Below are 138,047 nucleotides of genomic sequence, written 5' to 3' on the forward strand. Positions count from 1 at the left end.
TTATGAAAAGAAAGTGGCAAATATCACCCAGCCTGACTGGTTTGAACATAATAAACCTATCTTTGGATTTCAGAGGAGCCCAGTGGGTGCTTCAGCCCAGCAGAGATGCTGTGGGATGACCTCAAGAGAGACTTTCACACTAGACAGCCTAAAAATATAGCTGAGCTCAATTTAAACTGTGAGGAAGATCGGATGGTTTGAGGTTTTTGCTGCCAAATAAGGGTTTTGACCAGTTATTAACTCCCAAGGATTCACACTCTGTCTCCATGTTTAGTGTAAAGTCAACACGAAATGTTTATTGTGGGGATAATTGCACAAGCGCATTCTGTTTCGTTTGCATTTGTGACTGTGATGGAGATTGGGTTGCATTTTGATCGCAAACAAACTTCTGAAAACAAGCACTGGGTTTGAGAGGGATTGGAAAAATTAATTTGTCATCACTGGTTGCTTTTGTATATTCGTGCAGGAATGTATGTCTGCTGGGTGCATCTATGTCATATCCGATATATAATTTGAATAACAACACTACCAGAAGTCTTTCTGTGCTCCTCTCAAGTGGCCACTTCGTTAGCATGAGCCCTCTCATCCCTCCCTCCCTCACTCCATATTTATGGACCTTTTAATCATGGTAGGAAAAAAGAAGAGTTCACCCCCACTCTTCTCGCCCTCCTCCTCCTCCAAGTTGCATATCTGTTTGTGCCCGGGCCAGCAGTGTCACACAGAGGCCTCTGTTCTCTCGCTGTCTGTAGTCGCGTCTATAATGAGTTGTACTCAGGACGAGGCATTCCGCTATTTGGCCTTTTCTCTGGGGGCCAAGAGCGAGCGAGAGACATGAATAAGAGGAGGAAGAAAAGATGGCATGGTAGATGGCACCAGTCTGTCACTATAGCAGCAGGAGCACTTAAGTACCATGCAAACTTTTGTGTCTGTGAACTTTAATAAAAGGTTTAAGATGCCGAGTACGCACACACACACACACACACACACCGCTCATACAAATACCAGTAATTACCTAACATACACATTTTGACATCAGCCTACATCTCACTGTAATGTCAACTGTCCATCAAACAATCACTTAACTGTGTTTTAGCAGTTTTCATTTTCAATTTTACAATAATTAATGAGCTGCTGTATTGCAGAAAATGGCCGTTAACGGGGTCAACGTTTACGCACATTAACGCATGAGGCGGGTTTCCATGGCGACTGACCGGAAAAAAGTGACGCATGTTTTACGTGACTCTGGATTGTTAAAATAAAAAAAGTCTAAAAAATAAATAAAAAAGAGGCACACATGTATGCACACATTCTGCTTTTTACCGCTATACAAGACTATAGACGGTATACAAGACTATATTGATCATTTGATTATGGTCTGCAATATGTCATCTTTTTTATGCTCTTATTAAAGGGTCAGTTTCAACCATTTTTTCTCTACTTGGTCAAATGAGTAAAGAATAAATTTAAAATCCTTATGTAGCTTCTGTGTTTGTTTAATTCTAATTCTGGTATCAACTTTTTTGTCAATTGTATTTATTTCTAATCCCAACATCCTCTGTTGTGCGAATGAGACGTGTATCTCAGATCCACGACCGTCTGATGATCAAGTTGACACGCATTGATGATCTCCGGAAATTAGTGAAAGAACTGTTTAATCACCCTTTAAATGATAGAAAGGAACTAAAATAAAGGGACAGATATAAAAAAAAAAAAAAGTAGGGCTGAAAGATTTTATACAGATATATAATTAAGTTAATTTGACTGAAATTGCAATTGTGATATGTGAGGGAATGGTCATTTTTAACATAATTATTCTCATTTTCATTTGAACATCATCTTAAATATGATTACTGTGTGATATTTGTGCAGATCTGTGACAAACAAATATGTTTCTGTCAGTCTGCCGCATATGATGCGCATAGATCAGGATACTATTAAATCTAAAATGGTCATTTCGCCTCCTCCAATTTGAAAATTGCAGCAGGCCATATTGCGATTTTGATAAAACTTTGATTCATAGTTACCTTATGATTATTAATGTTAACATTTTGCGTGGAGATGTTTTTGAGACTTTTGAGACTCTTTTCACATACGATTTTTTAAAAACTCTTTGTGGATTAGTTTCACTACATGGTGCTCACTCGCAATATATGGTTTTGCAAATACTCAGTATATCGTGATAACGCATCGTGGTGTCTCTGGCTGATTCCCACCCGTAGCATGATTCATAGATTGCTCTTTGATCCTTGTTTACGTTCACATGGGCAAAAAGAATCCGTCTTGATTACCTCATTCAGAACCAGACGTAATTTATGATGAGGTGCTAATTGCGTGTTATGGTCACATTCCTGTTTACATGTTACAAAGCTGCGTTTGATTATGAGTCACGTCTACATTGTGTTCACTGCTGTGGGAGAACATTATAATGCATTCAAGATGGCTTTCGTACATTCATGTCGAGCTTTTTGGTGTTTAATTCTGTTGTCGAACATTGTCTCTCTGTGATGTCTTTAAAGGAGACATATTATGCGAAATCAACTTTTTAATAATTTAAATCCTTATATTTAGGACTCTGGAGGCCCTATCAGTCGGCAAAGTGTCTTTATCTGTCTTCCGCGCTCACTGGGACGTCACAATGCGCTAAATTCCTGGAATCGTTGTCTCGCGGAGCTCCGCTTTGTCTGTAAAACACGCGAGAGTGCTGGCGAGAGCAACGGTATCCGGAAACCGGAAGTCTGCAAAAAGTTCTATTCTTGGCTCCACAGTGCAGCACAGAGTTCTACACAAACTCCCAGGCTCAGAGGATTCATCTGTCCAGAGGATACATGTTATATATGACAGCAATGTGCCTGCTCGAGCCTGCAAATGATTAAAAAAAAGAAATAAAAAAAATTGCAAAATAATTTCCTGTCCTTTAAGTTTCATTTTTACATTTTTTAAGGTGGACCGAAAGAGATACTACTAAACCGAGTGTTCTGAACAGGGCTGTTTTGGCAGGGTGATTGAACTGCTGTGATGCTTCATCCTTATGGTATTTTGACCAAAGCATGTCACAGACATGTTCATTAGGACACCAGGGAACTAGTTAAACTTGGAGAAATAGGGTACAATATGTCCCCTTTAAGTCAGTATTCATTGGTATTCTGTTACTGGGGTAGAGGTTTTGATCTGCTCTTTTTGAGGAAAAGAATGAGTCATCTTTTAGTTGTTATTAGGGAGCAGTTGTCGATTCTCTTTGCCCCCTTTCTTCAGGGCGATTAGATAAGATGGATAGATAGATACCAGGCGATTGGACAGCACTATCAAGACATTGTGATGGAGTGGGCGATTAGCCAGCATGATTTGTCAGAGTGGAAACCAATAATATATCTGCTGATTAATCTGTTATGTAACGCTCTTCCTGCAATGTTCAATGATCAAGGTCGAGAAAGCTGTTTTGGTTTAGAAATACAAGTGGAGCAAGTAGTAAACATTTTTGAATACTTAAGGATTTTCTTTCTTGTCTCAAGTGTGACGTGATTAATGTGTTGATCCAGCGCCCACTGCGAATTTAATGAGTGTGTGTTTTTTTAAGCCGTCTATCAAGCTCACAAGAGCTTGAAAACAGTGCTGTGACTGTCACTTGTACAACATCGCGTTCTCCAGAAGGGGTCAGTGTTGATACAGGTTTTAAACTCCTGTTTGGCTCCATCTGAGTTGCTCAGGACTCATGTTGTGTAAATGTGTGTGCACAGTCATCTAATGACTCTATATGATCTATATCTAGTGTGGAAACGAATCAGTTAGTCAGACAGCAGGGACATTATCCAGCATAAATTTATTGATTAATCAATAATTGAAGCAATTTGTCACCACTGTATGACATTGCCTGGATATTAAAGAATTATCTGACATGCGTAGACTAAACAATAAGAAAAATAAATTATCTGAAGCTCAATTAACATTCAAAACAATCACAGCCCTGTGTACCAGTCGGGAATCACTTTAATTCAGCTTAAGAAAAGACAGAGAAAGAAAAGAGTGCTCCCTCTAGGTCTAAACAATTTAGGTAAAATATAATTTCATTTGCAATTTAACTTTTCAAGTCAATTTTTACTGTTACAGATTTAAAACAAGATGGAGCATTGCTGCATGAGATAACATTAAAATATTAACTGCTATACTCAAATAGAAGGACGAGGAACTAAAAGTGTTTCTAACATTTATAGATTGAATTTCTTTTTTTTAATATGCATGCAGTGTAGAGCAATCAAAATTGGAACAATTAAACTGCAGCCGTCCGAGTTTCGCTGATTACGTTGTTACAAATTGCGATCTCAGGCAGCGGTAGCTTTTCATTTTGCCTCATCCTCCACTCCATAATCCATATTGACGTGTTTTCTCACTTCAAGACGAGCCAGTTTTGCCCAGATATTCAATCATAAATGCATTTATGGCGTCTTATCGCAAGCCATCTGTCCTGCTATTTTCCGAAGAAGTCTAATCCCGATGACTTCCTCTGAGCCGTGTTTGCATCTATATTAGAGGCTGTATTTCAGCCACAATAGCCAGCGTATTGCACTTTATGTGTGAAATCCATCCACGCAGAGAACAGAGAATGTGTTCGGAATCAATACGTCTCTCTCTCTTTGTGTTTTTGTTTGCTCGTAAAGTGGAATTAGTTCAATTTTCCCCTCAGCTGGATACATCTCTAGAGTTGGAAAAAAAAAAAGTGTTTCACAGCTTTACAGGTTCAGTGATTTATTTCTTTTTGGAGTCATTTTCATTCACAGCAATACACTGTACGTGCTATTCTCGGAGGACCTCTGGCGTTGCTGTTTGAGTTACGGGTGTTCGTCGCCTTTTAGTTTGAGTACCTGTGCGTGTTAATGCTGTGCTAATGTGCGTAAATAAGTGTTTGTGAGTACAACTGAAACAACATTGAGCATGTGTTGAAGCAAAACTATAAAAAATGTTTTCCCTGAGCATAAAATCTACCCAGAGAATTCAGCCTTTTTAATTCTCACCCTTCACCTCTGTTCTTCTACGACGTAAGGGCCAGGTCACACTTTACTTTGTACTGCATTTCCGCATGTACTGTACTAATATACCTGCAGTTTCGTTCGTACTTTAAAGGGCTGTTTCACCCATTTTTTTTCCCACTTGGTCAAATGAAGAACTATTTAGGGGGGAAATAAGGCACAGTGCCTACAAAATACACCCTGCTGGCGCGTCTGGGTCAGACAGCGAGTGTTGTAACCAGTGATAACGTTACGGTCAGACAGCGAGTGTTGTAACCAGTGATAGCATCTACGGATCACGCCGCAAAATGTTCAAAATCACTTGTTCCTGGTCCCATTGTTGACATGATTTCCTGAAAATTTCATCCAAATCCGTCCGCGACGTTTCGAGTTATGTTGCGAACTAACGGACAAACAAACAAACTCCGGCGATAACATAACCTTCGTGGCGGAGGTACGCTCATAATGATGCTGCTGTGTTTGTTTACTTTGCCCAAAGTTAACCAGATTTTTTTCATATGTAATTTTCCATGAAGAAAGTGACTTTGACGTTGACTTTATGTCAATTTTATTCAATTTTCAATCCTAACTTTCTCTGTTGTTGTGGGAATGATACATGTATCTCAGATCCACTGTCTGATGATCATTTATATTTGGTAATTAGTAAAAAAAATGTTTTTGGGTGAAGTGGCCCTTTAATAGAGGGTTTTATTTCATTCTAGCATTCCACGCATACATACTCTATCTCAGATTCCATTTCAGAGTTGACCTTTCTTGTATGTCCTTGTATTCTTTGAGCACCGAGTTGTCCGTGTGTGGATACCAGCGGACTTACTCATATAACTTCAAGCTGATTTCCATGGTTACTGTCTTCTTCATTATCTCTTTTGACTAAAACAAGAGCACGCCACCCAACTGGACTGGACAGCGTTGTGCTGCAGGATGTACCGTCCGTGCTGACTCAAACACGAGGTGTACGCTCGGTCAACCACGTTGGGTTCAGCAGATTCACAACATTTACGTCAGGGATGCGAAAAGTATGTCCCGGCCCTAAGCTGATTGGCAGATACGAACACTGTGAGAAGTGTATGACTCAACGATAGATAGACTCAAAGACTCAAACTGCCAGAATCAGGTCCAGCAAGAGTGAATGGAGGTTATTTAAAAAAAGACTTAAAGGTCATCAATATCTGCTGTCATCATGGTCGCAGTTACAGCATGTCCAGAAAAAGGTAAATCATTACAATGGCATTTTATTTGGAGTGTAGTCTTTAGAAGTTGCCCATAAGAAAAAAATATACTTTTTCCCTAAATCACCTTTATTTAAAATGTTATCATGTATTACTTTCTTTTTTGCTCTCATGTATACCTGGTACCTGGTTTCTGTAACAGGTAATACACTTACTTTTTCCATGCATGTCTTTTTTTTGGTGATGTAGGTACACTCTTAGAAATAAAAGTGCTGAGTAGAACCATATAAGGTTCTTCGGCTTGTCCTCATAGGAGAACCCTGTGTTACCCAAGAACCCTTTTAAAACCCTTTATTCAGGAAAGGGGTTTTAAAGGGTTCTCTGGATCAAATGGTTCTTACTGGAACCATTAGTGTTACCAAGAATGCTTGAAAAACTCTTTTCAGAAGCAAATGCTTACAGGTAGAACTTCAACCCTTGTAGAAGGACCCTTATTTCTAAGAGTTTAGTTCATTTTTACATCTCCAGGTTTCTCTCTCTGGTTTCTTAAAGCAGTCAGCAGGCATTTTCTTTCAATTTTCCAGTGCTGAGTTCTGGGTATTTCGCTCCTTCATTTGGAACAATATAATATGTCTATGTATAGATAGCCTGCAGACATCATATTTCTCCCACCTTGAGTCTGTTCTCAGCACACTTAATGGCCTGTGCTAAACACTGCAGTCAACTAAATGTGTTCATCATGATAGCGCTATATTCAAGCAGCCATTGTTGTTGTCTGCATCAGCCTGCAAAAAAAAACCCAACCTTTTTCCTCTCTGCACTCCTGACTTATTATTTCAGAGTGCTGACTGACTGGAAAGTGGGCACTTAAATACCTAGTGGAAACGTCCGGGTCGTACTGCTGAGTATGTAAAGTAAACTTGCAAAGTACCATCACCTCTATTAAGTCCCATTAAAGTGTTCACGTAGAAAGTGAACTCAAGTAGAAATACACCAAAAAGGTACTGAGGCATCATGTTTAAAGAAGGCGTTGAAGTATAAATTCATGTTTAATGCAGGTGAAATAATTTAAGAAAACATTTGGCCGCTGTAGTTAGTGGTGCATGTTATTTGAACTGTTATAAATTGTGCATTTGTTTTGGTAGTATTTTCATTTTAATATAGCAACAGGATGGGTTTGAAGAAACAGGGTGAGTGACCTTTGGCAAAACAAAATAGAGGACAAGGGCATGGAGGATTGATTTTTACCTTTACATAGAATACTTTTTTAATTCATCTGTTGAATGTTTGTTTTGAGGCACTGTAAGAAAAATATCGACATCTGCATCTGCTGACGATAGTTACTGTATATGAATAGCCAACAGGCATTCTTCAGTTTGTTTCTCCTTCGGGAAAGAATAATGACCTTATGGTACTCTGAATTGATCATGATTCAAAAATGTCACAATTCGGCAATAGTCTGTCACTTGCGTAATATATGGCTTGTTGCCAGCGTTTTTAACATCACTCTGGGAATCAATAAATATTCACCTTTTGGGTGTATAGCGTTAACTGCTGATATTCACAATGAAGCACTGACTTACCTTTTTATTTTTTCCTTGACCTTTTATTGGCCCATTCATTGCTCACTGGTGGTTTTGTCGTCGGAGCAATGGGAGGCCGTCAGCAGCAGCGCGCGAACTCCGCATGACCCCGATTCTCCGGGTCTGCTTGTCCATAGCCTCCCAAAGCGTCTAACAAGAAGCCATTGTGGGTAACTATTCCCTGCACAGGGACAACAAATCAAATCTATTTTTTTTTAATTGAAAAAGTTTGTGTGGCCTCACACACACACACACACACATGCCTTCTTTTTATACTGTAACTTTTTAAACCTGAAGAAATGATGTGTATGTAGCTCTTTCGCGAGTAAGAAAATACTGCGCATTAATCGTGTGTTTCATAAATCCAGCAGTAGCATCGCAAAACCCCCGCGGTGTGAAACCTTTACCACTCCCCCATGCTACCTGACACAGGGTTGCGGCTCACGCTGGAGTGATGTATACTTACTAATGTTCCTCACAAATACTCTCTCTGGAACAATAAGAACAGTCAACCCCATGTTAGAGATTTACAGACGTGTACACACACACACACACACACTGCCGCATTCTTTCGCTGGGAGTTTATTGGCTGAGGTAATGACGAACTCTCCACACAGTGTGTATATTGTTATGGTCCCCGCTGCTCTCAGTAGCAACAAGTGGTATCACAATGAACAACTACGCAGTCACACTGGGGGAGGAGATGGGATGTAGAGGAAGAGTATCAGGGGCCAGGTGAGGAAGACTCTGATTAAGTACAATTATTACATGAATTCATTTAACTTGGGACCATGGGAGGTGTTGCTTTCTATTGAGGCATTTTCTTTGGTGAATTCATGGTGCTGATTACTTCCTATCCAAAAGTCACTTGTCAGTGTCAGTTCTTCCTTTGTCTTGCATTTTTTCCTCTACTGTTGACGCACCTGCATGGCTGTGTTATCTCTTACCTCATATTAGAGAAAGCACTCGTAAAGCACAATCCTTCACTAAGGCTGCTCATCGTCCCATACATTTGAAGGCGATGCATAGTCGGAACACTACTAATCTTCTTCCTTAAAGGCGCCATATGTAAGAATGTGGCCAAAAACGGTTACTACACTCAAATTCAAAATAACAAGGTTCTTTTAGGTTTCGTTTTTTCTCCGACCATTGTAGCTCAGACGGAACTGGCAACCCGTGGTTGCTCGTCAGCTGAGACTCTACTAACTGCAATGATTGGTAGACGGTGGTAGGTGGCGCCACATGCCAAAACATGATTTGCGGTCTGCAAAAGTGTCTCCATGACATATTAGGAGGATTTTACGGCCAGTTGCTTTAGATTTATGACATAATGCACCTTTTAAGTTTTTGAGTTATTCTGCCCACAAACAGACTGTCAAACAGCGAAATGTGGCCAAAAATATAACCTCCTCGACCCAACGTAATCATGAAATTACAATATTCGAGGTGCATAACAGAGTGCGCCTCATTGACACACTGGTGCTTTGGGGATCATTGCCTACAACGAAGTGTCCAGAGACATTCTGACCACAGTATGACCCCTCTGGCTCTTGAGCCATGCCACTCCATAATAAGTTTTTACCGTACTGTTTTGAAAGTGTTTTAGAGTGTTTCAGCCACATTTCATGGACTCCATGTGTGATGGCACTGGCCTAATCTGACACCATAGTGATTCTGAAGACGAGAGAGACTGTAAACCAATGTAAGGGACATGAACAGACGTCAGGCGTAATCTTTTGGGCGCCATTTGAAATGCTACACACATTTCATCACAATTTCTCCTTAATTAATTAATTAATTAAATACTTCATTCATTCATTATTTAATTAATAAAACTATATTCCCACATGTTGGATGACAACAAGTAGTATTTTGGAGTAAAGCCATGAATGCAACAAACACATGACTGGCTTCTTTATGCTGAAACTTCAGTGATAGGTTTAAAAAAAAAAATTAAAAAAATGAACAATGCTACTTTCATGACAGTATAACACATGTGGTACTGATATGGAAGTGATTCTCAACAGTATCTGGATTTAATCAGAATACTTTTTTAAAAAAATAATCCCTTTGTTGCAGGAACAGTCACATATCATGATTTAAATTCCAGTGTGTAAAACAGCTGACTTTGCTTAACCCCAGAGGGCAGACATCCCTGCAATTGTGTTGGTGCCTTAGTGTGTCCTTAGCTGTGGACTATAGTCCATCTGGTTGACCCTCTGAGCCCTCTGTCATTCAGAGCACACATTGTGATTGGCTCTTTGTCACTCTTAACCATCCCATTTACATCTGTTTCTGATAGGCTGTCACTCCCTCCCATGCCTTCCCTGCCTTGGGAGGCAAATTAAAGTGGTTAAGTTGGAAAACCCGGATTGAGATTGAGGCTGTGGATGGAACCAGGGATCTCTGTGTGGTATCACAGTAAAGTAAAGACATCAAATGAAGTCAGACTTGTTTACTGCACCGGGTGCTGTCTTATCTGTGCGTCTGTAGGAGAATACGTTTGACTGTGGGCTGAAAACATCCTGTTATCTGATCTTGGCTAAATGACTCCATTCCACTGGATCTCTTTATCAGTACATGTTTTCTATGCAGCCTTCAAAGTTTTCTCCTGTTGTTCTCAACTACATAGCACTCTCTCTCTGACTATCTGTCTGTCTGTTACACACATTCTCACAGAGTTAAAGGAGGTGAGGGTAGTAGCCTTTGGATGTAAATACCTGTGCTATAATAGACTCATTTACTGCTTTGTGAAACTAGAGGAACCGTCTTTGTGACTGTCTATAAAATTCCCTTAGTGCACTCTGGCACTGGGAACAGAACAGCTTTCCTGTCATTCAGGATACACGCTCACAGTGTATTCCGGACATCATGCCTCTGGGATCTCGCTGTGGGAAACTTTGAGGGGGGAGTGTTCAAAAGGTGGAGCAAAAGTCTGAGCTTGGAGAACAGCACACAAGTATTGAACAGAAGTGGATGCCTAATCTTCTCTCTCCTCCCAATGGGAAATGTTTGCAAAGTGGAGCGGATTTGAACCCCGACAGAATCTATTTGGAGTTTAACTTTAGTAGATGTGAGTGTCTGTCAGAGGATTCTTAAGTGAAGCTTGTGATAAACGTCGAGTTGCACTCCATGAGAAGTCTGCCGGAGCTTTATCTGCACTGATACCGGACTCAACGGGACTTGTTGTCAGTGCTGCTGGAATATCTTTTGCTGTTGTTGGCGGCCTTCAGAGTGGGAACCGCAGCACCATGGCTGGGGTCAGTAGGAAGGGGTCCGGGAGACCCTCGTATTACTACAGATTCCTGGGCAAGTCTCGACTGCAGCGTCAGCGAAGTCGGTCCCGCAGCCGCACCAGGCCACCTGCCAACAGGGGTAATAAATACTTCCACTACTAAGACTTTTAACTCCACCAGACACATGTGCAATGCAGTATTAGTGTCCATACAATATGCTGTAAACTCACAGAGATCCAGACAGAGAAGATCTTCTCAGGAAGATGTTCAGAACATCACAGTATCTCATTTGTTTTATGTTGTAGCTCAATATACAGTAAATGTCATTTTAAATCTAATGATATTGCAATTACAGCATTTTTGCCCAGGGCTGGGCAGGTTGAACATATTCTGACATCATGTGTCAACGTACTTTGTTTGCACACAGACTCGCTACTAAATGTTATGCCTCAAATTTGTGAATTGTTTCTCCGTTGAAGAAGCTATTGTTGTTTTCTGTCCATTATCCATATTATATGATTATTTGATCTTAAACTAAAACGACACATTTTACAACGAGGAAGGGTGTAAACTTTCTGACACTTTCTGACCAAATTGTTAGTGTAACTGTAGCTCTAACAATCATTTTGACTGTGCCTGTGTTTCTGATTAGCAAGCTCATATTTGTGGTTGTGTTGTTTTTTTTGTTTTTTTTAAAGGATTAAATTGCACATGTAGGCAGCATTTAATGCGAACCGGCAGTTTCCCTTGTGTTTCAGTTCAGAGGAGAACTACTTTTATAGGCTCGTTATGTTTAAATGCCAAGGCAACACTCTACTGTTGCTGATATTTTCACTCATGCGTACGTCAATGAAAACTGTGTCTCTGACATGACACGTCGGTGTCACTATTCACACTGTGACGCTGCTCTGAAGTCACGCCACTGACCCTTGACATCTCACAGCTCACTCTCAATCTGCTGTGTTTCACCCTACGAATGTTTTTTTTCTTATTTATTTATTCGTAGTAACTTGGAAATGCTTTAAAACTCTGCTCGTTTTTTTTCTGAGTTGCATAACTACTTCTTTTCCCCTATAGTCCATGTCCTCCAGCAGCGTGTTTCTTGTAGCCAGCTGCTGTACTGGCAGCTGGAGGCGGTGTTTGAACTGCAAGGTTACAGTGATAAGTCTGCCCCAAAGGCTTTGCTCAAGTTATTTGAATTCAGAGAAAATAAGAAGATCTGAAAACTTTAGCATATTGATTTTTCTCTCTAAAATGTGCTGTTTAAATCACCATACAAAATACAATACAGAAGTAAATGTCCATTGCGTATCTCCATGCTGCCGTCTTTGCAGCGCATATGATGCAAACCTTCGATAAACACATTGTTTTAGGCGTACAAATCTTGGTCCCACTTGGGCTCAGAAACTGAAGTAACTTGATTCGATTTGATAAATGTAGATAGAAAGAGAGGCAAAGTCAGTGTGTTGTTGCTTGGTTTCACTTGTATGGCTTCACTTTGCTTCTCCAGTTAATGAAAGAGAAGCTTTGAAGTATCATTCAGTTCTCAAAAGACTACACACTCACTCACTCACACACACACAAACACACACACACGAGCGCACGCACGGACACGCACGGACACGCAGTTGAGCCTTTGTACAAAGACATGCACGCCATCACACTCTGCCTTGATCTTTGTGGGTAAATGCAAGCTCCCCTCACCAAGAGAGGAAAAAAAGAAAAAAACTACTGCACAGTGATGCCGAGGCTGGATAAACACAGACAACATCCAGCAACTCTCAAGAGCAACACACACACACTACGTTTACCTGATATTAAAAAACAACAACAGATATGTATTCGTCCGACTAGAACTGGACTTTTAAAATGCAGTCAATGATGTTAGTCTGTCTGAAATTGCGCTAAATGTGAGATGAAAACACCCAGGTAATACCAGGAAATACACTACCGGTCAAAAGTTTCGGATCACTTAGAAACGTCCTTATTTCTGAAGGAAAAGCACTTTTTTTTCAATGAATATAACATTAAATGAATCAGAAATACACTCTATGCATTGTTAATGTGGTAAACGACTATTCTAGCTGCAAACGTCTGTTTTTTAATGGAATATGTACATAGGTGTATAGAGGCCCATTTCCAGTGTTCGAATGGTACATTGTGTTTGCTAATCGTGTAAGAAGGCTATTGGATGATTAGAAAACCCTTGTGCAATTATGTTAGCACCGCTGAAAACAGTTTTGCTGGTTCTTTGACGAAAGCAAAGATTATTATTTTGACTAAATATCATTATTTCTTATCTTGTCAATGTCTTGACTATATTTTCCATTCATTTTGCAATACTTTTGATGAATTAAAGTGTGACTTTTAATGGAAAACAAAAATTGTATAGGTGACCCCAAACTTTTGACCGGTAGTGTACAGTACTCTAATAGAAGAAGCCAGGAACCCAGAAGAATGACAGCAGCAACAGAAACTAATTTTTTGGGGGGATATTTTTAAAGGAATGGGTGGTTGGGAGACTTGGTAAGAACTACCTGCATACTAAACTATAAACCAGCTACTACTAACAAGCTGAAAGGGGGTGTTTTGCCTCCTAATAGAGTGGAGGCGAACACATATCATTCAATATATCGACTCCCACACTTGTGCTTGTATAGCGGGACACCATCAGTAGTCGATGGCTGCAACTGTAGCTTGACTTAACTCTGCGTGGAAACATACCGAGTAAATAAACCGGTAACCATGTGTTCGTGTTTATCACTGCTGTCTTCACATCAGAATGTGCATACATTGACAGATGTCGTCAAATAGTTGTCAAATGCCTCGAGAGGAATTATTATAACTGAATAAATAGGCAACACTTGAATGACTAAAGCTGCATTGAGCAGCATTCTTCTTATTATTCTTTTTCACACAAGTGTTTCTGCTGCTTTCAAAGGGGAGATCTGTTAATTTGATTGTTGGTCCAAGTTGTGCAAATCATACATATATTGAGATTAAAGACGTTCGTTTGAAGCACTTGAAGTTCCCATGACACATGAAAACAGAACAGCGACTGTTTACGTGCACACAGGAAACCTGGTTATGGGGAAAGAAATCAGATTACACGTGAAGTAAGTCAAACACATTCACATGCGCCGGAGCAGCCTGCCACTAATTCTGTAATTCTGAGTTGGACTAAATCATTAGTATTTTTTTCCATTTACAAATAGCAGAAAGTGCTACCTGCCAAGACTTAAACAACAAAACGACTATGTTCACTGTATCAAAGAACCCCCACAATTTGATTTGAACACCAAACTATTATAAGGTTCCCGTTTGCCCAGCATTTCATTGAAGTTCTGTGGGTTTTAATTAATCCTAAAAGACACATATACAGACTAACAGACCGCGTTGATAACATACAGTCCTCCTCTGTGGATAATAATTATCACCTGGCTGTGCAGTTCGCCCTCAGCGCTATAGATCTTTATACCGCAGCACGTGTCAGTTCACTTTATTGGTTTTGTGGCCCATAACTTAACTTGTGTTATTTCCCCTTCCCTGTTTTCACCAGCCTTGTTCTTTCCAGAAGTGAGCAGCTTTTTTTTTTTTTAGTGTAGAAGATAAAACGATAAACTCAACTAAACAGGCAAATGAATGAATCGTGGATCATTTAGGAGACACAGGAAATCTGTCAGACCAAAAATATAATTAAAGGGCCACTTCACTCAAAAAATATATATATATTTTTTTTACTTATTTTGATAGATAAATGTGTTATTCCCACAACAACAGAGGAAGGGGATTGAAAAATAGATAAAAGTGACGAAAAGTTGACGTCAAAGTGAATGCCTTCAAAGAAAATTTAAAAAAATAAAGTTTTATGAGTAAACAAAGTTTAAATTGAATCCAACTCTGTAATAGAATGTGAATTGAAAGGCCCTTTAAACATGCAGTAACATGTAATAATTGCAAAAAGACTTTGTCTAGGGATCCTTTATTCTGTTAGCGTTTTTCATTTCTTGTTAAATGACAGTGATGAAATCAGATTGTTGCAGGAAGTTAGCCACTCAATTTAGATTTTTCAGCTTTTTCACGGGACTTGACTAAAAAAAAATCTCTACAATTGTATTTCTAACAGTTTCAATCCATATTTCTCATTTGTTGAATTTAGCTTTGTTTGGACAGAAAGAAACTCTGTTAATAAAGCTGTTGCTTTAGGATAAATGGATATTTTGTTCACCCCCGCAGCCGTGAACAGATCCTCGAGTTTATCTAGAGGAAGTTACTGTAACCCCTCTTGACGTATAAACTGTCACTGGGACAGATCAGGTGGGAGTTGCATGAGCTCATGTTATTGTTTTCTCAGCACGTGTTTCTATGTGTCATTATCAGTGGGTGGAAAATCTTATATCAGCACGGCTGCTGCCGTTTCCTCTCATTTTGTCGGAGTTGGGGATATTTACAAAAAAGCACTGCTTATACCTCCAAGAGGAACAGAGAAAAAGAGGGAAAGTGGTGTTACTCTTTGTCCTTTGAGTGAATTTAAGACGTGCTTTTCCAGGATCAACCGGCCTCTCTGCTTTTTTTTAATTTGCACTGTGCCTTTGAACAACACACACGCTTAACTTGTAAAACATGTTGGTTTTTTCCATGGAAAAGTAAATGTACAGTCATAAACCTTTTAGGTGGAAAAACCGAGGATGATTTTAGCAAAGTAAGGTTTCATTTATTGCCTCAGGTTGGGCAGAATATTGGGCTGGGTTAAGCTCTCATAACTGTTGCCATCATACCTTTTGCATGATACCAGAGTCTTCGTGCAAAAGCCTCTTTTTCTCTCCTGAAGGTATTTCTCTCCACTTCACTCATGTTTGTCTCCACTTCTTTCCATCAATCTTAATTTATTATTTTCACTTGCAAGATGATTTAATATAGATATCTCGGTTTCTTAACCTGCGCTTGAACGTTGTTTTCACTCTCCTCGCCCTTTTTGTTTTTGCAGTTGTGTATATATAAGGAACAGTGAGACATTTGGGGAAGTATTCTTTTTAAATATCTTAATGAACTGAATATGAAATCTGTATCGTTTGACCGCTTTTGTTGCATGTGTCATTTGAGCCAGATGAGCATTTTTCCCTTTATTTTGTGTGTATGCAAATTTAAGTGTCTTGTCATGACATAAACTGCTCCATCATAACACCTTATATTAAAATAAATGTCGGCGGATGCTCATATTTAAAGGTTCCATATTATGCAAATAAATCCTTATATTTGGGAATCTGGAGGTCCTATCAGTCGGCAAAGTGTGAAAAAAGATGACTCACTCGTGTTTTTGTGGTCCTCCTCAGTTTAAGTTCAGGAGATAAAACATGCGATGTTGACTTCCGCGCTCACTGAGACGTTGCAATACGCTTATTTCCTGGAATTGTTGTCTCGCTGGACTCGAGGGCAACGGTATCCGAAAACCGGAAGTCCGCAAAAAGTTCTGTTCTTAGTTCCGCAGTGCAGCACAGAGTTCTACACAAACTTCCAGCCTCAGAGGATGTATCTGTCCAGTGGATACATGTTATATATGATGGAAATTTGCCTGCTAGAGCCTGAAAATGATAACTTTTCCTAATGCTAACTGCTTTTAGCTCACAGTAGCCTCTGTGGCTGATGTAATTTCCTGTCCCTTAAGTTTCGTTTTACTTTTTTTAAGGTGGACCTAAAGAGATACTACAGGGCTGGTTTTGCAGAGTGATTGAACGCTATGGTGCTTCATCCTTATGGTATTGTGACCAAAGCATGTCACATACACGTTCATTAGGACACCAGGGAACTAGTTTAACTTGGAGAAATAGGGTATACTATGTCCACTTGAAGTAAATCAAGTCTTTGTTTGGCTCATTATTGTATACATTCTCTCAAAGCGCGTCATGGGTATACATCAACTATGGTTACAGTCTTTTATAACAAGGAAGTACTCAAACAAATAATCTGTAGGAAAAGGAAGGAAAAACCGGAAGAAACTTTTAGAGAGGAAGCTCATTGGTGATTGGAACTAGAGTGAAACAGTCACAGAAAAAAAATTGTCACAAAAGTTCAACTGTAGGATTGTGGTTGGCCCAATTTAGATATATAAAAAAAAAATAATATTTAAATCAGAGCTAGGCCAAATTGAAGTAATTGCATAAAAAAAGTAAATGTCCTGCCTTTAAATACATTTCACACTGAGAAACCTATTCTACTCCAGTTAGTGACCACACACAATAAAGCAGGCAATAAGAAGCAAAGTAACAACAGCGGGAAACCATTATCTATAACATTTATAGTCGCTGCAAGCAGCTTGTAAGAAGGTGTTTGAACATATCGATAACAACTCACTTACACATTACCACTAACAGATATTACACGGAATCATATTCTCAATGGGTCATTACCAAGAAACACTCGTGTTCCATGTTACTGTGTCATGCGAAGTGTTTTTTTTTCCCCCCAGGATGTTAACGATGTAGTCAGATATTAAGCTTGGTGGGTGTGTGTGTGTTGTCTTTGTGTGCGTGTGTATGTGGGGACTGATGAGAAGTGAAGACTGATGGGAAGTGAGGGCTGAATTATAGGAAACATGGGCTGAAGCACACAGACAAACATAATGACTCAGGTTCTGATGATGAAGTCACATTTATACTTCAACACAGAATCTGTGTTTCTGATTTATGTATGAAAGTGTAACTTAACTTTGAATATAAATAGAATGGAGGATGGAAAGAGATTTAGAGCTAAGTGGTGTCAAGTTTGGCACGTATCATCATCGCCAATTAAATTTTCTCTACTTACTGTTTTCTCAAGATCAGATTTGCCCTTTGATCTGTTTTAGTGAAACAAGAACTTGACACCGTAATCTACCGTTTTGATCATTTACACTAAACCTTGAGCATTTTGAAACTTAATTTTCATTACAGTTAGGCCTGCATATCTATAAAGCAGGTTGCGTCTGTGTGTCTGTCTGTCTGTGACAGGCATATCTTGCTGACCGCTAGTCAGATCGACCTAAGGTTTTGGATATGGGTTGAGCATGGCCCGATGGTGTGCATCCTTGATTTTAATTTTTTTTAGTGTTTTTGCTGATTTATCACGCTGCACTTCCGCTGATTTATCACGCTACACCAGGCAGGCAGCAACTCATCAGCAGCAGCTGCGCTGTCTGTCGTGGTGTTGTACTGAAACGACAAAGTCCGTGTCCATCCACCAATACGCAAGCACATATTTCGAAAAACAAACACAAAACACAGTTCGAAAAAACATGCAATTGAATATATGTGTGAATGATAGTGGTGGTCGGAGGGGCCGTTTGGCGCACATTGGCAGCCATGCTTCCGTCAGTCTGCTCCAGAGCAGCTGTGGCTACACGTAGCTTACCACCACCAGTGAGAATGTGTTAATTAATAATGGCCGATTTGTAAAGCGCTTTGAGTATCTAGAAAAGCGCTCTAGAAAATTGTAATGAATAATAATATTTATTTAGCATTAGCATGCTATTTTGCGACTCCCTTGCCGAACCTGTTTTCAGAAGTAAGCTAGCGAGGCTACGATTAGCATTAGCGTACTGCTAACATAATACAAACACTGTGAAACCTCATTGTGACACAACAGCTAGCTATGCTAATGCTAATTCATCCATCCATCCATCATCTACCGATTTATCCCTCATGAGAGGGTCGCGTGGGGTGCCGTGCCAATCTCAGCTGACATAGGGGAATACATACTTCCTACGGGCACTGCAATAGCATACAATAAAACGGGAAAGAACAAGCGTGATGTAGTATCTCCCCGTTTTAGGATGAAATAAAGTATGATCACTTTGCCTTTGAGCTCATGTAGCGGAAGGCATAAACATGAGAAAGAGACCAGAGACAATGAAGCCTCCAGAACCCGACAAGTCATCACAGTGTTGAACCCAAGATTATTTTCTGATCTTTTAGTTTTATTTCTTGTCTACCCTGCTTTTCCCTCAGTCAGGTGATTCTTAAAGAAGTCCAATAACAGGGGAACAGGTGCAGGCTAATGCAGCTTAATCCATGGATATCCACTCAGATTACTTGCCAGAGTGAGGGAGCAGTTTTTGGGAAATAGCTGTACAACTGCAGGAGCTCAGTCAGCACCACAGTTCAATTTAAATTTAAATGCAGCCTGCCAATCTACATCCAACAAATAACATCTTAGAAGCATTGCTATATTCATGTGCACTAAAGGATTTAGTATTAAAACTGATTTTAAGACACAATTTAAGATAGATCCCCACCATGTCCCAGTTACTATAATTAAAAATCAATGTGCACTGCTTAATCCTGGCCATTTGAGCGAGTCTCTCCTGTGTTTGACGCAAGTAATTCAACTATTTGTTGTCATCATATCTGTGACTGCAAGTGGACGTTATTGCAGTAAGCGAGATCGCCGTCGGCATCGCAGGAATGTTGTAGCTGTGTCGCCCTCTGCACAAACACAAACTTCCTCCTTGTGCACCCCGCTCCTCTTCCTCTTCCACCTCTCCTCAGCCTTCCTTTAAATACGCTGCAGACAAAAACAGGCATGTGCCAAACGAAACACGAAGCACACACGCACTCTGCAATTCGGGAAATGGCTGAATTTAGAGAAAAAAACAAAAAACAAAAAAAGCTTCATGCTACATTCTCGCTGCTATGTTTTTTTTGTTTGTTTTTTTAAACGCATATCGCATCTGGTACAGATTTGACTACCGTTCACCCTTCACTGCTATTTTGGAACACCTAAAATAGAGAAGTTTGGAAACTCTGCTGGTTCTCTTTTAGGTTGGAAACTCTGGGGCGCAGAGACCTTTTAAAATAACGATGCAGTTGCCCACATTCAAATTCTGGTTGGTTCTATTAGTCAGGATTTGAAAAAAAAAAAACACTCCAAAGACTTACTTTCAGTTCCCGCTTATTGTCTAATAAAAGAAAGCTCTGTCCTTGTTAATGCTAATCATTAGTCTCTAAGTCAGCAAATAACTGTAGAGCAGGAACATGTGAAGCAGATAACGACTGATACAAAGCTTGTTTCCGTTTAAAACAGACATGCATTAGTGTGGGTGTAGCCTCAGTCAGGCAGCTGTAGGATGCAGTTCCTATGTCTGTAAGTCAGGTCGACTCCATATTCCACTTCATAGCATTAGAATATGGAATATTCCAACCCTGAATTTCTAGCAATTACGATGTCTGCCTCATTTAATTCATTTAAACTTTAATTTAAACTTTGCAGCTAAAGCTAAAGTGCATACTCGACACAATGCTGATGAAACTCATAAACCTCCGCACGACTCTCACGGGCTTTTCAGTATAGTGGTGTTTGGATCTCGTATCCCCAGGCAACACAGGAAGTTTTGTTTTAAACGTTTTAGATATTATTTCAAGACAGGTTCGAGTATGAAAACAGAAAGAGGCAACCACGAAACATTTTGAAAATGAATTTTACTGCTCAAAAAACCTCAGTAGTGACAGAATAAATGCTTCTTGCACCCCCCTGTCGCTGTGCTGCTGCTGTATACACAAACACTCCCTCAGTCGATTTGATAAAGAGCCCATTTTCATATGAAGGACCCAGAATACAAGTAATGTTATGTTGTTTCTGGTCACATGGATGAAGTTGGGTTTGAGGTTAAGTTAGGTCAAAGTTTTATTCTGTTCTTATCCTATGATTTTGGATATGACTGGACCGATACGGATGCTGAGTATCACATTGGCTCATCCCCAACTCTACTTTCAGGCCCTGACACTGAATAATTTCAGGCTGCTGTGAATGTATTTTTGTTTCATTAACCCTAAATCTATTCGGGGTTTCTAAAAGTTAAGTGGCTATTGACTGTGTCTGCAGCAGAGGTTGCCGTAAGGATGAAACAATTCTCTTTTACTCCCAGCGTGTGTGTGTGTGTGTGTGTGTGTCGAGTCGAGTTGCTGCGAGGAGACAAAGCAGCACCTCTTTATCACCCCATCATCTCTGCACTCAGTAAATACTGCATCGCAGGGTCAAAAGTCCAGCGCTGTCCTCACGGTTTAGTGTTAACACATTACAGTCTTTGTGTACACAGACAGGGAAACACTCACCATCTCTTTCACACACTAACACATGTGTTCACTCGACCATAAAGCTTGACAGTTCAAACCTGTGCTTGTAATAGTATACGCCTGGCTGGGCCTCCACTGTTCCCTCCATTACATGGATCATTGTTCAGCTAGGAGTCTGATATATCACTAATGAGAGAGACTGTGCTGTGTAAAAAAAAGTTAAAAATATATATATATCCATTGGCCGATTGCACTTTGAGTGACATTAATTCATACTTGATATTCCATAGATTGACAAAACATTATTGCAGTACCATTGCGGATTTTGGACCAGTTCTAGTTCTTGATGCATTTCTGAAGGAGGGAGGTACACTCTTAAAAGTGCTAAGTAGAACCATATTCAGCTTGTCCTCATAGGAAGGTTCTACCTGGAGTCAAAAAGGGTTTTGGAGGGTTCCACCAAGAACCCTTGAAAAACCTTTAAAATCCTTTATTCAGGAAAGGCGTTTTAAAGGGTTCTCTGGATCAAAATGGTTCTTACTGGAACCATTAGTTTTACCAAGAACCCTTGAAAAACCCTTTCAGCGGGGAAGGGTTTTTCAGAAGCAAATGGTTCCAGGTAGAACCTCAGCCCTTGTAGAAGGACCCTTTTGGAACCCTTATTTCTAAGAGCGTAGAGAGGTGGCCTGGTCCAAAGAGGATCGTCCTCCAGGTAGAGGGAGCACAGGAAGCACAGCCTGTGATTTTGCTGTACATTTAACCAGCCCACATGAGAGTGTAATGTGTGCGTGCGTGTGTGAATTTCCTTCTGATTTCCTCCCTCGTCATAACACAAGAACTCGACACTCTCTCAGAGGCCACTTTACAGCCCTGAGGGCACAGACTTCTTGAAATACAGACACGTGCTGCTCGTGATAACAGGATCCACCGCTCATGGTCTGTTTATGAGCTCAGTGAAGCACCGTTTGGGATTATGTTTCTTCCCCTGTTCAAATACACACTTTAAAGCAACGATAAGCAATATTTTCAGATTATTAACCCTCGTATGACCATCAAGATAACCAGGCTGCCTGGATTTATATTGATTTTATGGCTGTAGTATTGTCAAACAAGATATAACTTTCGATAAACTGGCAGTTATTCAACCTTTTAGGAATTACAGTACTGAGAAGATGATGTCACAAACGTGTGACATGGTTCCAGGTGGAACCTTTTATAAAAGGTTCTCTTAGGTAAGCCTTGGTGTTATCAAGAACCCTCTTCAAACCCCTTATTCAGGAAAGGGGTTCCATAGGGTTTTTCTGGATCAAAATGGTTCTTACTGGAACCACCGGTGTTACCAAGAACCCTTGCAAAACAAATGGTTCCAGGTAGAACTTCAGCCCTTGTAGAAGAACACTTTTGGAACCCTTATTTCTAAGAGTTTGGACAGTTCGCCAGTCCATAGTTTCTGAATTGTCTAGATATCACAAATGGTCTAGGAGTTACTGTAATGAGATGTTAAACAGAAGGGTTAATGGCTCAAGTGACTATGAGATTAATCCTCTGATGTGTTGTCACTCTCATGGAGTTTGCAGTCTGTCTCACTTCATAGTTTGGTTAACCCATGATAGACAACTGTTGTAAGTAAAGAGCAGTTAATACCAAAACAAGGAGGAACTTGGAGTTACTTTTATCTGATTGCCAGAACTGTCAAAAATGATCAACTTCCCCACAACTACTGCATATGCATGTAATAAACAATGATGATTTTTTAGATAAAAGATTGTAATGCAGTATATCTGGGGTTTTTTTTGTCTACAGCTCATTTGCGAGATCCTCAAATAGCCATTAAAAGTCATGGCTGTCTACTTATCTCGACAGCAGAACAATAAATTCAAGTTCTTTTTTTTTTACAGTCGAAACTAAAAATTTAAGGCCAACACACACAACCTGTCCTCACAGACAGTTTGTCAAACATGTGTGTACCTGTTGAAATTAGCTAACGTTCGAAGAATGCTGCAGTCTGTGAGCAGCTTTCACTGGATTAGAACATCAGCCGCAACACATATGGGATTGTGCGTGTAGTAGATGACGCACGTTTTTTTTGGTGGCTCATGGGTAAAAAGGCAGAAATGAACCATTCTTATGCAACGCTATTAGTCGTTATTGTAAAGCCAGCGGTAAAGAGTGTAGATGGTGAATGTTCGCCGTCATTTGTGGGCACGTAAAAATAACTCACGATGACAACTTGCTCTTAACAACAGTTGTGAATTATCTCTATCATCACGGAGCCTCTTTGCATAGTCAGCTCCTTAAGTGATAATGAATCATAAAGCACACAACTCCAGGCAAGGTAACTAATTGTGTTTCGAAAGTCAACCGTTGTTATTGTTATTGCTGTAATTATATCTCCACTTTGGCATGACCACACCAAAAATGATTAGTTATGCAAATCAACGATCCTGTTCCCCTCCCCTCGATGATAAACTAGATGCTATCAGTCTGTTTTATAACAGTTTGTGTGACACATTACCACCTGCCCACCAAGCACACTGTGTTGTTTATCCGCTCGCCTCCTGCACGAATGAGTGATACAACCACAAATGAATCTTGTTTATCTTTGCCATAATGGCAAACTAACAAAATGTTAGAGGATCATTTGGACATTAGTTGGAGAAGCTGTGAACCTTTGATTCCTTTCTTACCCACCCTTGCCAACAGCTGGAATACTGTAAGCTGGAATATCCTGTAATGGTCTAAGGAGACGCCTTGGTCAGAAAACACTAAGCAAATATGCACTCTGACCTATATTATTGGATGGATGGATGGATGGCTAGAACAACATATGCCATAGAAACTACGTCATGTTGCTTTACACATTTGAATCAACAAGATGCAGTGTTAATAATTATTTATTATTACATGTGCAGTTAAGGCAGGCACTGCTTCCACTTATCTTATACCAACTTATAATGTCCTTATAGTGGCAGATTCTGTCGTTAAATGTTAACAGGCACACACAATTCAACCGGTGTTGGCCAGAATAGAACACATCCTATGTTGGTGCGTGCACAACATGCAAATAACTCTTTGGCCCCGTCCCATTTCTCCCCCTTAAAATTTTCACTTGGTTTGGAGTGCCCTCAACCGCAAATGCCCCTCGTTGAGGGAAGTGGCCTCCCTATGGAATTGGGACACCACTATATGCAAATTAGTGTCGTGAACGTATCGAACGTGGTAACCTACGTCACATGTTGACAATTCTACCAGTGGATCGTGCTACTATTTTCCTTCACTCTGCAGATGTGGCCGCCATCTTCGCTGAATTTGCAAAGCATCATGGGTAATTTCATCTTCCACTTCGTTTTAAGTCCGCATCAAAGCTCACTACATTTTGAGCGTCGATTATAAGGGCAAAATCGCACTCCCCCTTGCTCCCCCTCCTACACGTGAACGTGCAAAATTTAGGGTTAGGGGAGGTATTGGGACGGGGCCTTTTAGTCTACAATATAGTCCCTCATAGGCCTCCAGGGCTTTCACTGGCACTTGGCGTCAGCAACCAAGTGTGAGGAGGACAGAATCAAGAAGGATTGCTCTGTTTGTGGGTAGAGACGTGTTGCTGGATGAGTAAGGTTTAACGTGTGAGGACAAAATGAGGAAAGAGATAATAACAGAGGAGAATTCCATTTCATATGATGCAGGAGATGAAGACGCAGTGTGTGTAATACAGTGTTTACTCTGATGGAGGTTACTAAGTAAACTATTGTTATTATGAGTGCACACCGAGGGGAAAAGTTAAATTGATAATGAATGAAAAAGGCTGCAGGGTTACAGGGAACTTGTTGCAATATATATTAACAGCTGTGAGACAGACCCATCTAAATGAGAAGTGTTAACAATCTCAGACCAGCCAACACATGTAGTACAAAACGGCTCTTTGATGCTCTTCTTGAGGAGTCGGTTCAGAATTTGTGCTTTAATTTAAGTTTTATTGACTGCCAGTGCCAGATGCACTTGTTATAGCATGGGGAAGTTTGTGTTTCCAATGAGTCGGTGGAGTCGACTTGCACGCAGATGGTGAAAACGTGTGATAGCACGCACTTGCAGTTTCACTCAACAATTAGTTCACAGCTACTTGTGTAACTAAGTGTGTGAGTGTTTGTGTGTGAGAGCATCGCTGTGTGCGCTGTGTTGCAGCCAGCTGTGTTCGAGTGGGAAGATTTCCGTTAAGAAAATGAAGCGAACTGCTGGGTCAAATCCATTGTTAGTTAGCAGGAATAATTTGTGAGAAGAGGCAGACATTTATCATGGTCACGTAAAATCTCGTCGGCACGGTTTTCACCGAGAGCCGATTTAAAAGGACTAAAATGTGCATGCTGTCACGGCAGCAGATATCTGGGTGTTTGCAAGGAAATAGCAAACAAAAGTCACTTTAGATTGTTGGGCCTAATGTGTGCTTTTTAATTTAATACTATTATTATTGGCATACCACGACAGCAGACAATACAGAGCACTCTCTCCACAACATTATGACTGGTCAGAATAGCAGCCGCAATGGATGTCTCACATCACTGTGCTGCAGAATGGAGATAGACGATCATTTGTCTCCTCTGCCATCTATTATTACCCGACTTGTGCAATAATATTTGTACCTTATCCTCTAGGTTTGCTTGCACTACTGTTTAGACCAGTATTATGCTGGCTCAAATGCTGGTTATGCCTTTATTTACAGATTGCACTGCCTTTTATGTCTTTATTTACTGTCTATTTTGTGTGCTGCTGGCCAACTGAATTTCCCTACGGGGTATTAATAAAGTACGTCTTATCTTATTTTAGATTGGGATTTTCATTTGCCAACTTCTCAGCTTCCCCACAGCACAGTTGCGATCGCTAGTATTTATAAATGTCCAGTATCCAGACCTGTCAAGACTGGAGACACACGCAGAGCAACACTGTTTTATTATGTCCAGACAAACACCGGACGGATGATCTCATCCACTGTTATGTGTAATAGAGCCTGTTACGTTGGGAGGCGTTGCATACCCGAGTGATTGAATGTCGACAGTCCCCCGTAAAATAAAATGGAACGCTCATAATACGTGACATACTATTACTATTACAGAGTTGTGGGACTGTTTGTGAATAGGATTTGTTTCATAATGCAGTTTCATCCTGATTAAAGTCACACACCGCAACATGCACTAATTTCATTAGTTTCCAACTTTGCAGGCGGTTGCGGAGCTCATTTAAACGAACAAACGTGACCTCAGAGATGCAGTGACGTGGTGTGTTTAACAAAATCAGGTCGAGCTAGTCTCTCTTTTTTTAACTCTTACCCATGGTTTAGTGAAACTTGGTAGACTCGGCTTTCATCGTTGGGCTAGGATGTTGTGTTGTATTTTTCAGAAAAAAATGGACCTACCTTGTGTCTGTACCTAATATCTGATGAGAGTCTGATTATTTTATAATGCTTTATACCTCATTTATAATTCATATACATTTTTCTTGTGGGGCAGCTGTGTGGTAAAGTGGGTGTCTTCTAATGGGAAGAGGAGGCAGGGCTTACATCCCTGCCTCCTCGAGTCTACTGGCAGTGTGTTACAGTGCAACCCCAAATGTTTTTGATTGCACTCCTGGTGCTGGTCCCAGACCTGAATAAATGGAGATGGTTGCATCAGGAAGGGTGAACAAATAGTGTGGATAGAACCAATGCGCTGTGACGACTCCTGATTGGGAGCAGTATATATGTTTTTTGACGTGTGCATATATCATTATGAAAAAACATTCTCTTTGTCTGTTAATCAACTGTTACATCAATGTTTCTTAAAGGGGACATATTATGCAAAATCATCTTTATATTTGGGACCCTGGAGGTCCTATCAGTCAGCATCTTATCAGATGACTCACTCATGTTTTTGTGATCCTCCTCAGTCTAAATACAGGAGATGAAACACGCAATGTTGACTTCCACGCTCATTGGGACATTACAAGACGCTAAATTCCTGGAATTGTCTCGCGGGGCTCCACTTTGTCCGTAAAAGACGCGAGAGTACTGGCGAGGGCAACCGTATCTGAGAACCGGAAGTCCGCGAGAAGTTATATTCTTGGCTCCACAGTGCAGCACAGAGTTCTACACAAACTTCCAGCCTCAGAGGATTTACCTGTCCAGTGGATACATGTTATATATGATGGCAATGTGCCTGCTAGTGCCTGCAAATTATCACTTTTCCAAATGCTAACTGCTGTTAGCTCCCAGTAGCCTCTGTGGCTGATGTAATTTCCTGTTCCTTAAGTTTCGTTTTACTTTAGAGATACTACTAAACAGAACGTTCTGAACAGGGCTGTTTTGGCAGGGTGATTGAACTGCTGTGATGCTTCATCCTTATGGTATTTTGACCAAAGCATGTCACAGAAATGTTCATTAGGACACCAGGGAACTAGTTTAAGTTGGAGAAATATGGTATAATATGAGTCCTTCAAACAAAACTTATAATGCGGGGTTATATTAGTTCACCGACTCATGAACTGCTCTGTGGCTACACGCTTAGCAGTCAGCAGTGATGGCCATCTGAAATCTGTGGGGACTTGCTCATGTTCAACAACCCTCACATTCCTCCCCAACATGTCCAGATTTGCAGCTTCCACACCGAGTCCTCGACTGCTTTTTGCTCCTCGACATCTGCTGCTGCAAACGTGCACAAACACAAACACACCAGATAGAAAAGATAACGTTCAGATCGAGTCTGGTAAACAGGAGGAGGATGAGAAAACGAGGAACTCGAAGCAACATCCTCTTACATAGTTAAAGGGCAAATTTGTGGAGGAATCAATAATACGACTCAGTCCCTTGAGAACTGCTTAAAAGGAATTGAATCAGATATCAATGCATACATTTTCAGTCTTATGAAATATGTACCTTACACTGCAGTATGAAACTTTGAACTACCTAAACTGAGGTTTGGAATTACTGTGTAAGAAATAAGTGTTCAAAAACGTGTTTGGGTGTAAAGGTCTGAAACGGTATACCATCTGTGTAGCTCAGTCTGAGGTTGTCTCGGTTCTCTTGTGTGTTTCTTCCGATTAAATTGGGGCAGAGAGAGATCAAGGATACAGGAAGAGGAATTTTAAATTTGGTCACAAAGGATATGCAGCTCTCTGCTGCCAAACTATTTCACCAGTTCAAGAAATAGCGGCTTCTCAGAACCGAGTTTGTTTTCCTCTTCTCCTTTTCACCAGCATCTGATCTTAACAACTAATCTTAGTATCTGAAACCAGCTAATCGCCTTGTTCTTTTGTAAAATACACCGGCCCAACTTAATGACTGTTTTTGTGTGGATTAAAAACAAGATTAAAGTTGTTAATGAATACGCCTCAATGTTACTTAAAGCTCGCCCTCTTTTCTTATCGTAACACTGAGGTTATCGACTCCTGGTTTCACTCTCGCAGGAAACGGACAGAAAATAAAGCTGTATCGATGCCCACTAATTCACCGACTAATTCTAACGATTGTATTTCCCAACATATAGGCCGACGTGTTAAACATTGAACAGTTTATTTCCTGCAATGCAAAGAACATTATCCCTTATGTCGTGGTCTCTCTCTGTTTGCAGAGTCTCCTCCGGAGAGGACGGGGCGCCGACGCAGCATGCCCGGCAGCTCGTCAGACAAGGCTGCACCCGCTATGGAGGCGACGTCCACTGCTGCGACACCTTTCAGAGTCACCATGAGTACTGTAAGTGTGTTTTTTTTTTTTTTACGAGCCATTTATGCCTTTTGTATTTGTTATACTCTGTACTAATCAGTTTGCCCGAAGACAACAGTGTGGGCCTAGGGAATTACATTTTTTATTACATCCTATGTGGGCCATACTAAGTTATTGAATACATACATCACAGTGAGCTCTCTGATGCAATGGTTTCGACCTGCTTCTCTGAAGTGTGGCGGTGATAATCTTCATCACTAGCAGTTCAAAGTTGCGTGTTAGCCTGTCTGTGACCATCCTGTCGTCGCAGACGGGATTTGGATTGCACGCTTCTAAGTTTGAGGTATTGAGATAATTAAAAAACTATGGACTGGCGATCTGTCCATATAGTGTGACCCCACCTTTCGCCCTATGTCAACGTGTCCGAGATATCTTTCACTTTTGATATCTGACAGTTATTCAACCGTTTAGGAGTTACAGTAATGAGAAACTGATGTCGCAAACGTGTGGCCTCTTAGAAATAAAAGTGCTAAGTAGAACCATATAAGGTTCTTCTGCTTGTCCTCATAGGAGAACCCTTTTTGGCTCTGGGTAGAAAGTTTTTATAAAGGTTTCACCTGGAACCCTTTGGGAGGGGTCCACCAAGAACCCTTTTAAAACCTTTTATTCGGGATAGGGGTTTTAAAGGGTCCTCTGCATCAAAATGATTGTTACTGGAACCATTAGTTCTTCGGGAAAGGGTTTTTCAGAAGCAAATGGTTCCAGGTATAGTGCCTCAGCCCTTGTAGAAGGACCCTTTTGGAACCCTTATTTCTAAGAGTGTAATAACAAGTTTATGGGCGCTATCAAAGCTCTATTTCTCTGCTTTCTGGTATCCATCAGTCTGTCTTCTAATGCTTTATCCTCCACATGAGGGTCGTGGTGGGTGCTGTGCCAATCTCAGCTGGCTAAAGGCAGGGTAAACACTGGTCAGATCGCCAGTCCATAGTTTTTTCGAATTTTCGACATATCCCAAACAGTCTAGGAGTTGTGGTAATGAGAAGTATTCATGCCAAATCACCTCTCCTCTCCTCTGCTTTGGTAGTTCCACACATGGTTTGCAAAGACAGTAACTCCTTCCTCCTATAAAACACTCACCCATGCCTTAGGGGGCTGCTCGTACCGGATAAATGTTTACAGAAGTCTGGTCTGGCACCCAGATGGACCCGTGCCAGTATGAAACTCATTTACTTCAAATATTGGAATGGGGCCCTTTGATGTTTGATATTCGCACGTCACACGTCTACACATCCCAGGCTGAGCAATCAGCTTACCATTCCCCCTCTGACTTTTTTTTTTTTTTTACATCCTCTGTGATTTTTCATCGAATTTCACACTGAATAACATTCACATGCTTCATGCACACTTCCACTCCTGTCACTTACTCATCCTCTCTCTCTCTCTCTCTCTCTCGCTCAGTGGTTTTAATTCTTTCTGCCATGTTTAATTCAACAGATAAACAGACAGTTAATGAAGCAAAAAAAAACAAAGGGAAAAACTGCCATGAGTCATCAATTTAAATCTAATTAGCAATTAGGCGTGCATATTTCCATAAATAAATAATGAGCGGGGAGATGACAACCCGCAGGTGAACTGTAAACAGCCGACTTTAGGCCAGCTGGGCCACAAGCACTTAGCACTCAGTCACTCATATACCATCCTCTTCTGCCCTCGTAACTGTTAAGCAAATACATTACAAGGCCAAGATAATGGTTAGTTTCCCTAAAACCTTGAGATTTTGCTCCTATTTTGTCCTGTTTTCAATTCTTCTCGTCAGTGAAGTCACTGCACTTTTCTTTTTTCTTTTTTTTTATATGTCGGCGACCTTGAGTGTCTTGAAAGGCGCCTTAAATATAATGCATTATTATTATTATTATTATTATTATTATGTCCATGAATGAATGAGTCGATGCAGAGATGTAATAAGAAAAGGAGAATGGAGTGCTTGTAGGAGATAGGAAGGGGTCAGATGGAAGGGTTAAATATTGATTAAGTGTCTCTTAAGCAGCTCCTTGTATTCTTCAGGACAGAGAGAGAAGAAGAAGAAGAGGACAACTGCAGCCCCCGTCTCAATCACATGACCACTTAATTTACTCGTCTGGGCTTATTGCTAAGCAGCAGTGACTGGTGTCTTCATTTACAAAAAAAGAAAGGCTCCCTCAGCTTTTGTCCTGCACATTTCCTCATGCTGCCTCCCTCTGGCCTGTGATGGTATCACCGCAAACTAAATTGACCAACTTGGAGAGCAAATGAAGTTTGGATGGAATTATCTGCTCAGGTAGATAATGGTAGATAACAATAAGAACAGCGTGAACAAATACAAATAAAATATGTAAATAAATGGAGAGAGGAATAGAATACAGGCCTGCACTGTTAAAACAAACTTGTGCTTAGGAATGAAAGTTTACCTACTGCCAAAAGAAAAACACTCAACTCACAAATGTACTCTTCCAATTACTTAAAGAAGCAGTTTAGATATTTTAGTTAAATTAAAAACAACTGCTATCTTAAGTCAAGTTTATGTTGTTTTAAGTAGCTTTATACTTTGACGTTTTCCTTATCAGTCATATTACTCAACATGAATGAGATAAATCTTACTTGTTAGCACAGCATGATAATGATATATATATATATATATAATATTGCATCATGATGTCACACATATACTTAATAATACTATTTGTGATGCAAAATCCTTTATTTTTAATGACATAAATAATAGTGTGGACAACTGTAATTAAAATTCGTACCAGGAGCTGTTTCGGCCACTGCCATTCGTCGCTCGGCCCCTAACAATTATATATGTAATTGAATGTTGTGTATGTTACATTTAATAATGGGATAATTATGACCAAATGTCTTATTATTACTGTTATAAAAACATTGCGAGCAAACGTATATCATATTCTATCACCTCGCTGGCAGCTGTGCCTCAGCTACACACTGTGTTTAAAAGACGGTGAGGTCGTGGGCCATGTTTTCATGATAACATGACATTAAGTGCGGGGGCCGCATGTAATCGATTGGGGTGCTGCATGTGGCCCCCAGGCTGCCAGTTTGAAACCCCTGCTTTAATAGCTCTTGGGGTGAGGGTGCCATCTTCTCTGATGGGACACTTTATCTTTCATTTTTTTTAATCTCCAATGCATAACTGGTCATTTTAACTTTTGAACACTTAACTATTAGCGTTCAATTTTCAAACCTTGTCATGATAAGTGGTGTTCAGAAATGAGAAATGATTTCAGATTGCTTAAAGCGGGTATCTTATTTAAAAAAAAAAAAAAAAAAAAAAAAAAAGTATGATGAAGCCAGGCAATCGTATTCTCCTCCTTCATCTCTCACATTTAGCAGTGACAAACCAGCCCTCACTTTTCTCCCCGCAGTGAAAAGAGTTGTCATGACATCTAAAGTGCTCCTCCTAGGCCTTGAGCTAAATCTGTCAAAATGGTTTTCTCTCATGTACTTTGCACACTGCGTCTGCACACACACACACAAACACACCTATGAGTGCACCCTTTGGTGCTACTCAAAAACAATTCTGCACCAGCAGGCATGGACAAAAAAAAAAAAAAAAAAAAAAAACTCTCTCTAAAGCCTATTCTTCAACAACTGGTTAAAAAATAGATGATTGCATACATTAAATACAAGAGTCGCTCTTCTGTAGTCTCTCTTTTAGGTACTTAAATCAAGAGCTGTATCAAACCATATCTTAATCTGACAGGTTTGTGTTTTCCTTGCTGCACAACAGCTTCATGGATTGATTCTCAATCATGACTCGGGTCTTTATCCAATCTCTCCATGTCTCTCTCCTCCCTAACCCCCCTCTCCTCTCAGATAATAGCAGGGGGTCTAATTGGACAGGTATGTGATGTCTCTTGTTTTCATCAGGTTGTGCTCGAGGAGGACAAGAGAGGTTGATGGTGGAAGCGGGGAACACCCTGCTGATTGTCCAGGCACACAGATTCTATCTGCACCCATTAAGGAAGACTGGAACTGCAAAGCCAAGGGAATAGAATTAAGCTGTTGCAAGCATTTGCTTTAATTTCAAGAGGGGAGGGGGGGGGGCAAGACATCTAAAAAAGCACAGCGATAAAATTGAGCTGTCCGCTTAGTGCTGATTTAATGGGCTTGGACAGGCTAAGATTACAATCAGGTATCTAAGGCCATTATACAGCGCGTACACACACATACACACACACACACAGCATGTGGTAACACTGTAAACAGGGTAATATTTCCCCTCAGAGTCATTACGACAAGCCAGAAGTGAACCGTCGGTGACAACCAGGTTTTTCCTCCTCCTCAAGAAGATGCCTGTTGAATCAGATTATTCCGTCTCCTCCTTCCTTTAATTAGCTGTCAAGCCGTAAGACGTGTGGAATAATTAATGAGCTTATTCATATTCACAATAACACGGGACACTGTACATGTCCCGTCCCCTGTCAGGTTGGCTGTAATAGCCTTGTCGGACGGCACCGTGTACGATTATCAATATCGGTCTGATGTGGGTCAAAATGACTGTGTTGGATATCGGAAAAAAAAAATGATTGAGTTTCCAAAAATCCTTAATATGTATGTATGTGGTTATTGTTATCTATAAAAATCGGTATTGGAAAAAAGTTGCATCAGGCAAAATGAAATGTACATTGTAGCAAAATCTAAAACACTGTTTATGTCCTAGTTTCTTCATATCTAATTATTGTATGCATATTTACTATTAGTGCTATTTAACCAAGCTTCACTGGAAGTCTGACTCCCATACAATAATGTGATGAAAAATGTGTCTTTAGGTGTCAACTTTGATTGTATATAGCAAAATCACCATGTTGCTTTAAGGCAGTGGTCTTAAGCTTGCGGCCTGGGCCCTCCAATGCGGCCCTCCAATCGATTTCATGTGGCCCTTAGTAAAGTATTCCAAGTTATGAGTTTTTATTTCATTTTACATCATAAATTCATTTATTGTGTATTAAATATTGTTGCAACACCTTTATTTTGAAATTCTCCTATCCAATCCAACTTTATTTGTAAAGCACTTTAAAACGACCACAATGGACCAAAGTGCTGTATGGAATAATAGATAAAAGACACACGAGACAATAAAATACACAATGAAAAAAGGAATCAAAATGACATAGTGTTATACAGTTATTATACTGAACAGTTTCTTTTTCCCAGAAAAGTTGGGAAACTGACCAGACCGGGGTCATTTGAGTTTTCGACCCCTGATTTAACATGCAGAAAGATGGAGAATGCAGAGAGGTCCATCTTTGCCAGAACGTCAGCCTTCACTGCAACTGTTGCTGACGAGAACGGTTCAGGATTTAAACCACTGGGGAGGGAACATGCTTCATTCCACCTGGGATGGTATTATTTTCAGTCCTAGTTTGATTTTCTCTGTGCACCTGGTGCTATGGTCTGCTGATCCTTGATCCGCTGACATCCTTGTCGCTCGTTTGCTGCAGTTTTTTTTTTCTCCTGCATTTCATTGTGCTTGTACTTTCTCCATCAGCACACATCTATCGCCACACTCTGCTCCACTTTTTTCACACAGGTGCTCACTGTAATTTATTCAATGTTTCTGACTGATCTCATGTCCACTTCTATTCTCAGATTTCCATATCTGCCTCCCTCCATTTTTTTTTATCAGTCATGATGTAGGAATAGGTGATCAAGGCACATTAAAAGTTAACGTTTTGTGCCATGCTCACCGTGAGTCATACCTCCCGTGGAGTTTAATGTGCTGTTAATATAGGCATCAGTCATAATGACTGACTTTAAGTGGGGGAATTGGCTGTTCATATGCGCTGACCTTCACTCTGCCGGAAAGAGCTTTGACAGGCACACGGAATATTTAAAGATTGCTGTTCACATGCACAGGTAGGCTGCACAATACATACAAAATAATCACAAGAATTCAGGCTTCTGTACCTTTTCTGTCTTCTCTCTCTCTCTCTTTTCCCATTCCACTCTTTAAAGTCCATCCATCAGGGGAAGGAGAGGGAAAGAAAAAAAAAAAACAACACAGAATGAGCAGCCAGTAATCAGTCCACCTCGCCTACAGGGACACATTTCTGTGAACAGGAAAAAAAAAAGAGAAGCATTTTAATTTGTTAGCTGTGAATATGCCAACAACAGCAGGCACACGGATTCTCCAGGGGCAAAAGGGAAGAGGCAAGGAATTACCATGAATTTGAAGGGGATTTGTGAGTGATGAAATCAGGAAATGAGAAAAGGTGTGTGTGTGTGGAGTACATGCAATTTTTAGTATTTCATTGCCATCCAAAATCTGCCGTCTCTCCGTCACGTAGCTGAAATAGCTAATGGGATGTATGGTGCTGATAAATACAGTCTATTGTTTTTAAATGGCTAAGAGAGGGATTGATGCGTTTAAGATGGTAACACAGGCCTTACCTAATAAAGGAAATATCTTTATTGTGCCATTACAAGAGGAAACCCACACAGACACAGGGAGAACATGCAAACTCTACGCAGAAAGGCAGGGGTGTCCAAACTTGTTCTAATGAGGGCCAAATTTGATAATGTAAAGATTTCCAGGGGGCCAATGGTCCCTTTTAGACTTTTTTAACAGTAAAATGTACACACAAAAGCACCGTTTTATAATAATCTTATTGTCCTTGTCACAATTATCATCTTAGATTTGGAGATGTAACCAAATCTAAGCCATGCAGGAGTGAACAAATGAAACAATTCTGCATTTCTTTCCCATCTGGAGTCAGATATCATAATAATAACATAATAAGATAACGTGATTGAGGCCGATTTTCTGCAGTGGGCTGTACAAAATCTGACCGAGGGCCGTGATTGGAACCCGGGCCGGACTTTGGACATGCCTGCTGTAAGGCAACGGTGTTAACTGCTAACCACTAAGCCACAATGCCGCAGACAATCGGCAAAATTGTCCTAAAATCAGATTACTATCAAGTATACAATACTCACTACGCAGTAGTAGCACATACACCGTTAATTTGTTTTAATGGCAAGATATGAGTTTAGTTTTTACAGAAACAAACCGTCCACAGATACAATTATACATCCGCTTCTACAGTTCATGTAACTTCGGTAATGATAGAGGATGAATTCCGACATTTTCCCTCAAGCTGTCTCACAGATGTAATAAATAGCTCCTCCATTTCTTTGAGTCTGCGTTGTGTGAAAGTGGTAAATATGACACCCTTAAAAATCAGCCTTTTTTGTTTGTTTGTGTGAATTTTAAAAAGTTACTCAAGTATTCGTATAAAAAGACACTTGAATCCTTTGAAAAAGAAGAGAAAAGATTTCCTCATCACTAATGAAACACAGGTCCAGTCGCCTACAGCTAACGACATCGTCCGGGACTATGACCTGGATGACCGAGAACTTTCACAGACACTAATGAAACTGACCCAACATGACTGGTGTGAACTTAGACATACTGACATTAGTGAGTCTTTGTTGCGTTCTTGATGTCGGGCGTCATTCATTTGTAGATGCTACGGTGGCTCCGCTGTGATCAGATTGTAGGCTGCCTGGAAACGTACTCTCTAATTAGACCCTTGTTGCCTCGGGCGACCTCTTCCTATTGTAGGTGGTAATTATACAGGTGTGATAATGTCCTCACAAACTATGGAGCAAAGTGTTTTGCTTGTCACCACCTTTTGAAAAGTACAGTGTACATGTATGAAGTCGAGTACAATTCTCAGAAATAGTCAAATAATTCTCAACAGGAAGGAGTCTTCCCCTCGCCTGAATGTCCTGGACATTTTTTCCCACTATTGTGAATGCGTCTGACGCCGACAGTCGTCTGCTGCGTTCTACGTGAATGGAAAACTCCAGCAAACGTCTGGACCACAATTTTCTCCATATTTTACATAGTTCATATCAACTTTTATAACTAAAAGTAAAATGAGTCTTCAAATCAGCCTCTAATCTTAGAAATAAAAGTGCTAAGTAGAACCATATGAGGTTCTTCGGCTTATCCTCATAGGAGAACCCTTTTTGGCTCCAGGTAGAACCTTTTTATAAAGGTTCCTCCTGGAACCCTTTTGGAGGGTTCCATCAAGAACCCTTTTAAATCCCTTTATTCAGGAAAGGGGTTTTAAAGGGTTGTCTGGATCAAAATGGTTCTTACTGGAACCATTAATGTTACCAAGAACCCTTGAAAAATCCTTTCTCTGGAAAAGGGTTTTTCAGAAGCAAATGGTTCCAGATAGAACCTCAGCCCTTGTAGAAGGACCCTTTTGGAACCCTTATTTCTAATAGTGTATGTTCGAAAAAAAATAGATTAATCAGAGCCTGAGCAATAATCTGCAATGTCATTTTTTCTTCTACATTCCACCCCACCGTCAGCTTATGTCATCTGTATTCAGAGTCCTTCTTTTCTGTTCCCTATCTTATACCCAGCATTAAAAAAAAAAAAGAAATAGGATCAGGTCTTTGTGTTTAAAAAAACTTGCAGCATCCTGTGATTTCTGCACCACATCTCATTTGTTGATATGCTCTCGTTCTTAATACCGACCGGCAGTTGCCATGGTGATAGTGAGGTGCTTGGGGGGGGGAGTGCGATTGCAGATGTTAGAAGGAATAAACACACGGACTCGCACAAAGAGAGGGAAAATGAGCAAACTAATAAAAGGGGGTGTATTAGTTTGCGGAAAATAATTACAAAACATTGTGCTGGTACATCAGGAATCAGAAAATACAGATAAATAAGCTGTGTGGAAAAAAACACTACACTGGATCCAAAAAGTTATTATACCAGCTTTTTATGATCTTTGAGAATGTCCTCAAGGTCTTGTATGTGAACATGCTTGCCGTTGTGCTCCGTGTCCGACCTTGTCCCGACCTTTCCGCCAAAACATCACTCTCGCGTATGATATGAAAATCGATACTCATTTGTTTCTACTTTTAAGTACTCACGACCTTGGGCCTCGACGAAACCAGCAGACGCGCCCACATAAATGTTGCCGTTAATATATTCTGTCCTGCTGCCAAGTGGGAGCTCTGTGACTGACATCGCTGAGACTCCCGACACAAACCTGCAATGACACTGTCATATTGACTGTCTCCGTCTCTCTCCATCAGGGATTTCTAAGTCGACGGCTGAAGGGCTCGATAAAGCGTACAAAGAGTCAACCCAAACTTGACCGGAACTCCAGCTTCAGACACATCCTTCCTGGCTTCAGGAGTGTGGACAATGACAGGTTGGTGTTTTGTGTGTTTGTTGTTTTTTTTGCTGTACTCGAGTATGTTTTTTTTGTTCCTGGTTACTCAGGTCACAGTTGACATTTTTGTGTTGCGTTGTCACTACATTGTGGGGAGAAAAAAAAAAAAAACCCTCTCCAGTCTGTCACTTCTAATGTGCCTCGCTCTCGCTGTGATTCTCGGCGAAGTACACGACGAGAGTCCTCTCCTCGGTTCTGTCGTGGCGCGTTTGCTTTGTGTTAGAGTTGTGATGTTCAACTCATGTCTCTGCAACAAGGTTATAGCCTATGCTGAGGAGTATATTTTTTGTGCAGGCAATAGAAATCATGTTAACCCAGGTCACAACAGAACATTTCCTCGTTCAGGGAATAAAACTTTCATTACACTGTCGAAAAGTTACATGGTTGATGAAGTGCGAATAGAAAAAATATTTTCTCACTGAGCAAATGTTTAAAAATATTTTTTGAAAGCAACAGCACAAATCCCAGAATACCCTCAAAAGGCTAAGCTGTGTAGATCAGAGACAAGTGGTAATGAAAGACTAGTGCACTTATGCAGGGAACTTAGTTTCTTTGGCTCAGAAACCACAAAGTCTTGTTCTGGATATATCAGGACTATTGTTGCAAACATATCACACTGTATGAGTTACGAAGGATTTAGACTTAAATGGATTAGTCTATTTACTTATGCACATGCATATGAGGTACACACAACATCTAATAAAGTGGCTATATGGTCTTCTTCTGCTGTAGCACCATTGCCTTCAATGTGTTGTGAGATTTTCTCATGGATACCTTGGACAAAACAAGTGTTCCCTCTGGCATCAACAAAGCATTTTTGTCCAGAGAACTGCACCTCGCTGGATATTTTTGCCTGAAAAATCCCAGGCGATCAGCAGTTTGTGAAATATTCAGACCAGCCCGTCTGGCACCAGCAGCCACGCCACGTTCAAACTCCCTTAAATCACCTTTCTTCCCCATATCTGATGCTCGATTTGAACTTCTGCTGCCATGCGATTGGCTGATATTTCTAACAGTTGAACAGTGACCAGTGAGTGTGGCTTTCTGTTTGCATCAGAATCAGGTTTTGTCTGTTTGTCTGTCTGTCTCTGTGTCTGTGACGGGCATATCTCGCTGACCGTTAGTCAGATCGCCCTAAGATTTTGTGGGTTGAGCATGGCCCGATGGTGTGCAACCTTGATTTTCGTGATTTATCACGCTACACCAGACAGGCAGTGGCTCATCAGCAGTAGCTGCGCTGTCTGGAGCGGGGAGGTGGGAGTGAAGAGGCTGTCCTCACGGTGGGTGAGACATTTTCACACGGTTCACCGCAGAACATGGTGTTAAACTGAACAAAGTACGAAGTCGGTGTCCATTCACCAATACGCAGGCACATTTGTTTTTTCATTAGCATGCTACTACTTTGCGGCTCACTTGGCGAACCTGTTTCCAAAGGTAAGCTAGCGAGGCTACAATTAGCATTAGCGTAGGCATAACATAATACGAAGACTGTGCATTCTCATTGGGCACAACGCAAATGTTTTCATTTTCAATTGGCATTAGCGTAGCTAGCTGTTTTGTGACCAAATCTTACTAATGAGTTTTTGTGACTAGCATGTAAAATGAAGTCACGGTAGTTTCACGCGGCCGTGCTATGATGACTCCGCCCACGTTGAGGAGGTAATATAGTAATGGAAAACCATAACAAACCGTGTAGTAGGGCCTGTGTACTGTAAAAGCAGCATAAATCTTAACTCAAGCAAAATACCTTTCTGATATAGTCAAAAGAAAATGGTGGTGATGAAAATGCATTTAACATTCAATAACCTGCCTTGTTTCTTTCTGTTCCTTGCCATCTTTAGCCTCAGAGTCTGGGTTTGATCTTTAGCTCACACCACCACTAATGTGGTGGTGTTTAGCTTCAGGCTGTGATAATTGCCAGTGTCTGAGAACTTCTTCTAATTTCCTCAGGAACTCAACTGCTTGGCAAATATTTGTCCTCACCCAAAGGTGACACTTCGAATTCCGGCACCACTTTTCTACCTGTAACTGAGCCGCCAGCTTCCTCTGGGTTTTTGATGGTCGTTCCATACATCAATAAAGGCTATCATTCCTCCAGACCTGTCATTGCTGCAGCTGGAGAAAAGCCAAGGTGTCCATCTGTGGGTTTTAATTAATAGAAGTGCTGCATTTGAAGAGAGCATTTTTTTCGTTTCAAATCCTAGAGCCGAGTGGCTGCGTCTCTTTTTTTGTGCTTTTAATGAGGCATTAACGCCACTGTCAGACCATCACAAGGGAACACTAGCAATTGTTCTGTGTGGAACATGGTGAGCTGTTCCCCTGCAGTCGGACAAAATGAGCTCACACCACTTCGTCTTTGCCCCGCTGTCTATTCTCATTCTCTTCCTCATTTCTACATTTTGTTATATACCGTAGCGTCTCTCTTTCGAACTTCCCTTCTTTCTCCAAATTACAAACTCATCAATCTCCAATTTTAGCCCTTCGTGTCTTCATATTCCAAACACGGTACGGTTTCCTAAAACTATCAGCGTTTATTTTCTGATAAAACAGCTCGTGGAAGGTGGCAAATATTTGACAGGAAATTGGAATGTCCAGAGGGGGTGGCTTATCTCACCTGGTTCAACGCAGAAACGCAGACACTACACACACACATCGCTTGATTTGAATGAAATGATCTTGATTCACACGCAGGAGAAGAGCAATGCCACTGCTTTCTCTTGCGCACACACACCTCGGTGTATGTGCATGAAAAGGATGCAGAATGTGCTGAGATAGGTGTCAGTGATGCTTCCTGACAGCCTTGCGAGCAGTTTCCCCCACAGGGCAGAAAACACTGCAGCATGCAGATGACAGGCTTGGGAACTGGCAGAGGAGGGAGGAGAAGATGAGGAGTCAAAGTAGAGATGAATAGGAGGAGGGGAAGGAATTTGATATCCCCGAAAACTCCCGAGTGTGCAGATGGTCGGCCTCGAATGTGAGAGATGCCGCCCAAACGGAGAACAATTTACATCTCTATCACTGGTGGCTGATGTGTCTCATTGTACATAATATGGTATAACAGCTGTGGAGATCTCAGTTGTGTACATGAGGCGGATTACTTAGTCATATTTTAATGACCTGCTAGATTAAATATTAATGAGAATTTCTTTTGTAACAATAGCTTGGATATTCAGCATCATGTGGAGTGTTTGTGTTTGCTGTGATGACATTGTTAGGCCCTGTAGCCTCAGGTGGTCTCAGGAGACGAGAGCTGCAGATGAGAAGCAGCTGGACTCTTAACATGACATGTTCATCTGTGTTAATTAAGCGGCCGGACGCTGACTGAGCACTCTTTATCTTTAGCAGAGCAGAAACAGGCCACGCTCACATACTGTAAATGTCTGTGTGTGTTTTTCCCCACTGTACTGGAAGGTTTTCACCATGGCAGTAAATGTTTATTTGCATGTCAGAGTCAGTTGAATAATCCTTCAAGCATCACCGCTCAAATGTGTGTTTGCATGACTGCAGGGCTAAAACTGTGTTTTTAAAATACATGCAGAGGTTGAAAGAGTACTGAAATGTTCTACTTTAAGGTCCTATATTATGCAAAATCAATGTTTTAATCATTTAAATCCTTATATTTGGGACTCTGGAGGCCCTATCAGTCGGCAAAGTGTGAAAAAAGATGACTCGCTCATGTTTTTGTGATCCTCCTCAGTCTAAGTACAGGAGATGAAACGCGCGATGTTGACTTCCGCGCTTACTGGGACGTCACAACGCGCTAAATTCCTGGAATTGTTGTCTCGCGGAGCTCCGATTTGTCCGTAAAACACGGGAGAGTGCTGGCGAGGGCAACGGTATCCGAAAACCGGAAGTCGGCGAAAAGTTCTATTCTTGGCTCCACAGTCAAAAAGGCCTACGCACTCTGTACATGCCGTTCCCACCCCGAGGCTTTGACAGGTGTATTTTGTTTTACTGTTGAGCACATTCCCTGCTATTGTTTGTACACTTGGATACAGGGACAGCAGTCTAATTAAATCAGCTAATGATGAAATGAGGCAGAAACTGCAGTATTTGGTCGTTTTGGTTCACATTTGTAGCTTTTATTTATACGTTCTTTATCTGTGATTTGTTGTTGCAAATATGGGTTATTGTGTTCTTTTACATTTGTTTCATTCTAATCAAGTTTCTCCATGCAACCGGTCTCTCATTGTTAAGTGCACTGACCTGATAATGTCCTTTACTTTGTACGCATCTTGTTGCTTCCTGTGCTCTGATCCGCTCTTTGTGTTATCGCTATCTCTCAGAGATAATCTGTGCCTCACCAGCTCCTGCTCTGTTATCTGATCTGCACACTAACCTTGCCCGATGAATATGACAATGGCTGCAATGTGTGACCTTATGGATTCTGAGCCAACTGCTGTGTTGATCAGTCATGAAATATGCCGTTGGTTTCATTTTATTTTTTCGGTGAGCACACTATCACTTTTTTAGATTATTTTAGTTCAAGAAGGCACTGTTTTATTTAATTTTTTTATTTGCAGTTTACATTATAAGGCTCGGGTCATTCTTTCTGATCTGAGCTTGCATATCCACACATTTCTGCAATGATCTTGCAAAATCTTAGACCTCAACTTGTTCCCTGGAGATGAGGCTGTGCCTCATTAGAACCAGGATTTGGTCTCCATGATGACAACCGAGCAAGGTCAGTCTTTATGCCATGTAAGATCCTAGCGAGGTATCAAATACAAGCACACACACACACACACAAATGCGGAAGCCCCTGCAGCTTCCCTGAAAGAACATAAGTCATGAATGACATCATTGCTAATAACTGTACTCGGCTTCCATTTTCCTCTTTTCTCCTGTGTAATGGGACTACTTGTCTGGTTGTTGTGGCTATGGACAAATATGTTAATGATTGTGTTTGTAATTGTATGCTTACGTGTGTGTGTGTGACTTTGTGGGGAAATTGCTTTTTCCGGGTTAAGACCAGGTTTTAGGGTTAAAGTTAATCATGGTTAAGGGAAGGGTGTGGGGTTAATGTCAATGACGTGACCTCACTAAGATATAAAAACAAAAAAAAAGTATTTGTGTGTGTGTGTGTGTGTGTGTGTGTGCGTGCGTATGTGTGCGCGTGAGTTCTCAGCACTGCATGCACCATGACTCATGTCTCTTTATGGAAAGACTGCTTCACGTTCACAGCAGGAATTACATTTTTTTTTTGCCATCACTCACACACTTTAGCTCTGAATATTAGCAGATGGAAAAAATGGCTGAACAGATTTGATACATCAGTATTTCTTCCTGTGACCTCTCTCTGTCTCTCTCTCTCTCTTATGTCTCAGTCAATCTGCTCAGCATATATTTTCATTATGCTTGCAGTGGGGGGGGTATGCCCATTCCACTTTGTCCAGCATTGGAAAGTTCAGTAATATGAATAATGTAGAGGAATTAAACCATAATCTGTAATTTGCTGCTTCAAATCCTACTGTATTCATACAGTAAATAAGAAGAATTGAATGTCTTTTAAGTGAATTTAGATTATTGTGATTCATAAGTGCAAGATTTAAGCTTCATATTTGATTTGTGTTTTATTACAAACTCCTTCTCGGGTCATTGAGATGCCTACATATGACATATAATGAGATATTTGAAAGTGGCTTTTTTGAGACATGATGGTCTCCAGTACACATTATTGATGTGAATGTTATAATTGTAACCTGTCTTTTGTAGTTTTGAATGGCACAGTTGAAGAGCCTGCAAAGACGTGCAGACCAATGTATGGGCTTCTACACCTTTGGGGTCTCGAGTGTCTCCTGTTCATCTTGCAGTGTTGCTGTCCGTGTAACGGGTGCAGCATTAGTGTCTGAATGGATGCCTGTAACGAAATTCAAGAGCCTTTGATACAAACCCCCCCTGTTATCTCTCCATCAACCTGCAGTAATGGGTGCCATGGTGATTGTTGCAGGTGAGGGTGTTTGATTGACCGTGTGTGTGTGTGTGCGAGGCAAAGAGGGAAAGACGGCAGCACAGAGGGAGAGACACATCCATACATAAATCCAATAAAGTGATGACATTTAGAGTTATTAAATTCCGTAAACATTCCCCAGGTGGTCCGACTGTAATATCCAACCCTTTCTATTGCTCCCCGCCTTCTTCCTCTTCTTCTGCTGCTGCTCCTTCCCACTCTTCCTCCTCATCTCTCAACTCACTCACTTCCTGGCATTTTGCTTTTTCTGCATTTTGAAGTCATTTAACCCTCCTTATCCACACGTCACAGTAGTATTACTTTCCCCCCCGAGAACAAATACAAGTGTCAGGCATATTGTTACCTTCTCAAAATGAAAACGTCACATTTAGTGTTGGTTTTAATTAAAGGTCCCATGTTATGCAAAATCAACTTTATAATCATTGAAATCCTAATATGTGGGACTCTGGAGGTCCTATCAGTCCCTAAAAAACGAGAGAGTGCTGGCGAGGGCAACGGTATCCGAAAACTTGAAGCTTGCCAAGTCCACGAAAAGTTCTATTCTTGGCTGCACAGTGCAGCACAGAGTTCTACACAAACTTCCAGCCTCAGAGGATTTATCTGTCCAGTGGACGTTTTGCTTACACCAGGGAACTAGGTTAACTTGGAGAAATAGGGTATAATATGGGACTTTTAAGACTGTCTGACTTTCTGATTAACATTGTACTATAGCAGCAAATAGCACCAAGCTTTTAAACTATAGCCTTTGACTCATATTGATTCACAGGCTGCAGAGAAAAAAAATGTGTGGCTAAATACCTGTCATTACCCTGACGCTATCACAGAGGTGAACACGTACATTCAAAATGTAAAGGTTTGCAAAGTGTAACAGGAACACAATTAGCGGCTGTTGTTGTGGTAGATTTACTCCACGTCAAATCGGACTCACGGACTTACCCCTGAATCCACCCCTCTTTGTTTCTGTGCCCTCACTTCATCATTTCCTGCAGCTGGAACAACATTCTCCTCCCCAGATTCCTTTTTTCTTTTTTTTTTTTTTGCATTTGTCGCTATTTGCGTACTCACTAACCCTGTTATCTTGTCTCATTTTGGATTGTCTGGTGGGACTGTCACATTTCATAACTCTTCTTTTTTTTTAATGCCTGTTCCTCCCATCACTCAAATCCCTCTGATGCATAATACACATGCAGACACACTTTTTTTTGTTTCCATTCTGACCTCGTCTAATCCATTAATTAACTGACTGCATCACCTTGTCAAATGCAGAGTCAGTGCTTATTAGCGATGATAACACACCGCATGAGTATTTGCTTGGACACTGTCCAGAGAATCAATGTACTTATTAGTGACAACAGCAACAAGCAAACGCCTAATTAGAGTTCTTTTTTTATGACAGACTCGAGAAAAACAACAGTGTTTTCATGATTTTTCATTGCAGCAGTGGCAGAGGAAGAGTAGGCCACATCCTCCTCCTCCTCTTCTCGTTGGTATCGTCTCTTTCTATCTCATTTGCAATCTATCAGCATTCTCTGGTGGAGCTAAAACATGGTTTTTGGGGATAATCACGTGTTGTACTAAGCAGGTTTCATGTACCACTGTGTATTATTAAGCTACGTCCCACGCAGACTGAGGGGGGTTGGGCGGTGGGATTCATTAAATGAACTCATCAATAACATCTTCAAAGCTAATGCCTCTAATTTAGTGATGATTACAAGGCGTTATCCCATAATCTCTCTCGGATTCTATCTCATAATGAGGATTTTGTCAGTTCAAGAGTGATGTGGCGTTCCTGAGGTGTTGTTTTTTTTTTTTTTTTGAAAAAGGGGCTGCATTGTTTGTGTGAGTCCTCTTCATTTGCTTCAAGGACAGAGATGGCTTTTCATCTTTGAAGTTTCACCATGCAGGCACACAAGTGCGTGTGTGTTTTTTTTTTTTTTTTTTTTCCCCTTACCAAAACCAAACAAGTTAATATCCAAGGTTAGATCGTTCATGGTACACAACGCTTCTCAAAGTATAGTCTATTCATTGAGAAATGTTCAGTCTTCCTAATGAGGCTGAATTCACATAGTTTTTACGCTGAAATACACAGAAATATAGCATTATTACAAATAGGCTATCTATTTTAGTTGAACAGCTTGATAAACAGTATTTGGCCATTTCTTTATATTTGGTCATTTTGAAAATTGATTGCCAGATTGCAACTACCAGTTGCCAAAGTGTGAGAAGATGACTCACTCATGTTTTTGTGGTCCTCCTCAGTCTCAGTCTGAGGTTGACTTCCGCGCTTCTTGGGACGTCACAAGACGCTAAATTCCTGGAATTGTTGTCTCGCGGAGCTCCTCTTTGTCCGTAAAACACGCGAGATTGCTGGCGAGGGCAACAGTATCCGAAAACCGGAAGTCTGCAAAGTCCGAAAAAGTTCTGTTCTTGGTTGCACAGTGCAGCACAGAGTCCTACACAAACTTCCAGCCTCAGAGGATTTATCTGTCCAGTGGATGTTATATATGATGGCAATGTGCCTGCTAGAGCCTGCAAATGATCACTTTTCCAAATGCTAACTGCTGTTAGCTCCCAGTAGCCTCTGTGGCTGATGTCATTTCCTGTCCCTTAAGTTTCGTTTTACTTAAACTTTGATTCGACAGCTGAGAGTAGGCATCGGACAATACGACAGTTTTACAACATGATTATCCTGTCGAAAATAATTATGACTCACCGTCTCATTGTGATCCTATTTTTTTAAATTGCTCTAAAACACACTGGCATCTTTACCTTACATGTTGGAAAGAAACAAAGAAATTAGATAAATATTTTTTATTGAACACTTAAAAGTGAAAAAATCCATTTGTTTTGACAGCAGTTCCAAGTCACTCGCATGAAATATTAATGCACTTCCCACTTTTGCAATTACACCGTGATGAATATTCACCGCTGTCGACTTATTGCGAGTACTTTTTTAATCGTGATGCGTGATTGAATCATATATCGCCCCCCCCCCCCCCCCGTCTCGCTGAGAACCACTCTGCCTTTTAAGTGTTTTTTTGAGTTTTGTAATAAAATTAAGTGCCGCATAAATTGTGATCTCCAAAGAGAAGAAAAGAAAAATCCACAAGATTTATTCAATCTTCGCTGAGATTTCATATTCCGAAGTGAAAATGGAGCGTGTACTCATCCTAATAATGAATGGCTGGATGTGCAGTGTGAGATTTCCACTGCATTATTTTCAATATGTTTCCTGGAGCTTTTGTGTGTATTAGCCCCCTCTGATCAGTTCAATATATGTATAATTTGTAGCGGAATCAGGCCCTGAGCCATGCGAGAGTTGTTGACACCTGTCCAGCTTGTGGGATTCGGTGGCTTGGTTGATGTTTAACCCTGCCGGGCCTTCTGTGAGACCGGGCATGCGTGGCCAAGGGTCTTCTCTCTTTCATTCTCTCCCTGGGTAATGAGCTGTAATGGATAGGGCCTTGAGCGTGACAGGAATACCAAGGGCCGCATCAAAGCAGTATCCTCCACCATCCCTTTAGAGAACTGCTCAGTACACATGCAAACACTCATTTATTCATTCATTCCTCTCTTTAATCTACTCCAGTCGCAGGCTTTTCATTTATTTATGCCATGCATACATTTTATTAATATTAAAAAGTGTGAAGGTTTCATCAAGAAAGATTATGTGATTTAGTGATGATGAAGAAGAAAAAAAGACTTATAGATAGAGTAGATACGATTGATGCGTTGCACATAAATTATTGCTTTGCTAGTTGGTCACCAAGGGAAGTCACAGGCTATAGTTTATAGGTTTTAAAAAGAGAAGGAAGTTTTAAGCAGAGTTGAAGGTAGGACATCCATACAGTTACTTCATATCGACCACACAGAAGAGTTCAGTGGCTATTTCTATCCATATGGTACTCGCTGATTCTCACAGATTCACTGTGGTGAGGACTCGCACCACGAGACAGCCTCCCTGCTTTACTGCTCCGCGTATGAGCATATTTTTTTTAATCTTCGATGGATTAATAAAACAACCATTTATTGTAAAAGTCTCACCCAGTTTGGTAAGATCCGATTCAGTAAAGTCTCCATTTCACTCCATTTAATCCGAACTGGCTTAAATAGAGTATAGAGACTACATTTATATTCACCTAATCCACTGATGGTGATGATACATAATGCCTGCCTTGGCAAGATTCATTAAAGCCAAAGTTAATCTCCAGGCGAAGTGAAGTAAGCGATGACACTGATAATTATGTACTGTCCCAACCCCCAATGCAGAAGTGTTCATGTGGTAGCATATGAGAAGTAGGAGTAACTGCATACATTCAAGGAATAGGTAATGAGTTTTAAGAATATGTTCCCTGGTATTTTTTGCCATTAGACAGCCCTACTTAAGTTTGTCAACAGCTCACTTCCTGCGCCAAAGTCCATAGAGGAAATCAGAGATGTTACTGCTGCCTCCATCTGTAAATTTAGATATAAATTATTATTTGACTCCGCTGTTTGAAATCCAATGAGGCAGCATTCATTCAGCAGCTTCTGTGTCCCCACAAGCTTAAAACACAGATTATCTCAATGGTCTCTGGTGCGGTTGTCCAATCTACAGTTTCGACCATGAAAAGCAGTCTAATGGTGAGATAAATGATCTTATCTTAATTCTTACGATATTGAAGACTTAAGCCGATATAGATTTTTATCAGGAGAGCCGTTTGTTCTGCTGTTTGGATCTCTGTCTTGAGGAAGGGAGGGGTTTGTTTCATATTTCCAGTATGCTGAGATCATCTATGAGACAAGGGTCTCAAATTTCTGCAGCTTCATTACCCTAATCCTTGCCTTTGTTTTTGGACTTAGATTAATTCAAATCTGGCACATACATACATGTATCCACCCGGATACGCAGTATGCGTCACCAATTACTCAGCTGTTTCTGCCACATCAAGGTCAGGCTGTCGTGGTATAAAAAATAAAACAAACTCACTTTTTTTTAAATGTTCTATGTATGATTAAACATAAATTATATGTACATTGACTGCACTTCAACAAGCATTGAATAATGTGGGCATATATCTACTGTTATCCATCATTCTTTCTGATAGATACTGATTCATGCCCTATAAGTAAATGATATTGATCTGCCGTATATATTGTAACAGCATCTGAGCACAAGAACAGGTCATCAGAGCCACCGCTTTAAGGGGACATATTATGCAAAATCAACTGTTTAATCATTTAAATACTTGTATTTGGGACTCTGGAGGCCCTATCAGTTGGCAAATTGTAAAAAAAGATGACTCACTCATGTTTTTGTGGTCCACCTCAGTCTAAGTACAGGAGATTTCGCTCTCACTAGGACGTCACAATGCGCTAATTTCCTGGAATTGTTGTCTCGCAGAGCTCCGCTTTGTCCGTAAAACATGCGAGAGTGCTGGCGAGGGCAGCGGTATCTGAAAACCAGAAGTCAAACTGCAAAGTCCGAAAAAAGTTATATTCTTTGTTGCACAGTGCAGCACAGAGTTCTACACAAACTTCCAGCCTCAGAGGATTTATCTGTCCAGTGGATACATGTTATATATGACGGCATTGTGCTGTGCTAGAGTCTGCAAATTATCACTTTTCCAAATGCTAACTGCTGTTAGCTCCCAGTAGCCTCTGTGGCTGATGTCATTTCCTGTCCCTTAAGTTTTGTTTTACTGTTTTTTAAGGTGGACCTAACGAGATACTACTAAACAGAGCGTTCTGAACAGGGCAGTTATGTCAGGGTGATTGAACTGCTGTGGTGCCTCATTCTGATGGTATTTTGACCAAAGCATGTCACTGACATGTTAATTAGGACACCAGGGAACTATGTTAACTTGGAGAAATAGGGTATAATATGACCCCTTTAAAGTCAAAGGAACATTTCAGTTCACGGGACACACGCCTGTCACCTTGATTTGCACTTACATTTGCAAGACAAGCGTCATAACATAACATTTGTTGCCACAGTGTGGGCTCAGTCACAATCCATCAGTTGGATTCCTGCAGTGTGATGCCAGCCATTGCATTCCATACTGACGGCAGCCATTGCACTGTATTGCATTGCGTACTACATGGGGAATTGTAAATTAAGAGAAAAATACTGAATTGGTGGAGAGAGGGGGATGGCGCCAGACAGATAAGTGTATCCCCTTTTTTTTTTTTTTTGTTGAAAACATTTACAAAAGGCTGTGTTCTTGGAGTGCTGTTATTCTGAGCTTGATTGTGTCTGGGTCAGATGTTCAGCTTCTCATTTTGCTTCAACAAACTCCTTCAAATAGCTCCCTGCAATCAGACCGCACTTGTGGCCTCTCTGTCGGAAAAAAAAGCATGTTATTTCTTTCTTTTCGTGATCCATTTAAAGAGTTTTAAGCATGCCGATCTTGACAGGTTTGTTGCACTGAGTGTGAAAGTCAGAAGTGCTGCAGCAGCGTCAATGTCAAAACGGTATATTTTTATCTTAATGCACCAGAGTCATTTGTTGATTGTGATGTGATGATTCAGAGCATGTTGTTATACTCATATTGGTGTGTGGAAAGATAGACATTTACATACGCTCACGACTCACTTTATTCGGTCCACACGATACCTAATAAAGTGGCAGAAGTGACACCCTGTGTGGTCTACTGCTGCTCTAGCACATTCAGGGATGGTCTACTTCATACCTTGAGTGAATCTTGCCTTTGCATCATTTTGAATCAGTCTTACCGTTCTCCTCTGACCTCTGGAAGGCATTTTGTCATAGAGAACTGCAGCTCACTGGATGTTTTTTCTTTGTTCTCAGTGTGTGTAAAAATCTTGGTAGATCAGCAGTTTCTGAAATACTTCCGTCTCCTACCAACCATTTCCATGTTTAAAGCCACTTCAATCATCTTTCTGCACCATTCTGATCTTTGTATGATATTTGCATTTACAAGCAGTCGAGCCAGTGTAACGGGTGTGTAATTCTGCACTTGCAGGGTACCTTGAATAGACAACTTTCCATAGATATATTATATTACACAAACAGCTTTATCTCCTGTAATTACACGTACTGCTTCAACTTGACAGTAGCTCATTCATCAAGGTGATGTCATGGACCAGCCACATTTTCCTTTATGATGTATAATTCCAGAGACAAGCTCATACCTACACTCTTAGAAATAAAAGTGCTAAGTAGAACCATATAAGGTTCTTCAGCTTGTCCTCATAGGAGAACCCTTTTTGGCTCCAGGTAGAATATTTTTGTAAAGGTTTCACCTGGAACCCATTTGGAGGGTTCCACCAAGAACCTTTTCAAAACCCTTTATTCAGGGAAAGGGCTTTTATAGGTTTCTTTAATTCAAAATGATTCTTACTGGAACCATTAGTGTTACCAAGAACCCTTGAAAAAGCAGAAGCAAATGGTTCCAGGTAGAACCTCTGCCCTTATAGAATGACCCTTTTGGAACCCTTATTTCTAAGAATGTACAAAGTTGTGTTGTTAAAAATAAGATTTAGTAGATTATGGACAACATAACCCATCAGAGCACCATCCCATTGATTGTTGATGGAGTATTAATGCTGGCGGTGGCGATGGGAGCGGTGTTTAAATGTTGGCATCGGCTGCAGGAGCTGGAAGCAGCGTGTTACAGGTGCAGCTAATCCAACTGATAAAAGGGGACAGTGATTAGCGGTTGGCTCATGTGTGTGGGAAGTGAGAAGAGGGGTAGCTGTAGGCTTATCTAATTGGATTAAGTGAACCAGAAAAGAGTTGCTTCCTTGATTTTAAACTGATCGGATGATAGAGAGGGAATGATAAATAAAATATTAGAATGGACAGGAGCCCAGCGGCATTGCTTGGGAGTAAGCTAGTAATGATGAAGCATCGCTGATTAAACATTCATTTAGCTGAATTAAGAAAGAAAATAAAAAAAATAAAAAAATCTTCAAAAGCAGCCACTCATCGCATCACAATGATGAGAGTGAGCAAGGTTTTCATCAGTACACTCATTTCTATAGATGTACACAAATCATTCTACATTTGCATAAATAATTTATGTCTTTTTAAAAAAAAAATTAAGTGAAATTTATACTCCTATAGATTAGTTTTGTGGGTAAATGTATTAGCCAATGCAGGTCCGAGCTGGCACAGCTGTTTTTTACAAGCGGCAATAAATTTACCGAGTCACATTCTCTCACCTCCATCGAGTCGCACGTTCATTTACTCTTTGCTTTAAGTGCGTATTTCATCCTGGAGTAAACCTATCAAAGAGGACCATAGTAGTGAAACATAGCAAACCCTCCACCCCCCCCCCACACACACACACACACACACATACACAGCCATTGATTGCCGCCCAGTTTGCGCCGGATTGCACCTGACACAGTTCTCACTGTAAGAATGAATAATTGATCGACGACACACAACAGGCACTGGATTAAATTAAAACCGTTGTCTGTAGTACGAACACCGTTACAGTTCACTTGTTTCTTTGTTCCTGTGCAGTTTTTTGGACACAGGTTTTCCTGAACCATTAACCACTTCAATCCTTGTGACTGACACTGATATTTTTTTGACATCTCGGTGATTAAATGGGAATTTTAAACTCACACTAACATTTGATGTTCATAGAAACATTGGAAACTAATAGTAGCCTGTTGCAATTTAAAAAAACAGATTAATTATAGGGTATGTTAGTGTATTATGTCACATTAGTCATGCTGTAAATGTCCAGTATGTAATCACTGTGTTTCTACAGGAGCCCAAACCAAGATAGTTCCTTGCTACAGATTTTAGACAGAAAAAAGACTAATCTTTACATTAGATTAAACAGAAAAAATGGATAGTGTAAGATAGCATCTCTTGCCTCGCTCCCCTTAATTTTATTTGCCCACTTAATTAGATTTTTTTTTTTTTTATTGAGTGGCTCATTGCTGGTAGTGTCCAGCTCCTCTTGTTTTCCTGTTTCCAGAGGAAACAGATGGGAGGGCTGCAAGCATTTACCTTTCAGTATTTTAGTTATTCTGATAATGTTCCGATGACCTGAGCTTTTGTCCTGAGTGGGTGTGAGCTCGATATTTGTCCACCACACCCTGTAGTGTGGTCATTTGATTTACAAGTGGGCGTGTGTGTGTGTGTGTGTGTGTCAAGCAGAATGAGGGGGTAAGGGTGATGTCATTTTTGATGACATCATTGCAGGCGTGCAGGAAGTGCAGTAGCTGTGGTTCCAGCTTCTGCACTGCTCTCTGCCTTATCATGCGAGTCCCTGCCTGGTCTTTTATCCCCCCCCTCTTCAGTGCCAGCTCTGGCCGTGTGTGATCTCTAGGAATAACCTCAAACTCACCCCTATTACCACTGCCAGCCTACCAATTCTGACTCAAATTGAGCATGGCAAAGCCCTCCCACTGACATTCCAGTCTTACTACTAGCAACCCTTTGGCTGCCCCCCCCGCTGGCCACTCTTACTTTGCCAAAACTGAGCTCAGCATGGCCTCGGCTGAGTTCACCAAGCTTGGGTCTGGTACCTCAGTCCATGCCCTCAGCTTAACAGCAGTGGTGGCAACAGAAGCGGCAACCGGTAGTTGAACACCTCACGCCAGAATTGACAGGACAAAGAGCACACACTCCCTCCGGAGCAACACAAGAGGAGGAGCGGGGGTGGGGGGGGAAGGCAGGGCCAAGCCAGGCTACGCTGCTCACACACATACATGTGATCCCCCTGCACACCATATATATAGGCTCCTCCCAAAAGCAGGGAAACAGAGATGGAAGGTGCAGTCAATCACTGATAGTGAGAGGGAGGGGTTCTTGCCGGCGTTCGCATTAGAAGGAGGGGTGAGAAAATGGGATAAATGTTCGTCATTCTTAAAATCAGAGTCAGGTTTTGCAGTTTCCTTAAACCCATTCATTCAGAGTGAATGAAACAAGAGAGAGAGCGAGAGAGAGAGAGAGTCCTGTGTCAGTGACAACACAGGAAGTAGGGCATGCTCTGTTCAGGGTGTGCGAGAGAGGGTGGGAGAAAGGAAGGAGGAGAGGGAACAGCCAGAGAGGGAGAGAGAGAATCATAGTGCTCGTTCTCCTCCCCTTGCCTTGAAGCAGAAAGAGAAGGAGCCAGAGTGAGGAGGAGGAGGAGGTGAAGGAAGAGAACCACAAGTCAGGAAGAGAAGAGGCAAAGCGGCAGTCTGCAGCAGCAGCAGCAGCAGCAGCAGCAGCAGCAGCAGCAGCAGCAGCAGAAGGGGGGTGGAAGTGGAGCTTTGAAATCGCCTCTGCCCTCATCCATCCCTGCCTCTCTATTTTTTTTATTTTTTCCCTTCTGCCCTCTGTTCTGGCTCAGCCTCGGTTCACCTCTCTCTCTCCACACGACTTTGATTGTTCTGTGGAATTCTGACAATGGCTGGTGAGTGTTATCCTGCTTTTCACATGTCACTCGGCATCCTTTGTGTGCGCACGGCTGCTTGGGTCCATGCAGTGGGAGATTATTCTTTATTTATAATTGTGAATGCGTAGCCCGGTGCCACAAATAGAGACGTGTGCGTGTGGAGGACGCTTTCATTGAGACTGTTTTTGCGCTCCTCGACTTATGCGCCGTTTGTCTTCCAGCTGTGCCTTCGTCGTCCTTCTCCACTTTCCCTCTGTCACTAGCGATGCGAGAGAGGGGTTTGTTCTGCTGAGCACAGGCACACTGCTTCATTCTGCGTACTTGCAGGGATGCTCAGTCATTATTCTTTAATTGCCTTCAACTCCCAGAGGGCTTCCATTCAGAATATGGCTCTTTTATCATGTGTGGTTTGTGAATTTTTACGTGCACGTAAATGAAAAAAAAAAAACATAATCTAGAGGATGTGTTTTTGGATTATTAGAGATGATCATATCCTCAATGGCCTGTGTGACAGAGGGCAGCCAGCTAACACAAATCAGATGACTGGGTTATGCTGTGAGGTCAGCCACCCGATTTTGGATGGCATCTTCTATCCGAGGCGGCAAATATCAGTTTAAAGATAGGTGTGTGTGGCCACAGGAGAGAGAGACTCAGAGAACAACAGCATGAGTCTAAAGGCTTCTCTTGGTTGTTTAACACTGTTTCATCCAGCCTTTGGGAAGTAAATGTTTATCTGTTGCACTCCACTAGAAGATAGAAAAGGGTTTGTCAGTCGAAATGATAGTGCTGTGCTCTCACAGATGTGTTTTCCACTAATATCCAGTCTGCTTAGTGCATGGTGTATACAGTAGATTCACAGTTGCAATATAGGGATGGGGAATAATTCAATGGCATAGTACGTCGTGGTATATTATCACAATATATCATATATATACTGTAAATATTTCATAAAGGTTCAAGGCTTACATGCATGACATTAGTCAGAATAGAATAGAACTTTATATTCCAGCCGGAGCATAACAATTTGGTTTCAAAATATTCCTTTTTGAGTTACTTATCTTAACGAGGTGACAGTTTAAACGCGGCAGTTTAAGCGCTCATAACTTGTTTGTGCCACAATGTGTGAAGAATTGGAGCATTTTTTTTTTTTTGTTTTACCCAACATTCATCTCTCTCAGAGGTGGCTCCATGAGGAGAAAGCCTGTTTTTGGTTTAGTAAACACATAAATTATGAGTCTGGTGGTCTGCTTTACTCCAATATGCTGCTGATGCGTTTCAGTGTGGGAGCTCAGCTGGTGGTCCTCCTGATTGCAGGATGCTGTCGAGCCCTTGACAACAAAAAGCCTTGCTTGACATCTGCAGATTATGCCGTTATACTACAGGCATTTTGTGCCAGTCTGTGTTTGTATGCACTAACAGTGTGATCCCCCCCCCCACCCATCACCACCACCACCACCCAGCCTGAGGTACTGTGTCTGCTTGCATTCATGAGCGATTGTTTCCCCTGCATATTAATACATGTGCTATGTTCACATACTGTGTGCTAGTACGTGTATCTGTGTTTTCTTTGTCACAACAATTCAGAGCTTGTTTGAAACCCAGACAGCGGGGATGGCAGAGTGAGAAATAGAGGTGTGAGGCCATTTTTTTTTTTTTTTTAGTCTAAAACGTGCAGTTGAAGTAAATGGGAAGCGACTGTGAGCGTGAATGTGGGATAGAGATACGGCAGGAAAATAAAAATTATACTGGATTTTCAAGCTTGTTACCGATGGGAAAAATACTCAACACTCCATAAATTAGATACCACAAAAATAACAAACTTCAATGTCAATGGCGACACCAGTAGAATAGAACAGAAATGAAGCACACAGCTTGATATCACTGCATATAAAAACATGCATTTGAAAAGCAAAATAATACATTAGTGCACAGATACACAGGATCATTTAAATGGAACTGTTGTATTTTGTGTCCTTCTGGTGACTTTGCAATATCATTGCATTGCTGGCTAACAACTTTAAACACATTTAGATACAAATAATAGTGTTATCCGACAAAAAAAACAAAACAACCTTAGAATGAAAAATAACAAACAGTTTAGTTTATGTCCATTATTTTATTCTGGGTGACTTAATCTCTTATGTAACGTTCAGGTCGCTGATTTTAATTCCTGCCCTGAAACTGAATAAAATTGATTTTTATGAAAGAAATGTGCACTGCAACACCGTGACTTTAAATATACAATATATCATAATAATAAATGCATTGATAGGATCAGTGAACAGACGCGGAGCCCTCGACAGTGTCTCTCCGCCGCTCGTGTCCTGACCGTCTCCCACCGCCACCATACCCCGAGTGCTCCGTCTCTGTGTAATTACTCTGTCAAAGATAATCTCGGCGATGTCCATTGATTTGCTGAGAGCTGATGAAGTGGAGCAGAGGATTTGATCAGGCACATGTAGAGGGAGGGTGGGGGTGGGGGGGTGGTAGAGGGGGCGACTCACAGCCACACCCAGGGGCCACTAGAGTAGGGGTCAAAAGGTCTGCGCCACTCTGAATTCAGATGAAGCACAGCATGAAAACATTTCTTTGTTTGTCTGTATTACCAATAAATAATCATAGTCCAATCTTATGAAAAGAAGATTTAATTTTAATTCATTCAGGGTTTTTTTTTATATCCCTCTTTGAGGCCCACCTGCAGCAATTCCAAGGGCCACACTTACGGAAGCACTGCTCTATTAAATTTCCTTTAAAGCTGTCTCAGTATGGATCCTTTTCATCGGCTAGTGCTTTTTTGTTTCGCATTTATAGTCCCTCCACTTCCTGCTTTTAAATGCAATTATTTTTTTTAAAGCAGGGGAACTAATGTCAACATTGAATCCAGCAGCAATGTTACTTAATAGGAGATTGTGAACATTCTGTAAAGGCCAATAGGCTTGTATTGAATCATCAATTTAGAGAGAATTTAGAGGCGAATTCAAATGTAGTCCCTTGAATTAAACGAAGAAAGAGGGACTCGCCTTACATTAAAATGTCTAATCCCCTTTAGGGGCTTGTATTGAGTGAGTTTAGTGCTCTAAAATTCATGATGCGTATCAGCAAACCGGTAGTGAGAATTCAGTCTTCCCAACTTCCTATTGTGCATTAAAGTAGACTCCGTCAAAGAGATTCAGCGACGTTATTCTAGATCTCAAATATAATCTGCTTGGGAGAGAATGAAACAGGAAGCATATGTTCGTGATGGGGCAAAGTTGTTAGTACTCCTGCCCCGAAGGCTGTTGCACAGAGTCAATAGGAGCAGCAGGAGGAGAGAGCTCTCAAGTATCAGTATGCGTCTCTTTCTGTCCTTTCTACTCGCATACTGTGTGTTTTCTTTTACACAAACAAACGGGAAGAGCTGATGCCAGCGCTCCGTCTCTTTATCTCTGCCGTGCTTCATAAATAAAATGGAAGGCGAGCTATAGGGGGATGAGTAAAGTGCAAAGGGAGGGAGATCATGGATGCCTCCATCATTTCCATCTGCACTTATAGAAGTAAGCTGCATTCGTATTAGTATGTTGTATTATTATCATTACTCAGGAAGCGTTGATTATTAAATATCACTCATTTAATTGTACTATATTATTGTACAACTTGTTTCTTTTGGATTTTTTTTTTTCTTTTTTAAACAATTATAACTTTTATAAATTGTAATCCCCCAACACTACTTGTCACTGGGTATATATTACTGAGAATACATGTCAGCCTTGTGCTTTTAAAATGTACAAATGATAACAATAGGTTACGTGCACAATGGAACTTCTGCCTAGCAACCGTGGCTGCTGGTACGCTAGGCTGCTTCCGTTAGGTCTTGTTGTCATTGTGATTTCCCGGAGACGCTAGTGAAGTGATAAGTAGTAGGGTCAATTTGACTTTTTCTGGTGGATGTGTGTGTGCGACCCGAATGGATGGTGAGGGTACGGCGGGACGGCTTCACACAAGTTTGCAGCTAGTATTTCAAAAAGGACGATTTTGTTGTCACGCTGGGGGAAATTGACAAGGATTAAGAAAGGTGCCGTTCCTGCTCTTTATACTTGGAATAATTCCCAAGTACCAACACCTAGGGCGAGCGTGTGGGAGCGGAGACCCAAACAGGAAACGGCAAATGCGGCGCTCAGTCTTGTGACCTGTGCTTATTAATTACTTATATAGCGGTACGACTTTTAAAAAAGAAGAAACGTTTAATTTGTGGGACGAGGACGCATAAACTCGGATGTCCTCGTCCCGCCGTAACCCTCGCCATCCATTCGGCACCGGCCGAGACGAATTTGTACAAAGGAGTACACAGCAATGTAGGGTTAACGTTCTGACTTTTTGATACGATAACCGTCTCTCTTGTATCCAAAAATCCGCTAATTTTTACGAATTAAATTGACTCTGCGACTTAGCACTTCACTACCTTCCGGAAGCGGCCCAGCGTACCGGCATTCACGGTTGCTAGGCGGAAGTTCCGTTGTGCCCGTAGCCTGTTAGGTGTATTTTTTGTAATGTTGTAATTCTGACATAGCACACAACATTCCAATACAACCAGAGATATTAACAGGGTATGGTATAAACTCAAATGTCCCTGACATTTTACCAACTTCCTGCATTTTGAAACGGTTTAGCTGAGTCCCTCCATGCACTTTCAGTGCCGTATCATCAAGAATTCTAATCCTTTATTGCAGAATTATTAATAATCCACCGGATGAGTCATTTGAGTGTCGAAACAAGTTAAATTTGCGCCTCGTCTTCCCTGCCCTTCTTTAAACCTCTGCTTGTCCAACATAGTCTTACCGTCTCCGTCCACCACCACCCACCTTCTCTGAGATGCAGACTTGTGGAAGCTTGCCTGGAATGCGGAACTGTATCCACCGCTTATTTTCCTTTCCCACTTCCCTCCCTCTTCTTTCACCTCTGTTTCAAGCAGGTGGTGCTTTAATAAAACAGGTTAGTAGTTAGCAGGGGAATAGACTGTCAGAGGCTAAGGCTGTCTGGGACTGCCTCTCAGACAAACAGATAACGGAGCGAGCGAGAGAAAGGGTCCCGTCCCTCCCACCCTCTCCCACGCTCCTGCCCTGTTGCTGTCTGTTGTCGTACAGTTGGCTCTTGACCTCGCACATACCCACCCACGCACTCTTTGGCTTGTATTTGACACGGTTCCTTCTTATGAAAATCACATTTAATACACGTCTGCATGCACCGAACGCTTCTCTGGAAACATTAATGTACATGGCGGCCACATGACTCGCTGAGTACAAAGAGGACCATTGTTCCAAATGCACTTCCCTATAAATAATCAAGATTTGACATAATTTTTTCAGCATTCCCCTTCAACTACGCTGATTACAAACACGCTTCCATAGATAGAAAAAGCCTTTCCTTGCTCCATATTTTATGTGGGAAGAGCTACACTCCAAAACAAGCCTTGTGAAGTATGATATTATCATGACCTAGACCAGAGGAATGAGGAAATCCCCGTGAGTGTTTAGTCTCCCAGCTTTGCCTTGGGTCCGTAGTTAACCTTTACCCCAGCCATTCTCCCAAACAGCAAGGCACGCAGGTCTGTTTACTTGTGATAAGAGCAAGCAACTCTAATCCACTGCATTGGGAGGAACCGAGTGCATTAAACCTCCTCCAGTTTCACCTCCCAAATGATATTTGAATTGTTTTTGAGCTGCACAACCTGTCCACCTACAAATAGGGTTCAAAGTCCTTTCCACTGCACGGTTTCACAATGCCCTCCTTTGTTAACGGTAGGCCGGCAACCGCAGACGTATATAGAGTTCCACTTAAGTCTTTTTTTAAAATAATGACGTCTGTAATTTCTACAGACTGTGGAGTGATTGAGCTGAGTAATTCTCTTCTTATTTAAAAGGTGCTTTTAATATATAAATAGTGGAACTGGTCCAGGCCATACCGGACCAGTTTCTAAGTATTTCACAGATGACTGGCATTTCTGGGTCTTTTTTTTTTTATGGAGCTCAAACATCAGTTTTAATTGAAGCCTCTCGTGACAGCATATCTCAGCTGTGACATCAGTCTGCGCTCAGTGGGTCGCCAGCTATGTGAAAACAACCATGTACAATACATCTGGCTGTGAATCTTCTCCCTAAACGTAGCTGTCCTCATTTTTGTTCCCCCTCCTCTTCTCCCTCGCTTCCTTTCCTCTTCTCTCTTTTCTTTTTTTTCTGCCTTTTCTTGGAGTCCCCTCTCTCTGGCCAAGGACCCAGGATTTTCCCACAGAGCATGGTGCTGAAGGCTAAGCTATTGTTTCTTGCTTTAGGGAAACGGGTAGGGAGGAGGAGGAGGCAAGCTGACTTCCTGGCTGCCAACTCTGGGTCTACATCAGTGTGAGAAAAAGCAGGGGAGACAGATCTGATGATGTGTGGAGGGAATGACTTCAGCTAGAATAAAATATCGCGTTTTACTTCATTTCTCAGCGAGGACTGGAGCATCTAAATAACTTTGTAACCGCCTGTCAGCATTTTCCCTGTTTGAAGACTTTTTTTTTGGAGGGAGGGGGGTTAATTTTGTTCTTGCAACTCCATTTGGAGCAGAAATGGTGAAGTCCACCACTGTTTTGCAAATACTACTGTAATTTAGTAGTTTGGTAATAAGGAACCTGCCGAAGTACAAGAAAACAGCTATAGTTGTATTTTTTTTTAGAATACGTTATTCAGCATCAAATATTAGTTCTACACTGTAGTGTTCTTTACCTCTATTAATCCATGCTTTATTTGTCATAATACAGTGTCACACTGGACTATGGGCAGGTTTGTCCTAGATAAATAAGCGCTGTCTTTTTAAATGGGATGTGGAGAGGGGTGTGTTATAGACATCCTTTGGGAGTGGTGTGGTGTGGTGTAGCTTTGAGGGCAGAGGCTTCAGCCACGTTCCCAGCGACTCAGAAATAGTCAGGGAAAACACTGAGAACAGCTCCTGGTAAAGGAATGCGACCGAAAGGGATTCTGTGCACTCGGGAGATCCGGCTCGAGCGAGGTTCTGCTGGACCATGTTTCACATATTCAGTAGATCGTAGGTGTCTTTTCTTTTTTCTTTTTTTTGGTTTGCTTTAATACTTTATTCATGGGGGTGCTTGGATGGCTACAGCACAGCTGCATGCTGTGGTTTAACAAAACCTCTGTCCCTGCAATCCGCCTACGGTTCACTCAGGACTGTAGATTGTGAGTTTTTATCTGGTTATTTTCAGCTACATTAATGCCATAAAGCACTTTGTATACGAGGTTTGAATATAAGGGACATTGTGGAGAGCTAGTTTAAAAAAAAAAACACAAAAAAAAGAAACGGATAAAGTGCAGCACAGCTGAATAGCTGAGAGACGAACGTGCTTGGGGAAGAACTGGGATGCGTTTAGACTTGAACATGAAAACTATTCACTGCCAGAGGCAATGTGTGGTTTTTAGAGTGTAAATAAGATCTCTGCATTGACAGCACGCTCTACAATTTAGAAGCAATTACGCGCTGAAGCTGCCTCACCTGTCCAACTCTGATATTAGCAGAAATGCGACAAAGTGGGGAAAGGTAGCTTTTGCAGAAATCATAGGCTTGATATTTTTTCCGCCATCCAACTTTTGCCTTGTTTGTGTGGGAGGAACGTCTCTTTCCTGTGTTTTTTTTTTTTTTTTTTTTTCTAGTGAACTTGAGCGTTCGCCTGTTTCTTTGTCCAATGCCACAGGGATGTTTGAATATTCAGGTCAACAAGTGAAAAACACACTTCCTCGTCTCCTTGACTCTTTTGCACATGCTGCTTTCAGTGCTTGAAGCGCACATATTCAGGAAGAAAAAAACTAATTGATGTGTTTTTTTGGGGGTGTTTTTTTTTTTTTTTACATTACACACAGGAACTTGAGCACATTAGCACAGCTGCACACACCATTTCCATGACCTTGGTTTGCCTGAGTCTCAGCCACATGGTCTGAGTCATACCCACTGATATGTGACTGTCTTGCTTCTCATAATCTTTTTTTTTATTTTTGCTGTGTAGGTGTGTGGTTAATGCACAGTTGCACACATGCATTCCCACAGTCGTTCTGATTAAATGACATTGATAAGGGTTAGTAAGGAATAGTGCAGTGACCGTGACTAAAAGTAAAATATTTGTGGCTTAATTGTGTGGCAAGTTTATCCATTAATAGTTTTTTTTTTGCACTGCAATGCTTTTTTCCCCCCCTTCAATTCTCTAGCAAAGTCAGTAAAGAGCAAACCCCTCTGACACCTCATCACCCTTCAGGATTCAACAGGAAAGAAAGCGGAATGGCCTGAAGCCAGAAGATAAGTCAGTTAATTGTGCGACACTGGCCGGTTTTAATGCTCATGCATGGTGATAACACTTTAATCTTTGCTTCCGTCTTCACTCCCATTATTTTGGTATTTAACTGCAGAATTAATAAGGGTGGTTAAGTGGTAAAGGTATTCTTGATTACAGAGTGAAAAGCAAAGTTTTGATTTTAGTGCAGTTTACCTGTCAGTGTTATTTGTCGGCACCTTTAAAGTGGACTGAGAACAACGTATAATTATCAGAAACACACACAGATCAGGTCATTCAGGGATCCTTTGTTTCCTCACAGCTTGGATGAAAGCTGTAATATATTGTTGTGCTGTATACTGAGATATATGTTAACAAAGTGAACCACGCTTATTGATATTTTCGAATGTTGTTCAGGGTTCGTTTTGCTCTTACACATTCAAATGATGCGTCATTCTCAGTACAAATCGATAGAGTAAAAGTAAAGTATATCATATAGATTTTTGGTTCATTTCCCTTCGCTTACTGATGAAATAATCGTTATTTGACCCTTGACCTTTGACCATTGCCTCCACCCATTTTTGTAGGTTAAACACACACAAATTTAAATCATGTAAGTTATGTGAAATGGAGAATGAGCAGCACACAAAAGCTTTTCTCATTAATTTCTTACTTTCAAGTCATGTTTTTATCAGACATATTTGTATGTATCCACTTATTTATAATATTAAACATGTGCCCAGTCAATCAAGCCACAGACTGTAACCAAAGTGTAGAGCTAAATATGACAATATTCGATTAGCATTAGCGTAGGGCTAACATGTGCAACCTCATTAGGCACAACACAAAACTTTTTTAAATTGCCGATTAGCATAGCTAGCTGTTGTGACCAGGCAGGCATCGGCTCATCAGCAGCAGCTGTGCTGTCTGGAGGTGGGAGTGAAGAGGCTGGGCTAACTTGGCGGACCTGTTTGCAAAGGTAAGCTAGCGAGGCTACGATTATCATTAGCGCAGATTAAATTTGCAATTAACGTAGCTAGCTGCACAGTTGCACAGTGTTTGTATTATGTTAGGCTTTATGTTCATTATCGTGCATTACCATAACTGAAAAATGTTCTTCAGCCCTCACTATACATACTTCCTACGTGCACTGCACTAGTATGACTAATTCTTATTTCTGAGGAAGTAGTCGAGTTTAGGACTAGCATTTGAATTGTGGTAAGATTAATTTAGGGTTAGGCATTAACTGGTTGTGGTTAAGGTTAGGGATAAGGCCTTGGGTTGGCTGTCCAAACGAATGGAAGTCAATGCAAGTCTTAAAATGGACGGACATATGAGAGTGTGTGTGTGTGAGTGAGTAATCACGTTATTTCAGTATCTTAGAGTCATGAGACAGTAGAGTGCACCAGGCTATGTGACTTAAACAGAATGTATTGTGCTTTAGTAAAGCCATATTCAATCTCTGTGGAGTTTTTTTTTTCCACGTCACATAAATCACATTCTTTAAATCAATGCAACAGTGCCTACATTGGTAAATTCCCAGTAGGCGATCCGTCATTAGTATGACATTTGACCTGTGCCCTTTGACCTTAGCTGCTATTTAAGGAGTCACTCATTAGTGCAACCTTTGACCTCTGTATTATTTCTCTGCCAGTACAATGTGTCGGTTGACCTATTTGGACTCCCAGTGTAATTACTGTGAATGAGGCTCTGGACAACACCCACGAACCCATACACTTACACATACTATAGATTTTCTTTCTTTTTTTTTTACCATTTTTAAGTTAATGATTTGTATTATGAATAGAAATCCTGCCCAGTCCAAGTAGGTTTTGCAAGTGGGCTGGCTGTTATGTTTTCTTTTACACTGGGAATGTTAATTTAGTTGGAATTCACTTCAAATGCACCTGGCTTTTTATCAGCTTCGGCTCTGACTGACAGTTATAAGAACGTAAGACTGGGCAGAACACACTCAATAGTTGACCTTCCGCCTTAGTTTTTTTGGCAGTGATGCAAATTCTAGGTTCATTTTCGTCGCAACACTCAGACACACGTCATCACACATCTTTCTGCTGTTAGCAATGAAAGTCTTTGGCAAACCTTCCTATTTTACAACTTTGGACAGCGCTCAGTATTCTATATTTAATCTTTCTATATTTTATCTCAGACTTATTTAAATTGGCCACTTGCTGTTGCGTTGAGAACAAGGGACCAAAGGAAAATAGAAATTAGTGTTACATTGTCTTTAAGCTCTATTGCGTTGTTGTTAATGTTTCCCATGCAGGAAAACACCACAGGAAAATGCTTTATCCTCCACATGAGGGTCATGTAGTGTGCTGTGCCAATCACAGCTGACATAGCTGGATTGGACAGGTCACCAGTCCATAGTTTTTGAATTATCTAGATATCACAAATGGTCTCTGGGTTACGGTAATGAGATGTACGCATGCCAGCGATGACAGGATTGGTAAAAGCAGAATTAAAACTATCCTGGGAAGAAAAAAATCCTGACACAGAATAATACTCTCATGAAACCCATGTGAAAAACACAAACCGTTCTCACAGACTACTGCAGGTAATCGACAAGCTGCGTTTTGCAGCTGCTGCAGTGCGATCATCGTTGTCCAGTAGTTCACGGGCAGCTGTTCTGTTCTCTGTCACTCGGCACACGACCTTAGAGCCAAACCCCGACCAGCGCTGCTCCGGAGCAGCTCTGCATTGCTGCGTATCGGTCTCCCCCACAGCGAGTGTCCTAGCAGATGTTACACTGAATTACCTCCCAGCCTAGCAGGGAGGCTGTTCTCTCACTGTAATCAAGCTGTGCATGCTTGTGTGTGTGTGTATATGTGTGTGTGTGTGTGTGTGTGTGTGTGTGTGTGTGTGTGTTACCAGACAGCCTGGCTCGGTGACTGCGTTAGCTCTTCCAACAGTTGTTCTCCAAACCACCTGATCTCAGTTAGCAGCCAGCTTTTCCCACAATAAAGAGCGTCTGCCAGTATTTCTGAGTCAGGCGTCCCTGCAGACTCCTAAAAAGGGGGGCCTGGTAAAGCTGATTATATAGGAGATACTAAATACTAAATCTAACTCCCTCCGTCCTTGTATGTGTGTCTTTATTGAGAATGGGTGTGTTGCGTGTTTGCATGTGTCTCATTCTTGTCTATAAAAGCTTCCTTCCTGCCTGTAAATAAAAGGACATCTTTGTGCACTCTTAGAAATAAGGGTTCCAGAAGGGTCCTCCTACAAGGGCTGAGGTTCTACCTGGAACCATTATTTGCTTCTGAAAAACCCTTGTTTTTCAAGGGTTCTTGGTAACACTAAAGGTTCCATTAAGAACCACTTTGACGCAGAGAACCCTTTAAAATCCTATTTCCTGAATAAAGGGTTTTAAAGGGGTTCTTTGTGGAACCCTCCAAAAGGATTCCAGGTGGCACTTTTATAAATAGGTTCCAAAAAGGGTTCTCCTATTAGGACAAGCCGAAGAACCTTATATGGTTCTACTGAGCACCTTTGTTTCTAAGAGTGTGTGGGGCTATTCCATCCTTACTTCCAGCTAATGTGTGTCCTCCTCAATAAGCTCAAACATATTTTTCTTGACAAAAGTGGTCACGCTACGGCATCCGTTTTATTTATCCTCTCTTTACTTGCTGTGATGATCCCTGGGGCAGTGTCTCTATTTCCCCTTTCTCTCCCTCCTTCAGTGTAATCTCTCTTTTGTCTTGTGTGCATTAGACCGCCGGCAGTGTAAGAGCCTGAAAAGCAGCCGGCACAGGTGCTGCGAGGCACTAATGCGTTGGATGACGATGTACATTTTCGCTTTTTTATTTTTTTTCCCCCCTCACCCTTTTACAGTGATTGTTATTGCTTTAATGGCCGTATGGTATGGTGGAGCTCGTCCGGAGCTCACTGGTGGATTTCCTGAAGGAGGTATCTTTGATACGGAGTGTCAGTTTAGATGTGATGTGTAGAAACCTTTCCCGATGAAGTTTATTGGTAAAGAGAATGGCGGTGGGCCCGACACACAAGCTCCAACTCGCTTCAACTTCAAACCCTGCGTTTTTTTTGTCTCCAGAGATCGTTCTGTCGGTGCTGCTCTGTGTCTTCCTTTGACAGTAAATGAGGCTCGCTCCGCCGTTCTCTTCACCGCGCCTTTTCAGACGTCCTGATTGGACTTTGGCCTCCAAAGCCCGTAGCCTCATGTCAGCTGTTCGGCTCACACGTCCACTGTTCTGCACCAGTAGCATCTGACAGGATAGACAACTTCTCTTTCATTCACCTCCTCCTGTCTACCCGTCGCTCACTCGCTTGCTGTGAGCCATATGTTTGATTCGCTGTCTTTATTCTCCTTTCAGCGATCGGCCAGCTGTTCTTGTGCTTCTGTGCAGATGACATTTGACAGCTGGCAGGGTGAAAACATATATTTTCCAAAAATCTAAATGCCATTGCACTGCCGAATAACATAGAAGACAAGGACATAAATCTGACTGCGGTAAGAGTCTAACTTGCTCTCTGAGCCGATAGTGCCTCATTACTCTGTGTATTGAGAAAGATTAACCACATCTGCTTGGATCAAATGAGCAATCAGCCTGTGACAGAGCACTCTGCAGTGTGACAGACAGTTGTTTCGTCGCAGCCTGTGGTCCTTTCCACTGAGTCAGCTCCAAAGCAGTGAGAATAATGGACACTTTATTGCGCTGGGCTAGATGCATGAATGATAGCGTGCATGCGTTTCATAATCAACCTTGAACAATTACCATGCGATCGTGTGCTCTCGGAGGCAGGAGTTCCGCTGTTAACTGCGATGTTTTCCGCTTTGATGCTTGAATCGTGGCTCAGGTGGAGCGGAGTGGTCAGCGTCGTTGGCCGGCTGGAGCGATGTGGTTTCAGCTCTGCGTTACATGTTAAGCCAGCTGTTTGGAGAATCCTATAGGGACTAAATTTCATTTTGCAGCCTCACCTCGAGGACATGATTAAGCGCATAACCACTATGTAACCACGAGAAACAGTCCCATCATTATCTCTCATATTATTTATCAAATATAGGTTGAACTATGGAATTTGATTAGGAACTCTTTCCCCAAGTTTTCCCCGTCGACATCCAACAAAATAATTGTAATTATCTAACGTTTCTCAGATACTTACAATTATTTTGTTCCAGACGGACAGCGACTCCAAGTATGTGACTACTGCCTGTCCACTGAGCTGTCGCTCCAAAACTCAGTAGCCAATCAGCAGGCAGCTTCCTAAGATCCGCCCATGGTCAGAATCGCGAATGAAAAACCATGGTACAAAGAGCAAATCAAGTGTATTTTCAAACAATAAAGTACAAAAGTTTTTGAACGATTAAATCGATAATTCATTTGCTTCTTAGAAAGTGTTGTTTGAAAGTATTGACACTAATCTCATTCCGTATTGAACCCGATGTTTTGTTCACAATCTATGATTCAGGCTTTTCATTGACGGGCGAGGAGATAACTGTGTTATACGGCCACCACCGAGCACATATTTATACTTCTGGAGCAACAACCATGCATGGCTGTGACAAAGATGTAATGCTAATGTACAAACTGAGGCACAGGCTAATGATATACATCATTTTCATATTCAGGCCCCATCCACTGCACCCGTATGCCCTACAGGGAAGCATCTGCATTCATTATGTTTCATTACTTATTTATTCATTTTTTTTTTTGCCTTCAATTCTATATTGCATATCATTTATGGAGCTGACACTTACTGTAGGTGTAAAGTGACTTATAATGATTCCATATAAAGGCACAAGAGTTTTTAGTAATCTCATCGCTCATCCTTTATATGTTTTTGCCCAGCTCTACCCCGTTGATATAGATCCCTGTTGGCACACAGGTCTCGTGTTTGTTTGGTAGAGTGCATTATTTACAACTAATTGCTGTGCCAGTCTTCAAATGGGGAGTGTATTGATTGTTGTGGATGTTGGTCTCATAGCAAAGCAAAATGCTGTGTGCTGTGTTTCCACTGTTCACAGGGCGACTCTTAACTCTGGCATTAACAAGGGCCTCACTGGAGAGAAGTATTTTGTTTTTTTAAAAGGTTTTGTCAGAGGCTTAACTGTGGCCATTTTGCATGTTGATCATCACTGAACAAGTAGCGTGATTTTAAGAGAAACAAAAATAAGACACTCCACAGGTACTGAAACAAGTTGTTGTATTTTTCTAAAGCAACCCATGAGGACGCGGACTTTCAAAGCACCGTTATTTGCAGTCGCTCTACATTAATTCAGTCTATTTTGAACCATCGGTACAAATATAGTCCCTTGTGGGGCAGCCAGTCAGCCAATGAGTCAGTGTTAAACGTCTAAGTGCTCTGACGCCTATAGGCCCAAAGTTTTTAGACTATATCAGATCCCAGACAGGCTATCAGATGAACTCTTTACAGGATGCAGAGACAAAGCACACTGGGTGCAGCCCCAGAAACACTCAGAATCCATTACACTGCGCTCTGCCTTCTCTTGGCGCTTACTCTTAACTAAGTTTCTATTGAACCTCAGCGGGGCCACAGTGCATTTAGGGCTCAAACTGTTCTGATAAGTGTTGCCCTGACGCAGTGTTCTAAATTCCTATAAAGTGAACGTGCATTGACATCACCAGCCAACTATGTATTCAAGTAATGAAAATCCAAAAAGATCAAAGGCAACTTAGCCACATTGATGGCACTGGAATAAAATCCACTTTATTTAACAGTTCACCATTAATGGCATTCACCATTTACAGACATATTCAGCCTTCGGCCACCTGCTCATTTCACACTGTTTTAAAGTCAGAGGACGACGAATCCATAGTTGTTTTTCCTATGTTTTTATTAAGTGCTTTTCAAGATAATGTCACAAAGGAAAATACACAACTATTGCAGACAGAAATAGGCTTCGTATTTTGGTAAGTAACCGAACAAAAGGGCAGAGAATAATAAAGATGATGCAGATGATGCATGTGAATCAATAGGGACTAAGGCTACTTTGTAATCACCAGGCTGAGGTGACTGGAATACGATATATTCTTTGCAGTAGCGCTGTGTCCTCACATCAATCCTGATTTTTCAAATCACATTTGTCACTTCAGTATATCCAATATGTGGCCACGCAACATGAATGAGATTGTCGTGTCAGGAACCACGGGGCTATTTGCGTCTAAACACCCGCTGAGCTTTGCTGTCAACGACCAGCACTGCGGAGTGTGCCCTGTCCAGAACGCTCTGTTTAGTAGTATCTCTTTAAGAAAAAAAGGAAATGACATCAGCCACACAGGCTACTGGGAGCTAACAGCAGTTAGGATTTGGAAAAGTGATAATTTGCAGGCTCTAGCAGGCACATTGCCGTCATATATAACATGTATCCACTGGACAGATAAATCCTCTGAGGCTGGAAGTTTGTGTAGAACTCTGTGCTGCACTTGTTCGTTGTACACTTCTACAAATCCATGTAATCCCTATACAATTATTATAGATATTGTAGATATGATGAGGACAGTGCTGTTCTCAACATCATTACAGAGCCGTTTTTTATGGCTTGACCTTCTCATTGTGGTTTTCTACAGGTCTTTCCATCATTCAGTCGGTGTGGGAAATCTTCCCAACTCTCAGAGACCTGTGTTTCCCCTGCATAGCATCCAAAATATTGTCAGAATTGAGCCCCGAGGACAGAGCGAGACAGGTTGTTTGGTAGCCAGGAGAGGACAAGGGAGATAAACACAAGTAAACAGATGGAAAGCACAGTGAAGGAAGAGAGTATAATGGAAACTTGTGTATGAAAGGAATCTGCCTTGCATAAACTAAGCCCCCCCATTTCAGGTAAACACTGAATAACAGAAAGAGGAGAGGAGGAGGAGGCTTAGTATTGGAGGTCTGTCAAGGACGAAGGACAGTGGCTGAGAATAGATGATGTCGGGGGGGAGGGGGGGTGGACCAAAGAAGACGAGGACAGAAGGCCCAGCTTATAATGCTGAAATTATTTGGTGAAGACGACACAAGCAGCGTGTCGGCAGTGCGTGAAACAGAAGTTATGAGCCGCAGATTTCACATGACAGACAGTCTTTCATTGTCACGATTCGAAAGCCGCCTAAGATCGGCTGTAAATTACACGTTACAGTACAACATAATACAGTGGCATACAGATGAAAGCCGGCATTATTATTCATCAATTCATACTCCCACCGTTTCCACTGACACTAATGTTCCCGGAATGTGATATGCTGAGAAAAAGAAGGAATAATGCAATGTATTCATTTCCGAACATGCGTTCCTCTCTCTCTCCACAACAGTTTCTCCTCACAGTGTGAAAGATAATACATTTTTTTTACGGGAATAAAGCTTTGATGCTCCCTACAGCTATGGCTTAATGTAACAAAATATTAGAAATTCACTGTATATGTAACACATTTTGATATTACTGGCTGCAGATGCTAAACATCATCCTGCAGGATTTGAGATTATGAACATTAAGTTTCCATCCCTTCCTCTTTATACACACAAGTGTCTGTGCTTATTTGACTCGCTCTCTCTTCTGCCCAGTACCCAGTCAGCCAATCACAAAACAGAGCTAGGTGCAAACATTATTTCCACTGCAGCTGTGGAAAATGCTTGTGATCTCCAAAAACAGTGGATTCTCATATAATGTATGTTGCGTTTTTCCTGTCGTGTTTGCAAATGAAATGTGCACGACACAGAGAGAGAGAGAGAGAGAGAGAGAGAGAGAGAGAGAGAGAGTAAGAAATGAAACGGGGAAGTGGGGGCATCATATGATTATAAATATTTCACAGTCGTGGTTTGACAACAAAGCTGTCTGACAGCTCCAAGGGCTGCATGCGGTTGCTAATCTGTGATTATGGCTGCTGTATTTTGTCCTGGATTGCTCTCCTTTCGATTCCACAGCAGAGATGTGCGGCACATGCACACACACAGTGGCTCACACACATGCATGGGGATTAGCAGTGTAAGCACTCCACTGAGGGCATTATTGAAAAAAAAAAAAAAAGAAGTTCTCTCCCATTACACCAGCAATTGACCCTGTATCCTCCTCATCCTGCCAGTGTCTGGGTGTCGGACCTGTCGTGTTTCTACAGCAGCCCAGACGCACAAAAACCAGCAGGAGCATGCATTTTGTGGTTTGAATATTATGTTTAATATGCAAACAAAGACGAGCAGCATCCTTTCTGTTATGTGAAGGCCACCATAGTTCGCTGACATTCAAGGGGAAAGTGGGCGGGTGGGTGAACAGTCTCAATCTCACCATTAGATGTCACTAATTCTCATACACTGGGCCTAGAAACGGCTCAGTAAAGTTTGTTATAATTGAGTGAAGCTAAATAACGTGAATCACTAGCATATAGACACCTCGCGGAGACATATTTACTCATCCCTGGTGACGGTCGCTCTCTAACTCTTCTCAAAACACAGAAAGTAGGGCGACATCAAACACGGCAAACAGCAGAAAGCTCTTTACTTTGTCTTCGCATATTCTTTGGTTAAAGAATGGGCCCAGAATAGGGCTTTGGGGCTGTCTTTGTGAGAACACTGAATGCTTTCTAAAGTGCTCTCTGGGCTGTTGTCACAAAATGTCTCCTCCGATGCTGTGGCTGTAGAGCGTGTTTGTTAAAAGAAGCTCTCGCGCGCGCGCGCTGTTCATCACTGTGAAGTATTATCGCGTCATGGAAATTGTGAAAGTCTGACCATTAATGATAATGAGCGATGCAAACCAATGCTTATTTACAGGGGTTCCACTTCACCAGGGAGCTCGACTGAGTCTTTCATGTTTTTTGTTTTCATTCATTCATTGAGGATTTGTGTTGTAAATGAGAAGTCGTCAAGTGTCCATTAGCATGTCCATTAAACGTTGGTGCATGGACATTGAGGGCGAATTGAATGGTTTTTCAGCCATACTGGAGGACCTGTAATCTCACCCTGTTATCTACCTTGATAACCAGTCACATGACACATGCAATCGCGTGTAATTTATATAGATATAATGCTATCTGTCCTAATATTTGAGTGCATTACAAGTGTAATAATGATGCAATGAAATTAAAAATAAATAAAAAAATACACATCTCCACCATTCTGTGTTATGACACAAGCACGTGGACATTCATATATAGATGTTTAAAAATGATTACACGCCTAATGAACACGTGTTGATAAACTGTAGTCTAGCTCTCAACCCTGTCGAGCACTCGCCGACTTTGAGGCGAGTGGAGCATCCTCCTGTCATCACCCTTGCACTCTCTTCGTTCACAGTCACCATGAATGCCCGATAGTACGTGCATATGCTCTCACACACACACACACACACACACGCACACGTCCTGTACTCAGACACTGCAGGGTGACTCAGTTCTCTGCCTCTTCTTCTCCTCTCTCTCAGATCTCATCTGATGCCAAGGCTGAAGGAGTCTCGCTCCCATGAGTCACTGCTCAGCCCCAGTAGCGCTGTGGAAGCCCTGGATCTAAGTATGGAGGACGAGGTTATCATCAAGCCTGTTCACAGCAGCATCCTCGGGCAGGACTACTGCTTTGAGGTGAGACGGGGCTCATGCATAAACAGCACATGCAAACACAAACACATGCATTACACACAAACACACATATACATTTGATGTTGCTGGAGAGCTATTTGCAGCACCATTAGTTCCACGAGTATGACCCCATTCAGATCCGGTCCCAGTATCCATCCCGAGCAATCCAATCATGTGCAGCTTGCATTAAGTACAAGCCTGAACACTCTCAATCCCATCCTGAATGTATCCTCAGATCTGATCACAGAAACCATATTCGGAGGTGGTTTGAGGAAGCATGTGACTGCATTCCTCAGCTGCATGAATCCAATCTATGGCGTCACCACATTTATGTCAAAAGTCGTGAGAACAGTAAACAAATAAGAGCGCATATTGCACAACCGTGAGCAGTTCAGGCAACTGCAAATGAGATAAAGCTTCTGGGTTATGCGCGCTGTGGTCAGTGTAATTGAAATCCTACTCATTACAGCAACAATATACAATGTTACTAACATTAAATACATGTTTCAATATGAGTTCTCGTCTGTGCAGTTGTTTATTAGGCGTCAGAGCCATTTTGTGAACATTACAAATTCTTTGCTCCAGGCTAACGTTCCTCTCCACTCGCACGTCTTCTAGTGATAGCTGTCAATCATACACAAGAAGTACTTTGTGGGTGTGATCACACCGAAAGTGGAGCTTAGTTTTGTTCTCACGCAGCTGTCTGAACTGCTCGCGGTTGTGTAATATGCAGGTGTGTAATGGTAAATTCAATTTCTTTGTCTCAGAGCTACAACTGCCCCTCACTATATACCTGCCCAACACAGAATACCACGTCCTTTTATGTGTTGTGTATTGTATATTGTGTAATTAGGATGTCTAGCCTGAACTTGCACCTTCCTACAACATCCACAGGGAGTCTGCTCCCCGATACCTACAGTAGACAAAGAGGTGTGAAAACACGGCCAGGAAAGCCAGGCTCCTTTGTCTATTGGAGGAATGCAAAAGGGGAGTTGCTTAGATATAAATGATCACTATGCTCTGGGTCTTTCTCCAGCTAGGATCAATCCTGTGAAGATTGACCTTTTCCTTGCAAAGAAAATAAAACCTTGTAGTAATGTTATTTGCTCGTGAACATGTTTTACTGCTCTCACAACTTGTGACATATAGTAAATGTGACGCCATACCAATCCATCCTCAGCTGGGATGAGACCATCTCCTCAGCTCAGTTATTATTTTACACTAATCAGCACCAATATGATCATTTATTTACAGCCAGTGCCACCAGTATTTACACTGTACATTCAAATTCATTAAACAGTCATTACATCAGTTCAGGATGCATTTTAATGCCAGGTCTGAACAGAACAGTCCCATTTAAGGATTTCTGCATAAGATTGGATCATAGAAGGTGTATGTTGATACCCGGGCTAAATGGAAAATAGTTATTTTCTGGATATTAAGATAGATGTTTTACATTAGTGTCATTTCTGATAATAAAGCTTTCTATGTTTTATCAGTTCATAAGAAACAGCTGTTTCTGGGTGGGTTGTACATGAGTCAAAACATTAATCGGTATCAGTGACTAGCAATTAATCATACCTTTTAAAGTAATATGTTAAAAGTCACTTATTACTTAACTATGAAAGTGGCTTTAAGCTCATTGTTAGCTCAAGGTTTACTCAGCTCATCCTGTTTCTAGTCGTGTCTTCAGCTGAAAATCTATGAACACTTCCTTTGAACTACCTGTCCTGTATCCTGCAGCAAAAAAAACCCAAAAGGCATGTGAATAAAATGGAGCATTTACCTGCTAATGAGCCACATTTGACACCCAGAAACGGCTGGAGATAAAAAGCCAAGTAAATATTGAACTCGCATTAATCACAGACAGACAGACACGTGACTCAAATGCTGCAGGTGTGTAACAGGGCAGCGGTAGGCTAACACTCGCTACGGCAATTTTAGAAGATAATACACAGCATCAATGAGGTGTTTGCAGTTTTTTTCCTGCTGCCACTTTTTCTTAAGTTCTATTCCACACAATGGTATACAGAGGAGAAGCTAAAGATCAAAACTTCTCGAAACTTTTAATTAGTTTGCTTTTGGAATTCGGGTCACCTGAAGTTATGATGCTGTGCTTTGTTCCCAGCTGCAAGACCAATTTATTTTGAGTTTGCTACCAGTCTGATCCGTACCTGTAACTGGCTTTTTCTCCCAGGTACTAGGTCTACAAATACAAAATAATAATTCTGACTCATGCTTATCATTTCCTTTCTTGAGGAATCAATTCATCATTTGTTCCATCTTTAGTCTAAGAGTGGAGGCATTCAGCTTTGGATCACATGCAAACACATATGAAAATGATACATTATAAATGTTGTTTTTATATTAAAATTCTATTTTATTATAAGCTTGCCGTGTCAAACTGACAAACACAAACGGGGAAGAAATTGAACAAATAAAAATACTGGTGGCAAATGTGTTTTATATCTCAGCAGTATCCCCTTATGTGTCTGTGATGAGTGTATCATTACTGAATCTGTGAGCTTCAGCTCCTCAGGGCACAGCAAAAGGAAAGAAGAGAAGAAAGCAGTATTGTATCGTGGTGCCAACTGCCATAAAATACTAAAATGAGAAAGTATACCATTAAAAGAAACTTGCAGTGTGAATTAGCAACTGAGAACAACACTTCTGGAAACAGCAGCTCCTTCTCACATCACTTCTGCTGACGGCCAATTATAGCCATAAGTTCAGATAGAGCTCTTTAATCAAAAAAAAAAAAGAAAAGAACAAGTGGTAGTGGTTAGCTCCAACTAGCATTTCTTTGGAAAAACACACAAAGTAATTTGTAGAGTTGTTAGCTGTGTGAACCGTGATTGTGATTGTGAAATACTCTTTATCATTCTGCACATTATATAATTAGAGATTTGTCTTCTCACTTTGTACATGCAAGTCATAAGTCATTCCCAAACACTGCTAATTCATCATTATATTCCCGAGTTTGTGTTGTTTTTTTTACCTTTATTTAACCAGACCGCAATAGCTCATTATAACACAATTTCGCTGTTGTCTGTTTTTTATCAGTGTTGCATGTGTGTGTGTGTGTGTGTGTTTAATAAGCTCCTTTGCCACCACAGAAGTGTTGTTTATGAATGTTTTGGGGCGAAAAACCACTTCCTCTCAGTCTTTGTTATGCACCACGGTTCGATTATTGAAGGATTTGTTGTTGTTCTTTCTCTCTGTGTGCGTGCGTGCGTGTCGCAACCGCTAGGTCACCACCTCCACGGGAACCAAATGCTTTTCCTGTCGCTCGTCAGCCGAGAGAGACAAATGGATGGAGAATCTGAGGAGAGCCGTGCAGCCCAACAAGGTATGTAAATAGAAGTGATGAGGCCGCGCGTGAAGTAATCAGCGCTAATTACCCGCGTGCGCCGAGTGTCCCAATTTCGAAAACCCCACCTTGCAACGCAGACAAAAACAGTGAGCTGTACGGTGTTGACATTGTGTTGTAAGAAATACAACAACACAGTGTCGTGTTTACATCCAGCTGTGCTCTTCCTGCATTGTATATCTCTTGAAGGGAGGCTTTGTTCAGGAAAAAAAAATGCTGATTTTTTTTTTTTTTATTATCAGGTCTGGAACAGATTTTTTAAATATGTCTCATTCTTCTGCTGTTACTCTTAATGCAATAAAAAGTGGTGGCCGCACAGCAAGGACGGCCATGAATGACTACACCACAGAAGATTGCAATACACTGTATTCCAGTGTCATCCAAAGGTGAATTTTCCCTGTACAGTGGAGTACAGCTCTGCACCGTTACCTGACAGGGTGATTTTTTTCCCAGAATGAGATGATGCTCCTACAGTTTTTTTCCCCCACGAAAGCCATGTGGGTACACCTACACTCTTAGAAATAAGGGTTCTAAAAGGGTCCTTCTACAGGGGCTGAGGTTCTACCTGGAACCATTTGCTTCTGAAAAACCCTTTCTTCGGGAAAGGGTTTCTCAAGGGTTCTTGGTAACACTAATAGTTCCAGTAAGAACCATTTTGATCCAGAGAACCCTTTAAAACCCCTTTTCTGAATAAAGGGTTCTTGGTGGAACCCTCAAAAAGGTTCTACTTAGCACTTTTATTTCTAAGAGTGTACAATGCTACCAAAAGCCACTCAGAGATAGGTTTGTTATGGCTGGACACACAAATCTGAACTGCATCTCTCGCAGTAACGCTATCGACAATCTGCCGGAAAACATCTGATTTGAGAAAATCTTTGATTTGCCCGCAGTCTGAGCAGAGCCTAAGACTCCCAAAGTGATTTCCTCATTTCCTGCTTCGATGCCATCTGCGAAACAAACGCGATCTTTGCAAACACAGCTGCGGCAGAGGGAGAGTGGCAAAACTTGTCAAGCCAAGAAAATAGTGCTAATCTCACTATATCTTTGCTTCTTTATCAAGGAAATTTTGCAGGGGGGAAAAAAAAAAATCCCAAGTAGCGTGAGAGCCCACTTTCTTTTCATCTCTGTTGGCAAGGATGTTATTTTTGTCTCTCTCTCATTTTCTTTCTATTTTTGCTTTGAATGTTTGTTTGCTTCTTCTTCTCCTTTTTTTTTTTGATTTTTTTGAAAGATTAAAAGCAGCAGTTTCTTTTCTGGCACAGGAAACACAGGAACTGGAAGCGGATACTGAAACTCTTAGGAGATAGATAAGGAAGTATCAAAGATATTAAACAGATTGTCACACTTGTCTGACTGCCACACCTGCTACTGCTGCTATTACCTTGGCCAATTCTGCCAGCGCCACTTCTTCTTGGCACCGGATAAAGATAGAACGTGAAATTGGACGAAATGCAATGAGTTTGTACCAAGATCTACTGTACATACGGCAAATGAAGATAGAAAAATTTACTTGGAATTCATTATATTTATTATATAGTACAGTATATACATATGTAGAGTTAACAAAGGGACAACATCGGCAGTGTGTTGTGCACAAGGTAGACAAAAATCCCCCCGTTCGACTCTGGTTTTGGTCAGTATTTGTATCATGACCTTGCACTTATCACTATTTTCTGTTTTCTGTTTGGTAGAAGCAAAGCAGATGCTCATACAGTGTAAACAAGGGACAACAAAACAAAAAGGGAAAATACATCTGTTGGCCTGATATGTGTGTGCCAGATGCAAGTGAAACACCGTGATATAAGTGCTATACCTGCCGAGTTCATCTCCGCTGTAAGAAGATAATTAGTGCTAATTATGATAAGAGGTAATATGGGTGTTATCACTATGTGCCGGTTCTTATTGTAAAATACATAATATTATGCGAGAATTAGAGATGCACACGGCCAGGTTTAATTTCTAATGACAGCGTGGAACATCTCTTAATGTACCTTCATTTACAGTGAAGGAGGAGTTTAATGTAACGGTGGGAAATTTGGAGACTTAATTATGCACTGTTGACATCTGTGTATTATTAAGACATCCATTACATATCACCAGTGTCTAAAGGAAACTGGAGGGGGAGTCACCTCATCTTTACGTTACGAAATACCTCTTTTTATAAAGGGCTGTGAAAATCCTAATGCCTTTTTGGTGGGGTCGGTAAAAAGCCACTGACATTTGCCAGCTGAAAAGAAAAACTTGTTGTTGGGTGTTTGAATGTGAGAAGTGACCCTCTTCACCCCCACCATCCAATATTTGATTGATTAGTTTCTAATAGTGCAGTGCCCGTAGGAAGTAGGAATGTATTCCTATAGTGGGAGCTGAAGAAGATTTTTTATTTATGGTAATGCATGATAAGGCACTGTGGATGACAGTCACAACAGCTAGCTACGCTAATTCTATTCCAAAATGAAAACATTTGCGTTGTGCCTAATGAAGTTGCACAGTGTGTGTATTATGTTAGTCATTCTCTAATGCTAATCGTGGCCTCGCTAGCTTACCTTTGGAAACAGGTTCGCCAAGTTAGCCGCAAAGTAGTAGCACGCTAATGCAAAGTAAATATGTGCTCGCGCATTGGTGAATGGACACCGGCTTCGTCGTTTCAGTATAACTCCATGTTCTGCGGTGAACCGTGTGAAAATGTCTCACCCACCTTGAGGACAGCCTCTTCACACCCATCTCCCTGTTCCAGACAGCGCAGCTGCTGCTGATGAGCCGCTGCCTGCCTGGTGTAGCGTGATAAATCAGCAAAAATTAAAATTCCTCCAAAAATTTGAAAATCAAGGATACACACCATAGGTCTTGGATATGGGTTCGATCTGACTAACAGTCAGTGAGATATGCCCGTCACAGGCAGACACACAGACGCAACTTGCTTTATAGATAGATATGTTTCTTTAAATCGGGTTCGGTGGTTGAGTTTATGGAGGGAAAAGGTCACGTTTTATTGCACAGGACATGGTTTATGTCTAACGTGCTGTACCTAAGAATGCAATGTAGAGATGCCGTAGAATAGTGGTTCTCAAACCTTTTATGCCAAGCGCCACCTGAGAAAATATTGAGCTCTCGAAGTATCACCATTATCACCAACGTTAAAATACAGTGGTGTAAACAGGCTTTTTCTATTTTTCTATTAATTTTCTCTGCACTCAAAATCAAAATTCCTCAGCTCCACTCCGATCACATACCATGGTACATAAAATGGAACAGTATTTCTGATTTTCCTCCAAGTACCACCAGAGGAAGCAGAGATTTCATAAGCTTTGCCACACTGTGTATTTGAGAGTCTTTCTAATAATTACCTCCCTTATTTCTTCTCTCTCTCTTCATTTTCAGAGGTAGTCTTTAAAACGAACTTATGGACCAGAAATGTGTCCTGCTCTTCGCAAGAGATTACAGACTAAGATACAGAGAGGGTTTTGAATTGATTTCATAAAATGTCTGAAGTACTGTTGCGCATCCCCCTAGTTTAACACTTTTAATTTGACTGTTTATTGAGTTTACTTGTTTACAGAAATTTGTTTGTAAGTAGTTTCTGTCATTCTGAGGCGATACCGGAGGAAAGTTAACTAAATAAAAGCATATGTAGTTGTTTTGATCTCCCTTTTTTTTTTCCTGCAAGGTTTCGGTGGTATTGGCAAAATTGTTCTTAAAGACCTCAATAAACCGTAGCCTGTCATCTTCTCTGTTACCAGGACAACAGCCGCCGGGTGGAGAACATGCTGAGGCTGTGGATTATCGAGGCCAAGGATCTGCCAGGGAAAAAGAAATACTTCTGTGAGCTGTGTCTGGATGACTCACTCTATGCTCGCACCACATGCAAGCTCAAGACTGACAATGTCTTTTGGGGGGAGCACTTTGAGTTTAATAACCTTCCCGCTATCAAGAGCATCACTGCCCACCTCTACAAGGACACAGACAAGAAGAAGAAGAAAGATAAAAACAATTACATTGGACTCGTCAACATCCCTGTCGCCGCCGTTACCGGGCGACAGTTTGTGGAGAAGTGGCATCCAGTCAGCATGCCCACCCCCCCTAAGGGCAAGACATCGGGGCCTATGATTAGAATCAAGGCGCGCTATCAGAGTATGAACATCCTTCCCATGGAGATGTACAAGGAGTTTGCAGAATACACCACCAACAACTACATGCTGCTATGCTCGGTGCTTGAGCCCGGGATTAGCGTCAAGAACAAGGAGGAGATGGCGTGTGCGCTCGTCCACATTCTACAAAGCACCGGCAAGGCAAAGGTTAGTGCCAGTAAAATGATTTCATTTTTATTTTTCCCACATTCATTCTCTCCCATGGAGAGGTAGTCGATTCCCAAAACCAGTATAACTGACCGTTATCTTTGCCGTGCCGTGCAGACAAGCTGTTATGAAATAGCACAAAGGTTAACTATTCCTCTGCTTCTCGCTCATACTGCTCATACTCTGAACTATTGACCCCCCGCAGCCATAACACAGATCAGACACAGACAGAAAGGTGATTTCCTTCGGCTGCAGCAGCCTGTATTACATTTTTAACTCGAGCTAATCCTTTACATGTATCCCCTGCGATGCTTCCTGGCATACCGATTCAAAGGAGAAGTACAATATATCTACCTCAGCCACCAGCACCGCAGGCAGGTGGAGATTAGTCTGTCACAGTCAGAACGAAGTCTCCGATGACAGCAGACTGTTAAGACTCGAATAATGGACCATGCACTGAACTTAGACGCATTTTTACTTTCGAGTGAGTTGTCAACGAAAAAAGCCATCACGGTATTTAAGACACAATACGATATCATGATTATTAAGTCGCCATATATTATTATCGCAATTATTCACAAGTTTTGAGTATTCACCCGAAATCACAACAGCTCTATACTCTTAGAAATAAAAGTGCTAAGTTGAACCATACAAGGTTCTTCGGCTTGTCCTTATAGGAGAACCCTTTTTGGCTTCATGTAGAACTTTTTTTAAAGGTTCCACCTGGAACCCTTTTGGAGAGTTCCACCAAGAACCCTTTTGAAACCCTTTATTCAGGAGAAGGGTTTTAAAGGGTTCTCTGGTTCAAAATGGATCTTACTGGAACCATGAGTGTTACCAAGAACCCTTGAAAACCCCCTTCTTCGGGGAAAGGGTTTTTCAGAAGCAAATGGTTCCAGGTAGAACCTCAGCCCTTGTAGAAGGACCCTTTTGGAACCCTTATTTCTAAGAGTGTAGTGAGAGCGAACACCATCTATTGGACTGACACGTCAAATAATGGTTTTGATGCTAATCTACAAAAAAGTTTACTCGAAACTTGAAAGAAACTCGATACTTGTCTCAAAAGTGATATAATATAACCACAAGATCATATTTTGCATTCTCCCAGAAAATACCTTAATGGTGACCATTAAGGTCCAGTGTGTACGAATTAGTGACATCTAGTGGTGAAGCGACAAACAGATGACTCCTCCACCCAACCCTCTTTTTCCCAATTAAGTCAGGGAAAAATACGGTCTCCTTTACATACCAAAAATAATGTCTACTTGCAAGGTTACAAAATGATTTTTATTTTTAAGTAAATATATTAAAAGAAACATTCATATTGATTTTATTTTCATTCATTTCTGCCATTAAGACCCCTGTTGCACACCGGACCTTTAATTAAACCACGTAATTAATCAGGAATTTAATCAGTCACGGAAATAATTATTAGTTGCAGCACCTAAACAGCTGATTAATACTGATGATTCATTTCCAAAAGCATTTCTCATGGACTATTAATATAAAAAAAAAACATTTCCTCCTTGTCAGGAAATAGCCATTTGTTTTCATAACGGTTTGCTTTCAGTGAAATATTGCGTCGGGGCGTCTTTCATCACCGCATCATCGGCTTCTTTGTCTTCTCTGCTTTGTCACTGTGAAGCGGGCAGCTCGTGCCTCAGCTTAGTTTTCCTGACAGTATCGCATCGGCAGGACTTTGAAAAACTTTCTCGGGCTTTATCGCTCAGCTCGGCGCAACGATGACTGATTAGCGCCGAAAGACGTGACGTCTGTGCACGCAGTGCTGCTGTTCTGTTGGTTCAGGTGGAGCACAGATAGCTGCAGATTGATGGGACGAGGGCAGGGTCCCCTACTCGTCAAGTCCTTAATTATGTTCTATTAATCTTTATTATATTATTCCTAAGATTTTTGCGAGCAGGGGATGCGTGTGTGCGCTCCATGTAAAAAGATATTGGCTCCAGAGATGTCGTCATAATTGAGAGACCCTTTAAATAATGTGTTCACTCCATGAAATATTCCGTCTAATATATATTTTTGTGAGGCTGTAGATACAAAGCACAGTTTCCTTCAAAAAATAATCGGCGAGCAGCAGAAGCCTGCGTGGACTGACGTAAACAGAAAGAATTAATGAAAGCTGCCGTCAAGTGCGAGTCCTCTCAACTGTTTCTGCAGCATCCTTCTCTGGAAAAAAAAAAAAAAAAAAAACTTTTATCATCCAACGTGCTGTGAAGTGGTCTGACATATTTAGCGCGCGCACACTCGAGTACACGTTCTTTTCCTGCAGCCTCTGTAGATAAACCAGTCGAGCCGTGCCAAAAACACAGCGCACGGCACCACCAGCAAACCACTTATCCTAAAATACTCCCCATGCCTGATTATGATATCCTCCTCTAGTGCTTACATGTTTTATACACAAATATCTTGGCCAATTTTGTCTGGTTTGTTCATTTCCAATCCAACGATGCAAGATCTTTTCTCATGTGCTGCCAACTTGGATTCAGCTTTTTTGTATAGGGTGTGTTGAATTAAGAAAACAAGCTATTTACTTGAGCGAAGATAAAGTCTGGAAAAATCCAATAAGCCTTTTTTATTATTATTATTATTATTATTATTATTGTCTCCATGTGAATTTTTAATAGGCCCTTTGGTTATATACCGTAATCTTTGGAGTTGTTTAATTGTCTCACCTCTTAAGTCCATGAGTCAGAGGATTTCTACTTCTATTGCAAAACTATGCATTATACACTATGCATTGTGCACTAAATATTTACAGAAGTACACAGTGTACCCTCTCTTCCACCCAGCAGGGTGTGTTTGATCAGATGTATACAGTGTTTGGCCATTGTTATGAGATACAAATCGTGGAGGGTTACAGTGGCCATTAGTATGTAACACCTCCCAGACTTCTTCTTTTTCTCGTGTCATTTTATCACCAAATAATTACACCCTGAATATTCCGCTCCGTTGCGCAACCCACTCCTTCTCTTTTGTTCCCTTTCCATCTTTGTGCTCCTTCGTCTCTCTTTCATGCTCGACTGCGTCTTAAGGCCAAAAGCTCTCTGAGGAGATGTCATTACTGATGTTGTATTACTGTCTGGATGAGTCGACCGAGCACGGCGGGGGCAACGCCCTGCATCAATGCACAGATGCTAATTCCATGCATAGACCTACATATCATCACAAGATATGAGCAGATTTGTATGGCCATATTGGCATGTATCTCTATTCATATTTACAGTATGTGGTGTCTGGTATTAGGTGCACATTTTGGCTGTGGTTTGAAACGAGAACTATAAAAAGAATCTCTGTTTTTTGGGGGTTTTTTTAAGCTTCTGTCGTCCTCCTGAGGAATCCTCAGTAATTACCAAACCACCCCTCTGCTACCCAGTTGTGAGAAGTGTTTATTCTGTCAAAGGGCAGAGATGGTGGAAAAAAAAACCAAAAAAAACCCACATAAGGTTACCAACCTGTCCAAAAGCAGTAATGCGACGTCCATGTCCGTGACGAGACAAAAGCAACACCAATGGTTATTTGCATTTCTCTTTGCCCTCAGTCACTTTCTTTTTAGATTGTTGTTGCTTCTTCAGAGTTTCCAGGTTTCTTGAGCTGTAGAAACCACTTCTGAAACTTGTCCTGTTGGCATTATCAGTCCTAATCTCACCTGTCGCACCCGTATGGCTATACCAGGGCAATGTTATTGTTGCCATTTCATTCCCTCCAAATCAGGTGTAAATTGCCGCGGGAGTAATACACAACTCCTTATATGGACATGAGGGTGTGTGTGTTTTTATAGATCACATATTCAGGCTTTAGTCAAGTTATTATATCAAGTTATGATTAATTTTATATTGCATATTTAACAAAAACACAAAATAGACAGGGTTTTTTTTGTGCTTTCATCAGATTAGCCTATAGGTTGTGCTGAAAAAATGGATATAAGAACCATCTATATTGTACATTCTTATAGACTCTGTATATGTTTTAATATAGTCGTGAAAAAGGCAGCCTAAATGCTCTTTGGAAAAATCCCCGATATTTCACTGGGCGACAGATTCCAAAATGCCTTTGTACTGACAAATACAGAGAGAGTTGCTTGGATCTGATCGGCTTAATCCACATTGTGCAAACTCATTTGGCGACGGCTCGAATGTAACAGACTGTGCCGACTGATCTCATTTGAATTTGAAGCAATAACAAAAAATGAGCTGAAATCAAACCCGAGAAATCCATGCGTGTAGAATGTTTCAACCGCTTTCGCTGTGCTGTGAGGTCAATGGTACCATCCGTCCTGTAGAACACGCTGTTATGTCTGAACAATCCAGACAGTTCTGTTAGAACCTCCACGCTAACAATAACAAGCCCTCTGTTGTGTTTTGTCTGCAAAAAAAATGTACACTCCAAAAATGTACACTCCTGGCTGAAATCCTCAGCGCTATTGATCCAGTCTTTTCGCGTGTCTTGGCCCTAAGCAAGACGTGGTTCTTATTTTGCAGCTGCTGCTCTCAGCTACACTGACTGTTCGGATGCAGACGACTCATCCTAATGGTCACTCGCCACAGGAGGCTGGCGTTCTTATTATTACTATCATTATTTTGATGCTATTGCAATTTTTTTGTCGGGTATGTTGCAGCTCAACAAGGTAAACTAACAGCCCTGCTGAAGTAGCCCAAAGTGTGAGCTTCTCTCCTCTTCACATCCTCTGCGGTAAAGCGACTCTGCGGCTCGTGGCATCGCTTCAGTTATGTTGCACGCTGGCGTCTTGTTAATGCATTCAGCGCTGTCATCAGTGACACCACAGCTGCTGCGCACAGGCACACTGTTTGTCATAAGTATGTAATATGGTGTGACAGATGATTTATTAGCATGCCGTGAAGGGATCTGGTCGCTGCGTATGTCTCTGGGCTGTGTTTTAGCACGGCTTTTAATGAATCGCTCGTGTCCCCGAGAAATGGCCAGTGACTGTGACATGTTTATCGATACAGGGACTGCTTTTTTGGTGTGGATTTGATTATGCTACAATTCATTCTCTCTCTTTTTCCCGTTCTCTATATGGTACTTACACATCTGGGATTCACCAGATTCTTTTAAGATTCCGTTCCATTGCGGACAGTTAAGAGTCTGCGTCTGCTCTGATGACAAAACAACTCCAGGCGCTTTATAATTTCATCGCGTTCAAACAACAGAGAAAAGTAATTCCCATTTTCTGAAACCGTGCCTTAAATAGAGTCGTCAGGAATTCTGTTTTTGGTAATAACCAATCAGTCACCACCCCCAGCAGATTGTTTTCCTGCAATGGGATTTTTCTTTCGATTCAATCTCTTTTATTAGTTTATTTTTTTTGTTTTTTTTCAACACGAAAACTTATGCTGTTTGAAGTTATTTCAACCGTGTTGATACATAAACCGGCGATTATTATTATCACGGCTGTGTGTAGGACACACTTGTTTATTGCCAGTTAATGGATGATATCCTCTGCCTGGAGGCAGAGCTCCAAAAACAAGGATAAGCTGCTTGGTGGTTTTGTTTCTGTAGCTGCAGGCCAGGAAACACATATTTCTGCTGTAATTTCTCCCCCCAGTAATGCAACCATCACATAGCCCACTTTTAGATGTACTTTCAATGCACTCGCCTTTGCGATTTAATATGTAACACTTACGAATTGAAATATCTAAAAAAGAACCAGACTGATGATTAACGATTTGTCGCATAGGGTACTTACATTATCCGAAAATGTTTGCCTCAATTTCTAAATCCATAGAAACCCACATTTCTGTTCAAGGTAATGGGGCGTTTTATTTTGGTCACCTTTTATGGCACACTTCCTCTTTATCGCTATAAATTCCAGGGCAAATCCCCTTGAAACATCAGCACGAGGAAGGAATTATTTGGTACTTCTCGTCAGACAGATTCCCATTTTATTGAGTGTATTCATCACTAATAGATCGGCGGCTACTCATTGCCGTTTGCTGCGCGTTCTGCGTCAATGCACGGGTGAACCAGACGAGACAACAAGATAGCAATTCCCATGAACCCGTGTTTTACGAAATCATAAAAAGTCCGTCTTTTGTTACGGCTAGTGGCAGAAATGACATACCGTGCATGTAAAGCTGCTACCCGTTGATAATGTGCAGTTTCAAAACTACACATTGAGTCAAAGTGGCCTTCTGATTCTGATGGCATTGGATTCTGGAGCCAGGCACGCTCGCCTGGTGGGTACCGTCATTGTAAACTGGAGGGCACGGCAGCTGAGGAGAGTGAGGTGGAGGATTTAGTGCAGCAATCTGTTACCTGATGTTGGCCTGGCCATGTGTGTCCTGAAGCCAGAGCATTGCTGTCAGCTGAGTAGTTCAGATAGAAGAGATGACATGTAAAAACCACAGAAGATGGACTCTGGTCATTACGATTATAAATACCTCCTTCTATGTAGATTTTTTTTTTTTTTTAAATATAACTTTATCATTGATATATAAAAGGTGGACCTTCTCAGAGCAAAGACGATGGAAGAGACGAATGAGCAAGGTGTGTGTGAGTGAGAGAAACAGAGGTCACACAGAGTACAGTAGACATTAGGTTGTCACAAGGCTATAGATCTTTCAAATAGGTTTGAAGCGACACAGGAAATGAAAATGTGGCACATCAATGCACTTGCTCTCCTCGCAGTCTGCTCCTGCTCAGTTTTGCACTACAAACGCGACGTGTCACATCATCCGCCTGGTGAATATTTTGCAACGGGATTGTTATTGCCCATTTACCTGACAGCAAGGAGTGACGGAGGAGAGGTGAAAATAGACACACGGGGTGGGGGGGGAGATGAGGCAAAAACACAGAAGTGAAGACTAAAGAAGAGAACGCGGTAGACAACAGCACCGAGTTTCATCAGGGTGTGTGGATGCGCAACCCAAGAGCTGCAGGCAGCAGAGGGAAACTTTTCACTCCAGAAACCTCTCGATGACTCTAAAAAACTCATGGAATGTGCAATTTATCTATTCTACATCATTATTCTCATTTTTATTTCGAAAAACAAAAGGATTACCTTCTTCCACAAGGGCTGAGGGTCGACCTGGAACCATTTGTTTTTCAAGGGTTCTTGGTAACACTAATGGTTCCAGTAAGAACCATTTTGAACCAGAGAACCCTTTAAAACCCTTTTCCTGAATTAAGGGTTTTATTAGGGTTCTTGGTAAAGGTTCCACCTGGAACCAAAAAGGGTTCTCCCTATGAGGACAAGCCGAAGAACCTTATATGGTTCTACTTAGCACTTTTATTTCTAAGAGTGTAGGCTGTATTGCGATTTCGATAAAACTAGAACCAGAACCAAAACCAGAACCGTAACAGCTATGCTTGTAAAGCATATTCATAAAGATATTGTGTCCCCCTTAACTGTAATGTCACCTCCATCCATCATTAAAGGCGCCATATGTAAGAATGTGGCCACAAACGGTTACTACACTCCAATTCAAAATACCGAGGTCTGTAGGTTTCGTTTTTGCCCCCATTGTAGCTCAGACGTAACTGGCAACCCGTGGTTGCTCGGAGACTCTTCTGACTGCAATGACTGGTAGACGGGGGTAGGTGGCGCCACATGCCAAAACATGATAAATATGATGCATAAACATTATTTGCAATCAGCAAAAGATTTTTTTAATGCAAATATTTTGTCTGTACTGTTGGTGGTGAGTTCAGTTTGTTATATGAACATTATTCATGTGTCTCTATGACATATTAGGAGGATTTTACAGCCAGTTGCTTTAGATTTATTACATAATGCACCTTTAAATTCAAATTTTTAGTTGATCCATTTGTTTTAAATAAATACTGGCAGAGTGTCTCACATTAATAAGCATCAGCTTTACTTTGTGTGTAATGATAACTAGTGCTAAAATAAAACATAAACTGCATTGCGTGAATGTATCTTAACTAAAAGGATTTTTTTTTTAATGAGATGAATAGGAAGGGGTCTCTTATGTTATGTTAAATAATGAATCAAATATGCAACATAGGCCCTCATGACATTAACGTGAACAATAAACACACAAACATTGTATTTATTTTGTCAGCCGCACAGAAATACACACAGACTAACACAGTTAACAAGTGGAGTAAGGCAGCAAACATGATGTTTGGAAGCTGATGACACTTGCTGTAAGACCGCCTCCAGTCAAACTTATCTTCATAATGATCATGTGCACTAACGGCAAACTCAGAAGTTCCTGTTTTTGTTTTGAACGATAAGCCTCGGGAGCAAGCGTTTCCATCTCCATTCGTCCTCCGGTCATCTCCGTCAACGCGGCGTGACCTTCACAGGAAGAGCCCGCGGGCTTCAACGCTGTAACACTAGCCACCGGTCTCCAGGGGAAAGGAATCCAGGGGATGCAGAGAGAGAGATGGAAAGATGAGGAGACTGGAGGACGATGGAGTGATTCCTGTTCCCTCCAGCTGAATATTACCTCAGCTGTTGTCTAAGGCTATAGGGAATAAAGCTCATTGATCAGTCGAAATTGTTCATATTAAACAGGTGTTCTTTCTGTGCATGCTCGGTTTAGTGATCTCACGCCTTTAGACTTCATTTTATCTGTGACACCATTATCATTATTGATTTCAAACTGTCCTGGAATGGCTGCAAAGATGCAGGCTGTCCCTGCCGTGGCATTTCACATTCACAGTTATCTCCATGATCACCATGATCATTAGTTCTTTTCATCATGATGCACGACGAAATTGTAAACATCCCAACCCTTTTATCCTCTGGTTTGAATATGATACACACATAATACTATGTAATACTAGCATAACAGCAGGATGCCCTGAAAGAACAGTGAGCACTGGTATGAATTTGTTTGAATGTTTTGAAGCTTTATTGAGCCATTATGACGGCTTCATCGTTTACACTTAATGCAACATAAGGCGCATTGATTTCCATGCAGGGGTTAAATTGATCTCATCTGTGGTGTTTAAACGAGCTTGAGACATCTGCATAATGTCAGGCGGCTTGACGAGGCTGAATTTAGAAGAAAAAATATTAGTCGTTCTTCCTTTTAAGGCATTTCCCTGCTCTCCCTCTCGTGTTTGTCTTCTTTACATTACCATAGCAACACACACACACACACATACACACACACATGCAAAAAGAACAAAGCATAAACGTTACCAAGTGAATTTAGCTGTTTTTTTCCTTCCCAGACTCACTTTTCACACAGCAGTTGGGCAGCAAATCATGTCCAACACCACTGTTCTGATTGGTTTTTTTCCTGTATGTAGAACTCATACTGTTTATATGTCGAATAGATACTCACACAAACACACAAAAAAAGCTGTTTCCAGTGTTGATTACATTGTTGGACTAGACTTTTCCTACTATTTGTTAAATCTGATCAGTCACGCTGCACAGGTCTACCCTCCACCCCAACCCCGTCTTCCTATCACCCGACTTTGACTCTGCTCTCTTTGCTGGGGAGGGGGTTTAATGTTTTATTGAAGCACTGTTTGGCTGATGAGATGTGGCAGCGATGCAGAGAGTTGCTCTACTTCTCCTTATTAGCGCTGTGGAGGGGAGGGGATGGGGGCTAAAGGATGATGGGAGGGATAAGAAGGGAGCACCAGTCTCTTTTAAAGACGTGATTGTTCTGACTTTTATTACATCATTTAACATTACTGCCTGACCAGTTTTTTTATTTTTTTTCAAATAGCTACGCCGTAGATTTCACATTGATTTATATGAAGCCATAGATTTCAGTATATATCACTTTTGGGAGACATACAATCTTAGAAATAAGGGTTCCAAAAGGGTCCTTCTACAAGGGCTGAGGTTCTACCTGGAACCATTTGCTTTTGAAAAAACCCTTTCACGAAGAATTGGTTTTTCAAGGGTTCTTGGTAACACTAATGGTTCCAGTAAGAACCATTTTGAACCAGAGAACATTTTAAAACCCCTTTCCTAAATAAAGGTAAAGGTTCCTCCTGGAACCAAAAAGGGTTCTCCTGTGAGGACAAGCCGAAGATTTAGTGTGTATGCCGTGATTCCACCACATGGTCCCAGCTTGGCTCGCCTCTACACTCTTAGAAATAAAAGTGCTAAGTAGAACCATATAAGGTTCTTCGGCTTGTCCTCATAGGAGAACCCTTTTTGGCTCCAGAAACCTCAGCCCTTGTAGAAGGACCCTTTTGGAACCCTTATTTCTAAGAGTGTACACAGTTTGGTTGGTTTTCCATTACAAAATAGTACCTCCTCAATGTGCATTTGACTTTGTTTTACACGCGACACACAAACTTGCGACTAGCAAAGCAGTTGTTTTGCAGGGTAACTGCATCATGAGAATCAGTTAATTTAAAAGATTTGTTCGGTACTTCCTCCATGACCGGAGCACAGACTCCATCTGACAAGAGTCTCTGTGAGACTGAAATACAGCGGCTGGGGTTGTGATACGGCTCGCCAGACTCCTACATTTACTAAGGAAATGTTGGAGTCTGGTGTATTTTGCGATTAACCCACGTTTTTAGCCTCTTTTTAACTGATTTACAGTTCGCCATTGCTCGCTTTGATTCTAGTGTCAATTGCCGCGCCATGCCGCGCCAGTAGAGCGTGGTAATGCTGACTAAACACCAGTATTATGGTTATGTCTCAGTAATATCTCTGTAAAGTGTAAATTCATCCTTCCTCATGTTCTACATGCAGTCTTCCGTTTCAAAGAAAGATGAAGGAGAGTGGTGTGATCATCTTTATGTAATTACCATGACTCCATGACTCATCTCTCTGTTTCTAAGTTTCATGGTAATGTGACATTTGGATTGTTAAGTGAAGCGGTTCTTTGGAAATAGCATAGCACGACTGAAATGCCTTATGCATATGTATAAAAAACAACATGTGGACATTTTTAGTGTTATCACCAACATGTAACAATTAACCAGAGTAAACATACCTGCTGTGTTTGTATGGCAACAGGCTGCATTAACGTTTCACTCCAAGCACCGCCGCTGTGCCTATATTATAGTCTATAACATGTCTCACAAAGGTGCTGCTCGCAGTGATGTCAACATAATGTGGAAATCAACCTTATAAGAGAAGAAAATAAGCAAAAGGTCAGGCTGAAAAAAAAATCTATTCTCGTAGCATTTTAAAATGAAAAGCAGCGGACTGACTGCCACCTGGAAAGCCATCAAAAGAAATATGCAGAACTATTATTAAGATCCTGCTAATGTTCTTCCATCTGCTATATGTGTTGTAATAATTCCCCGCTTGCATATGTCTGCCATTGTCTCTATCTGTATCCTTTCACTGTCAAGGATTACTGTTAGAGGTAGCCGGGGTCACATTTTTATTTAGGCTGCAGTGCTGGCAGAAATCATTCAGTTCTGTCTTACTCTTGATCTCTCCCTCTTTCTCTCTCTCTCTCCGTGCCTCCATTTCATCCGACCGTCCTCTCTAATCAGGCTTGGATTTGCTCCGCTTTACTGGCCACATAAGGAGAGCGGAGCAGACGGGCAGCAGGCAGAGTCAGAAAGGGGTCGAGGTTAGAGGGAAGATCAGAGCCGGAATGAAATGGTCTTTAAGAAAAGACCTCTGGTTTAATGACAGGAGTCCGTGCGGCACAGACGGTCATGCTTTATTTATAACCATCATCTCTTTCCTGTCCATTGGAGTTGAACATAGTAATATGAGGTAATATGAGATAATACGAGAGGATTTCTTTATAATGAATGTAATAAAGCTGTTAATCCGGAATCTCTAATGCTGCTGGAATGAATGGGAACGTTGCACATGATCTACGTTGATAATGATTGACAGAATTTTCTCTCTCTGGACTCTGACTGCATTGTTGTTTTGAAGTTATTCCAGTGTACACTCTTAGAAATAAGGGTTCCAAAAGGGTTCTTCAACGAGGGCTGAGGTTCTACCTGGAACCATTTGCTTTTGAGGGTTCTTGGTCCCACTCATGGTTCCAGTAAGAACCATTTTGATCCAGAGAACCCTTTCCTGAATAAAGGGTTTAAAAAGGGTTCTCGTAACACTGGAACCTGGAACCAATAAGGGTTCTCCTATGAGGACAACCCGAAGAACCTTATATGTTTCTACTTTGCACTTTTATTTCTAAGAGTGTAGCTTTGTCTCTATGCTTTTTTTGTCCCACAACCGTGGACTGTATACAAAAATTGACACCGTTGCTTCCATTTTTAATCCTAGACATTCGCAATTTGAGCAGAAATTCACAGATGTCACGTGCAACTAGGCTTCTATTAATTGATAACAGTGGTCAATCACACTGGTGTCCACTTATATATGCAACACTTTATGTGTCTGAGGAAATGAGAACACAATTTATAAACTATAAGTTCAGAAACTGGGACCAAGGAACAAGGAAAATGTTATGAAAGCAGACACCACCATTCATCCTATACACTCTTAGAAATAAAAGTGCTAAGTTGACCCATATAAGGTTCTTTGGCTTGTCCTTAAAGGATAACCCTTTTTGGCTCAAGGTTGAACCTTTTTTTTGAACCTCAGTCCTTGTAGAAGGACTCATTTGGAACCCTTATTTCTACTGGAAACCGCATGTTCATGAGGATGAGCAGTGAACTTCAGAAACTTCTCCCACTTTCCCGCCTTCCTGCTAATTGTAACTGAGGTTTTTTTAACTGTGGTTTTCACTTATGGCTGAAAATTCTCATACACACCCAGCTGCTGTTGTTCACACAGTCTCTCCACTCTCAGCCTGTCTCGCCTGCGCCTGCTTCAGAGTTACCCGAAGTCTTTTTGATCGCTTTTCTTACAGTCCATTTCATAATAATCATTGATTCAACCGTACTCTAAGGAATATATAGTGGCTCAGCACTGTTCTTATATAAATCCCCTGATGTGGTTTTTCACTTACTTTTTTTTTTTTTGCTGAGTAGTTCCTTTGTCTTCACGGAGGAGGTTTTGAGTCGTCACGTCGGACTGTCCAGACACGGGTGTATTTATACCGCAGTTTTATTTCAACTTAAATGGATTTATACCGCAGTCGACTGACACCTCTTCGCTGCACACAGTCGATCTCTCGCTCACTAATGATGTGATTTCTAAAAACAGTTGGAGCCAGCCATGATTTAGGTGTGTCTGAATGAATACTTACCATACATTTAATGTAATATCTAATTGACATTAGAGGATCTTGTCATGTTAACCAGTGCAGGAAAAGCCCTATTAAATCCCCATTATTTTCAACACCGTTACATTAAAGTATGAGTATCTACAATTCTTCTTCATCTACTAATGCAACAGAAATGCATATACAGACACACAATTAGAATGACTTTGTTTGATCCACATCAGTGGGTGATTGGCTCCCCGCTGTGTATCTTTGATGAGCTGGATAACAGCTTCCTGCATGCTCCAGCTCCAGAAAACCGTCTGACAGGCTCTGTTGCTTGCTTTTTTTTTTCTCTCCTCACCCATCACTCTGTCTCTCTTCCACTCCCTTCCTCTCCATACATCTGTCACTTTTCCTTCTCTGCCTGGCTGCTACCCTGGTTCCCCCAAGTTTAACAAGCTGCCAGGGGACCCGGCATGAGAGTACACCCACAAATTTGGTGAAGGGATCTAAACATGTGATGAGTCATCCCCAGGTGGCTTCATTTCCATCGCCGACTGATTTTCACACTTGAATTTCGGTGGTGTCTGTCTCCACATGTTTTTATTCACCTGATTAGTAATAGATAGCTCCGCTATCATCATTCACGCTCCTTATTAAAAGGAAAAACATGAAAAATGATATGTATAAATGTATAGAAACTTGGGTTTTTGAGCTTCCTGGCTATAACATACCTGCTCATTTTGTCTCTTGCCTTTCTTGTTTCTTGTATTTTTCTGCCGTTGTGTAAGTGGCCGTTCTTATGTCTTCATTCACTCTTTGTACAGATGTCAAAATCCCTCTCGGAGCATTTGAATGAAAAACAAAAGAAAATGTCTGCCGCTGTTATATGAAAGTGTTCCTGTCATCATTTTTTCATTTGTCGGCCTCCTAAACACGATGATGTATTTCTCCGTCGCTGTCTGGGAGATGTCAGAGTCAAAGAAATCGTATGAATAGAAACTTTTCTCGCTTCCATTCTGTTTATTGTAAGGACGGAATTATTATTTGTGCATATTTATTGGTCGTACCCTCACGTCAAAAAACCTGTCGCATTGTAGAAGTAGTCGATGAAGCTGAGTTGGGATAATTGTAATTATTGCCATACATACGAGCCATACTGTTGGTTTATACATGGACAAAAATGGTCACAATATTGTCTAAATAAATGAAACCCTTTGTTGTTAATTACATTACTATAATCTATCTATAATCTGTGTAACGTGTGCCTAATAAAGTGGCCAGTGAGGTCGTCTCCTGCTGTAGCCCATCTGCCCTTTGCAAAATGAAGTCCATTGGAATGGAAGTCTTTTGGAAAATGAGCCTACTTCTCACTTTTACAACGTCAGTGAACATTTATCTGAGGAATTAATGGTCTCAACGCTAGTTTTGGGTCTTCTTCAAAAGCACATCATGTCCGTTTTTAAATGATGTTCCCCATTTAGAGGAAAATAGACAATAAAGTGCAGGTGCAATGGAAGTGCAATGTTGCAAAACTCCAACATTCAAAACATTCGAAGTCTCTTGAAACCCCGTTTTCTTGTTGTTTTTTTTAATGCTCGGTTTAAATGTCAGCAGCTCAGGTTGAACATGTCTAATGCATTGAGGTGCTACTCTGTGATTGGCTGATGTTTGCAATATTGTGTATTGGAACAAGTGTACTTAATAAATTGGCTGGTGAGTTGTGTCACACACTGTAAAGCCGTATACTCCTGCGTAAGTAAAGTGACGTAAAGTGCTGTACGTCGGACCCAGAGGGGTCTCCGTGGTTACGCAGTTGGATAACGCATTACGCAGTTGTAGAAGTATAATGTGGCCTTTATACGCACTCAGGAGCATTAGGTTGTGTTGACTGGTCACTCACTGCCAAACCTCATTATTGAGGTACATTATGTATGTGTATGTCAGCTATAACGTACATGTTTTTATTTGTGGGATATAGCGTGCTTTCACTCACAGATTCATCACAAGATGCTCTATTTTTTTCTCGGAACATCTTTGACTTTATTGTTTTGGTTTCACACCCGTTTTCATAACGTTTGTGCTCGCACGGATTTGTTTGACCCGCTCTTCGACCCCAGTCATTTAGCTACAATTTACAGTTATTTAATATGAATCCTTTTCAAACAGCTTCGACAAAAAGACGCGTAAGCACTTAAAAAGTCAGGCTCAGCCAAGTTAAGTCTTTACAAATACCTCATGCCAGAAGGATTAACTTGAAAAAGAAAGACAGAGAGAGGCAAGGAAATGTGGGAGAATAGAGGCTGAGGAGGAGTGTAACGGGATGGGGAGCAGGTGCACAGTCTGGTGACAGGGCTGGTTTCAGTAGGAGGCGCACAGAGGGCAGCGGGTGATTAGGTGAGAAACAAAGCAGTGTCTGTCAGACTCTGACATATCTGGAGTTTCTGACACTAACATATTTACCACTTAGGGGGAAAGAGACGTGTCAAAACACTGTTGTCAGGATGTCAGTAAAAGTACAGAACGAATATTAATATAGAATTCTGAACTAGGGCTGCATGCACCAATGCATGTTGGGGCAAGTCCCATTATGCCATACCGATTACCTAGAAGCCCAAAGGAATCTTCTGTTACTTCCTGTGCCCACTGGGTGGTGATATACGGTGACCAAGAGGGAGGGAACAGGGCTTGTAACTTGAGGGTTGCTGGACGAATCCTGCCCCGGAGCAAGGTTCAGTATCTGGCATCTTTGCCAGGCATTAGTACCCAGGTGCATACAGTATGTGCTGCTGACTGCTCCTATGCCCAGTCCGTGGGTCCACAACTGGTGTGTATTATGAATGGGTTAATGTAGAAGTTAGATTCACCATCACAGGATTGGTGTGTGTGCAAAGACAATTTAATTATAAAAAAAAGTGTGTGTGTGTCTTCACAAATTTTGGGCAAGCATTCATGAGTTTTTGTGCATATTTATGTTGTGAAAAATGTGTTTCCTTTGTAAGGAGAGGACGATTAATCATATGGTTAGCAAAAGCAGTCAGGGGTATTTTATTCTTGTCCTTTTTCTTAATATTAATGCATGCAATACTAAAATGTTGTTGCCAACCAAAAACAAGTCTGATTCCCCACACTCTTAGAAATAAAGGTGCTAAGTAGAACCATATAAGGTTCAGCATGTCCTCATAGGAGAACCCTTTTTGGCTCCAGGTAGAACCTTTTTATAAAGGTACCCTTTTGGAGGCTTCCACCAAGAACCCTTTTAAAACCCTTTATTCAGGAAAAGGGTTTTAAAGGGTTCTCTGGATCAAAATGGTTCTTACTGGAACCATTAGTGTTACCAAGAACCCTTGAAAAATCCTTTCTTCAGGAAAGGGTTTTTCAGAAGCAAATGGTTCCAGGTAGAACCTCAGCCCTTGTCGAAGGACCTTTTTGGAGCACACCATCTTTCTCTCAAGGACACATAAAATACATTATTCAAATAAATCACCATTTTGCAATCTTCCATCGACTTTATTTCCCATTTCTAGAAACTCACTTGTAGCATAATCCCATTGGATTGCAGGACTTGAAGTTGACTCTTGCGCTTGCTTTTATTTGCTCTGCAGGACTTTCTCACAGACTTGATGATGTCTGAGGTGGATCGCTGCGGGGAGAACGAGCACCTCATTTTCCGAGAGAACACACTGGCCACAAAGGCCATAGAGGAATACCTCAAACTGGTTGGACAGAAGTACCTGCAGGACGCCCTCGGTGAGTCGAGCATCGATTTAGCACGAAAGAGTGCTATGTCTAAAGCGTACTTTTGTCTGTGTGTGCGTGTTAATCTTGTAAATATGGCCTTGTGTGTGCCTCCGTGTTTGTGCGTGTCTATCAATCTCCCGCAAGCTGCAGGGCACGAAAACAACAACACTGCTTATTCGTCCACCTTTGTTCCCGACGAATCTTTTCATCGCCGTTCTCACTGACCTCTGAGCCGGTTTATCCCCAGACTCTGGCAAATGTTTGGTTACCTGCAGCATCAGTAAATTGAATGTAGTGCGTAGTAGTAGTCGAAGACCTCTCCTTGAAAGAATCTCCAGCGATGACTCTTCGTCATCTGAGTTTTTTTTGTTTCAGAGGCTTATCATTTCGCCTGCAAAATGAAGAAATATTTTGATTACAATATTGTGGTTTATTCTCTTTGACAAACCAAAGGCCTTCACACAGCAACAGCCAAACAAAGTAAAGAAATGGCACAAATTGTGAATCATTTGGAGGTGGAATTTTGACACAGTGCCACTTTATTCACATCAGTCATGACGTGACTGAGCAAAATCGCAGAAAAAATAAATCATTTCACAGTGATGGTTCATGACAGTCCCAATTGTTGCTTATTTGAATATTTCTATATGTCGCGGCTAGATGTGTATCTTATGGAAACTGCAGGTTTGAAATGTATTATTACTACTGTGAAATAAAATAAATCACAAGAAGAAAAAAGCGTCCTTGTGCACAAAGGCTCAGATTTGTTTAAAAAAAACCATTATATGCAGATTGTTTGACCTTGCGCTCTTGTACAGGTTAGTCCAAGGTTAGATGAAGTGTGTTTGTCTCTCTTCACTGCTAACAATAAGCAACTCTGTATGCACCATATGCTGTTTCCCCCCCTGACTGAGTCAGAAATGTACACAGCAGTACTTTAATCTCCAAACGCCACACATCCTTCCTGGCATTCACCACCTGTATGCTGCTAATATTAATGCTCTGGTCTGTGCTCGTATGTGTTTGTGTGTGCACGTGCATGTGGCCGTGCACGTGTGTCACTCAGCAGATACACATTGAGGGTTGGTGAATTATGCATCACTGTATTTGGTGGCATTTCTGTTGTTTGACATTTGGCTAAACTATTGAAAGCGTGACCGGGGCGGCACAAGGACAGCCAAGCTTATCTATCGACCACTCGGGACAAAAGACGCTGCTGCTCCCCATTCCAATGTTATTGATTATAGTGGAATAATACATTTAAGACTGGCTCCTTTTTTAGAGGTTGTTCGCTTACTTAGACTGCAGCAGTTAAGGTCTGTCTTTTCTTTCTTTTTTTACCTGAATGGAGGTAACAGAAAAGGCTTTATTTCAAAGAGCAATCTCTTCTGAAAAATAGTTCCTATTTTGGCCTCGCTAAAGTCACAAAGACATTATTTAACAATGTTCCCCATGCTTTTGATATTCTTCCTTTGTTCCATTTCATCTGAAAAGGACCTCAAGCTGCTTCAAATCATGCACACCAACGAAAATAGAAGTATCACTCTTCAGTTCTATGCCATTTTTGTGCCTCAGATACATGATGATATTTACTCCCTGCATGGAGTTTGCATGTTCTCCCATGTGTGTGGGTTTTCTCCGGGTTTCTCCGGGTTTCCTCCCACAGTCCAAAAACATGCAATATGGGTATATTGGGTACATTGGACTGTATGTGTGTGTGAGATTGAATAGTTGTTTGTCTCTATGTGGCCCTGCGATGGACTGGCAAACTGTCCAGGCTGTGACTACGCCTATCGCCCCACTGTCAGCTGAGATTGGCACAGCTCCCCCCCCTGTGACCCTCACATGGAGGATAAAACGAACGAAAAAAGGATGGAACACTTGCATGCTCCTGAATGTCTTACTAATCTCATTCTCTTTGCATCAGGTGAGTTCATCAAGGCTCTGTATGAGTCAGACGAGAACTGTGAGGTGGATCCGTCCAGGTGTTCATCAGGTGACTTACAGGAACACCAGAGTAACCTGAAGATGTGCTGTGAGCTGGCCTTCTGCAAAATCATCAACTCATACTGGTAAATTTAAAAAAAACGCACACAGTCTGTATATGTACATCTATCTATAAAGCAACTTGCGTCTGTGTGTCCGTCTGTCTGTCTGTCTGTGACAAGCATATCTCACTGACCGTTAGTCAGATTAGTAAGACTTTGGATATGAGTTGAGCATGGCCCAATGGTGTGCAACCTTGTTTTTCAAATTTTTTGGAGGAATTTAAATTTTCACTGATTTATCATGCTGCATTTTCCGTGATTTATCACACTACACAAGGCAGACAGCGGCTCATCAGCAGCAGCTGCGCTGTCTGGAGCGGGGAGGTGGGAGTGAAGACATTTTCACAAGGTACCCACAGAACATGGGGTTATACTGAAAGGACGAGGTGTCCATTCACCAATACGCAAGCACATATTTATTTTGCATTTGCATGCTACTACTTTGTGGCTAACTTGGGGAAGGGACCGTACCTATGTTCCCCGCTTTGTATGTGACTGGGGAACATAGGACCCTTTCTCTAACCCTAATCCTAACCCTACCCTTTTTCAAAAAAAGGGTCCTATGTTCCCCTGTCACATACAAAGTGGACCTTTTTTGGGAAAAACGGGGAACATGGGACCCGGGGAACAACCCCCTTGGGGAACCTGTTTCCAAAGGTAAGCTAGCAAGGCCATAATTAGCATTAGCGTAGGGCTAAGATAATACAACCACTGTGCAACCTCGTTTGGCACAGCGCAAATGTTTTTAATTTTTTCGATTAGCATTCACGTAGCTAGAGGCTGGTAGTCACGAAACAGATAGCTACGCTAATGCTAATAAAAAATTAAAGCATTGCCGTTTTGCCTAATGAGGTTGCACAGTGTTTGTATTATGTTAGCCTTTACGTTCCTTATCATGCATTACCATAACTGAAAAATCTTTTTTCAGCTCCCACTAAAGGAATACACACTTCCTACGGGCACTGCACTAGTATATGTTAATGTACTTCAATCGATTTGAAACAGGAACTGTTTAGAGCGTACCATTTTAATGTGTGCTTTTAAAAGGAGTCTAAAAATGAAGAATGAGCCATATTCATCAAGTACCTGCCTACATAGAATAGAAAGTGATGGGAAAGTGGCTGAAATTTAAAGACAAATACATTTAAACCAAAGCTGGATTTGAGAACAAATGCAGTGGGTGGTAGATGAGGAGCATCTGTGAGAATGGATAACATTGAGAATTCAGCACCACACTGACATGTGCAGCATAGACAGACCTGTGCGGTGTAATTGCAATCAGTGCGGCGTGAGCCGTGCTGTTGTTGCCGCTGACAAATAAAATGAGAATTAATCGGGAACACTGTTAAATGTTCACACTGAATTCTAACGACTGAATGAAGAAAATGTGTCCTTGGGACAGGTCTCTGCACAAAGCCAAACATTGATTTACATTTTTATTTACAGCCTTTAAAAGTGTTTCATTATTAAATGTTTTAAAAGTTAAAATAAAATATATATATTTTTACATTTTCTTAAATTTAATTTGGTTAACTGTGTTAAAGTTGAAAAATTGTAATTTTTGCCTCTGTGCCAAACATATTTTGACAAAACTTGTGTCCTTTACGTTTTACAGTGTATTTCCCAGAGAACTGAAAGAGGTCTTCGCGTCATGGCGGCAGGAGTGCAGCAACCGAGGCCGACCGGACATCAGCGAGCGTTTGATCAGCGCGTCGTTGTTCCTGCGGTTTCTTTGTCCCGCCATCATGTCGCCGTCGCTTTTCAATCTGATGCAGGAATATCCCGACGACCGCACGGCACGTACGCTCACGCTCATCGCCAAAGTCACCCAAAACCTGGCCAACTTCACCAAGTGAGTTTGCAAGACCTGCACACCTGCATATCCACTGAAAGCGTTACGGGATGTTACTGAATGTTATTTCTTGTAATATTTCCACTCCCATCAGATTCGGTAACAAGGAAGAGTACATGTCCTTCATGAACCAGTTCCTGGAGCACGAGTGGACGAACATGCAGCGCTTCTTGCTCGAAATCTCAAACCCAGAGACGATCTCAAACACGGCGGGCTTTGAGGGATACATCGACCTCGGCAGGGAACTGTCCACTCTGCACTCCCTCCTCTCAGAGGTGGTGTCTCAGATGGACCAGGTACTGGAACGAGCATTAACTGTACTACATTAATGCACTTAGTGGTCAAGTGTGAGGGGTTTTTTTTTTGGAAGCAAATAAGTATACTACTCATAAATATGTTTAAGTGTATATTGTTTTGTTGTATAGCCTTAAAATTAGCCTTTTACATAGACTTAGTCAAGGGCCTTGTTTAATGGAGGCTGTGATCGTATGCTGCAATGTTTCTACAGCAGCCCAAACAGACAGAACAGCCAGAGTGTCCATTTTGCATTTTGAAGTGGAAGATTATTATGCAAATGATGAAGAACAACATTATATCTGGTACGTGAAGGCCACCATAATTCCCTGATGTGGAGTCCTTCATTTACAATCTGCAGCCTCATCATCGGATGTCACTAAATCTTACACACTGGACCTTTAAGAGTAGTAATTCATATGCACATCGGCATTATTCAGCATCTAGCTGATTGCAATGCATTGACTTCTTTCAGTGCTATATAACGATATACTGAAGATACAATTCCGGTTCTAGATTCCATAATTATATTAACATTAGGATGTTTATCTTACATGAAGTTAATAATGTATTACTGCTGTTATGCAAACAGTGCTCCAGAAAACACTGTGGAGCCTTAGAGGCTGGCTGAAGCACATTAATGGATTTTCAAAGACGCAGATGAAAAGCTGGTAATCATTGGATAAAAGAGGAGTACACTCATCTGAAACTTTATCTTTCCATAATTCACAAGTCTGGTTGATATGCCAGTCAGTCAGACGAACTTGCCTGCTTTATTATTTATTTAGTGTGTTTTCCAAGAGAGTTGCTCAGCACAGGGAAAATAACTTGTACCAAAAAAAAAAAAAAACATACAGGCGTCAAATTCAATCGAGTAACACTTGCATCAAATCCAATAAATACTGCAACTAAAGTGGACCAGAATAATATTTAATTAAGCTCAAACGGAACTGTGTCTGTGTTTTCAGGGTGGCGCCTCGAAGCTGGGTCCGCTGCCCCGGATCCTGCGGGAGGTGAACACGGCTCTGTCGAACCCCTCAAGTGTCCAGATGACACCTGGACAGTCGTCGGAGCATATGAGCTCGCCTCCTGCTGAGGCAAGCTGCAGCATCTCCACGGGTCTGCAGAAGATGGTCATAGACAATGACCTCTCAGGGTAAGAAATAGTCAAGATCCCAGCCGGTGCTAAACACAATTTATTCATTCATACCGACAAGGTAAGGGGTTTCAGAGCCACTGAAAACTTCTGGGGATCTTAAACCCTTCACCTCATTATTTTGCACGTGTCCTGACTGAAAAAAGTTTATTTCCATATATAAATCAGCAGTTTAGATGACAACAGACCATGAAAATGCCTCTGAATTAGCACTGCAGCTGCTGAGCGATACTGGCAACATTATTGCAGTTGTGCAAACTACAAATGTAAGGTCGTTTATATCGTTAAACTCGGAAGGTTCAAGGTTTTAAAGTCCACATAAATGAACCTTGCAGAAATATTAGTCCTTTGTTCAGCCGTTGAAAAGAATAAAGTCCTTAAAACGTCCTTTTATAGCCAGAACCACCACAAATGGGTGTGAAGATTTATACTTGGCCGTTCGTCTCCAAAAGACATAAACTTGGAAATCTTGGACAAGCTCGCTCCCATTTGTAAAACATCTGCTGCCAATAAATCTCATTGTCCATTGTTCTTCAAAGTCAGACCACCAGCCACTTCTGCTGAGTGTTTGTCTGGTGAGTCCACGCCACAGACAGAACTTCACCACCTCTGCTTGTTTACTTCATCATCCCTGCTATGCAGATGAGAGCATAATGTGTGTATATCATGAGGCAGATGAGACAACAGGAAGAGAGTCAGACAGCTGACATCATTATTCTCATCAGGGGCCCAGAATCAATAGAACTAATTAGGTAATGGCCCTGTATGACCTGATGTCAGAGCTGACCTGCTTTACTCAATCACAGGAAGTGTTTGCTCATATATTGACCTTTGTGTGTCAGAGTGTGTGCGTGCTGTTATACTCATCAGTTATATAGCAGTCAAATGAGCCCAGGTCATCATTTTTCGCCTAACTGTTCGTCATTCACCAACCAGTGACATGAAAAGTAATGAAAAAAGAAAAGGAGACGGTGCCAAGAGGGAGAAAGGGGCAGAGACGGTGCTTTAGGAAGGTTAGAAAGGAGGGGAGGAGGGGAGGAGATGAGCATGGTGTGACTATCACATAAAATACATCTGACAACATCATACATTTGGTAAATAGGGAATGAAGATGACCTTGATTTCTTTCCTTTAATCACAGCACCGCAATATAAAAAAAAAACCTCATCAGTTAGCTGCGTCCTTCCTCGTCTTCTGAATAACGTTTTCCTGCTACGATGCTAATAACATCGCCATCACTGGCACAAAAATGAACCTCGCTGAACGCGTCTCAATAAAATCAGTTCTAATCTCATCAATATCTCCACCGCATAACACAGCACCTGCATTTCAACAAGCAGTGAACGATCTCTTATGTCTCTGAGATGACGCCGCGTGGTCAGTAGCTCCCCCTACTGGCCACACCAAATGGCAGCACATATACAGTAGCTTCTGAGGGTGTCCTACACGGAGATGAATCATTACACCGTCCACAAATACTACTTCTTTGCTTCTTATACTGCCATGACAATCAGGAGAGGCAGTTCAATTGGTGTGAGACTCCTTTCTTGAGTGCTACTGGTGAGACGGAGGACGAATCCTGCTGGTCCAAAGCGTCTGCAGCCTCTTGGGATGAGCGGCAGCAAAACTGCCACATCATTAAATGGCCGAGATCAGGTTACGGCAGGTAGCCTACATTGTTGGTGGGTTTCCATCAACCATCGCTTTTAAATCACGTGACTGAAATGTCATTCATTGCAAGCGAAAAATGGCAGATGAGAGAATGTTTGTGTGGACTGCTGAGGAAATGATAACATTCCTCGACCTAGTGCAAGAGGCAAATATCACGACAATAATAGAATCAACAGCCACTGTTGCTCTTTATTTTCGTCATTAAGTTTCTTCTTCTTCTTATCCTTCTGTGGTGACCCAGATTTTGCAACACTTTCTGCTTATCTCTGTGAACTAAATTAAAATATTTTTTATATATATTATATAATATTTTCCCCGTCAGTGAACGTAAACACACAGAAATGCTCGTTTTCATTCACTTTCAGGGGACAGCATCATAACTTGATGAAAGCACAAACAGAATAGTTTTGACTCCAGAAGAGATGTTTATATGAATACCAGATCTACTTTCTCTCCGTCTCTTTCAGCTTGGTTGACTTCACCCGGTTACCCTCCCCCACCCCGGAAAACAAGGACATATTCTTTGTGACACGGAGCTCAGGGATCCAGCCTTCCCCAGCACGCAGCTCAAGCTACTCAGAGACCAACGAGCCAGACCTGGGCATGGCCAATGGCAGCAAGAGTCTGTCCATGGTCGACCTCCAGGACCCACGCAGTCTGGAAGGTGGCCCAAGTCCTGGCACCTCAGACACCTTGGGTGAAGGGCCAGGCTCGGGAGGGGGCTGGCCAGCCAGAGTCCCACAAGGCAACATCCTTGGAGGTCCCACCCTGAGGAGGCAAGGCCAGACCCCAACCACACCAGGCACGGAAAGTACACCAGGTCGACCCGCCCAACTGCTCGCCCCCCTTTCCTTCCAGAATCCAGTCTACCAGATGGCCGCCTGCCTTCCCGTCTCCCCTCGCGGAATGAACGACTCGGGCTCAGAGTGCCATAGTTCTGTCAGTTCCCATAGCAACAACGAGGAGGCACCGGCGATGGGGAAACACACCTTCCTGAACCACAGTGGTGGAGGAGTAGGCGGAGGTGGGGGCAGCAGCGGAGACGAGTACACCAGGCGTCCAGGGGACTATAACCGCCGACAGCTGTCCCTCACCGAGACACAGCACCAGCCCACCGTCCCCAGACAGAACAGTGCCGGTCCACAGAGGAGGATAGACCAACCCCCACCTCAGAGCATCACCCGGGGCCGCACACCCCCGAACCTGCTCAACAGTGGACCTTACCCACGACCCTCCTCCGGCAGCATGATGACGTCATCCCCGGACTGGCCTGGCAGTGGCGCTCGGTTACGACAGCAGTCGTCTTCCTCCAAAGGTGACAGTCCTGAGACCAAGCAGAGGGCTCAGCACAAACAGGTACGAGGTTCACGCTGATCATCGACTGACACCTACACGTGTTTAACCTACAGTTACTGAGGCTGGTAGTTGTTACTCAAGACATGCAGTACTGTGCAAAGGTCCACTATTAGATTTGTTGTTTTGGCAATACTCTAATAATCATATACAATTGTTTCTCAATTTCATTATTAGGGTACAACCAGAAAATACAGCAAATACGTATGCGGTATTTAAAAAGGTGACAACTTTTTAAAGTAACACCTTTGTTTGTCTTGGAGTGTAAGTTTAACTCATTGGAGCTTTTTAGAGAGATAAAATCACATTCACATCAATCGCAGCGTTGCTTTCACAGCGCCAAAGATCACAGAATTTGACAGAAATAAAATCAGAATTTTGCATCAGCGAGAACACTCTCCAAGGAAGTTCAGCAAGTCTGCCTTTCCCTCTGAAAAAAATTGGCAATGATTTAATTTTTTTTCTCAGCTCGACGCTGATCCCAAGCACGTCATAAGAAATCATATTTAGAAAATAAAATGGGTGATAAAACACTGACAGTTATAGATGGACTGGCTGACCTTCACAAATACCAGACCTGAACGGTGATAGAGGCAGTATGGGATCAACTGGACAGAGAAAGGAATAAAAGACTAAAGCCTCAATCTCAAGAAACAAACTATAAGAACGCTTCAAAACAAGTCTCCCTAAAAGTGCCAAGGGAGGTCACACACTCTTAGAAATAAAAGTGCTAAGTAGAACTATATAAGGTTCTTCGGCTTTTCCTCATAGGAGAACCCTTGATTGTTCTTGGTGAAGGGTTCCACCACGAACCCTTTTAAAACCCTTTATTTGGGAAAGGGGTCTTAAAGGGTTCTCTGGATCAAAATGGTTCTTACTGGAACCATTGGTGTTACCAAGAACCCTTGAAAAAACCTTTTTCAGTGAAGGGTTTTTCAGAAGCAAATGGTTCCAGGTAGAACCTCAGCCCTTGTAGAAGGAAACCTTTTGGAACCCTTATTTCTAAGAGTGCACTAAGCACCAGAAGCCACTTTGTTTATTATTGTTATTTTAGCTTACACATTCTTTGTATTTTCTGGTTTGTATCTTAAAGAGAGACTGACAAATTATTATGGATGTTCATTAAAAAACTTTCCTCCAACAACAAAAGCCAAAGACTTTTCCACAGCACTGCACTGCAACTCTCGCTGTCTTCGTCTATTCGTCCTGAAATTACAGTGATAGAGAGTGTTGCTGTTACAAAGTGCCCATTTGTCTCATCGCATGTTGAGAAGGGCCTGCGTGGGTGAACTCGGCGCAGACACTTCCACACATTGTGCCTTAATGAACTGCAGTCGTTGTGCGTGTAATGACGGTAATTTGCATACAGGCAGCTCATCGCTGCACCACTGTTTTACTGGTCAAATTAAATGGGCCGAGATTAATAAGGGGCGTTGGAAGCGCACTTAGCGTTTTATTAACCAGAGTTATACAGTATGCGTGCACGTGCGTACGTGTATTGATACACGTAGTGTGTAGTCATGGTGGTTTTTCTGTTTGAAATTGGCATTTTCTTCAATGCCTTTGTTGGTAAGTCCAGGTCTGTTATTGACTGGACTAAACTCTAGCTTGTAATTTAAAAAAAGAAAAGATCTGGTCAGTGGTTGCCCTTGGTGACATATTGCATATGAAACATATTTCCTGGCTTTACTCCCTGTGAAGCTGTCAAAGAGCAGAACACCACACCCTCATTTAATTTGTATATTGAATGTAGAGTTGCATGTCGTACTTATTTTTCTTTATTGATTACATTTTTGTTTATGTTCTCAATTAACTGATTAGTTTGGTCCATCAGAGAATGTATAATCGGTTAATCAGATAATTGTTCAGTGACGTGCTTTTCCGATGTGGTGGCTTTAAAGGTACAGTACGTGAAATACACCTCACCTCACCCTTCCCTTACAGTTGTGTTGGAGAAACGTTGAAGCCTTCGGTTAGCATCAAAACAACAACAAAGAGATGTAAAGTTTGTCCAGTGTGGGCTACCATAAAATCATGGTGGTCCAAAATGGCCACCTCTCTAGAGTTGACCCCAATTCTTTCTGGAGAAATTAAAAATTCATCATGATTGTAAATAAGTAGACAAATGGTGTATGGGTGATATACTGTAGACAACATTTAATAAGATGTATCAGTTAAATGTAGCTTGATTACAGATCAGTAGATAGTACATCTGGATTATAAATAATTAGTGCCGGGCACTAGGTTAACGCACGGCGCGTTTCCATGACGAATGACCGGAAAAAGACACATGTGACATCACGTTTACGTGATAAACACACTAGAGGCAAGAACTTTGTCAACTTTTGTTCACATTTTCATGTGCAGGCTCACTTTGAGCCTATTTTGTCTGTTTGCAGTCATTAACATTCAGATATTTCACCCTCCGATGCAAATCGGCGTATTAACATCCCGTGTTTCCACCGCAACGCACACCACAGACCCACCCCCCCACCCCCCCCTGCCCACGCCTGTGCTCATCCGCCCATCAGATAGAAACACACCCACCTTCACTCATCGTCTCAGCCTCTGCCTCCAGGCTGGTTTCGGTCCATTCATTTAATTACTCAATATGTCCCGCTTCCTTCCTTCCTATGACGGTGTGTCGGTGGAGGTGTGCACACTCACACGTGTAAATCTGTGCTGCAGAGTATGTGTGTGTGTGTGTGTGTGCTACGGTGCATGCGTGGGCTTGAGGACAGGTGTGTGTATCCATTCTACCTGCTGCTTTCAGTCCAGAGGAGTTGGTGCATTTCAAGCTTATTTCTGTTGGTTTCTGTGCTGTTGTTGCTGCAAACTGCCCCCTCCCTCCCTCCCTCCCTTCCTCCCTCCTCCTCCTCCCTCCCTCCTCCACCCTTCCCGTGTCACCTGCACTCACCTCATGTACGTGTATGTGTGTGTGTGTGTGTGTGTGTATTGTGTTGGTTTCACTAGGCCCCCTCCCCTGTGAACCCAAGTGCGCTGGACCGCACAGCAGCCTGGCTATTGAATATGAATGTGCACTATTTAGACCATGAGCTGATGGAGCCTGGGTCACTGAGAAACAGAGAGGATCTGAATCGGGTGGAGAAGGTAACGGACCTCCTCATCCAACCTTTGTCCTTTTCGCTAGCGCCTCCTTTTTTTCCCCACAAACCACCTCAGCCTTCTGCCGCAACTCTTTAATGACCTGTCTTTCCCTTCTTTACCTCTCATAAGCTCCCTCATATTCCTCCACTCTCAATTATCCGCTGTGTTTATTCCCACTTTGACCTTTTCCGTATTTTTAACCCAGAGGTTTATTAGAAACAAACAGGAGAACACCTGCCCATATGGTTTGCCTTATTAATATGAGCGGTGATGACATAAAATTGAGGTTAGTAGGGTACATTGCACTGCGCATGACCCTGTAATATCTCCACATTCCTGGAAAATGGTTCCTCTGTGATGAAGCTGTTTATCAGCGATGTTGTTTTGTTTTTTTTTGCTGTTTTCACAGCCAGCGCCGAGCTGTGGCTGTCAGCTGCAGGAGAGTCGTAGCAATAGCAATAATGGCAGAAAGCAGTTATAACAGGCAACATAATGCTGAGGCTAAATATAGAGGGCAGGATTAAATATCACCATTAGGACTGGAGCAGCACAGTTAATCCGTGTGTTTGCGTTGTCAATTAATCATTTAGCGCATGAATTTACTGAGAATTGTGTCTGGAAATTGTTGCAATTTCCCACAGCCCTGTGTTGTTTTTAATTCAAACATCAGCCCAGAATCAATCAAGTTTGTCCAGAAAAGTCAAAGGAAGTCTGTAAAATATACGTGGGAGAAAGGCAGCACAGGGTCTAAGTCCTTTATTAATTAATTTGTTGTTCTATTTAGAGTTAAATGTGTTTTGACCTTCAGACTGTATATTGAAAGTGGGCGTAGGCTCCTTGTTGCAAAACAAACTCTAATTGTGAAGCCTCAAGATTTGCAATTTGACGCTGCTGCTCTTGGACGACACAAGCTGGTGTCCCGTCAAATGTGCTAACTTAAAATTGTCGTAATTTTCATCTCAATTAGGGCTGAATAATTAATCTAAATTTTAGCAAAATGTCATTTTAGATTGAGAATTTTCTTGATCTACAAGTCTTATTCTACAGACTGAAGAGAACATCTTTGTTTCTCATAGATCTGAACAAATATTGCACTGTAGTCCTTCTTTTATCATTATTATGAGAATGATATTGCAAATCTATGGAGGGGAAAGTAAAGACAAAAAAACTTGAAATTGACTTCTTTTTTTTCATAATTTTTTGGAAACTCGGGATTTCAAAAAATTAATAATTTCATAAGTTCTTTTTGGTCATTTTTTTTTCCTCGAGTAACTTCGGGGGCTCCATACGAATCATCGCAATTCCTGTCAAAATAATAGCAATCCGATATTTATTCAAAATGGTTCAGCCCTAATCTCAATGAGAATTTCATCTTCTGGGCTCTAGTGATCGAGAGCCAAAATGTTGTGTGACGTTATAAATCAAGAGAGAATGGAACAAAGACTTTAACTAAAATTAGTTTAGGGGAGATTTTGCAACCAGCAGAGTCGCCCCCTGGTGGCTAATTGCTACTTCAAACAAGAAGGCTATGGCCATTATGTACAGTCTATGGATTGAACACAATAATCCTCACAGAACTCCAAAGATTAGCAGCAGCATCTTCCTGAAGCTCATGTCTTTTTTTTCTTTAGCCTTTACCTGTGAAAACTCCGCCCCCTCTTTATACCATTTTAATAAAGACAAAAACCCAAAGCAGGCTTGTGTGCGTGTGTGTGTACGTCCACACAGACATGTTTGAGCTTGTGTGCGGTCGCCGATCTGCTCTACGTGGGGAAAACAGAGACAGAGAGAAGCGTCTTGCTGCTTCCTGTGCCTGCGTTCCCTCCCTTCTCTTCTCAGCAACCGTTACAAACATTCACCCTCAGCTTTTGCTTTTTGCTTTGATTGGCTGCCATGTGCTCCCCTCCTCCCTTCCTCCCTTCCTCCCCCCTCACCACCACCTCCTTTCCTTATTCGTAATGAATACAAACCTGTCATCCTAACATAGCTCCAGCTTTATGGAAGCCAGCAGCCCTGGCAGGGAGAGCAACCAAAGAAGGCAATAACTTGGGTCTTACCAAAGAAGCCGCGGCCACCTTAAAATAGCAGAGCAGCAGCAGCAACAAGGACTGGGAAAAACAGCAGCTCCGACACAGGCTGCAGCTAACAGCCCGTACACTTTTAACAATGCATGTACCAAACTTTCACATTCATTTCCATAACACACTGAATATGTTTAGTCGTCGATAACCAATGAAGCCACACTGGAATTTGAATTCCCCCCCTCGAATACGTCAAGTTTCATGAAACTAAATCAACACATAATCTATTTTTCCATCCAAGCAGAGGATTGATGCGATTTAAAACGTTAAAATAAACACTCTATGACAGTAAATACAATTAATTGGACGATTAACTTTTATTGAGCCAGATATGTTTTATTTTCCTACTGTAGCAGTAATTTATCTTCATAAGATTTCAGCCTGTCATCGTACTGTTTATTAAAGTTATTCTTTACATTTAAAATTGAGACCATTTACGTCACACTTGATCCTGTACTCTATCGTGTAGATATTGGTCAGTGTCTTCATGTCTAATAGATTTTTGATTGAATTAAGTTGGAAAAAAGGAGTCGTGTGTATGATTTCCATGAAAATGTGCCTGTGTTTGTGATAAGATGAGGTCATAGTCCTCCCATACTGACATTCTAACTGTTACGTCACAATGCAACACATTTAATTCAGCTTAGGTTCTTCGAACAAATGCAAAAAAAAATACACCTATTTTGTTTTTTTTAAACAGCGGTTGAGCTCCGAAAGTATGATTTTCCCGTGCATCAGAGAATAGATAGATAGATGAAGGCCTAGAATAAAGACTTTGAAGGAGACCAGTGCAGGGACCTGAGGTGCCGGACAAACAAAGACCGCGTTCTTCGTTCTCATGAGTCCCCGTGATAAGAGCGGAGGGTTATTCAAGAAAAGAAAAGAAAGCGAGCAGTGAAAATGAAAATAGATAGACCTACGAGAGGTCAGTGTTCCTCGCGGACAGAGGGGAGAGGATTTGTGGGTAAACACACAGAAGGTGACAGTGAGAGATAAACGATCCCAGAGCTCAGCCTGAGTGAACCGGATTGTTCGGGAATGCTTTGATTGTCCGGAACGTGCTCAGATTTACGACAATCCGCCGATCAGCTGGTCCTTTGTTTACTTTCAATTTGGGGCGTTATTGTCTTAAAATGCCATTTACGACTATTGATTAAAAATGTCAGCGCTTACGCGGCTATAGGGAGTGTTTTCATTTCATGTTCATAATCATTTCGAATAAGCTTTAATACAGTGTTTTTTGATTTACTTAAAACCTTTGCCTGATTGCTCATACTGAGAACCAATAGCATTTGATAATGCCATCACAATGAAAAAAACATGTACTTAACATGCAAAAAAGAAGTATGTATCCTATAGTGGGAGCTGAAGAAGATTTTTCAGTTATGGTAATTCATGATAAGCTGTTAAGTGACTGTTGTGGACAGTCACAACAGCTAGCTAATGCTAATCGAAAATGCGTTGTGCCTAATGAGGTTGCACAGTGTTTGTATTATGTTAGTCCTATGCTAATGATTATCGTAGCCTCGTTAGCTTACCTTTGGAAACAGGTTCGCCAAGTTAGCTGCAAAGTAGTAGCATGCTAATGCAATATAAATATGTGCTCGCATATTGGTAAATGGACACCTCATCGTTTCAGTATAACACCATGTTCTGCGGTGAACCGTGTGAAAATGTTTCACCCACCATGAGGACAGCCTCTTCACTCCCACCTCCCCGCTCCAGACAGCACAGCTGCTGCTGATGAGCCGCTGCCTGCCTGGTGTAGCATGATAAATCAGCGAAAATTAAAATTCCTCCAAAAAATGTGAACATCAAGGATACACACCATCGGGCCATGCTCAACACATATCCAAAGTCTTCGGGCGATATGACTAATGGTCAGCGAGATATGCCTGTCACAGACAGACAGAGACAGACGCAACTTAGAACTATCCTTGGTATGTTAATGCTGAACTGAAACTGTAAACATCAGTTTGTTTGCAGTACAGCGTCTTAGTGTTCCAGTGTTACTGAGTGTAGCTCCACACACAGTTCCCTTAACTATTTCCATAACTATTAACTATAAGATATGTGTTTTTCTGTCCAGGAGAGATTTTAATTCCTTCGTTCCTTTCCCCCTCCTCATTTTAAAGAAACACATCTTCACAAGCATCGCTGAAGTCCGGCGAGAGGTCAGGGAGAGATTAATTTACAGACTGCACTCCAATGCCTCCTCTGTCTACTCATCTGAGCCTTTCTTTCCTTTTCTCTTCTACTCGCACATCACTGGCACAACAGTTTAAGCTGTAAGGACACAAGTCTAAAAGTGCTGCTCACAAATGAAGCGTTCGATATCCGACAGTAAGACAGTCTCTCTATTCTAGGACGGAGATGATCAAGAGTAAGAGACTTTCCTTCTTTGTTCTTGTCAGCTGTGGTAATGACGAAAGGAGCGCCTGCTGATAGGGTTGACAACGGCGATGATTATCATGATGCTGATGATTTTTCTCCCCTCCACCATCCCCCCCCCCCACACTCCCCACTCCCCCTCCGCCCCCACTGCTTCTTTAATCAGTACCAGCAGGAGATCGCAGTGCTGCAGGAGAAGCTGCGGGCGTCGGTGCAGAAGCTGGAGGAGTACGAGGCCCGGCTGAAGGGTCAGGACGAGCAAGCGCAGAAAGTGCTGATGGAGTACCAGGCGAGACTGGAGGAGTCGGAGGAGCGACTGCGTAGGCAGCAGGACGACAAGGACCTTCAGATGAAGAGCATCATCAGTCGGTAAGGAGACGAGGCTGATTTTCCCGTTAAAATGTCAATCATAGAAAATACACGTTCATGTGTATTTCCACTTCACTTCTGTTAAGCAAATTTAGTTTCAAGGGCATCCACACACACACTGATACTACTGATACTATAAACTGTCCTATGTTCAGGAGTTTTTTTATTTTTATGCCAAGTTTTCCAACTGTCTTAAGTGCAGAGTCTGTCATTTCTGCTGCAAGGCTTGACTCAATCAAAACAACAACAAAACACCTAGTTTTGATTGATATCAGGAGGGGCCCACGGTTGGTGTAGTGGTTAGCGCTCTTGCCTTTGCAGCTAGAAGACCTGGGTTCTTGGGTTTCGAGGCCCGGTTAGAACAAGGGCCTTTCTGCAAGGAGTTTGCATGTTCTCCCACGTGTGTACGTGGGTTTTCTCCAGGTTCTCCAGCTTCTTCCCACAGTCCAAAAACATGCAGATTTGGGGATTAGGTGAAGGGTTGTGAATGGTTGTTTGTCTCTATATGTGGCCCTGCGATGGACTGGTGAACTGTCCAGGGTATACTCCGCCCTATGTCAGCTGAGATAGGCACAGCACCCCCTCTGGTGGAGGATAAAGCGGTAGATGATGGATGGATGACATCAGGAAGCAGCGTGAGATCATGGGATTTGTTGTCCTGTTGTCCCATTTGGTTTCCCTGTGTTTGCTCTTGGCTCTTTGCACTAGTGACAAATCCAAGTTACTACTAAAACGTCTGCTAAAGTAAAGGTAAAAATAAAAGAGATATGAATATAAAATGTGATATTTTCACTTCCAGGTTAATGTCAGTGGAGGAGGAGCTAAAGAAGGACCATTCAGACATGCAGGCGGTGGTCGACTCCAAACAGAAGATCATCGACGCACAGGTCAGTTCGTCCTCCTGCGTCACTCTGGCTGACAACGCGGGTTCAAACGGCAGCAGTTGCAGGTTGCGGAGGCTTTTTGTTGATACTTTGTCTCGTCTGCGTTTCAAATTTGTATGAGCTGTCACTTGCGTCTTCTGCTCGAGGAAACAAAAGGGTCACCGAAACACAAAGAGATGTTTAATTCATAGCCGCCTCGGCGCCGGCGCCGACAGGCTTGACTGGCCAAGCGTAATTCTGCAGCTTCCTCCGACACTCTCTCTCTCTCTCTCTCGCTCATCAAACATACATTCAAACATTTCTTATCGAAGTGTCTGTGTATTTGTACACACATGTTTTATCCATAGTGCTTGTTATTCATTTAAGATTTCTCCGAGCAATTTGATTAAATTAATTCTGAATTGAAAAACAAGCGGAGCAACGATTGTGTGGGAATAACTGTCGCCATCAAGGTTTAAAGCCTTTGTTGTAGCAGATGTTACGCAGAGTTTGGGAAATAATTTAAAATTGATCGCTCAACAAAACCGTTTGACACGAATACACAGAGGTGATTAATCTTAGACAAATAAAACATCATTTAAATGCCGTTGAAGTATTTCAACCTTTCACGGCCCACCTGCAGTACCGTCACAGCCCATTAGGTGCAGTCCGTCTCCAGAAATCATAGTGATGGTCAAAACACCAAAACAAAAAGCACTAATTTCAGGAATTATATTTTGCTGTTGTAGTCTAGAGCAACTTAATGTCAAATTATATATTTATATATTTTTTTAGTTTAATAGGTTCATTTTGAATCGTATAGCCACTTTTATTTTGAAACTATCCATCATAATATAAATAATATATAAAAAAAATGTAATTGCAACATCATGATGGAATAGTGTGATCTAATTTTAAGATGATGTCGCCCACCCCTCCCCACTGAAAAGTTTGGAACATTTCATGACCTGCCCCCTACTGGCCAGACGTGATCCTCACAGGCCCCAAGGTCATTTGAGATTCCTGCTCTTGAGGCTACTTAAGGAATCACTCGTCTCCTGATATACTTTTTGTTCCTTATGTTACATTTAATGCTACTGTGTGATACGGTGGCCCTGAGGTGCAAAACACAAACGCAAAAACATAAAGCCAAAACGGTAATGTTAATGTTTTGTATTTTCTGCTTTTGTGTTTTGTGTTTTTTGTTTTGCGTTTCTGTTTTTTGTTTTGCTTTTGTGTTTTTTGATTTGCGTTTGTGTTTTGCACCTCAGGGCCACCGTAGTCTGATATGCACAGATTAAGAATCAAAGCATGCTGGGAACACGCAAAACGAACAAAAAAACAAGCACTGCCATGGCAAAAGTAAATTTTTTATCTTATAGTTCCTTTTATTTTATTATTAGTTATATCTGTATTTATTTAAAATAGGGACCAGGCATAATTACTAGACATTTTCATACAAGATTATAGCCAGTCGCTAAGTTTTCATTTTCAACGTCAAATACCAAAGACGACAACAAATAAGATGGGAGACGACACATATGAACATTAACAGCAGTAAAGACCAGATCGCACGTAATAAATGCATTTTTAAAAAAGCATCTAACTTATGACACGCCAGTGATAAAGTGCCACAGTGCCTAGCATAAAAGTGCTACAGAGTATTTAATGCTAAAGTGCGAGTGCTATTGCGGATCTCCCGTTTCCATGGTGCTCGTAATATTGCACCCCTGCTCTCATTGCACATGGTTTTAAAGTGCATAGGTAGTTTTTTGCACAAAGCCCATTTCAATGGTAGGGTACAACGCCCTGGTTATTGCACACTAGCCGATACAAACAGAAATACTGCTGCTGTTATCCATCTGTCCAGGGTGCCTGTTGAGCGTGGCAGGGCCTCCGCTGCCGTCACCGAACCGGGTCGCAATCTCGCCCAAAGATTGTCTCAGTGTTGACTTCAACCCACAGTAACAGATGGGAGAGCGCGCCTGTCAATAGCTGGCTGTCTGTAGTATATATCACGCATTATGTGACTGATGACTGTGGCCCAGCAGTCGGTGGGCTCACACTTTTGGGAATCACTGCAAGTCAAAAAAAAACAAAACAACAAACAAACAAAAAAAAAAGTCTTTAACTGTGTTTCTGTTGGCAGGAGAAGCGCATTGCGTCGCTGGACGCGGCCAACGCCCGCCTGATGAGCGCGCTGACCCAGCTGAAGGAGCGCTACAGCATGCAGACCCGCAACGGCATCTCGCCCACCAACCCCACCAAACTGCAGATCACTGAGAACGGAGAGTTCAGGAACAGCAGCAACTGCTGAGCCGGACCGAGCGACCCTGCGAGTGTGCAGTTATTCGCGGCGGCGAGGGGGAGCGTCTGTGTGCATGCGTGGATGCATGCCTGTTTGAAAGAGAGGGTGAGTGTGTGTTTGTGTGTGTGTGTGTGTGAAAAAGCAGTATTTTTAGAGGACATTTCCACTCTTTGGACACAGTAAAAGGAAGGACGTCGCTCTGCGGGGCCCGACGGACGGATTATTAAGAAATCAAGATCACCGGACGGCCTTGGCGACGGGCCACAGAGGAGGCGGAGCTTGTACATATGAAACTCGAGAGCTGTCCGTCATTTTAGCAGTTGCGCGTGCGGTCAAGCGCCTGGGACAAACCACTTTATAACCACACAGTGGCGACCATCAGACATGGTTGCCCTGGCAACCCCCTTCTCTCCTCCTCCTCTCCTCCTCCTCTCTTTACTCTTCTCCCTCTTGAAGACCAAGTGGACGCACTTATAAACAGTAACACACGCGTTTAGTTTTCTGCAGAGGATTACTTTATAGTGCTTTACTTCAGAGTCCGTGTTTATAAAGAACCAAATAGGAACTAAAACAACAAAAAATATATCAATATTTTTCAGTGTGAAACAATCTTTATTTCCCCTTCTCACTTCTTAGGTGTGTTCCCTTCTCTCCTTTCCTCCCTCCAGTCCCTTGGTAGTGCACTTTGTGAAACGCTATTGGTACATGAAACGCCTTAAGTAAAGGAACACACCTCGACTTTATCCCCCCGTTTCTGCAAAAAAAAAAAAAGAAATATACGATTAAATAAAAAGGCACAAACTTATACTGTGGATTTGTAAAGGATAAAAGAATAAAATTGTACACGAGTAAATGTATTATGAACACTTACGTAAACAAAAAAAACAACTTATATGTGATGCTATATTAATGAACTTTGATATAGATGTATGCATTCTTTTCTTCTATAGAGTATACGTACATATGAGAACCTATATTTGATAATGTCAAATATAAAAGCAGCCCTTTATTTGGTGAGTGAGATGTCGTGTGTGTGGGGGGAGGGGGGTGGGGGGCGTAGTTTGTCGTGTGTAGCTTGCTTTATTCGAGCGCCGGAGGTCGGGGAGACCACGCAGAGCAGTGACCGGCACCGTCGCCTCGTTTAGCCCCCCCCCCCCCCCCCCGCCACCCGGTGCTCGTCACTGCTCTTGTTGACACAGATTTTTATTTTTTTTTATTTTTTTTTTTAAACCCTGATTTTAAAATGAATAATTATGTGTCGTGGTCTCCTTTCTTTAGTAGCACAAGAGCTAATGAGGTGTGTGTTCAGACAAAAAGCTCATACTATACACTGGACTGGTGAGTCATTTGTGACAATGGCCTCCCCCGCGTTTAACAACCTTACCCCCCCCCCCCCCCCCGACCTGCTTTTTTTCATTTATTTTGTCAGTGGTAATGAAGTGTGCTGCATCCATACTGTGACTCGCTCTCCTCTTAAGGTCTCTCTTATTTTAGTTTTGCCCTCCGTCTTTTTCTCCCTCTGGTTCTTCTGAATGTGAAGATGCTGACTCACTGTTGGTCTTAACACGAGGGCGGGGTGGGGTGGGGTGGGGTGGGGGAGGGGCTCGATCCTTCTCATCGCTTCGTCACATCTCGGCATCTGTATTTTGTATATTTTTGTATTAAATTTTCTTACCTGTAACAGAGTATTTACATCAAAGTGTGAGGCTGCGCATGCTTCGACGGTTGCATCGGTGTCACCTTTTCATCGATTTTATTTGTTTTTGTTGCCAACTGGAAGGTGGCCATAATGATGATGATGATGATGATTATGATTATAATGATGATGAATGGCTCGCTGCAAACGTATATAGTGAACATATTATAACTGAGTGTATGAAGAGAGGCGGGACAGCCAGGGAAAGTGTAAATAAAAATGTCCACGTTATTTTTACCGAAAGTTAACAGAGATTTTTTGTAAATGTATCTCATGCTCAGACTCTGCTGTATCACTATGGATATTGTAAATATGAAATAGCTCAGTACGTCATCTGTCCTCATCGGTTAGAACTATACAGTTTTAACGTTTCAGTGTTAAAGCTATGGGTTTGTTTGTTTGTTTTTGTATTTAGAGTTTATTATCACTAGCCCAAAAACAACAAAACAAAAAAAAGACAGAAAAAAAAATCCTGATTATGTCGGAGTTTGACTCTCGGAAAGTCGTGGAGGTTTTAGGCTGAGCTGAGTTCAGTCTCAATGAGATTCACAAGCACAATCCTGTATTTCTCATCAGTCTAGCTCTATGCACTTTGACTTTCAGTGGTTGGTGTTTATAATTAGATTTGTATTATTTTTAGCAAAGGACCCGTTTCAGGTGTTTCAAGGAAAACGTGGCAAAAGTTCAAAACTGAAAAATGGGATTTTTAAAATATATATATATTAAGCTCAATCACAAATCATTGTATCAAATAAAAGAGAACTATTTAAAGCTTTTTTTCCCCTGTTTGAATAGAAACACTATCAATCAAACTCTAAGAAATAATCATACATTACTCTTCTCATACCTTGCAGATAATTGGTCGAAGAATATTGTACAACTGCAGCAATAAAAGCAAGAATCTGTTACTTTTCGTACTGTTTATAATAGTAAACCAGTGTGTTTAGCATTAACAACAGTGGCATTGTTTAATAGGAAAATATTGCATTAAAAAAAAGGTACAGAGTTGCTTTTTACCTGCAGGCCACAAAAAAAACACCACACTCTAATGCTTTGACAACAAATCAGTCCATTTATTTAACATTTTCTACCCAAATTCTGTTTTACGAGTAAAAAAAAATAAAGGAAAACTATGGAGCTCACACTTCACACAGTTCAGCCAGTCTGGCAAAAGTTATCAATCAAATATAAAGCTATAAATTAAGGAAAAAGATGTTGTATGTTTTCTATTATCTTGTAGAAAATACTTTTGTAAGTATGTTGAAAGTATAAAGTATTTGCTGGATTCTGCTTCCTTTGACGACGGTGACAAAAACAATAATGTACAGAGAAACCTGTGTTGGAAAAAAAATGTGGCTGTGCAATTTATGTACATTCGCAGTTAGACCTATTAAAGTTTTATTTAGCTATTTTAAACTCTTGTGTCTTGTCTTGTATGTATTCTTTATTGTGACGTCTGATTTGTACGGAAAAGTACAGACCAAATGTACAGAAAGAAAAAAAGAAAAGTCAGAATACTGGAAGACATTTCCAGAATTCGGGGTGCTTTTTGGAAAACATTTTTTTGGTCCAAAACTTGACAAAAACTATACTATACTATGTTGTCCAAAATTGGGCAATTTTTTTGAAAAACATTTTTTTAGTCCAAAATGTGACCAAAACATCATACAATACTATGTAGTACGTCATACTATACTATGCCATCCAAAATGTGACAATTTTTGAAAGAAAAATTTGGTACAAAATTTGACAAAAACGACATACTATACTATGTCGTACAAAATTGGATAATTTTTTTGAAAAACATTTTTTTGGTCCAAAACTTGACAAAACGTCATACTATACTATGTAGTACGTCATACTATACTATGTCTCCAAAATGTGACCATTATTGGAGAAAAAAAAATTGGTCCAAAATTTGACAAAAACAACATACTATACTATGTCGTCCAAAATCTGATAATTTTTTTGAAAACATTTTTTTGGTCCAAAACTTGCCAAAAACGTCATACTATACTATGTAGTACGTTATACTATACTATGTCTGCAAAATGTGACAATTTTTGGAGAAAAAAATTTGGTCCAAAATTTGACAAAAACGACATACTATGTTTTGTCGTCCAAAATCTGACAATTTTTTTGAAAAACTTTTTTTTGGTCCAAAACTTGACAAAAACGTCATACTATACTATGTAGTACGTTATACTATACTATGTCTGCAAAATGTGACCATTATTGGAGAAAAAAATTTGGTCCAAAATTTGAAAAAAACTACATACTATACTATGTCGTCCAAAATCTGACCATATTTTTGAAAAACATTTTTTTGATCCAAAACTTGACAAAAACGTCATACTATACTATGTAGTACGTCATACTATACTATGTCTCCTAAATGTGACCATTTTTGGAGAAAAAAATTTGGTCCAAAATTTGACAAAAACGACATACTATACTATGTTGTCCACAATCTGACAATTTTTTTGAAAAACGTTTTTTTGGTCCAAAACTTCACAAAAACGTCATACTATACTATGTAGTACGGTATACTATACTATGTCTGCTAAATGTGACCATTTTTGGAGAAAAACAATTTGGTTCAAAATTTGACAAAAACGACATACTATACTATGTCGTCCAAAATCTGACTATTTTTTTGAAAAACTTTTTTTTGGTCCAAAACTTGACAGAAACGTCATACTATACTATGTAGTACGTTATACTATACCTTGTCTGCAAAATGTGACCATTTTGGAGAAAAAAATGTGGTTCAAAATTTGACAAAAACGACATACTATACTATGTCGTCCAAAATCTGACCATATTTTTGAAAAACATTTTTTTGATCCAAAACTTGACAAAACGTCATACTATACTATGTAGTACGTCATACTATACTATGTCTCCTAAATGTGACCATTTTTGGAGAAAAAAATTTGGTCCAAAATTTGACAAAAACGACATACTATACTATGTTGTCCACAATCTGACAATTTTTTTGAAAAACGTTTTTTTGGTCCAAAACTTCACAAAAACGTCATACTATACTATGTAGTACGGTATACTATACTATGTCTGCTAAATAAGACCATTTTTGGAGAAAAACAATTTGGTTCAAAATTTGACAAAAACGACATACTATACTATGTCGTCCAAAATCTGTCCATTTTTTTGAAAAAAAAATTTTTGGTCCAAAACTTGACAGAAACGTCATAGTATAGTATGACGTACTACATAGTATAGTATGTCTCCTAAATGTGACCATTTTTGGAGAAAAAAATTTGGTCCAAAACTTGCCAAAAACGTCATACTATACTATGTAGTACGTTATACTATACTATGTCTGCAAAATGTGACCATTTTTGGAGAAGAAAATTTGGTCCAAAATTTGACATAAACGACATACTATACTATGTCGTACAAAATTGGATAATTTTTTTGAAAAACATTTTTTTGGTCCAAAACTTGACAAAACGTCATACTATACTATGTAGTACGTCATACTATACTATGTCTCCAAAATGTGACCATTATTGGAGAAAAAAAAATTGGTCCAAAATTTGACAAAAACAACATACTATACTATGTCGTCCAAAATCTGATAATTTTTTTGAAAACATTTTTTTGGTCCAAAACTTGCCAAAAACGTCATACTATACTATGTAGTACGTTATACTATACTATGTCTGCAAAATGTGACAATTTTTGGAGAAAAAAATTTGGTCCAAAATTTGACAAAAACGACATACTATGTTTTGTCGTCCAAAATCTGACAATTTTTTTGAAAAACTTTTTTTTGGTCCAAAACTTGACAAAAACGTCATACTATACTATGTAGTACGTTATACTATACTATGTCTGCAAAATGTGACCATTATTGGAGAAAAAAATTTGGTCCAAAATTTGAAAAAAACTACATACTATACTATGTCGTCCAAAATCTGACCATATTTTTGAAAAACATTTTTTTGATCCAAAACTTGACAAAAACGTCATACTATACTATGTAGTACGTCATACTATACTATGTCTCCTAAATGTGACCATTTTTGGAGAAAAAAATTTGGTCCAAAATTTGACAAAAACGACATACTATACTATGTTGTCCACAATCTGACAATTTTTTTGAAAAACGTTTTTTTGGTCCAAAACTTCACAAAAACGTCATACTATACTATGTAGTACGGTATACTATACTATGTCTGCTAAATGTGACCATTTTTGGAGAAAAACAATTTGGTTCAAAATTTGACAAAAACGACATACTATACTATGTCGTCCAAAATCTGACTATTTTTTTGAAAAACTTTTTTTTGGTCCAAAACTTGACAGAAACGTCATACTATACTATGTAGTACGTTATACTATACCTTGTCTGCAAAATGTGACCATTTTGGAGAAAAAAATGTGGTTCAAAATTTGACAAAAACGACATACTATACTATGTCGTCCAAAATCTGACCATATTTTTGAAAAACATTTTTTTGATCCAAAACTTGACAAAACGTCATACTATACTATGTAGTACGTCATACTATACTATGTCTCCTAAATGTGACCATTTTTGGAGAAAAAAATTTGGTCCAAAATTTGACAAAAACGACATACTATACTATGTTGTCCACAATCTGACAATTTTTTTGAAAAACGTTTTTTTGGTCCAAAACTTCACAAAAACGTCATACTATACTATGTAGTACGGTATACTATACTATGTCTGCTAAATAAGACCATTTTTGGAGAAAAACAATTTGGTTCAAAATTTGACAAAAACGACATACTATACTATGTCGTCCAAAATCTGTCCATTTTTTTGAAAAAAAAATTTTTGGTCCAAAACTTGACAGAAACGTCATAGTATAGTATGACGTACTACATAGTATAGTATGTCTCCTAAATGTGACCATTTTTGGAGAAAAAAATTTGGTCCAAAACTTGCCAAAAACGTCATACTATACTATGTAGTACGTTATACTATACTATGTCTGCAAAATGTGACCATTTTTGGAGAAGAAAATTTGGTCCAAAATTTGACATAAACGACATACTATACTATGTCGTCCGAAATCTGACCATTTTTTTGAAAAACATTTTTTTGGTCCAAAACTTGCCAAAAACGTCATACTATACTATGTAGTACGTCATACTATACTTTGTCTCCTAAATGTGACCATTTTTGGAGAAAAAAATTTGGTCCAAAATTTGAAAAAAATGACATACTATACTATGTCGTCCAAAATCTGACAATTTTTTTGAAAAACGTTTTTTTGGTCCAAAACTTGACAAAAACGTCATACTATACTATGTAGTATGTTATACTATACTATGTCTGCAAAATGTGACCATTTTTGGAGAAAAAAATTTGGTCCAAAATTTGACATAAACGACATACTATACTATGTCGTCCAAAATCTGACCATATTTTTGAAAAACATTTTTTTGATCCAAAACTTGACAAAAACGTCATACTATACTATGTAGTACGTCATACTATACTATGTCTCCTAAATGTGACAATTTTTGGAGAAAAAAATTTTGTCCAAAATTTGACAAAAACGACATACTATACTATGTCGTCCAAAATCTGACCATTTTTTTGAAAAACGTTTTTTTGGTCCAAAACTTGCCAAAAACGTCATACTATACTATGTAGAACGTTATACTATACTATGTCTGCTAAATGTGACCATTTTTGGAGAAAAAAAATTGGTCCAAAATTTGACATAAACGACATACTTTACTATGTCGTCCAAAATCTGACCATATTTTTGAAAAACGTTTTTTTGGTCCAAAACTTGCCAAAAACGTCATACTATACTATGTAGTACGTCATACTATACTATGTAGTACGTCATACTATACTATGTCTCCTAAATGTGACCATTTTTGGAGAAAAAAATTTGGTCCAAAATTTGACAAAAACGACATACTATACTATGTCGTCCAAAATCTGACAATTTTTTTGAAAAACGTTTTTTTGATCCAAAACTTGACAAAAACGTCATACTATACTATGTAGTACGTCATACTATACTATGTCTCCTAAATGTGACAATTTTTGGAGAAAAAAATTTGGTCCAAAATTTGAAAAAAACGACATACTATACTATGTCGTCCAAAATCTGACAATTTTTTTGAAAAACGTTTTTTTGGTCCAAAACTTGACAAAAATGTCATACTATACTATGTAGTACATTATACTATACTATGTCTGCAAAATGTGACCATTTTTGGAGAAAAAAATTTGGTCCAAAATTTGACAAAAACGACATACTATACTATGTCGTCCAAAATCTGACCATTTTTTTGAAAAACGTTTTTTTGGTCCAAAACTTGCCAAAAACTTCATACTATACTATGTAGTACATTATACCATACAATGTCTACAAAATGTGACCATTTTTGGAGAAAAATATTTGGTCCAAAATTTGACAAAAACGACATACTATACTATGTCGTCCAAAATCTGACCATATTTTTGAAAAACATTTTTTTGATCCAAAACTTGCCAAAAACGTCATACTATACTATGTAGAACGTTATACTATACTATGTCTGCTAAATGTGACCATTTTTGGAGAAAAAAAATTGGTCCAAAATTTGACATAAACGACATACTTTACTATGTCGTCCAAAATCTGACCATATTTTTGAAAAACGTTTTTTTGGTCCAAAACTTGCCAAAAACGTCATACTATACTATGTAGTACGTCATACTATACTATGTAGTACGTCATACTATACTATGTCTCCTAAATGTGACCATTTTTGGAGAAAAAAATTTGGTCCAAAATTTGACAAAAACGACATACTATACTATGTCGTCCAAAATCTGACAATTTTTTTGAAAAACGTTTTTTTGATCCAAAACTTGACAAAAACGTCATACTATACTATGTAGTACGTCATACTATACTATGTCTCCTAAATGTGACAATTTTTGGAGAAAAAAATTTGGTCCAAAATTTGACAAAAACGACATACTATACTATGTCGTCCAAAATCTGAACATATTTTTGAAAAACGTTTTTTTGGTCCAAAACTTGCCAAAAACGTCATACTATACTATGTAGTACGTTATACTATACTATGTCTGCAAAATGTGACCATTTTTGGAGAAGAAAATTTGGTCCAAAATTTGACATAAACGACATACTATACTATGTCGTCCAAAATCTGACCATTTTTTTGAAAAACATTTTTTTGGTCCAAAACTTGCCAAAAACGTCATACTATACTATGTAGTACGTCATACTATACTTTGTCTCCTAAATGTGACCATTTTTGGAGAAAAAAATTTGGTCCAAAATTTGAAAAAAACGACATACTATACTATGTCGTCCAAAATCTGACAATTTTTTTGAAAAACGTTTTTTTGGTCCAAAACTTGACAAAAACGTCATACTATACTATGTAGTATGTTATACTGTACTATGTCTGCAAAATGTGACCATTTTTGGAGAAAAAAATTTGGTCCAAAATTTGACAAAAACGACATACTATACTATGTCGTCCAAAATCTGACCATTTTTTTGAAAAACGTTTTTTTGGTCCAAAACTTGCCAAAAACGTCATACTATACTATGTAGAACGTTATACTATACTATGTCTGCTAAATGTGACCATTTTTGGAGAAGAAAATTTGGTACAAAATTTGACATAAACGACATACTATACTATGTCGTCCAAAATCTGACAATTTTTTTGAAAAACGTTTTTTTGGTCCAAAACTTGACAAAAACGTCATACTATACTATGTAGTACGTCATACTATACTATGTCTCCTAAATGTGACAATTTTTGGAGAAAAAAATTTGGTCCAAAATTTGATAAAAACGACATACTATACTATGTCGTCCAAAATCTGACAACTTTTTTTGAAAAACGTTTTTTTGGTCCAAAACTTGCCAAAAACGTCATACTATACTATGTAGAACGTTATACTATACTATGTCTGCTAAATGTGACCATTTTTGGAGAAAAAAATTTTGTCCAAAATTTGACATAAACGACATACTATACTATGTCGTCCAAAATCTGACCATATTTTTGAAAAACATTTTTTTGATCCAAAACCTGACAAAAACGTCATACTATACTATGTAGTACGTCATACTATACTACGTCTCCTAAATGTGACCATTTTTGGAGAAAAAAATTTGGTCCAAAATTTGACAAAAACGACATACTATACTATGTCGTCCAAAATCTGACCATTTTTTTGAAAAACTTTTTTTGGTCCAAAACTTGACAAAAACGTCATACTATACTATGTAGTACATTATACCATACTATGTCTACAAAATGTGACCATTTTTGTAGAAAAAAATTTGGTCCAAAATTTGCCAAAAACGTCATACTATACTATGTAGTACGTCATACTATACTTTGTCTCCTAAATGTGACCATTTTTGGAGAAAAAAATTTGGTCCAAAATTTGAAAAAAACGACATACTATACTATGTCGTCCAAAATCTGACCATATTTTTGAAAAACATTTTTTTGGTCCAAAACTTGACAAAAACGTCATACTATACTATGTAGTATGTTATACTATACTATGTCTGCAAAATGTGACCATTTTTGGAGAAAAAAATTTGGTCCAAAATTTGACAAAAACGACATACTATACTATGTCGTCCAAAATCTGACCATTTTTTTGAAAAAAAAAATTTTGGTCCAAAACTTGACAGAAACGTCATAGTATAGTATGACGTACTACATAGTATAGTATGTCTCCTAAATGTGACCATTTTTGGAGAAAAAAATTTGGTCCAAAATTTGACAAAAACGACATACTATACAATGTCGTCCAAAATCTGACCATATTTTTGAAAAACGTTTTTTTGGTCCAAAACTTGCCAAAAACGTCATACTATACTATGTAGTACATTATACTGTACTATGTCTACAAAATGTGACCATTTTTGTAGAAAAAAATTTGGTCCAAAATTTGACAAAAACGACATACTATACTATGTCGTCCAAAATCTGAACATATTTTTGAAAAACGTTTTTTTGGTCCAAAACTTGCCAAAAACGTCATACTATACTATGTAGTACGTTATACTATACTATGTCTGCAAAATGTGACCATTTTTGGAGAAGAAAATTTGGTCCAAAATTTGACATAAACGACATACTATACTATGTCGTCCAAAATCTGACCATTTTTTTGAAAAACGTTTTTTTGGTCCAAAACTTGACAAAAACGTCATACTATACTATGTAGTATGTTATACTGTACTATGTCTCCTAAATGTGACCATTTTTGGAGAAAAAAATTTGGTCCAAAATTTGACAAAAACGACATACTATACTATGTCGTCCAAAATCTGACCATTTTTTTGAAAAACGTTTTTTTGGTCCAAAACTTGCCAAAAACGTCATACTATACTATGTAGAACGTTATACTATACTATGTCTGCTAAATGTGACCATTTTTGGAGAAGAAAATTTGGTCCAAAATTTGACATAAACGACATACTATACTATGTCGTCCAAAATCTGACAATTTTTTTGAAAAACGTTTTTTTGGTCCAAAACTTGACAAAAACGTCATACTATACTATGTAGTACGTCATACTATACTATGTCTCCTAAATGTGACAATTTTTGGAGAAAAAAATTTGGTCCAAAATTTGATAAAAACGACATACTATACTATGTCGTCCAAAATCTGACAACTTTTTTTGAAAAACGTTTTTTTGATCCAAAACTTGCCAAAAACGTCATACTATACTATGTAGAACGTTATACTATACTATGTCTGCTAAATGTGACCATTTTTGGAGAAAAAAAAATTTGGTCCAAAATTTGACATAAACGACATACTATACTATGTCGTCCAAAATCTGACAACTTTTTTTGAAAAACGTTTTTTTGGTCCAAAACTTGCCAAAAACGTCATACTATACTATGTAGAACGTTATACTATACTATGTCTGCTAAATGTGACCATTTTTGGAGAAAAAAATTTTGTCCAAAATTTGACATAAACGACATACTATACTATGTCGTCCAAAATCTGACCATATTTTTGAAAAACATTTTTTTGATCCAAAACCTGACAAAAACGTCATACTATACTATGTAGTACGTCATACTATACTATGTCTCCTAAATGTGACCATTTTTGGAGAAAAAAATTTGGTCCAAAATTTGACAAAAACGACATACAATACTATGTCGTCCAAAATCTGACCATATTTTTGAAAAACGTTTTTTTGGTCCAAAACTTGACAAAAACGTCATACTATACTATGTAGTACATTATACCATACTATGTCTACAAAATGTGACCATTTTTGTAGAAAAAAATTTGGTCCAAAATTTGACAAAAACGACATACTATACTATGTCGTCCAAAATCTGAACATATTTTTGAGAAACGTTTTTTTTGTCCAAAACTTGCCAAAAACGTCATACTATACTATGTAGTACGTTATACTATACTATGTCTGCAAAATGTGACCATTTTTGGAGAAAAAATTTTTTGTCCAAAATTTGACATAAACGACATACTATACTATGTCGTCCAAAATCTGACCATATTTTTGAAAAACATTTTTTTGATCCAAAACTTGACAAAAACGTCATACTATACTATGTAGTACGTCATACTATACTATGTCTCCTAAATGTGACCATTTTGGAGAAAAAAATTTTGTCCAAAATTTGACAAAAACGACATACTATACTATGTCTTCCAAAATCTGACCATTTTTTTGAAAAACGTTTTTTTGGTCCAAAACTTGCCAAAAACGTCATACTATACTATGTAGAACGTTATACTATACTATGTCTGCTAAATGTGACCATTTTTGGAGAAAAAAAAATTGGTCAAAAATTTGACATAAACGACATACTTTACTATGTCGTCCAAAATCTGACCATATCTTTGAAAAACGTTTTTTTGGTCCAAAACTTGCCAAAAACGTCATACTATACTATGTAGTACATTATACCATACTATGTCTACAAAATGTGACCATTTTTGGAGAAAAAAATTTGGTCCAAAATTTGACAAAAACGACATACTATACTATGTCGTCCAAAATCTGACCATATTTTTGAAAAACATTTTTTTGATCCAAAACTTGACAAAAACGTCATACTATACTATGTAGTACGTCATACTATACTATGTCTCCTAAATGTGACCATTTTTGGAGAAAAAAATTTGGTCCAAAATTTGACAAAAACGACATACTATACTATGTCGTCCAAAATCTGACAATTTTTTTGAAAAACGTTTTTTTGGTCCAAAACTTGACAAAAACGTCATACTATACTATGTAGTACGTCATACTATACTATGTCTCCTAAATGTGACAATTTTTGGAGAAAAAAATTTGGTCCAAAATTTGAAAAAAACGACATACTATACTATGTCGTCCAAAATCTGACAATTTTTTTGAAAAACGTTTTTTTGGTCCAAAACTTGACAAAAATGTCATACTATACTATGTAGTACATTATACTATACTATGTCTGCAAAATGTGACCATTTTTGGAGAAAAAAATTTGGTCCAAAATTTGACAAAAACGACATACTATACTATGTCGTCCAAAATCTGAACATATTTTTGAAAATCGTTTTTTTTGTCCAAAACTTGCCAAAAACGTCATACTATACTATGTAGTACGTTATACTATACTATGTCTGCAAAATGTGACCATTTTTGGAGAAAAAATTTTTTGTCCAAAATTTGACATAAACGACATACTATACTATGTCGTCCAAAATCTGACCATATTTTTGAAAAACATTTTTTTGATCCAAAACTTGACAAAAACGTCATACTATACTATGTAGTACGTCATACTATACTATGTCTCCTAAATGTGACCATTTTTGGAGAAAAAAATTTGGTCCAAAATTTGACAAAAACGACATACTATACTATGTCGTCCAAAATCTGACCATTTTTTTGAAAAACGTTTTTTTGGTCCAAAACTTGCCAAAAACGTCATACTATACTATGTAGAACGTTATACTATACTATGTCTGCTAAATGTGACCATTTTTGGAGAAAAGAAAAATTGGTCAAAAATTTGACATAAACGACATACTTTACTATGTCGTCCAAAATCTGACCATATTTTTGAAAAACGTTTTTTTGGTCCAAAACTTGCCAAAAACGTCATACTATACTATGTAGTACATTATACCATACTATGTCTACAAAATGTGACCATTTTTGGAGAAAAAAATTTGGTCCAAAATTTGACAAAAACGACATACTATACTATGTCGTCCAAAATCTGACCATATTTTTGAAAAACATTTTTTTGATCCAAAACTTGACAAAAACGTCATACTATACTATGTAGTACGTCATACTATACTATGTCTCCTAAATGTGACCATTTTTGGAGAAAAAAATTTGGTCCAAAATTTGACAAAAACGACATACTATACTATGTCGTCCAAAATCTGACAATTTTTTTGAAAAACGTTTTTTTGGTCCAAAACTTGACAAAAACGTCATACTATACTATGTAGTACGTCATACTATACTATGTCTCCTAAATGTGACAATTTTTGGAGAAAAAAATTTGGTCCAAAATTTGAAAAAAACGACATACTATACTATGTCGTCCAAAATCTGACAACTTTTTTTGAAAAACGTTTTTTTGGTCCAAAACTTGCCAAAAACGTCATACTATACTATGTAGAACGTTATACTGTACTATGTCTGCTAAATGTGACCATTTTCGGAGAAAAAATTTTTGTCCAAAATTTGACAAACGACATACTATACTATGTCGTCCAAAATCTGACCATATTTTTGAAAAACATTTTTTTGATCCAAAACTTGACAAAAACGTCATACTATACTATGTAGTACGTCATACTATACTATGTCTCCTAAATGTGACCATTTTTGGAGAAAAAAATTTGGTCCAAAATTTGACAAAAACGACATACTATACTATGTCGTCCAAAATCTGACCATTTTTTTGAAAAACGTTTTTTTGGTCCAAAACTTGCCAAAAACTTCATACTATACTATGTAGAACGTTATACTATACTATGTCTGCAAAATGTGACCATTTTTGGAGAAAAAATTTTTTGTCCAAAATTTGACATAAACGACATACTATACTATGTCGTCCAAAATCTGACCATATTTTTGAAAAACATTTTTTTGATCCAAAACTTGACAAAAACGTCATACTATACTATGTAGTACGTCATACTATACTATGTCTCCTAAATGTGACCATTTTGGAGAAAAAAATTTTGTCCAAAATTTGACAAAAACGACATACTATACTATGTCGTCCAAAATCTGACCATTTTTTTGAAAAACGTTTTTTTGGTCCAAAACTTGCCAAAAACTTCATACTATACTATGTAGAACGTTATACTATACTATGTCTGCTAAATGTGACCATTTTTGGAGAAAAAAATTTGTTCCAAAATTTGACATAAACGACATACTTTACTATGTCGTCCAAAATCTGAACATATTTTTGAAAAACGTTTTTTTGGTCCAAAACTTGCCAAAAACGTCATACTATACTATGTAGTACATTATACCATACTATGTCTACAAAATGTGACCATTTTTGTAGAAAAAAATTTGGTCCAAAATTTGACAAAAACGACATACTATACTATGTCGTCCAAAATCAGAATTTTTTTTTGAAAAACGTTTTTTTGATCCAAAACTTGACAAAAACATCATACTATACTATGCAGTACGTTATACTATACTATGTCTGCAAAATGTGACCATTTTTGGAGAAAAAAATTTGGTCCAAAATTTGACAAAAACGACATACTATACTATGTCGTCCAAAATCTCACCATATTTTTGAAATCGTTTTTTTGGTCCAAAACTTGACAAAAACGTCATACTATACTATGTAGTACGTTATACTATACTATGTCTCCTAAATGTGACCATTTTTGGAGAAAAAAATTTGGTCCAAAACTTGACAAAAACGACATACTATACTATGTCGTCCAAAATCTGAACATATTTTTGAAAAACATTTTTTTGATCCAAAACTTGACAAAAACGTCATACTATACTATGTAGTACATTATACCATACTATGTCTACAAAATGTGACCATTTTTGGAGAAAAAAATTTGGTCCAAAATTTGACAAAAACGACATACTATACTATGTCGTCCAAAATCTGAACATATTTTTGAAAAACGTTTTTTTTGTCCAAAACTTGCCAAAAACGTCATACTATACTATGCAGTACATTATACCATACTATGTCTACAAAATGTGACCATTTTTGGAGAAAAAAATTTGGTCCAAAATTTGACAAAAACGACATACTATACTATGTCGTCCAAAATCTGAACATATTTTTGAAAAACGTTTTTTTGGTCCAAAACTTGCCAAAAACGTCATACTATACTATGTAGTACGTTATACTATACTATGTCTGCAAAATGTGACCATTTTTGGAGAAGAAAATTTGGTCCAAAATTTGACATAAACGACATACTATACTATGTCGTCCAAAATCTGACAATTTTTTTGAAAAACGTTTTTTTGGTCCAAAACTTGACATAAACGTCATACTATACTATGTAGTACGTCATACTATACTATGTCTCCTAAAAGTGACAATTTTTGGAGAAAAAAATTTGGTCCAAAATTTGAAAGAAACGACATACTATACTATGTCGTCCAAAATCTGACAATTTTTTTGAAAAACATTTTTTTGGTCCAAAACTTGACAAAAACGTCATACTATACTATTTAGTACGGTAAACTATACTATGTCTGCTAAATGTGACCATTTTTGGAGAAAAAAAATTGGTCCAAAATTTGACAAAAACGACATACTATACTATGTCGTCCAAAATCTGACAATTTTTTTTGAAAAACATTTTTTCAGTCCAAAACTTGACAAAAACGTCATACTATACTATGTAGTACATCATACTATACTATGTCTCCCAAATGTGACCGTTTTTGGAGGAAAAAAAAATGGTCCAAAATCTGACCATTTTTTTGAAAAACGTTTTTTTGGTCCAAAACTTGCCAAAAACGTCATACTATACTATGTAGAACGTTATACTATACTATGTCTGCTAAATGTGACCATTTTTGGAGAAAAAAAAATTTGGTCCAAAATTTGACATAAACGACATACTTTACTATGTCGTCCAAAATCTGAACATATTTTTGAAAAACGTTTTTTTGGTCCAAAACTTGACAAAAACGTCATACTATACTATGTAGTACATTATACCATACTATGTCTACAAAATGTGACCATTTTTGTAGAAAAAAATTTGGTCCAAAATTTGACAAAAACGACATACTATACTATGTCGTCCAAAATCTGAACATATTTTTGAAAAACGTTTTTTTTGTCCAAAACTTGCCAAAAACGTCATACTATACTATGTAGTACATTATACCATACTATGTCTACAAAATGTGACCATTTTTGGAGAAAAAAATTTGGTCCAAAATTTGACAAAAACGACATACTATACTATGTCGTCCAAAATCTGAACATATTTTTGAAAAACGTTTTTTTGGTCCAAAACTTGCCAAAAACGTCATACTATACTATGTAGTACGTTATACTATACTATGTCTGCAAAATGTGACCATTTTTGGAGAAGAAAATTTGGTCCAAAATTTGACATAAACGACATACTATACTATGTCGTCCAAAATCTGACAATTTTTTTGAAAAACGTTTTTTTGGTCCAAAACTTGACAAAAACGTCATACTATACTATGTAGTACGTCATACTATACTATGTCTCCTAAATGTGACAATTTTTGGAGAAAAAAATTTGGTCCAAAATTTGAAAAAAACGACATACTATACTATGTCGTCCAAAATCTGACAATTTTTTTGAAAAACATTTTTTTGGTTCAAAACTTGACAAAAACGTCATACTATACTATTTAGTACGGTATACTATACTATGTCTGCTAAATGTGACCATTTTTGGAGAAAAAAATTTGGTCCAAAATTTGACAAAAACGACATACTATACTATGTCGTCCAAAATCTGACAATTTTTTTGAAAAACATTTTTTTGGTCCAAAACTTGACAAAAACGTCATACTATACTATTTAGTACGGTATACTATACTATGTCTGCTAAATGTGACCATTTTTGGAGAAAAAAAATTGGTCCAAAATTTGACAAAAACGACATACTATACTATGTCGTCCAAAATCTGACAATTTTTTTTGAAAAACATTTTTTCAGTCCAAAACTTGACAAAAACGTCATACTATACTATGTAGTACATCATACTATACTATGTCTCCCAAATGTGACCGTTTTTGGAGGAAAAAAAAATGGTCCAAAATTTGACAAAAACAATATACTATACTATGTCGTCCAAAATCGGATAATTTTTTTGAAAAACATTTTTTTGGTCCAAAACTTGACATAAACATCATACTATACTATGTAGTACGTCATACTTTACTATGTCTCCAAAATGTGACCATTTTTGGAGGAAAAAAAATTGGTCCAAAATTTGACAAAAGACATACTATACCATGTCGTCCAAAATCTGACAATTTTTTTGAAAACATTTTTTTGGTCCAAAACTTGACAAAAAAGTAATACTATACTATGTAGTACGGTATACTATACTATGTCTCCAAAATGTGAATTTTTAAAAAAAACAAACATTTTTTTTGTCCAAAACTTGACAAAAACGTCATACTATACTATGTAGTACGTCATACTATACTATGTCTCCAAAATGTGACCATTTTTGGAGAAAAAAATTGGTCCAAAATTTGACAAAAACAACATACTTTTCTATGTCGTCCAAAATCGGATAACTTTTTTGAAAAACATTTTTTTGGTCTAAAACTTGACATAAACGTCAAACTATACTATGTAGTACGTCATCCTACACTATGCCGTCCAAAATGTGACCATTTTTGGAGAAAAAAAAATTGGTCCAAAATTTGACAAAAACAACATACTTTTCTATGTCGTCCAAAATCGGATAACTTTTTTGAAAAACATTTTTTTGGTCTAAAACTTGACATAAACGTCAAACTATACTATGTAGTACGTCATCCTACACTATGCCGTCCAAAATGTGACCATTTTTGGAGAAAAAAAAATTGGTCCAAAATTTGAAAAAAACAACATACTATACTATGTCGTCCAAAATCGGAAATTTTTTTTGAAATCATTTTTTTGGTCTAAAACTTGACATAAACGTCATACTATACTATGTAGTACGTCATCCTACACTATGCCGTCCAAAATGTGACCATTTTTGGAGAAAAAAAATTTGGTCCAAAATTTGACAAAAACAACATACTATACTATGTCGTCCAAAATCTTATAACATTTTTGAAAAACATTTTTTTTGGTCCAAAACTTGACAAAAACGTAATACTATACTATGTAGTATGGTATACTATACTATGTCTCCAAAATGTGACCATTTTTGGAGGAAAAAAAATCGGTCCAAAATTTGACAAAAGACATACTATACTATGTCGTCCAAAATCTGAATTTTTTTTTGAAAAACATTTTTTTAGTCCAAAACTTGACAAAAATGTCATACTATACTATGTAATACGTCATACTATACTATGTCTCCAAAATGTGACCATTTTTGAAAGAAAAATTGGGTCCAAAATTTGACAAAAACAACATACTATACTATCCATCCATCCATTATCTACCGCTTCATCCTCCACCAGAGGGTCGCGGGGGGTGCTGTGCCTATCTCAGCAGACATTGGGCGATAGGCGGGGTACACCCTGGACAGTTCGCCAGTCCATCACAGGGCCACATATAGAGACAAACAACCATTCACTCACACACTCACTCCTACGGTCAATTTAGAGTGACCAATTCACCTAATCTCCATATCACATGTTTTTGGACTATGGGAGGAAGCCGGAGAGCCTTTTTTTGGTCCAAAACTTGACAAAAACGTCATACTATACTATGTAGTACGTCATACTATACTATGTCTCCAAAATGTGACCATTTTCAGACAAAAAAATGTTGGTCCAAAATATGACAAAAACGTCATACTATACTATGTAGTACGTCAAACTATACTATGTGTCCAAAATGTGACAATTTTTTGAAAAAAAAATTTGGGTAAATTTTTTTACAAAAAACGACATACTATACTATGTCGTCCAAAATTGGGCAATTTTTTTGAAAAACATTTTTCAGTCCAAAATGTGACCAAAACATCATTCAATACTATGTAGTACGTCATTCTATATTATGCCGTCCAAAATGTGATCATTTTTGAAAGAAAAATTTGGTCCAGAATTTGACAAAAATGTCATATTATACTATGTCGTCCAAAATTTTACAATTTTTTTGAAAAAGATTTTATGGTCCAAAATTTGACAAATTTGGGGGAGCCACATAAACAAACAAACAACCATTCATCACATTCTCACGGTCAAATGTTCTTTCTTTCTTTCTTTCTTTCTTTCTTTCTTTCTTTCTTTCTTTCTTTCTTTCTTTCTTTCTTTCTTTCTTTCTTTCTTTCATGGCCCTTATACTAGATTTGAGCGTGGGACGACTCACGTGTTCATTAAATACTCAGGCTGGTCTGGAGAGAGAACATATGCTCAGGCTTGGGATCCAAACGCCGGTTTGAAAAGTGTCGACTTCTCAGAGAGCCTGACCTACATGCTGCCTGATTGTTATTCCCCACAGTAGGTATAGGAGAAAGCCTGAAATGGCCCTAACAACAAAAAAAAATAGAGGATTTTGTCTCTCGGTTGCCACGTGTGTAAATTGAGCTGATGCTCAAATGCATCAAAAGGGAAGAAATTGAATAGGGGAGTCTTACATTTTTATTAATACTGTATTCCTATGTGATCAAATGGGGGAAAGTAGACCTCATTAACAGCACTGTTATGTGTAATTCAAAAGGAAAGCTCCTGTTAATTGCTCCCTGCGAGGCTCAGTTGTTTGTTTGCCTCTAGAGAGCCTGTTTCTGTTTGCTTCCAACATGCATTTAGGATATCAGGCTAATGAAATAAGCTACTTGTCTGAACACTTTCCAATATCTCTCACACCCATGGCTCAGAAGTATAAAACAGTAGCTACTTATAATTGTCAAAATGGTTTGATGGGCAGAGTGATGTAGAGTAACGGATGCAACTGAACAAATATAATGTCAATTTGATAATTTACTGTGGTGTTTTTGATTTGTTTAACAGGTGCTCATTTTGGTAACTTACTGTGAGAATAATACACAATTCCTTATATGGACATCCTGGG

The 138,047-nt window shown here is 40.1% G+C and overlaps 1 protein-coding gene across 4 annotated transcripts; it reads left to right on the forward strand.

The window, feature by feature from the left end:
* The first annotated feature begins 11,020 nt into the window (after positions 1 to 11,020).
* Positions 11,021 to 117,936, forward strand: dab2ipb (DAB2 interacting protein b). Of its 4 annotated transcripts, XM_083895345.1 has the most exons (16): positions 11,021 to 11,148; positions 28,648 to 28,769; positions 37,860 to 37,978; positions 72,991 to 73,144; positions 76,392 to 76,490; positions 80,249 to 80,803; positions 97,476 to 97,620; positions 99,539 to 99,683; positions 101,275 to 101,511; positions 101,606 to 101,807; positions 102,774 to 102,961; positions 105,100 to 105,988; positions 108,959 to 109,096; positions 113,732 to 113,934; positions 114,734 to 114,821; positions 116,947 to 117,936. In XM_083895345.1, exons 1-16 carry the CDS (start codon positions 11,025 to 11,027, stop codon positions 117,112 to 117,114), a joined length of 3,576 nt encoding a protein of 1,191 aa, XP_083751471.1. In that variant the 5' UTR covers positions 11,021 to 11,024; the 3' UTR covers positions 117,115 to 117,936. The 4 variants fall into 4 exon arrangements, with proteins under 4 accessions (XP_083751471.1, XP_083751468.1, XP_083751470.1 ...); XM_083895342.1 differs by lacking the exon at positions 108,959 to 109,096; XM_083895344.1 differs by lacking the exons at positions 11,021 to 11,148; positions 28,648 to 28,769; positions 37,860 to 37,978; positions 108,959 to 109,096 and adding an exon at positions 54,302 to 54,334.
* Positions 117,937 to 138,047: the final 20,111 nt, after the last annotated feature.

The sequence above is a fragment of the Microchirus variegatus genome (assembly GCF_963457635.1).
Source record: "Microchirus variegatus genome assembly, chromosome: 1".
NCBI lineage: Eukaryota > Metazoa > Chordata > Actinopteri > Pleuronectiformes > Soleidae > Microchirus > Microchirus variegatus.

Bases quoted from the DNA above. Each gene is read 5' to 3' on its own strand.
- dab2ipb (XM_083895345.1), top strand. From the start codon at position 11,025: ATGGCTGGGGTCAGTAGGAAGGGGTCCGGGAGACCCTCGTATTACTAC. The intron at 80,804-97,475 runs GTTAGTGCCAGT...TTTGCTCTGCAG, and splicing joins AAAGCACCGGCAAGGCAAAG to GACTTTCTCACAGACTTGAT. The intron at 109,097-113,731 runs GTAACGGACCTC...TTCTTTAATCAG, and splicing joins ATCTGAATCGGGTGGAGAAG to TACCAGCAGGAGATCGCAGT.